General features: G+C 46.3%; 1 protein-coding gene and 1 long non-coding RNA gene across 3 annotated transcripts; one reads left to right on the plus strand and one right to left on the minus strand.

Annotated features, from left to right (window-relative positions):
* Positions 1–7,772: 7,772 nt before the first annotated feature.
* On the minus strand, positions 7,773–66,328 carry CA12 (carbonic anhydrase 12). Of its 2 annotated transcripts, XM_004056307.5 has the most exons (11): positions 65,856–66,192; positions 59,911–59,931; positions 30,846–31,025; positions 29,784–29,926; positions 26,309–26,404; positions 25,025–25,088; positions 24,593–24,750; positions 23,123–23,249; positions 12,370–12,402; positions 11,406–11,490; positions 7,773–10,615 (listed from the first exon to the last, which is right to left on the minus strand). In XM_004056307.5, the coding sequence occupies exons 1-11, from the start codon at positions 65,938–65,940 to the stop codon at positions 10,543–10,545; spliced, it is 1,065 nt and encodes a 354-aa protein (XP_004056355.1). In that variant the 5' UTR covers positions 65,941–66,192; the 3' UTR covers positions 7,773–10,542. The 2 variants fall into 2 exon arrangements, with proteins under 2 accessions (XP_004056355.1, XP_055218507.1); XM_055362532.2 differs by lacking the exon at positions 12,370–12,402 and having other exon boundaries at positions 65,856–66,328.
* Positions 66,329–74,432: 8,104 nt separating this feature from the next.
* On the plus strand, positions 74,433–121,813 carry LOC109023414 (uncharacterized). Its single transcript, XR_002002799.3, has 7 exons — positions 74,433–74,464; positions 79,052–79,112; positions 79,802–79,882; positions 82,574–82,654; positions 115,483–115,620; positions 116,451–116,687; positions 121,240–121,813. It is a non-coding gene; the product is annotated as an uncharacterized lncRNA (long non-coding RNA).
* Positions 121,814–144,179: the final 22,366 nt, after the last annotated feature.

The following is a 144,179-nucleotide window of genomic DNA, read 5'->3' on the forward strand; positions in this document are numbered from 1 at the left end:
TGTCCTTGGTAGAAAGTGGATATTATTCAAGGTCTTTTGTAATCTGATCCCAACCACTTTTTTCTGTCTCCCACCTGTAAACCAAAGAAAAATGACCGAGGCAAGCCTCAATTGAGAGGTTTATTTTGTCAAGGTCGAGGATGCACCTAGGAAAAAGGAACACAAATCACAGGAAGTCTGTGATCCATGCTTTTTCCAAAGAGGGTTTTAGGACTTCAATATTTAAAGGGAAAGAAGAGACCATATGGGAAAGAGGAAAGAAAGAAAAGCGAGGAGGGGGGCTGGGCACAGTCACGCCCGCAATCCCAGCACTTTGGGAGGCCGAAGCGGGCAGATCACGAGGTCACGAAATCGAGACCATCCTGGCTAACATGGTGAAAGCCCATCTCTACTAAAAATACAAAAAATTAGCTGGGCGTGGTGGGCACGCACCTGTAGTCCCAGCTACTCGGGAGGCTGAGGCAGGAGAATCACTTGAACCCGGGAAGCGGAGGTTGCAGTGAGCCGAGATCGCACCACTGCACTCTAGCCTGGGTGACAGAGTGAGACTCCATCTCAAAAAAAAAAAAAAAAAAAAAAAAGAGGAAAGTAGATAAAGGCAAGAGGTTACATTATCTCAAGACTTTGATTAGGCTTTGATTCGTGCTCACTAAGTCTGCATTTTACTCATGAAAGGAGGGGGTAGAGGAACAGTCAATTATGCATTCATCTTGTGCTCCGAGAATCTGCATTTTTCTGTAAGATAAACACCGAGTAGAGGAAGCGGTCAAATATGCATTTGTCTCAGGTGAGTGAAGGGATGACTTCTGTCTTTCTCCCATACCTGTGAAGATATGCTGTTAATTTACATTGTCGGGGGAAATCCAACAGAATTGTTTTAGGGTAAAGATCTTGGGGCCTACAAGGAATTTCCTTCTAAGCAAATTATGTGGAGGGGGGCTCTTCCTGGGGAGGTACTTGGCCCTCTATTTTTGCAGCTAGCTATTTAGAAACAAAATGGAAGGCAGTTTTTGCATGACTCAGTTCCCAAACTGAACTTTTCCCTTTGGCACAGTAAGTTTGGGGTCCCAAGATTTTTATTTTCCTTGCACACACCATTCCCAACCCTCCTTTCTCAGACATTCTCAAACACATCCGTGAGGTCTCCTCTACTGAGATGCACGTTGACTCTCAACCTCCACATTTTAGTTCTTGTTTTTAGCTCCAACCAGAAAATGTCCTATTCCTCCTTCAAGATCCTGCTCAAATGTCACTTCCTTTGGGAAGTCTTTCCTGATTAGGCCCAGAAAAGCAAATAACCTTTTCCACTGTGATCTCTTTACACTTTCCTTTAAAATCAAGGAACAATTTACACACAATAAAATGCACAGATTCAAAGTGTACAGCTGGATGAATTTTGCCAAATGTGTACACTTGTGTAAGCTCCACCCCAATCAAGATATAAAACATTTCCTTCCCTGCTGGTTCCGTCTCCCTTCCAGACCATCCACAGGGGCAACCGCTAGTTCCCACTTCTATTGCCATAGATCAGTTTCATTTGTTGTTGTTGTTGTTGTGGGGTTTTTTTGTTTTTTGTTTTTTGTTTTTTTTTAAACGGAGCCTTTGTCACCCACGCTGGAGTGCAGTGGCACAATCTCAGCTCACTGCAACCTCTGCCTCCCAGGTTCAGGCGATTCCTTGGCCTCAGCCTACCAAGTAGCTGGGACTACAGGCATGCGCCACCACACCCGGCTAATTTTTGTATTCTTAGTAGAGATGGGGTTTCACCATGTTGGCCAGGCTGGTCTCAAACTCCTGACCTCAGGTGATCCGCCCGCCTTGACCTCCTAAAGTGCTGAGATTACAGGCGTGATCCGGGCGCCACAGCACCCGGCCAGTTTCACTTGTTTTTGAACTTCATATACGTAGAGTAACACAAAATGTACTCTTTTGTGTCTGGCGTCTTTCACTCAACATAATTTTCTGAGATATCCTCTATATTTTTGTATATATCAAGGATTTGCTATTTTTATTGCTGAATAGCATTCTATTTTACAGAGATACTATAATTTGGTTAGTCACTCTTCTTTTGATGGACACATAGCATTCTGTACATACTGCTCTTCTGTATAGCGGGGCTGGCAATTTCTGTTTGTGTTTCGGGAAAAGCTCTCTCAAACTGTGTTTTTCCTCTGCTCTCATACCACCACAGTAATATCAACGCAGAAGAAGACTTCCATGACCAGAGGTGTAGGTTTTTTCACCACACACCAAGCAGCAGATGCGGGCTGGGTGCCCTCCAATTCCAACATGATCTACCTGGAGATAGTGTCAGATCCCACAGGTTGGGAGTTCAGTCACCTGAGTCTATCTAACCTGCCCCCTTTTTTTCTTCTCTCTCTCTCTCTTTCTTTCTTTAGATGGAGTCTTGCTCTGTTGCCCAGGCTGGAGTGCAGTGGCACAATCTCAGCTCATGGCAACCTCCACCTCCTGGGTTCAAGCAATTCTGCCTCAGCCTCCTGAGTAGCTGGGACTACAGGCGCCCACCACCACGCCCGGCTAATTTTTGTATTTTTAGTAGAGATGGGATTTCACCATCTTTCCCAGGCTGGTCTCAAACTCCTGATCTCAGGTCATCCACCCGCCTGGGCCTCCCAAAGTGCTGGGATTACAGGCGTGAGCCACCGCGCCCAGCCCCTGCCCCCTTTTTTTCTTTCCTCTTTTCCAGTAATTTAGTCGTTGTATCTAAATTATGCTTGAATCCCGACCACTTAATCTGTGTTTAGCAGACAGTAGTAGTTCATTAAATCTTTACTTTTGAATAAGGAGGTATGAGAAAAAGTTAGTTGGAAGTTAGTTTGAATAATAGAAGGGGGTTAATCCAGATTTCATCCATTGATTAAAAAGGAGTGATAAGCTCCTGGGCTGTGCTGCTTAGTGGCTGTGTGCTCCTCCATGGAAAGGATGTACCATATTCAGGAACACTTTTCAAATGGTTATGTGTTGAGTGGTTGAGGGGAGACACTAGATGCATAAGATCTGTTGTTGGATATCCAGGTAGCTTCGGAAACTAGTTTCAGCATATGAAGGAACTGGTTATGTTACCTATGTCACTAGAAAATTCTTTGCTTCTTCCAGAGAAAGCCAGTTGACTATGTCTTCATCAACAAAGTTGCTATAGGTCTCAGTCTGCCCTTGACCCCATGGGCCCTGTGTTTGGTTGTCTTCATTGCTGGTCATTAAAAGTTAATATTTGAAATGAGTGAACCCAAGCAGAAATAATGACTTTGACTTACAATACTGAGAGGTCATAGCCAACCATGTGAATAGAGCATGCTCCTTTCTGGCCTCCCACCCACAGGGCGAGTCCAAGGGAAGTATGGACTCGCCCTATGGGTGGGAGCCCAGGAAGGTGCATTATACCAGCCTTTGCTGAGCTTCTTCTCTAGAGGGACCAGGAGGAGGTAAGCTCTCAGTGGAAATTCCAGGATGGGACTGAGTATCGTTTGGCTGTGTGTGGGATGGAGGTGGTGGTGGGAGGGACTTCTTTTTTTTTTTTAACAGATTTTTTGAGGTGTAATTGATATAAGATAAATGGCACATATTTAAAATATAACATTAGAATCATGTTCACATATGTGGAGAAACCATCACCGCAATCAAGATAATGAACATATGGATCACCTTAACCATTTCTTATACACTTTTGTAATCCCTCCATTCCCCACTCCACCTCATCCCTAGGTGAAGCAATCTGCTTTCTGTCATTAGCACTGATCTGCTTTCTGTCATTACACTGTACAGCATTAAGAAATTTGTATTAAATGAAATACAGTCATGTGCCACATAACATTTTAGTCAATGATGGATGGCATATACAACAGTGTTCCCATAGATTATAATGAAGCTGAAAAATTCCTGTTGCCTAGTTATGTCATAGCCATCGTAAAATCCTAGTGCAGTGCGTTACTCAGATGTTTGTGGTGATGCTGATGTAAACAAACCTACCACACTGCCAGTTATATAAAAGTATATAGCATATACAATTATGTTATATACTATAAATGTATATGCTGTACAATTATATAGCATAATTGTATATGCTATATACTTTTATATGCTAAAACGACTCTGTTATGGTTTATGAATTTACTACACTGTACTTTTTATTGGTATTTTAGAGTGTATTCCTACTTAGAAAAAAAAAGTTAACCCTAAAACAGCCTCACGCAGGTCCTTCAGGAGGTATTCCAGAAGGCGTCGCTATTCATAGGAGATGACAGCTCCGTGCATGTTATTGTCCCTGAAGACCTTCCAGTGGGACAAGATGTGGAGGTGGAAGACAGTGATACTGATGATCCTGACCCTGTGTAGGCCTAGGCTAATATGTATATTTGTGTCTTAGTTTTAAACAAAAAAGTTTTAAAAAAAATTTAAAGGCTTATAGAAAAAGGATATAAAGACAGAAAATAACTTGTACTGCTGTACAGTATGTTTGTTTAAAGCTAAGTGCTATTATAAGAGTCCAAAAGTTAAAAAAATGGAAAGTTTATAAAGTAAAAATGTTAGAGTAAATTTATTATTGAAGAAAGAAAAGTTTTCAATCAATGTGTAGCATAAGTGTACAGCATTTTATAGAGTCTACAGTAGTGTATAGTAATGTCCTAGGCCTCATACTCCCTCCACTCACTCACTCACCCAGAGCAACTTCCAGTCCTGCAAGCTCCATTCATGGTGGACCATTTTTAATCTTTATAACATTTTTACTGTAATTTTTCTATGTTTAGATACACCAATACCATTGTGTTACAATGGCCTATAGTATTCAGTACAGTAACATGTTGTACAGCTTTGTAGCCTAGGAGCAATAGGCTGTACCATCTAGCCTAGGTGTGTAGCAGGCTGTACTATGCAGGTTTGTTCACACGACGATGAAATCTAATGATGAATTTCCCAGAATGTATCCCTGTTGTTAAGGGATACATTGTTAAGCGGTGTGTGACTATATGTATATATATATGCACTATATATACACACACTATATAGAGAGACACACTATTTTGTGTGTGTCTCTGTGAGTGTGTGTGTGTGTGTTTATTCCTTCTCTCCAGTTCAGCCTTAGGAAAAGGGAAAGCTTGTGAACGTGTCCTCGGGAACTTGGTTTGCTGAATTAACAGGTGAAGGTAACATCTCAAGAGCTCAGTAGACCCTTCTGCCCAAATGCAGTTGGCAGTCCTTGGTCAGGCTTAACCTGAGTGGAGGCCAGGGATTAGAGCTACCAAGCAGATTGCAGGTGGGAGGTTGTGGTTGACTTTTTGGAAGTCATTAGTACAAATGCTTTTAGTGCCTTTAGCCCCTGGGGTTTTACAAGGTCACCGTGTGATTGGGATAAGCACGGTAAACTCTACGACCAGAAGGTGTTTCCATGTCACTGGGGCTGTGGAGGGTGGCCCTAGCACTGTCACTAAAAATCCGAGGGCTGTGGGAGCTCTGGGAATTTGGTTTAGCCAGAGCCACCTCCTCTTTCCCACTTGGAGGCTAGGGGCAATGCTGCGCCTGACCCTGGGTTGTGCAATGGAGTGAAGGGGACTTAGGGCAGTCAAGAGGCAGAGGCATTGCTGAATTCCTGGGTGGCTTGCAGTCATCATGATACGCTGACCTGGTTGCAATCATTTTTATGGTGAATTATTCAATACAGCAAAGTAATCTGGCCCTTATCTCTGCCCAGTCATTCTATAATGAAGAGGCACGGGGTGGAGGCCGGGGACACCCTTGGTGGCATTGTTGGGCCACATACCTTTCCCCTCACATCCTGCGACAGCTGAATCCGAGCCCAAGGACCACGTGCGGGGCGGTCTCCAGTGTGGATGGCAGCCCGGCTGGAAGGCACTGGCAGGTGGTCCCTGCGCCCCAGAGGCCCCGTTTCCTTCCGGAAGCGAGGCTGCAACTGCTCCAGATACCCAGCAGGAAGGCCACGTGACAACGGGAGGGGCACTCCTGTGTGTGTAGGGGCGAGGGGGTGGCGGTGCCAGGGTCCTGCAGTTCACCAGGTGCCCACGTGCCTGCCACCCTAGCGCCATTCACTCCCGACCGCGGGGACCTGGGGCGCGGCCGGGCCCCCTGCGGCGAGACGAGGAGGTGTGGGGAGAGGAAGAGCGGCGTCCACGATGTGCTCATTTAGGCTTGATTTTCCTCCTGCCCTCCTGTCTCCCTCCCTGGCTTCACCCACAAGGCTTTCTTCTCGGGCTGATTTCTGTGGGAGCTCTCTAGGCAGAACCCTCAGTCTCTGAAAGTCGGGTTCGTCGTCCCGGTCTGCGCAGGGCATGGATCTTGAGCGCTTGGAATGTGCCTCAACTGAGAAACGCTACTTTATTTTAATAAGTTTACATCTAAATGCCTATCATTGATTCCATTATTTGGAAAACAACTTCTAAGTGTGTTTGGAGCAACTCGGATATTGGAATCTTTTAAACTGTAAATTTTATGAAATCTAAATAATGACCAAATATCTACAAGGAAAATCTAGCATCTGAATCGAGTGTGCTGTCAGTGTAAAACACACACCAGATTTCAAAGATTTACACATGAAAATACTGGTTACATGTGGAAATGATAGTATTTTAGATCTGTTGGATTATCTAAAATTAAATTTAAATTAATGTCACTGGTTTTTTTTACCTTTTTCTAGTGTGGCTACTGGAAAGTTTAAATTTCATACGTGTCTCATGTTATATTTTATTACATTTCTCTCGGCCTGTGTGCTCTAGATGGTCGATTTGGCTGGATTGAGATGAGGTAATGGCCATCCTAAAGGAGGGCCTGAGTTCCCTCTGCCGACCTATGGCTCTCACTGCTATGCCTCCCTGATCATTCAGCCAGTGGATGTGGAATTCAGGGAGATGAGAGATGCTCATTTCCTGCTCCAGGAGTGCTCTCCCCAGTGGGGTGGGAGCAAGTCCAAGGAGTGAGTGCTTCGTGGGAACTCTGGCTTCCCGGCTGTCTTCATGCCTGTGCGTGGCCATGACACCTGGCAGGACGCCAGAGCAGGGAGAGCGGAAGCATCCTGTGTTCTAGCAGAGTACAGACCATCAGAAATGTTTCAGTTCCAAAGCTGGGCCAGGTACTGTCACCCACTGGAGCCAAAGTACCCTTGAACAGTTCACCTCTCTCAGGCTTAGGGTGATTATAGTGAAAATTGGATGCTTTTCTAAATAATGCAAACAATGATGGTACCTATTTTATAACCTTTACTGGACCGCCTCTTTTTGCCCCAATCAGAATGTGAAGTCTGGATTTAGACAAAAGATTATTTGGAGGGGTGATAGTATGTTTTGCAAAAAGAATTCAAAATAAGGTAACAGGCAACCAAGAGGGGCTGCCCACCTACTAGGTTTAATACTCTCAGGAGTAAAGAGACATAGGACCTGTTCCCTGTATCATGTCCCCTTGGTTGGGAACACCTCCCTCTTTTCCATCCATCTGTTCAAATCTGAGCTATTAGTTCAAGGTGCAGCTCCGATCCCACCTCCTCCAGGGTCTTTATTTGATTCCTCTAGGCTTCCCAGCACCATTAAGCAGCTTCGTGACCTGCAGCCACACATGCCATAGGCCTCCATCCTCAGGAAAGTGATTGAGTCTATCAGCTTATTTTCCTTTGGAGCCAGGTTCTAAGAAGTGGATGCGAGTGACATTATTATTCTGATTAGTTACCTATCCCCATAACAGGGAGCTACAGAGTGCTTTGCAAATAGTAATGCTTTAACCTCACCTCCAAAAAAAAAAAAAGAACAGCCTGATGTGAAAAACATTTATAATTTCTTGTAGTTATAGTGTGTATCTTCATTATAATCATTCTTACAATAAATACAGAAGTGCTAAACAGACCATTATCACAGTGGCCTATGGGCTGAGGCACAGGAACTGAGGGGTGCTGCAGACACCAGTGCTTCTCCAGGGCTGGCCAGGACACTTTCAGAGAGGCTAGTGAAGAGGAGAGGAATGTAGGGTGAACTTGAAATGTGATTAATAGAGTCAATGCAGCACATGCTAGAAACAGATACAGAGTTTTTTGTTGTTTTTTGTTTTAACTGTTTTACCAGATGATACTAAAGAAACAGAACAGAGAAAGAGATTCAAGATCTCACATGAGTGAGAATCCAGGGTCTTCCCCTCTGGCCCTGGCCCCAGCCTGGGCCTTGTTTTTGCTATTTCCACCTAGGCATCTGCCATGCAGCAGAGTTAGGAGCGTGTGGGCGGCTGCTGAGCCTCACACACCACAGTACTGGCATCCTTCAGGGGCAGCTGGCATCAGTGGAATGAGTGCGGATCTGAAGAAAGGTTTCCCAGTTCCAAAGCTGGACCCGCAGGAATCCTGTGAGGATTTGCAAAGACATTGATAGTGTTGGTTCTTGGAGCATCTTTCTGCCTCCCGGGCTTTGTCTGGTCTCAGCCTCAGGGCTGCAATCCAGGGCTGTGCTGAGCAGCAAGAGGAGAGGAGAAATGCCACTGTCTTGCACCTCCCAGTAAGTCTCCCTTTTCATGAACAGCCCTTGTGCCAGGTACAATGGTCTCTCTATTCTCTCACAAAACTCATCCACAAAAGATATACAGAGTCTTTTGACAGACAGTCCCACTGCTCTGGAGCCCTTTATGTTCATTTCTGATTGACAATTTTGGACCAAGGCCAAGAGGCCCCCTAATTCATGTTGCTTCGTCATGAGGGTTGTCCTTGTCATCTGATGATGCATGAGGCATGCTAATGGCAAGGCCGGAATGCCACCCCAGGCTTCGAAGCTGTTAGAGGTCTTGAGTGCACACACACACACAAACACACAGAGAGACACACACACATCTGAGCTCCCACATCTGAGCTCCCATTAGGTCACTTGTAACTTTGCCTAGCAAAACAGGCTCCCAAGACATAAGGCTTGCCATCATTGTGAAAAGTTGTGATGGTACAGAAGAATTTTTTTTTTTTTTTTTTTTGAGATGGAGTCTCGCTCTGTCACCCAGGCTAGAGTGCAGTGGCATGACCTTGGCTTACTGCAACCTCTGCCTCCTGGGTTCAAGCGATTCCAGAAGAGAGAATTCTTAGAGTCAGAGGGAGGAGTAGAAGGAAAAAGATATTTAAAAAGCTATGCTTCAAGAGGACATTTCATGCTGTCAAAATGAGATTGTGAATCAGAAAGTTCTCGGGGAACTGCAAGGTGCTCTCAACTAGGGGTCGGTTCCTTCTCAGTCATGGCACTGACTCATCTCCACAGGGTTCTCACCTGCGGGAGGAAAATGGAGGAGTTGCGCCTGTCAGAAACTGTCTGTGTGACTCGGGGAAGAATATGGAGTATCTTAGTAGCATTCCATTATTACTTGCCCCTAAATACATGATGCCAGCCCCCTGCACAGATAACCTCCTGCTTTTACAGCTTGAAATATATTTGATCTAAACCACGATTTGACATCTTCAGAGAGAGAGAAGTAGATAAAAGTCTCCATTCCAGGTTGGCAGTAGGGATCCTGCAGAAGTGGCTGAAATGAAATTTGGCCTACAGAGAATAAGTTCTACAGTCATTTTGTTTCTGCCTATTTCCTCCAGATTCAAAGGCAGATTGGGTCATCTCGGAACTCATGTCTCCTCCAGGACACAGCAACAACACATTTTCAAGGAACAGCCTCATTATTTGTAAAATCTGTAGAGTATAAAACATAACTGCTCCACTGACAGGAGGTTGGATTTGGACTTAATATTGTATTGTTCTGTCCTTACATTATGGCTTGATAAACAGAATGTGATTCCAATTCTGATTCCAAAGTGAGACTCTCCCAGATCATCCATGTCTTCTCATTCTCTTTGTCCCTCTAGCTCTCTCTCCCTTCTCATCCCCACCAAGAAGTGGAACTTGAACCTGCCATTCCCTAAGGTCTGTGCAGTGTCTGTGATCCAGAGGACAGGACTGTGAAAGTGTCCCTAATATATCACAATGTATATCTCTTGTTTTCTTTTTCTCTCTACAACTTGATCCTTCCTGTCCCCATTTGTCCCCGAGTTGTAAGGTGCAGATTAAAGGTTTTGTCATAGCAGAAGGAAATCAGAGGGAGATGCCCCGTCTCCAGAGGAAAGAAGTTGAGTTTCCCAAGCAAAACCTAAGCAGAGAGTGCACATTCTTGTCTGAAAGCTTGGAGAAGCAGCAGAATTTCCAGGACACTTGAAAGCACGCTCTGGCAAAGCCCCGGATGAAAGCGTTTTCCAACCATTAATGGCCCACCAGCATGGCTTGGTTTGTGATCCCAGAATTCAGACCACTTCACAATCTCACACAGTTACAGCAAGCAGCTTAGAGTTCCTGCTGCTTGGTCTGAGAGTGCATCCCATCCATTGATCGGATGGCTCTGGGGTGGCCATGGTCCCAAGGCAAGGAGGCACCCAGCAGAGGATCCCTGGGGCCTGGCATGTTTGCAGATTGAGCTACAGAGAACACCTTGAGGTGTCGCAAGTGTCCAGAGAGCCGAAGTGGGTAGGGTCCAAAGCAAGGTCCTTTCTGGATGTGCCTGGGAGCTCCGGGGACCTCAAGCGTGGGCCTCAGTCTCCATCTTGGTGGCTGGCTTGTAAATGACTCCCTTGTTATCACCTTTTTTGATACTAGAACAAAAAGAACACATAAGTCTTGTTAGAGAGGAGAGCGAGCAAGCCAGAGAGCAGCCTGACTCAGGTATGGAATGAGGCTGTTTTTAAAAGTTGGATTCCTCTCTTTGGGACCTTTCCCCAGTTCTGTTGGTCTTGGGAGGGAGTGTCACCAAATAAAGCTTTAACAAAAACAGAATTTGTTCGTTTTCCAACTGTTCTCTTTCACACCTAACAATAGTAGACCTATATTTTGAAAGAGGTCTCGTTGTCACCCCCCTCTTCAAACCTCTGATTCCATAACAGGGTTCCCAGAAACCTTTGTATTTTTCATACCCCCCCAAATAAATTAAGTTTTAGGAAAAGCCAAATGTGACAATAAAAACATGGACAAAGGGCATGAAGAGTTAATGTGAGTGAGAGATCAGGTTTTCCTTCATCTTTCTTTTTGAATTCATAGACCAAAAAGCATATGTAAAGATCTTGATAAGAAGACAGCCTTGCTGCTTAACTTCAGGCACAAGCCCCAAGTCAAGAGACTCGTCCAAGGCCATGCAATAGCAGCAAGCAAGGCACACACGCTTCCAAATCTGAGCACAGTGACCCCTGAACCCTTTGAACGACCAGGGTCACATGTGCGTCTCATGCAAAGGAGACCAGGGCACGGGTGCTTTGGGGACGGCCCTCCTAGGGTAAGTGGTGGTCCAGGTGACTGCGGCTCTTCATGCCACAAAGCTGCCTTCCCAGGCAGACTAATCATCATGGACACATAGCTGCCCATTCCCATTTTGGACCCAAACCAGCTCACCTCTTCCTTCTGAAAAGCCAAATGGACACCACCACCACAATACAGATGCCAAGAATGCCAGCCAGGGCCAGTGAGAGGATGATGCCTGGTGAAGAGGTAGAGGGCACACATTACACTCCTTCCTTCCCCTCCATCTTAGCCCATGGCCCCCGGGTGTGAAATCATGGCCCAGCTGCATAATCGTCCACAGAAAGGAATAATTTCCCCATCCCTGTTCTCAGATTCTGGTCTTTGGCTTAGTGGGACTGGCTGGAGTATTTTGAGGTGGCCATTTGCAAATTCTAGTGGTTTTCCAGCAGAGGCTCTCAAACTTACACAAGGGTCATCTGAAGAGCTTGTTTAAAATGTAGGGTTTTTTTTTTTTTTTTTTAGCCCAACCCCCAGAGATTCAAATTCAATCTGTTTGGTGCAGGGCCCCAGGAATCTGCATTTTGCCAAATACTTACAGCTGATACTGATGCACGTGGTCCAAGAACCACACTTTGATAAGCCCTGGGCTACACAAATAAGAACTTACTCTGTCTTTGCCTGCTGGATTTAAGGCCCATTGGCTGTCTCTATCAGTTTTGCCCCCAAGTTCCATTGCACAGTCCTAAGCAGTCCCAGATGACCAGTAGTCCATTGCCAAGGTCATGCGGCCTGTCAGCTGACCTCCACAATGGGCTCTGGCATGTTTTCAGCAACAGCCTCCCACCATGACCAAAAGAAAGTCTTAGATAGGTTCTTTGAATACACACATGCTGTAGAGTGATTGGATCTTTCATTAGAGGAACATTTGATTGGCAGTTCATCTTTGAATCACAGAGCTACTTGAGGGTAAGACCCATAGCAAGGAGAGGGCCAGGAGCCACAGCAATAGTACAGAGAAGCAGAGAGGACGGGCTGGATCACAGACCCCGATCACACCAAGAATCACAGTGATCACCCAGCTGCAGCATGCACGGCCGGCTGCCCAGCCACATACCCAGACTCAGTCCTGCCGCAGTACAGACTTGCACTTAAAAGGGGAGAGGAAAAGACGAGGTTACTCTAGAGTCAAACCACACTGGATTTGAGCAGCGTGTTGAGAGATGCTCTACCTTTTGTTTGGTCTTAGGCAGACAGGCCTCTAGGGATGTCCACCCTTGGCTCAGGGATTGCCTGATGAAGTACAGGAAATCGCCCATCTAGGGAATTCATACTGCAATCCCTCCTTCCGATGCTCCTTTTTTTTTTTTTTTTTTTTTTTTTTTTTGAGATGGAATCTCGCTCTGCCACCCAGGCTGGAATGCAGTGGCGCGATCTTGGCTCACTTCAACCTCCGCCTCCCGGGTTCAAGCAATTCTCTGCCTCAGTCTCCCGAGTAGCTGGGGTTACAAGCACCCGCCACCACGCCCAGCTAATTTTTGGATTTTTGGTAGAGATGGAGTTTCACCATCTTGGCCAGGCTGGTCTTGAACTCCTGACCTCATTATCCACCTGCCTTGGCCTTCCAAAGTGTTGGGATTATAGGCGTGAGCCCCTGCGCCCGGCCCCGATGCTCCTTTATCAGCAGTTTCCTGGCTAGGGCAAGACTTCACTTGAGTTTTTTTTGTTTGTTTGTTTGTTTGTTTTTTGAGACAGAGTCTCGCTCTGTCACACATGCTGGAATGCAGTGGCACAATCTTGGCTCACTGCAATCTCCACCTCCTGGGTTCAAGCAATTCTCATGCCTCAGCCTCCTGAGCTGCTGGGATTGCAGGCGTGCACCACAACGCTTGGCTAATTTTTGTATTTTTAGTAGAGATGGGGTTTTGCCATGTTGGCCAGGCTGGTCTTGAACTCCTGACCTCAAGTGATCCACCTGCCTCGGCCTCCCAAACTATGGGGATTACAGGTGTGAACCACCGCACCCAGCCAAGATTTCAGTTTTTAATACAACATGGCCAAAGAGGAAAGGTGAAGAAAGGTAGGGATCAAAGCCTGCTTGGGCAGGCTCCTGTCCACGTCCCTGTTACCTGCCTCACTTCCTAAGCAAGGAATCCATCACCAGACTTCTCCCCCAGCCCATCAGCTTGTCATCATGGTTTGGTTCTATTTTTGCTTTGTCCCTCCTGGACAAACTCCTTCACCACATCAGCCCCACTTCTCTGCTCCATGGAACCAGGGGATTACGGCTTCAACCAGCAAATTACTGTTGGGGATAAATAAGGTGAGAGAGAAGTCCTCAGTGTGGCTGAACCCGTGCCCAGCTACCTAAGTCTCACAGTCAGCCTACTAGGCACCTCCTGGGGGGAAAATCACATGAGAATCCATTGTCTTGAGTGAGCAGAGGATCCCAGTCATGAAGTCTCCCCTGAAAACCCCCAGCCTGTTTTTTCCAAGGTTCCCACAGCCATTCCCCATTCTCCTAATCAGGTCCTTTGTCTAAAGAAAGTGTAGATTTACACGTACCCTTCTGTCTGGTGGTTTTCTCATCTCAATGGAAACTTCTAGCATGTGTGTGTGTCTTGGAGGAAGAAGAGGTATTTGTTCTAACTCACATTGGGAGCCACAGTTGTACAGATGGTGGCCACCCAGCCTGACACAGAAGATCATGTGCCCATAGAGCCCACAGTGGTGGCTGAGGCCCTGGGAGAGCCCTGGTCAAGTGTAAGATGCCAGCAGGGGGCCAAGGACTCTCCTTTGGGGCCCTTAACAGCCTGGGGAACCAAAGCTGAGGCTACAGGATTAGGTTTTGCTCACTGCCCCTTCTCCTGTCCTATGGCCCAAGTCTAGCTGATTCCCCAGGAGCCGTCAGCCGTGTGCTTTTCCGATTGTCTTTTTCTGCAATCTCACATTGAACCTGCAGAGCCTCCCTCGTCCAAGGCTGGGCCCTGAGGGTTCCTGGTCTGGCTTCCCCAGGTGGCACTGGGCTGCTGTGAGGGTTAGCAGAGCAGGCAGGGAGAAGAGCTGTCCCCAAGGACAGGGAGGCCTATTCTCCCTGCTCTGCTCGCCACCACCAGCTGCTCATGACCTCCCAAGTGGCAGAGAGTGGCTCCACTGGCCAGACTCCCTGCCCCAGGCCTCTTCGTGTAACCTGAACACAAGGACCAGCCTGTGGCTTGGGGAGGTGCTCAGGACATGAGTCTCCACCTGGAGGCAGCTTCCAGTGTTTGTACAGCACAAGCTCTGTTTCCTGCAGGGCCTGTGGCCTCTGCACAGTGGAACTTGGTATTAGGGTTGGTTGTTTCTTTTTTAAATGTAACCAGAGACCATGGTCCCTGGAATCTTAAAAAAACAAACATAATAAACCTAGCCGTGGTTTTTCTTCCCAACCCTTTGATGAAATACACTCTCGTTCTTTGTTCCTGAAGCTCCAGATGCTTGTGGTGCCAAACCAGTTCTCGCCACCTGAAGACTATTACTAGGAAGGCTTACCACCTGGCTAAGCCATCCAGCCTGGATGGTTTCTAAACTCATCTCTTTCACAGTCACCTCAAACATTCTGAGAGTCACACAGGCCCCAGACCACTGAGTGGCCCAGTCTGTGGCTGCTGGGGGTACCCTTCATGCCTGGTCTTGGGGAGCTGAGCAAAGTCTATGGACAGCAAGGCCCCAGCAAGGGTGGGGCTTTTCTCAGGGCACATGCCCTGCGTGGTGGCTTCTCTGGAGGGAGAGTCTGGCTTCCCCCGGTTATTATGCGGGGTTCCTGTTGGTGGTCCTGTAAGCAACAGCATAGTTGAACCCAGTGCTGTGACCTGGGATCTTTGCTCCTTGAGGACCACTTGTCAAGGCCTAAATGGACTCTCCTTGGAAACAACGAAATGAGACCAAACAGGCATGAAGACAAAGAAAGCCCCAGAGACTGGGACAGATACTTTTCAGCCAAGAGTTTGATATAGCAAAAACGAAGCAGCTTGACTGAGCCAACATCATAAGCTGTTAAGGAAAAGGAATGCTGGCAAGGGTGTCGCCTGATAGTTCCACCACCTCAGGAAGCCCAGGGCAGGAAGGTGTTGTTGCACGCTGTCCCCGCCAATCGAGACAGCACCAACCATCATGGAGGCTCAGCTTCTTTGCAGAAATGGGCTTGAGTCCCATTGGAGGCAGATGCCAAAACATCTGTTATCTAATGGGGGAGAGAAAGTCAGCGAGACTTTCAGGACACAGGGAGAACTGTCAGGGCAACCAGAGAACTAGAGCCTGAGTGCGAAGCCAAAGCCTGTTTCCCAGCAGAGCCTCGGCTGGGTGAGAGCCCAGCCTCTAGGACACTGTAGAGAACAGGCATCAAAGATGGTACAGGGAGGGGCAGAACTAGAGAAATTCACTTTCAGGTTAAAGAAATGGTTTGTTTCTGAATAGGAAAGAAGGGAGGTGATTCCCACAGAAGAACAATGGGACAGACAGTAGAAATGGAGAAGGGCTAGGTCACAGAGGTGGCCCAAGAGAGGCTTCGAGTGACAGCCCAACAGAAGGAGCTCTGGGGCTGGCTCGTAAGAGGGTGCACACCATGAGGATGTGGGAGAGCCGCCTGTTCACAAAGTGCTCGGGTATGAGTCAGGGCGAGCAGAGAGACGGCAGTGTGACACACACAAGGAAACCACACAGATATAGAAGAACTCGATGGTCACACGCCTTGCCCAGGAAGGTACAGACACCCGGAGAAGGTCGGTGAGCTGCTTGCCACAAGGGCCTTGCTACCTGTTCTGGCGGGCCCAGGAGCTGCGTCTTCCACTGGCATCTTGCTGGACCGAGGGATGCTGGTTAAGGGCTTTTGAGGTCTTCTGAAGCCTCAAGCATAAACACAGAAGAGTCCAGCACGAGGAACAAGCACCTCACTTTCACATCTGGAGGTTCCTGGAACAACAGTCTAGTATTTTCTGGCTCTATTTACAATTCTGTTTGACTGTGGACTATAATCCTTTTCAAGTATTATTTTAAAGTACACACTGTTTACATAGATGGCATGTTATGTAGTGATATCCTTAGCCACCTCCAGCCTTGTAAAAGGTCAGAGAGTTTAGATTTATCAGGGGTTTGATAGTTTAAATACACAAAATCTGTTAGGAAGGTAAAAACCCCCTTATTATTACACCTAATAAAAAATCAGGGAATCAAGAAACTGCAAATCCAGTGCTATCTTCAGACGATGCTTTGCCCAGACAAGGAAGATGCCCTCACCACAGAGTGGAGCCATCTTCAGAGGACATATTTAACTGCGGAGTTTTCCTTATGAACGCTATGCAACCCAAAACAAGAATTGCTACAAAGAAATCTGCCAACAAGATAGTACCAGATTACATGGGGGAACTGGTTTTATACAGCTGTGATGGGACTGAGGGCTTTGCCTGTAGATAGCAGGAATGCAGGCCCTGCAGACAGCACTTTGCTCTGAAGGGCCTAAATCCCAGAGCCTCAGGGGCAGGTTACAATGCTGGCACTTGGTGCTTGGCACTCTAAGCTGTCTTCACTGTCCCTGGGGAAAGAATGGGTGGCGGGACGGGGGCCTTTGATCCCTATCAAGGCAGAGCTACAGAAGGCACAACAGCATCTCTAGGCAACTTCCTCCCAGACCTTCAAAACTGACAGCTAAGTTCTGATCTTTAATCTCTCTTAAACAAATGGGTTGATTTTTAACATTGTTAGCAAATGGAGACCACAGAAAAATAAGACAATAAAACTAAAAGGTGACAACTGGCCAGGCTTATGTGTAAATCATTCTGCAGAGAAGACACTGACGAGGCGAGGGAATTGGAGATGGGTCAGGGACATTCTTTCAACAAGCTTATATTGAGTGCCAGACACCATGCCAGGCATAAAAATGAGTAACACGTCAGTCATCCCTGGCCTTAAGGAGCTTGTAGTATGTGTATAATATGTACGTATTGTTCTTTTTCTGTTCGTCTTTGCTGTGTGGTAATAATTACTCTATGGTGTGTCAAGTAACATAACAGAGATGGAGACGTGGTTCTGGCTGCACTGAGGGAGATTAAGTCACCTTTAGAGGGATGGGGAGGACTTCCAGGAGGACGTGATTAGAGTTGGGTCTTGAAAGAATTTTCCAGATGGAGGAGGGAGGGGGCATCCCAGACATCAAGTGTGTGTACTTGAAAGCATCTGCCCTACAGTTTTGGGGGCTGAGGCTAAGAGGGCAGGGATGGGGCTGTGGGGAGATGATGTGGAAGGATCGGCTAGGGCCCCATCACCAAGGGTGGGTCCAGCCGTCTGCCCGGCCCCTTTTCCCATTGTCTTTCCTGAACATAGTCTGCCCAGTGCCACGGGCTGTGTTTAAGAGCAAGATGACACCCACCATGGGGTTTTCTGTCCCCCATAGCGCATAACTCGGACTGTGCTCAGGAAACATGTGGTGTGTTAAAGGGACTAGGACCTCACTTCTTAGCACCTTGGACCAGTGCTCCTGACTGTTTGGCCTCTGACCCAGACCAGCAATTGAAGGTGGAAATGATGCTGGCTAATCATTTGGATCCTTTGGGAGAATCAATGATATTCTTTCAGCTAATAGCTTTTATTTATAAATAGAAACTTTAAGAAATACAAGGTCAATAATGATAACACATGCATTCTAGCCTCAAAAAATTAGATAATTAGCCATCTTAGCCATGTATGATTTCCTTCTCCCTCCTTTTAAGGTTTCATAAAATTGCCCAGGTCTAGGCTTAAGCAGATCCTAATTGCAGGACTATAGATTTGCCCTTGCGGTTTGCTGCCTGGCACCCTCGTCTGAGGGTGCCGTAGCTGGCTCTGGTGGGTGACATGCAGTTGCTTAGAGCAAGCCCATTAATTATGTGATTATAGAAACTTCTTGGCTTCCTTTTGTCCCTCAAGTTTCCATGGCCCTGACATGTTGAGCACAGGGCTAGATGGTGTTAGCATTTTTGTCTGATGGGCTCTTGCTTTATTACCCAGCATCTGGGCCCAGTGTTGGTGCCATTGGCTAGGAGGAGGTGAACTCAAAGGAACCAAGAACCAGGCCAAAGCCCTAAGCCTGAGCCCCTGTGATGTCCCCCTGCCTCTGCCATCTTTCCCCTTTCCCACTAAGAGCACCCGACTTGAAACCCGAACTGGCCCGAGGACATGTCCCCTCCCAGGGGCCCACCTTGAGGACGAGTCTTGCTTTCTCCTTCAGCTCAAATCTTCCAACTGCCACTTGGAAGAGGCACTTTTTTTTTTTTTTTTTTTTCAGATGGAGTATCACTCTGTCGCCCAGGCTGGAGTGCACTGGTGCAATCTTGGCTCACTGCAACCTCCGCCTTCTGGGTTCAAGTGATTCTCTTGCCTCAGCCTCCACAGTAGATGGGACTACTGGCATGCACCACCATGCCTGGCTGGTTTTTTTTTTTTTAAGTAGAGAGGGGGTTTCACCATGTTGGCCAGGCTGGTCTTGAACTCCCAACCTCAGGTGATCCACCTGCCTTGGCCTCCCAAAATGCTGGGATTACAGGCATGAGCCACACCCAGCCAATGGAAGAGGCACTTTTTAAGAATGGAAAAAAGTGCCTGACATGACTTTCACTTTTCCATAAAGAGTGGACGTTTTAACTAAAGGCAACAAGAAACATAACATACAAGAGAGAAAAACTCATACAAAAGGGAGAGAGAAAAAGAATAAAGGGGGGATCCTGAAGAAGTTGCTACTTCAGAGGCATCTGCACCCCTGATAAAGGATTTGTACACTCCTAAGGGTGCACAGTTCTCTCTCACGCTACGTCTCTTGGTCTTACCCAATCATATAAAAAAGAATCTATACTTGAATTCTAAAGGAAGATGGGGAACAAGGTCTCTCTTGGGTTGGTTTGTTCTGCCTCAGTAACTTCAGCCTTACTGTTTCAGGGATAACCATCATCACACTGAAATGTTCATGCCATAAAACAATGAAGACCAGGGCATGTGATATAAAACTCCAGACTCCTATGACATGAGTGAAAACAATGAGTTCTGGGCCGCAGAAACCCTGGGGCAGTGGTTTTCCATCAGGGGAAAACTTGCCCCTCCTGCCTGCACAGAGTTGGCAATGTCTGGAAACAGTTTTGGCTGTTAAAACTGGGGAGGGGCAACTGGCATCTACTGGGTAGAGACCAACGGTGCTGCCAATGCTACAACACACAGGACACCCCCGACTGTAAGAATTATCCTGCCTAAGTTGTCAATAGTGCCAAGGTTGAGAAACTCTGCCCCCAGGCTAAGGTGTAGCTGGACTATAAACCTCTTAAGGACAGAAATCAGGTCCTGTACCCCTTTTCTAAGCACAGTTGAGGAAAATAGCAGGGTTAAGTTAAATGATTCAATCCAAATTGTCCCAACCTGGCTAAACTTCAGATCCTTCCCCAAAGTCCATGTACTTTCTCTCATAGGGAATTTTTTTTTAATTTTTAAATTTTAATTATTTAAGAGACAGGGTCTCACTCTGTCACCCAAGCTGGAGTGCAGTGGTGTGATCATGGCTCACTGCAGCCTCAAACTCTTGGGCTAATGTGATCCTCCCACCTCAGCCTCCCAAAGTGCTGGGATTACAAGCATGAGCCACCACACCCGGCCATCCTAGACAATTTTTTAAACATCACTTTTCTCCTGGCAGAATTTTCTGACTCTGTAGTTCTTGTTAACTTCCAGAGAAAGCCCTGACTAAGCCAGACCCTAATTACAAACATGCCTCAGTGGATGAGGCTACAATTTGAGTCCAAACTGCTCAAGGTTCACACTGACAAAGTCTCATACCATAAACCTGAAACATCATGTTACAGTCTGAGGCCTGCTCCGAGCTGGGTAAGAGAGGCCTCGTGAATGCAGCCCCCTGGGCAGATGAGGTTTGGGCTTTCACCCCTTTGGGGCTGCCTCCTCATTGCTCCTTGGGAAGCAGCCCCACTTGCTGCCTGTGTCTTTGGGAAGTGAAAGGGAGGGGAGAATTCTGGCCAAGCTTCTATAATCAGCCTCCAAATGGACAGGTTTTCCTTGGACTGCCACAGAGTCTCACTCAGAGGAGAAAGCTGGTCCCAGCCTGGGCTTGTGGAAGCACCAGCTCTGGGCAAACCATGGAGGAAGAGCAGTGGCAACGCTGCATTTGGGCTTTGATCTTGACGTCCTAAGCTGGGAGTTGGTCTCCAGACTTCTGCTTAGAGGCCCCTCAAGCTCCCCTATCCAGACTGGGAGAATCTACTGAAGCGCTTGGCTAAAAACCTGCTTACGCTGCCCCACTACAAGCAGCTGCTTAGACACAAGCCGGTCTAAGAAGATGGCTAATTATCCCCAATGCCATAGTCCATCGTTACAAGCGGGGGTTACTTTTGGATGTCAGAGTCAAGTTCCTGCCCGGTTTCTTCTGATCCTCTGTAACTGCCCTCAAACACTGTCCCTGCAATGTAAAGTCAGGATTGGCAGTTGTTAGTGTCCGCTTAACCATCACAACATATTAGCACCGAAAGGACATGAGATCACCTAATCCAACCTGGCTTTTTTTTTTTTTTTTTTGAGACAGAGTCTCACTCTGTCCCCCAGGCTGGAGTGCAGTGGCATGATCTTGGCTCACTGCAACCTCCACTTCCCGGGTTCAAGCGATTCTCCTGCCTCAGCTTCCTGAGTAGCTGGGATTACCTGGCATTTTGTGGCTGAGGAAACCAAGGCCAAAGAAGGGACACGATTTGTCCACAGCATGCAGCCAGGAGGAAGCAGAGCCAGGCCTTGAACCTAGGCCTCCTGACTGTAAGGAGAATATGTGCCACCCCTTCCCTGGGTGTGCATAGGTGAGCTCAGAGAACAGAGACGGCAATGGGGTCCTGGGATCGCGAGCAAAATTCTATCTGATCTATGTGGGCAAAGTTCCTAATCTCCTGGCAGAGTTTTTATGTTTTTGGTTTTAAGAGTTGAAGTAGTTCCATTTAACCCTTGGATACTACATTCTCCACTTAGAAGAATGAGAAAAGACAGCGTTGTATCCATAACAGATATACAGGGATAATTCCATGCACTCAGTTCATTTCCTAGAAAAGAAACTGTTAGTTATCATCACATGGATTTTGAATTTTCAGGAAGGCTACTGTTCACAGATTCTGTTTTCCAACTGAGAAACTGAGGAAAGAGGGAAATGATCTTAATTAGTTGTACCTGGAGAGAAGAAAACACAAAAGACAAATTCTTGGGCAGTTCTTCATGAAAAGACAGAGAATGACATAATCCTGACCGTAAGGATGGGTCAGTTTCTAAAGCTTCCTGGAAAGGGCCTTCAAATACAGTCTCCATATGTTCAACTAAGTTTAGGAGGTGATCGTTACAACCTCATATAATAAGAAAGGAACCCAAAAAAGTGCACCAGGTGAGACGAGGAGAGCAGATTCTGACAAATGGGTTAACGGGTTATCTTTTGTTTTTGTTTTTTGTTTTTTTTTGAGACGGAGTCTCGCCCTGTCACCCAGGCTAGAGTGCAGTGGTGTGATCTCAGCTCATTGCAACCTCTGCCTCCTGGGTTCAAGCGATTCTCCTGCCTCAGCCTCTTGAGTAGCTGGGATTACAGGCACGTGCCACCATGCCCGGCTAATTTTTGTATTTTTAGTAGAGACGTGGTTTCACCATGTTGGTCCGGCTGGTCTCGAAATCCTGACCTCATGATCCACCCACCTCGGCCTCCCAAAGTGCTGAGATTACAGGCGCAAGACACCGTGCCTGGCTAATTTTTGTATTTTTAGTAGAGATGGGGTTTCACCATGTTGGTCAGGCTGGACTTGAACTCCTGACCTCAGGTGATCTGCTTGCCTTGGCCTCCCAAAGTGCTGGGATTGCAGGTGAGAACGGGTTATCTTTAAATATGAACGCCAGGCCCGGTTTGGTCTACACGTGATGCTGGGGATGAAATGGAACTGCACAGACCAGCCATGAAGATTCCCAAGCTGGGAACCAGTCGAGAATCTACAGTAAGAAAGTGAGCTTGAAAGTGAACTCAGAGGTCTGAAGAGGGGTGTGGGCCCCAAAAGTGCTCCCTCACCCCTTTCCCCTGATGCCCAGTTTCCAGCAGTGTTGATGTAGGCACTGAGCAAGGAAAAAGGTTAATGTCCTACTGGGGAGTTATTGGTTACAACTGTGAAAGGGAGAACCGAGCCCTTGTACCTTCCTAATGCTTCCTTGTAGCATTAGGAAGAAACCAAGCTATTAAGTTTTGTTCAATTGGGAACTTATGTGCTTGTGCTTATGCAAGCTCCAAGGAGGTTAGACAAAAATGCAGTGCACAAGGGTGCTTCCTTGCCTAATAGGCCCTGCTACATTAGACATGGATGTGGGTTACGCTCACTGTTTTACATCTAACATAGGAACATTCTTGCTCATTTGGTGGTGGTGCATGAATCACCTGGCCAGGCCTAAGATAGGCTGGCTGCAGCCTTTGATGCCAAGAAAGCCTAGGGAGGGAAGTTAGAAGTCTGATCTCATGGAAAGGGTCCTATCCTGTGTCTTAGAGAAGGGATCATTGTCTGGAACAGAGAAGTCCCCAAGGAATTCTCTCTTCCCCATCTGTGCAAGACTCCCAGGCTTAAAGAGTGCTCTGGTCCATGTGCCTGGGGGCCCCGGCTTTTTGCTTCTCTGCAAAGACTCAGTGAAGGGGGACCCCAGTGAGCCCCACACCTACTCTCACAAGGCACCTGGTTCCCGTGGCAGCCAGGGAGCTCTCAGCCAACTTCTTGAGGGCATCAGTGCCAGAGCTGCATTCACAGAAGATCCCAATGTCTTGGCACCACACTCCCGCACCGCCTCCCCCCAGCACTGCCTCTCCTCACCTTGGGAGAAGGAGGTGTATACCAGCCTCTCATCGAACTTCTGGACCTGCCGGAAGTTGTTGATCATTTCTCTGGGGGAAGGGTCGTCCATGTGTGTGCAGTACAGGGCTGTCTCCAAAGCCAGCAGCTGAGGGCAAGAGCAGAAATAGCCCGCAGGCAGAATGACCTCCTCGCCTGATCCCCTGGGAAGAGGCTAGCTCTCTGCTCTTGCACCTGGGAGAAGCCTCTGGAACCAGCTTCTGTGGGGCCGGGTGGGAGATATTAGAAAGCAGAGGGAAAGCCAGAGAACTGCTTCCCTCCACTGTGGGTGAGTGGGAGCTGGGCAGCGCTGGGTTTATCTTCCCAGCACCCGAGACTTCAGGGAAAGGCAGTGCTGTTAGTTTCCAATTATACCTGGAATCTGCCCTGCGTGGAGGGAAACCTGGGGTGATGGAGTGCTCCTTAACCTCCCACAGAGACTGAGTTCCTCTCATGAACTTAAATTAGAGCCCAGCTCTCAACCAGAGGGTCGCAGGGCTTGTTCTGATGGTCATATCAGAAGGAATAAACGAGGGAGTTAAGAGTTTCACAGGCCATCTGATTGCGGGTTCCATGGCATTTTCGTGCACCTGCATAGATTATATAACCCGTTCCCAAGGCAGTTTCTGAGGTAGGATGTTGCTGCTTCCCCACATGTTTCATCCATCTCTTGGTTCATCACGTCCTCATTCCTGTCCACCCACCTGCTGCCATTTACCAGGTGACTCAGAGCAGAAGCTTACTGTAAAGAGGAGCAGCTGTGAGGCTGCCCTGGACGCATGAAGCTGGGGTGGGGCTACGAGCCAGGGTGTAGTGCTGGCCCCAGCCCCGTCTCCTGGGGAGCCATTTTTGTTCTCATGAATTTAGGCTGTGGAGGACAGGTATGAGCGGTGACATGGAACTCAGATGGCCTAACTTTGGGTCTCAGCTTTGTCACTAACCCGCGGGTGATCCTACAGACTTCTACTCTTCTCTCTCATCTCCTATCAAATAAGAAGCTTTAGAGGTGATGGCTAAGGACTTTGTTCCCCAGTTTGCACTAGACCTTGAGCTTCTTGGGGGCAGGGACCCTCACTTAGTCATTGCTGCAATCCCATCTCTTAAATGATTTCATCTGATCCTGTCTTTATTCTGCCCTGTAAAGGAACCAGGCTCTCTCCTGCCTGGGAAGTGAATACCACCCAGCCACTGAGGATATATTAGCAAATGCAGATTTAGAGCTTTTTTTTAAAATAAATAACTAGGAGACATCTATTCATTTGCCTCGCTTGACTTCTTTTGAAGCTCAGCCTGGAATTTCTGCGGTGCTTTCAGACACCTGTGATATTTGGAGAGGTTTTGAAGAGCTGCCAATGAAACTAAGTGAGGAAATCAAGTCATTGATTGTGATATGGAGGACGATGGGGACTGAGGTGCCGCGTGGACTCTGGCTGAGTCTGGCACGACAGTTACCTGCTCCTGGGAAATTTGCACGGGGTTTCGGAAAACTGTCCAGAGCACAGTGGGGTTGCAAGGGGGTGTGGTCAGGGACCCCCGGTAGCGGTAATATTCAGCGGTCCTCTCCGGAAGCAGCTCTTCAATGTTGAATCCCGGGATGAATGCTTCCTGGCCTAGAGAGACATGTTGCAGAGGTGATAGTGTCAGCCTCCCTCCGTAGAGCATAAGTGCAGCTGAACAAAGCGACTGAGCCTAGAAACATGAACTAGCCCTTTTCAGGGCCATCTAACTCCAGGATCTGGTTGCAACATCATTCAACAACCTGCTGCTCTTAACCTGGTGAACACAGACAGCACCTGCCCCTTGTGTTTGTTTTTCTTAAAGTCACACAGGGCTGACTACCTCCTTCTCCATCAGAGAGTGAATATGCACACAAGGAACCCTCACCTTTGTACTTTACATGTTGAAGGTGACTGAAGATCTTGTCATAGGATGGATTGAAGGAGCCCATCTGCAACAGAGACAGGGCAGGTTAAACTGGGACAGAACAGGTTAGGGTGAGCCAGGATTGACGATTGCTATCAGAAGGGCAAAGCTGTGGGTATGTTGCCACCACTGCCTGAAGGATCCACTTTACCGGACAGTTATGATGGATCATTAGGCTCTTGGGAGTTAGTGTAATGGTCCTGCCTTCTTGCATCTCAGGACGTCCTGTTTTCAGCTTAAGGAGTTGGGCTTGAATGTCCTGGGGCATAGGGTACCGTGTGTGCTCTTGATGATCCAGATATGAGCCTGAAGGCTTTGACTAACATCCATGTCACACAGAACTTAAGGAGCTCTGAGTTCACAAAAGCCACGTCAGACAAATGAGCATGTTGGGAAATGAGGTACATACTGCCTCATTAGGAAAAAAAAAACATGCAAGCCAATCAGAAGACATTCCTCTATCTTGGGATAAAAAAAGAATTCATTCCAGGGTACATATAGAGCAGGGGTGCCCAGCCCCCAGGCTGTGGACCAGTACTGGTCTGTGGCCTGTTAGGAACTGGGCCGCACAGCAGGAGGTGAGCAGCGGGCAAGCAAGCATTACAGCCTGAGCTCCGCCCCCTGTCAAATCAGCAGAGGCCTCCCATTCTCATAGGAGCACAAGCCCTATTGTGAACTGCGCATGCAAGGGATCTAGGCTGTGTATTCCTTATGGAATCTAACTAATGCTTGATGATCTGAGGTGGAACAGTTTCATCCCAAAACCATCTCCCTCCCTGGTCCATGGTCCGTGGAAAAATTGTCTTCTATGAAACTGGTCCCTGGTGCCAAAAAGGTTGGGGACCACTGATCTAGAGGTCCCTTGGATCTAGAGGAGCTTGGATGGCAGGAGTTGTATCAAGAGTTCAGGCATCTGATGGGGCAGATGGAGTCTGATGATCCCTTTCCAGCACAGGTCCTCCCCAACTGGGCAATTCCATTCCTTACGCAACAGGGCTAGATGTTGGGGCCCATTTTTCCAATGGACCAAAGAACATTCCCCATTTCTGCTGCCCAGGCACAGAATGTGCTGCCTCCAGGCCAAGAGAGAAGGTGCACTACAGGGGGATACCCCCTGCTCTGCAGTTGACACAGAGTCGATACAGGAACAGCTGATTATCAACAGGTATGCATGGAACAAAAGGTGGAATCCCAATCTCATCCCTGCTTCAAATTTCACCTAAGAACCTTTTAAATATCTCTTACCTCAATGAGAACAGCCAGGACAGCGAGGCCTTCTGACTTGTTGCTGGCAGTGCTGGCGTCAGGATAAAGGTCTGAGTTATAATGGACAATGTGCAGCTGCAGTAGGGGAGAAGCCACCCATTAGGGGATAAGCGACTCATGGGAGCCTGTCGCTTCTGCAGAAGACTTGACTCCAACTGTGAGGACAGAACCCCAGCCCCCTCAGCCCCCCAGACTAGGTTAGGTCTCTCAGACCCTCCCCTTATTTTGCCAAGGATAAGGACATGTGCCCAAGGTGGTCAGGGCACGGCTTGTTTTGATACATTTTAGAGACATAATACATCAATCAATATGTGCAAGATACACTGGTTTGATCTGGAAGGGCAGGAAAACTCGAATTGGAGGCTTCCAGGACATAGGTAGATTTAACTTTTTTCTGACTGGCAATCGGTTGAGAGTTATTATCAATAGAAAGGAATGTCTGGGTTCCAATAAGGGGCTGTAGAGACCAAGATTTTATCATGCAGAGGAAGACTCCAAGTAGCAGGCTTCAGAGAGAATAGACTGTAAATATTTCTGATCAGACCTAAGGTCTGTGTTGATGTTAATGAATGTGGGCTTTTCCTAAATTCCAAAAGGGAGGAGGGTATAATGGGTCATGTCCAACTCTCTCTTCCCATCATGGCCTGAACTAGTTTTCATGTTAACTTTGGAATGCCCTTGGTCAAGAGGAGAGGTCCATTCAGATGGCAGGTGGGTGGGGTGGGGGGCTTAGAATTTATTTTTGGTTTACACAACCCATGCATTTTTGCTGGTTCTTTGTCCTTGAGACTATGACATATTGAGATTTTAACTCTATTTCTTTCTCTTTTCATTCATCCTTTTCCATCTCATGTGTTTATAAATACAGTTCAACATATGTTATTGAATACAGCTTAATTTTCCCATTTCGAACTTTAAGTGGCTCCTTCTAATTTAAAAAAAAATTATATATCAAATTATTTCTTCTTTTAAGTGGTCCTCTATTAAGGATTTCTTCAGAGCTCCTACTTCACCATCTTCCCCTCAAAGGACTTAGTCTGCCACACTGCCCACACCATCTCGGCCTGGCATCACTTTGAAAAACAGAGCTGAATTCTGTATGATTAAAACCCCTGAGGTCCTAAGCCCCTATTTCCTTTTACAGCTGACCTTTGAGCTTGTGGTTTGTCTGTACTTTTCTTATTGTGCTCAGAGGAAGTGAAGACTAATCCAAGCATAAAGGAGCTCCCTGTTGAGGAGATTAAGATAGAAAGAATCTTTTTTTTTTTTTTTTTTGAAATGGAGTTTCGCTCTTGTTGCCCAGGCTGGAGTGCAATGGCGTGATCTTGGCTCACTGCAACCTCCGCCTCCCAGGTTCAAGTGATTCCCCTGCCTCAGCCTCCCGAGTAGCTAGGATTACAGGCATGTGCCACCAAGCCCGGCTAATTTTGCATTTTTAGTAGAGATGGGGTTTCACCATGTTGGTCAGGCTGGTCTCGAACTCCTGACCTCAGGTGATCCACCCGTCTCAGCCTCCCAAAGTGCTGGGATTATAGGTGTGAGCCACCACGCCCCACCAGAATCTTCTTATATGAACTCCATCCCAAAGAACCACTACACTTGCAAGGTCCTTCCTTACAGGACCCACTTGAGGGACACCCTGATGCCTTTTCTCTAGTATTGGCATTTATGGTCCATCTTAACCAGACTCTTGGTCTGATGCTGTGACTTAATAGCAGAAAATACAAGAAGTAGAAATATTTTAAAACACATAAACCCTGCCAATCTACACCCTAACTTCCTTTGTGAAAGGAAAATAAATCTCGAGACCCCCGAATCACTAAGCCAAAGAGAAAAGTCAAGCTGGGAGCTGCCTCCCATTCTATTCCTAAATAAGACGGCTACAAAGATAAAACAGCTACACACCTCACATTTTGCCCACTAGGAAATTCACTGTGGGCCGCAAGGCCTTTACCCTAAAACAGTTCTGTTGAATTTCACCCTGACAATGTAAATGGATAACTTATCTTCACGGGTTCAGGACAAAGGATAGAACTCAAAGTCATCCCTCTGCTCACCTGAGACAAATGCATATCTAATTGCTTCCTCTGCCCATGTCGATTTTATTTTGTAAGAATGCAGATTCGCTGAGCTAGATGAATGCACAAGTGACTATTCCTCTACCCCTCTCTCACATGTGAACGGCTGATCAAAAACTCAGAAGAATGCGACCTCTTGCCTCTTACCTCCCCACACCTTTTAAACATTTCTCCCTCTTTCCCCAGTGTCTGTCCTTTCCCCTTTAAATATTGAAGCCCTCAAAATCATCTTTGTAGAAAGGCACAGACTTGTCTCCCTGTCTCCCGGGCATGTGTCCTTAACCTTGGCAAAATAAACTTCTAAATGGATTGAGTCTCAGACACTTTTTGGTTTACACCTTCTTTATTCCCCATGGGGGAAGCAGAAGTCTCAACACTGCAATTAGCCTGGAGGAAATTTCAGTTCTTGAGCTTCAGGGAAGGGCCTGCTCTGAAATATGTGAACCTCCAGTGGTACCATCCTATTGAACCAGATCCTATCCCTTCCATGCTTGCAAGTAGACCTATGATTAGTCTGAAACATTAAGCAGTTCAGCAGTTATGAACGGAGGGGAATGGTCTCTATTTACCATGGACTCCCTTGGCTGATCAGTCAGCAGCATTTATCTGCTTGTATTTCCCTGTAAATATTCAGAGCCACACCCCCAGTTCAGGGCTATTGGAGTGCCAAAATGGAGCATCTCAACCCCCTCCTTGCCCCACCCCATCCTGCAACTGCATAGGACAAATGCTCTGCCCATCTTCTAATTTTCTTTTGGCATTTTGGAGTAGCTTCTCAAGGCAACATGACACGATGCTGTGCTGGCTGACATCTTGTCCCGAGTGAGTCTGCTTGCCGTGATGCCCTGCACATTAGACTGCCAGGAACCCCTAGACTTGTGGCCAGGTAGAAGAGTGGCCCTAGACCCATGTCCCCATGTTCTAAACACAACCCATGCCCAGAGAAGGAAAGATAGCATCAAAAAGATGCAAACAGCATGACATATGAAGAAAGGCTGAGAAGTTTGGGGGAACAATGAGCCCAGTGTGAGTCAGCAGGAGATTTTTATCTGCACAGATAGGAAGGCAATGTCTAAAAGAAGGGCATGTATGTCCCACTGGGCCACCCTGGGAATACTGCCTCCCCAGCAGCATCACTCAGTAAAAGACACAGGGACAAACGCAGCATGTTCAGGAGAAGAAAGGGACCAGGACAATGCAGATGAGCTGCAGGCTGGTGGAGTGGCTGCGCCCCTTGTGCCAGGGCCAGAGGTGGGGCAGAGAGCCTGAAGGCAGCCTGTCCCATGCTCTGGTGTTATCTGCACAGCAGCCAGGTCGAGAGGGTGCCACACCACCCACTGCAGAGCAGCCTCTGCCAGACTGGCAGCCCTACTTACCTCGGCGGCGAAGTGCTGTCCGCTGACGGTGTGCTCGGAGCCGTGCGGGTCATTCGGGTTCCCCCAGTGCAGGTGCAGCTGCGTGGCACTGTAGCGAGACTGGAGGCCCTGGATGTGCATGTCCGAGGGCAGGTTCAGCTTCACTGCGGGGAGTGGAGGAGCAGCCTTCAGAGCCCCGGCCAGCTGTGCACTGCCAGAGAGCAGTCAGGTAGGCAATGCTCCCTCCACCCCTGCTGCCACCCCCTGGAGCCCAGAGAGAGGCAGGAGGATGGAGTGAGGTGCGGAGCAGAGATGCAGCCTAAAGGTCAGACACCTGGGCTCTTTCCCTGAGAATGTTCCCTTTTCCCCAAAACAACTCCAGTGGCACCAGCACCTTCTTGGTTCACCTTGGAAAGTGATGCCAGAAACACTAACACTAGACCAACGGATGGGTGTTTATTTACATATTGATGGATCAGACACCTTTAGTGAAGTACCTTCCAAACTTTAGAATTATATAGCAACAACAACAATAACTGCTATTTATGAAGCATTTACTTCACTCTGTATGCCAGACCCCAACGTACATAATCTCCAGTCTTCAAGGAGTCTTCACAGTCCATCAATATGTCCATTTCCAGATGGAAGCTCAAGGAGACTAAAATTCTCACCTAGATTCTCATGGCTCATAAGCAGTCAAGCCAGAGTTCAAATCCAGGTTGGTCTGACTCCAAAGCCTGGGTACCCCCCGCCAAACTGTGTGGTTCCTTGAGTCGTTTATGGTCCAGAATTCACTCCAGCTGCACAGCCAATGAACTACAGTGCTCAGGCCGGTCTCCTGCCCCATCCTGAGAGATGTGCTTCTTCTGGGAAGTGCGGCCCTGGCAGTACCCTCAGAGCCCAGAGCCTCCAGCATCCCCTGGAGAGAGTGCTCCTGGAATCTCTCAAAGGCGCCCCCGCCCCGCCCCGCCCCTCCTCCTGGATGCTTCCACGGAACACCTCCCTGCCAGATGGAAAAGGACAGGCCCGGCAGCTGAGGGAGACTCAGACATACCCCTCAGGTCTCCAAGGCCTCTCCCTCACCTGAATGGCCATTGTTGGTCAGGAGAAACTGCTTGTTGGCAGACAGATTGTAGCCTTGGAACTCGAGGGGCGTGAGGCTGGCATCATACTGGAGGATGTCGCTGTGCAGGTCTATGGGGGACTGCAGCAGGCCCCCACACGACGGGTACTTCTTGGACCAGCTATTCTCCCCATCAGGACCTGGACACAGAGATCCATGCTCAAGATTTAGAGTTTCTCACAAAGGGATTTTCCTTATCTTCTAATTCTCTGTTCAATACAATTACTCCTTTTCTCCTCTTTTCTGAATCCCCGGAGGTAAATCTTCAAGGCTCAGTCTTGGCCTCCAGAATCAGGTCCAGCAACCACTCAGGACCACCTGCTCTTAAGTGATGTGGGGAAAGAAGGACTAGGGCTGCCCAGGTCAGAGCCAGAAGCCCACCAAACTCTGCTTTATTTTGTACATTGTTCCTATTTGACACACACGTCAAGACCTGTTGACTTTCAGCAATTCAGCATCTGCTTAGCCAGTACCTATTATGAGCCAGGAATTACTCTGGGTCTTGGGGCTGCCAGGTTGAATACAATAGAACCCCTGCTCATCCAAGCTGGCATTTTAGCGGGAAAGAATTTAGCAAATCTGCGGGGCCACCCCAGGTGGGAAAAATTAGTGTCTTACTGACCACAGTGCCAAGTATTATGTTGGTGCAAAAATAATTGCGGTTTTTGCCATTCCTTTCAGGCAAAAACCACAACTGCTTTTGCACCAACCTAAATAGGTCTTTGTGGCTGCTGGCTTTGCAAGTATGACCTTCCTGAAGAGAAACCCCTGAGGACATTGACTCTTGATACCCACATTTAGAGTAACTATAGAACCCAATCTGATAGGGATGATTGACAAATGTTAAATAATTATAGGCCTGGAATCACAGAGTGAAGTGCAGAGTTTAAGCTGGAAAAAAATATGACCACACTATAAACTAATTATTACAATATAATTGACACACTATCAGTGAAGAGGAACAGACTTAAAAAAAGAAATTCCTCCAGGGCTCAAGCTTCTTGCTAACTACCAGATAGCAGTTCCTCCCCTGGAAATGAAAATAAACATGCTATGTGCAGATGAACTTTCCTACTCCCACAGGGAAAAAGTCTTTAAAGAATGTAAATCTATGTTTAAAAGATTATCTCCACGGTAATTAAACAGACTTTCAGGCCAAGGTTTCTCCAGAAAAGCAAAGAATTGGCATGTCATGGCTCGTTAGGGTAGACCCAGGGTGTCCTGTGGGCTCTATCAGAGCTGGGGATCAAGCTTTGCCATCTGGGGTCCGTTCATCAGTATTTCAACACAAGGAAGGTGGGTAAATAGAGAAAAGGGAAAGGAACACCATCTCTTCTGGGAATTCTTCTGTAGACCACTGCACTGTTTCACAAGGGTGTAAATGTTATATTGGCCCCACAGAATCCCAACCCCCTACATTGTGCTCTCTAACTAGGGGACCGTATCTGAGAGTGGGAAGAATCAGAAGTGATACTTGGTACCCAGGTTCATTTCAAATGCTATGAGGCGTTGGTCCCAGGCTTAGTTAGTTCTTACTTCTAGGTCTGGACACACACATCGGAACCCCACTGATTTTTCAGGCTGTCAACCTTAGGCTATGCATTTTCAGAAATGTTACAGCATGACGGAATTGCAGAATCTCCAGTCCAGCCTTTCACTGGACACCAGTCTTCTCACTTGGGCATGGCAGAGTCTCTGCTGAGCTCTACTATTCTTATTTTCAAGGCCTCAAAGTAACTCAGCTACACCAAGATGGTGACTAGGGAAGAGGGAGGCCGGAGGATATCAAAGCAGGCACTCCAGGGCCAAACTGGAGTAAGACAATTATTCAGCTGGGGGCCAAACCGAATGCTTTAGGGGCAGTGGGGAGCAGAATGAAGCAACCGTGAGGCCTCATGTAGAACCCCAGGGTCAGGAAGAGACACAGCACAGGGTAAGACTCCCTAAGTGAGGCTGCCAGCCTTTTCTGTGCTCACAATACTGCCTGGGCCCACAGCCAGCAGGGCGGAAGCTGCCAGCCAGGCATGAATGCAAAAAACTCAGGAAGTAAAGAGATGCATCAATGAGAAGCTTTCTCTTTGCACACATGACTAAAGGGAACTGGATTAGAAGGGTTTTCTTTTCCCACAGTGGAGGTTCAAAAAGGTTTCATCAAGAGGGCATTTTACTGATCGCTAAACGAGAGCCTCGTGAAGATAGGGACCCCTCATCTTCGTCTCTGTGAACCCATATTATAAGTAGGGTCACGTGCCCTCATGGGCATTTAGGAAACATTTTACCAAAGAGTGAAAAAGAACAGAGGGCTTGGGAAAATGTGACTTGGGGAATGTTTCCTTTTTCTCTTGCTCTAAATACGCTTTATTGGAAGTTAGGACCAAATAAGGTATTTGGGGGCAGGAAAGACTAAGGATATTAAAGGCAGTAGAGTTGGTGTTGGCAAAACCTGTCTTGGAAAGAGAAACAGCTATGTTGGACCAGGGGAGTCCAGAGAATGAGATTCCAGCATCAGCTGTCCCAACACTTCAGTGGGTTATGTTCCCTACTGGAGCCTCCATTGCCCTTCGTGCAAATGGTGGGGGTGGTGGTGGGGATGGGATGTGTGTGGAAGCTATGTTCTGGAAGGTTCCTTCTGGCTCTTAAGCTCTGATATTTATTAAGAATACTAGGACTAAGCACCTTCTCCATCTGTCAGGCGAATTTGAATGAGTCAGAGAGGTTGCTCATGTCAAGGCAGCTACTGGGCATGTGACAAGGTGCCCAGGGGAACCAGCTTCGGGAATGAGGGCACAGGGCACCGGTGCTCCAGGACTGGCTGGGATCAGACAGCCATCTGCATCAGGAACCTGCCCTGGTCCTGGCTGCCATCCACAGTGGAGTTCATCCTTGGGTACCAGTCACAGGTCTGTAGGTCAGCAAGGTCAAGAAAGCCTTGTCTTCGCCTCCTCCTCCTCCTCATTGTTATTATATTGTAGTAGCTTTGATCCTTATAACTCTATAACCTTATGGGGTAAGCAAGGCAGAATTGCACCATTTTATAGGTGAAAAATAGAGATTTAAGTGATTTGCCCGAAGTTTGACTTTGGCTAAGTAACAGTTACTTTGCTTGGGTCACAGGACTTATGTGTCCTTCAGTATTTATCCAGGAGATTTTGTGCACCTGGAATTTCCTGGCTCCCCCACGCTGTCCTTGAAGACAAGGACCACGGCTCATCCATCGCTGCACTTCCCACAGTGCCTGGCACAGAGTGGGCCCTCACATGTTTACTAAGCTGAACTCTCAACACCTGTTTCATGCTTGTTCCTTTCCCAGGGAACGTGCACCCACCTTAATTCCCTCATGTATTTCTTCTCCTCAAAAAAGAGGAGGAAAAATGAGATCACTTGCTCAGGTTCAAAATGTACCCTCCTAGCTTTCTAGCTTATCTGTGTGCAAATGGTTTCTGTTTGGGGGCACTAATTGAAAAAGAAATCTGATTTCTGCCCTGTAGCCTGGGAGATGGCCTGCCAAGGAATTTCATAGGGCCCTCCCCCAGCATGTAAAGGCTAGTGGGTGTCCCCGCCTTGCATAGCTGGGGACACTGTCAGAGCAGCCTCCTGTCTTTGTGGCATGTGAGAGATAGAGGCGCCATGAGGGTGGGCACCGGGACAACCAATATCAGAGGTGACAACAGCAGGCCTTTCTGTTCCCCGAGCTGTGACATGTGACTGCACAGTGCTGGCCTTATGCTGGCTGCTACACCCTGGGCTACCATTTTCCAACTCAGTGTCAGCTTTCACACTCATGCCAAGTGCTCCACTGCCAGAAATCCTCCACTGGGAGTGACTCTTCTAAAAGAAGCATTTATTTCCAGCTAAAAATTTGCCTTTGCTCTTCTGAGTTTTGACTTTGCCTCTCCAGTTGGTTGGACTCCTGCCATGATCGTGATACAGGAGGATCACATGTCTTTCACAGTTTGTTTTTCTAAATAAAGCCAAGGCATTATTTCTTTCCTGTCTATGCGTTTTTCCTGCTCTAGGCAAAACAGAAGTGGTCAGAATTCCTGTTTTGAAAGGTAACAAGAGATTAACATGGCACAGCTCAAAATGCCTCTCGTGATTTCCGATTGGGAATTTTGAGGCCCAGGGTGTAGGACCTGCATTATCCAAGGACCAGAATGTTTTTACAGAAAATTTCAAATGTATACAATGTAGAGAGAGGAGTGAAATGAACCCCATGCCACCCAGCTTGGACAGTTTACAATTCACAAACAGTCCTGCCTCATCTATGCTAAGCCCATTCTCCCCTTATCTACCTGGATAACTGGAAACAAATCCAGATATATTTCATCTGTATATATTTCAGTATGTTTCTCTAAAACATAAGGGCTCTTAAAACCACAGTACCATGACCACACCTAGAGAGTTAACAATTAATACCTTAAGATTACCGAATCCAATTAGAATTCAAATTTTTCCAAATAGGTCATAACTTTTTAACAGTTTGTAAATTTCAGGGTTCAAATACAGTCCATATATTTTTTGCAATATTGCAATTAGAGGATGTGTTATGGCCTAGATTACAGCTTGATGGTGGAATGCCTCATCAGAGAACACCTGGGCCCCGCTCCTCCAAGGCTCAACAACTCAGAGCCAGCTTGGCCTATCCTTTGCCCTTAGTGGGTCATGGACTCCCATGCTTCCATGGGTTAGGCCCTTGCCATGTCACACTGCAAAGCCTTCCCACAGGCAACCAGCCCCAGCCTTCCTTGTTACACTGCCAGGCTGGCTCTCCTGCAGTAACCAGATCAATCTTGTCATAGCCTGGCTTGGGTGGCACCACCCCACCACCCATCCGTACACTCCCTTTCTCCCTAGCATGCCCTGCCCCACCCCAACAAGACAAAGCACAGCCTAGCTGTTTTTCATGGCCTTGAAGTGCCCCAACCTGTCAAAGTCTTCAAGGGCCCCCACATCCCGCCCCAGCCTGCCCCATGCTTCAGCCAGCTCCCTGAGCCTAAGAACAGGCTATGCCAACCCACCTTCACAAATGCCGTTATGAAAAAATCTGCTCAAATGCCCTCTTCTTTCCTCTGCACCTTTCCAAATTTCATCCACTCTTCAAAGTCCAGCTCAGGTCCTGCCAAAGCTACCCCAGTGCTTTCTAGTCCCTAGCTTCAACTTCTCGGCCAGCCTACTCAGGTTGTGCACACTAGCAAGCAGTGATGATTGTTAGCCTGCCTCACCTGTGACTGTTAGAGCCAGACTAGTACAGAAGCCTATTACAGACTAGAGCTCAGAATACGAGTTTCAAAGACCTTTGGAAGACCAGAACTTTATGTCATATCCCTACTTATGTCTGAACACATCCTTGAATGGATGTGGAGGGTTTTTTTAAGCTCATTTCAGAAATTTAGCCATAAAGGGATGAGAGAAGGGTGTATGTGTGGTGGTTATGGTAAGCTGAGGGTAATGTGAAAGATTTTGTTTTTTGTTTCTGTTTTTGTTTTTGAGACTGAGTCTTGCTCTGTCACCAAGGCTGGAGTGCAGTGGTGCAATCTCAGCTCACTGCAACCTCCGCCTCCCACGTTCAAGCAATTGTTCTGCCTCAGCCTCCCAAGTAGCTGGGATTACAGGTGCGTGCCACCACGCCCAGCTAATTTTTTATATTTTTAGTCGACATGGGGTTTCGCCACGTTGGCCAGGCTGGTCTCAGACTCCTGACCTAAAGCGATCCACCTGCCTTGGCCTCCCAAAGTGCTGGGAATACAGGCGTGAGCCACCGCACCCAGCCTGTGTTTTTGTTTTTTATGAAGAGGCTTGAGCAAACTGCTATGCAGATGGCAAAAGAGAGCAGAGAAGCAAGGTTGGAGACAGAAGAAAGAGGGGCTCACTGATGAAAGGTAGCCATGGGAAGACAGTGGGGGGATCCAGGCACCAGAGTCAACATTAATTCTGCCCCATGACACTTCTTGGGGGTCATACTCTGAGGTGGACCCCCCTGTGTCTGTGTCAGTGCTCACTGCAGGCAGCTTCCTGGAGAACCTGATTGGGCCCAAGCTCCAGGGTACATCTCTTTGGGCCGGCTACCAACATGCAGTCAGATCAAAACTTGCCCCAAAGGATAACACTGTAGTGGCAAAGTTTACACATTCTAGATGATGACACACCCTTTTTCAACAAATAGGCACAATTTCAGGACAATGATAGCTTTTGGTTAGTCCCTCAAAGTTTGTTTTGTAAGGAGGTCTGACCATAATGAAAGGCATGTATATCTATATGAAAATGATCAAAAATTATGTACCAAATTTGAATACACATTTAATAAGATGGATTGTATTTGCAATAAAAAACGAGCACTCAAATGTTGAATGAAGGAGAAAAATCTCTAAATGCTCTCCTTCTTGGAGTGCAATTTAATTTTGAAGTTAATGCATTCATTTCTTCAACAAATGTGTCTAGAATGTGTCAGGCACTGTACTAGGTGCTGAAGATGCAATGGAGAACAAAACAGCTCTAGTCTCTGACCTTGCGGCACTCACAGACCAGTGTAAGAGACTGATAATAAATAACAAGTAAACCAATGCACAAAGGAAATAATTACAGTCTACAATCAGCGCTGCGAAGGAATTAAACGAGGGCTGCGACAGAAAAATGGAGGGATCCCTGTCAAGCGGATGACGCAGGCAGGCTTCCCGGAGGAGGTGCCATTAAAGCTGAGATTTAAAGGAGAAGTAGAACCAACCATGAGTGAAACCTGAGGAATGGCGTTCACTAGAGAGGGCCCAGCAAGCTCAGAGGCCCTGCTGCAGTGGAGAGGCTGGTATATTCTAGGGATGTGTGATGCATTGACTCAGAAAGAGTCTGGGATCCATCTGGCCTCCCTTTGCCAGATCTGGATCCTGCCATGTGCCAAGGCTGAGCTAGGATCGTTTGACACCTGCTTGTGTACATTCCTCCATCTGTTAGAAAGGTCTTCCTGTTGGGGGGCTAGTACCCGCCTCTCTCTGGGGGTCATCCAACAGTCCCGTTCTTGTGGCTAGAGCCACAGAGAACACAGCTAAGCCACAGGACTCAGAGGGGACAGCAGCCTTCATGTCCCCTCTAAATCCATCTGGAAACCAGACATCCTCAGGATGGTGTCTGCATGTAAAAGCCATTTTTTTTAAGAGATGGGGTCTTGCTATGTTGCCCAGGCTGGTCTCAGACTCCTGGGCTGAACTGATCCTCCTGCCTCAGCCTCCCAAAGTGCTGGGATTGTAGATGTGAGCCACTGCACCCAGCCTAGAAGCTACATTTTAAAAACATGTTTAAAATATATTTATAGGTCCTGCAGTTCACTTCTGAAGCTGATTAAAATATCTATGTCTTCTCATAAAAACCCAGTGGGTTCAGCCAGTCAGTAGTGTGGTTCCCACAGCATCACCTTGGTAAGAGGTTGACCCACCGCACAGAAGGCCACAACCTGCTGAATTCTACCTGTTTTCCTGCTGGGTAGGCGGAGAGGCACAGTCATAAACCCCAATGTCCTGCCCAGAAGGAAAGGAGGTGACCAGGGACATGGGTTAATAATTGATGGATGAGGTCTCATGATGTTATTATGTACAAACAGAGGGCAAGGAATCAAACTAGCATTAGAGTTTTCCTTTGTCAGTATCACCACTGAATCAGAGGTGGTCCCGGGACAGTGAGGGAGGGCTAGAAGGGGAGGGTTACTTGTTATGAATAAAGCTCAAAGTTGGACTTGCCATAGCAGGCCAACTCTTTTTCTTGGATTTTACATTATAGATCAATAAAAATAAACACATTTTCTAAAGATGCTTTAATCCACACTTTGCATCAAACTTTTGTCTAATTTTTGTTTGGGTCAGCTGAAGAAGGAGGGTTGAGACTTGGGCTTGGTAAATCCCCCCAAATCTCCTCTTGGGGAGGCAGGAGGATCAGTTGAGCCCAGGAGTTTGAGACAAGCCTGGGCAACATAGCAAGACCCCATCTCTAAACAACAAAAAAAAGTGGCTTCTACATGCAGACACCATCCTGAGGATGTCTGATTTCCAGATGGATTTAGAGGGGACATGAAGGCTGCTGTTCCCTCTGAGTCTTGTGGCTTAGCTGTGTTCTCTGTGGCTCTAGTCACAGGAGCAGGACTGATGGATGTAGTAACACAGAGAGAGATGGGAATCATTTCCCATCCAGCCATGGTGGTGGGGGCCAGGAGTGCAGGCTGGAGGCCAGAAGAGGTGAACCATGAGGCTGGGGCTGCCAGCTCAGCCCTCCACCCACCCTCAGGAAGTCCTTCTCCTCCACCCCGCCAATAATCCTCGTCTAATATTGCTGGGTGGGGGATGAGGCGGGGACAAAAAGGCGCCGCAGTCATTTACACACTGGTGTCAAGGCCTGCATCAGGTTCCTTCTGGAGACGAGGTTTATTACAGGGAGGCGGGTGGGGTTTCCAGGCTGCCAAAGGTAAAGGGTGACGATCTGTTTGCTTTTGCTTCTCCATTTCTAACCTCTTCTTAGGTTCTCATGACCTGTGACCTTAGAGTATGTTCATCGTGGAGAGGCTCTGCCCACCTCTCTCTGGACTTTTCTGTGTCTCCTCCCAGCCCTCCTTTTCGTTCCAGCAGCGCTGAGCTGCTTGCATCCTGCAGACACACCAAGCTGCTTCACATCTCCCTGAAACACCCTCCCCTCGCTGGGGCAGGGCAAAGGGTTTCCCCCTCTTCTGTGCTCCTATACAGCCTTTGCATTTCTCTTCCTTGCAGCAGCCACACTGATCAAAGCAATATTGTCTGCCTTTCCACCCCAATAGTCCAGTGGTTCTCAAAGCGTGGCTCCAGACAAGCATTATCATCACCGCCTAGGAACTCATTCAAAATGCAGTCTCGGGCCCCACCCCAGGCCTACCGAACCGGACACTCTGGGGGTGGTGCCCAGCATCTGCCATTGGACAAGGCTGCCAGGCGATGCTGCTGCGGGCTGAGGCTGAGAAGCGCTGCACTAGACTGTCAGCTCGCTTTCTGCATGCGTGTACACCTGGCTCCTGCTGCAGAGCCTGGCACACTGAAGTGTTCAACAAACAGCTCTCGAACTAAGCAACAAACAACAGCAAACCACTAAGTTAAACAAACTGCTGACATGCTAACAGCCTAACCCCTATCATGAAAACTAGCCAGGCCTGAGCCCCCCATCAGTGCTCACCACGTTATCCTCCTTCATCTTCCTTGGCCCATTCATGTGAGGAATCGTGCTAGATGTGAAAGTGTTAAGTCCACAGCCCTGTAGCCACCACCCTCGCAAGACATCCTGCTCTATCTTTCTTAAACATAATATTCAAATAGGGGGCTCCAGGCTCAGGTAACGACTGGTAACCATCTCTGAATAGAAAGGACTACAGATACCGTCTTTTTCATGCACTGTTATATGCATAACATATACATGATTAAATATGGTGTTTGAAGTAATTTTTATTCAGTGTTGACCATCAGAAACATGGTCATGTTTCTAACCATGTTTTCATGGCTTAATCTCTTTAAAAATTGTCGGCCGGGCACGGTGGCTCACGCCTGTAATCCCAGCACTTTGGGAGGCCGAGGAGGGCAGATCACCTAAGGCCAGGAGTTGGAGACCAGCCTGGCCAACATGGTGAAACCACGTCTGTACTAAAAATACAAAAAATAGCTGGGCATGGTGGCATACGCCTGTAGTCCCAGCTACTCAGGAGGCTGAGGCAGGAGAATCGCTTAAATCCAGGAGACAGAGGTTGCCGTAAGCTGAGATTGCGCCACTGCACTCCGGCCTGGGTGACTGAGCATCTCAAATAAAAAATAAATAATTGTAGTAAAATATACATAACAGAGCTTTTTCATTGTCTCAAACATTTATTGTTGGTGGGAACATCAAATAGTTTGGTGGTGCCTTAAAACGTTAAAATAGAATTACCATATAATCCAGCAATTCTTTTTTTTTTTTTTTTTTTTGAGACAGAGTCTCTCGCTCTGTCACCCAAGCTGGAATGCAGTGGTGTGATCTCAGCTCACTGCAACCTCTGCCTCCTGGGTTCAAGCGATTCTCGTGCCTCAGCCTCCCACATAGCTGGGATTACAGATGCACATCACCACACCCAGCTAATTTTTGTATTTTTAGTAGAAATGGGGTTTCACCAGTCTCGATCTCCTGACTTCAAGTGATCCACCCACCTTGGCCTCCCAAAGTGCTGGGATTACAGGTGTGAGCCAACACGCCTGGCCTGATCCAGTAATTCTAATCCTAGATATAGATCCCAAAGTATTAAAAGCAGGGATTCAAAGAGATACCTGTACACCCGCGTTCATAGCAGCATTATTTATATTAGTCAAAAGGTGGAAATAAGTCAATTGTCCATCAACAGATGCATGGATAAACAAAATGTGGCACAGACACACAATGGAATATTGTTTAGCCGTAAAAAGGCTGATCTGATTTTAATGTACCACTTCTTTTCCAAGAATCTAACCCACCAGATGCTTGAGAGGAGCTGGGATAGGTCTTTTTATTTTCACGGCACCCTTTATGGAAGCAAACGTATGGCAGATGCTCAATGAATACTCACTGGTTGAGAAAAACTCTGTAGTTTACTTGGCCTAGACTTGAATAGTGGTTGCCAGAACTTGAGTGCACATCAGAATCTCCTAGAGGGCTTGTTCCCACACAGACTGCTGGGCCACACCCTCAGAGTTTCTGATTCAGTACTTCACGGACGGAGCCCTAGCATCTGCATTTCTAACACATTCCCAGGTGATGCTGCTGCTGCTGGGTCCAGGAACCACATTTGGAGAATCCCTAGCCCAGAGCCATATTTCTCAACCATGGCTACATGGTGGAATCTCCAAGAGCTCCTGATTTTGCTCCCAGCCCCAGTCCCTGAGATCAGGATTAATTGGTCTTGGTGTTGAGGTGGGAGGTGCTTTAAAAAACTGCCCACATGATTCTCATGTGCAGCCAAAGTAGGGAAGAGCTGCTGTGAAACCCTCATCACACTGAAGGCCTTGTGGTTCTTGTGAGCAGAGCCAGGGCCTTTTTCTCTCTGGTCTCAGGGTGAAGTTGCTTTCTTTCTTTCTTGTTTTTTAAATTAATTTTTTATTGTGGTAAAATACATAGAGCATAAAACTACCATTAGTAAAATTTAGTATATTCACAATGTTGTGCAACTATTACCCCTACTTAGATCCAGAACATTTCAATATTCCAAAGGAAACCTCATACCTGTGAAGCAGTCACTTCCCACTCTCCCTGCTCTCAGCACCGGGCAACCACTAATCTGCTCTCTGCCTCCATGGATTTGCCTCTTCCGGATAGTTCATGTAAACAGAATCATACAATATGTGGTCAATTGCAGGTGGCTTCTTTCATCTGGCATAATGTTTCCAAGGTTCATCCATGTTGTAGCATTCCTTCCTATGCAATAAAAAGGGCCTTCATGCCTTTTTATGATGGCATAATATCCCATTCTATGGATATATCACAATTTGATTATTCATTCATAGGACTGCATTTTATTGTAGTTTAAATATTTGACTCTGGTTAAATTGCTATGGATTCTCTTGTGTGAAATAGTTATTGACCGAATAAAATGTTGGTGTTTCTCCTGTTTGAGTTTTAGAAAATAAGCTGTGCAGAGTGCTGCGAGGCAGCTGGAAGGAAAGGAAGATGGAGAAAATACAGCCTGGTTTCCAGAAAGTGAGGGCCTGGGGTCAACAAGGCTATTACTTGTGACAAGCTCTTGAGTGAAAAGAGAAAACTTCAAATGATCATGATCATCAAGCCATATTCCACACAGGGTGATGTAGCAATGTTCCCCGGCACTCACGGGAAACCAGTGGGAAAGCGAATACTGTGGGCAGAGGCTGCTTTTGTGACAGGCTCCTTTCCTGGCAGAGAGAGACTTGAAAATGTCACAGGTGCTTTTCATCACTGGTACAGCTGTCTCCCCTGGCTGACAAAAAAATGCTCCCTCTCCCCATCCGCCTTCCCAGCACTCATCTTTGTGAAGAGTGTGAAGTGGTAGGTGAGAAGCCATGACTTGATTTGGCATTTAGACAGGAGGCCGGGGGAAATCGGGGTATCTAATTTGAATGTGACCTTGAACTAACTCTGAGCTGTGGACATCCAATGTTTACTTCCTCAGGCGAGTACCCCTTTTTGCCCCTGACCTGATTACTCTTATCTCCTCGGCCGAGCATCTTCAAAGAACTGTGTGCATACCCGCATCTGTGTCTTTACTTCCCATTCAGACCTCCCTGCTCTTCCACGCCCACGTCCCACTGAGTCCACATAGACTCTTCGGCCCTCACACTTCATGCAGCCCTTGACCCTGGTGGCACTAACCCCCCACTCCTGATTTCTGAACCCTCTGTTTCTGGGGACGCTGCTTTGTTGAACTGTCCTCCCATTTCCCTGCCCTTTCTCAGATCTCTGTGGCCACTTGCCCCTCAATGTCAGCTGTCACGGTGGTTTTGTCGTTGGCCCCTTCTCCTTCTTACAGACACACTCCCCTGGGGTGAAGCTGTCCCCTCCCATGGCTTCAACACCAGCTCTGCCCCTGCCCAGTTTTCCTCTGAGCTCCAGACCACCTGCCTACTGGCTACCCGCTTTGGATAATCCATGGGATCCTAAAACCAGATGTGGCTGGAAGGGGACTCAGGCTAGCAAATCATTTTTAAAAATAACCAAACTCACCATCTTTTCCTCCCCCTTCCTCCCTCCAAAGCTCCCCCCAACCCTCTATGTCAGCTGGTAATACCAGCCACCACACCAAATGCCTGGTGATCACAACTGACTTGTTTCTCTCCTCTCCTTCAACCCTCACTTCCAGCCATCACCTAGAATCACCAGTTGTTAACATTTTGCACACTTGCTTTCTCTCACACCCTCTACTGTGTATATGTATATGTACCCTAACCCTAACCATATATATGTACACACACATACACACACACAAATATATATACACATGCAACCTCACTCCCGTCATGAGAAACCCTCAGACAAATAAAAATCAAGGGACATTCTCTAAGATCTATATGCTATATGCTACAAGGTCCGTTCTACATGCTTCAGAAATGTCAAGGGCATAAAAGGTCTAAAGAGATACCACAGATAAATGCTATCTGGATTGAATCCTGGATCAGAAAAAAAATGCTATCAAGGATAGTATGAAGTTTGTTTTAAACTTGACCGCCACTCTCCCAACTGGCACAGCCCTCGTTCAGACCACTTGCCCCACAGCCGTACCCCTCATTGGCCGTGTTTCTCCAGGCTCACCCTCTAGCTCTCCACTCTCCACAACAGTGCACACCAGATCCAGACAGTTCTCTGCTGAAAGTTCTTCAGTGGCTCCTTGAGATAAATATCAAGCTCTGTCATGTAGCACACAAGACCCTCACAATCCCACTCACTTCTCCAGGTTTTGCTTTCCCCACTCATCACCTGTCCAAAAGTGTGGAGGGTCAGAGCTTTTATCCTGCTTGCAAGTTAACAAGTTAGTCTGCCAGTTTCATGGATATCGGCAGAAGACATGAGATGCCTGGGTCAGAGACAAGGGACAGTTTAATACTCACAGCAGTAGCCAGAGTAACGTTTGCACCTGTTTCCCCAGCCCCAATTCCACAGAATGATATGTGGACCAAGTGACACTGGCACATGCAAACTGCTCAGCATCATTGGCTGAGGAACTCAAGGCTTGGGAAACCTCATTCTTTTAAAGGGGGCGGCTAGCAAACCTGTCCAACATTTACCTCTGAAAGGAGACGTGATCTTTATTATGCTGACAGCAAATAAATCACTCTTTGCCCTGCAGGGAGATATTGTCACTATCATCTAAGACTGTTTGTTACATAAACGTCCTTTAAAAGCAAGTCTGGAACAAAACTTGTCTAGTGTCTCTGTTCACAGATATGCTGAAACATGAAAGACCCATGGAGAACTGTCTCCCAACACCACCCCTCAAACATTAGGCTGCTGAGTTTCTAATTGTGCCACGTGCTCTCGCCTGCTTTTTAGGGCCTCTGTTGCCTGCAATGGGATGTCATCCTCATCCCTAAAACACTCACTACCCATGCACATAAATACTCACATATTCTCCTTGCCCTGCTAACTCCTGTGTGTTTCCAGAATTAGCTCCTCAGGCAAGCCTTTGCTGACAGCCACACATGCCCCTGAATTGAGGTTATTTGTCCCCTCTGTGTTCCACAACACCATCACACGTCATCATAGCACTTAATGTGCTTCATTGTAATTACGTGCTTATATGTCTACCTCCCCCTCACCAACCAGCCCATTGAAGGTAAGGGCTCTGTCTCTGGTTCCCTGTGACCAGCCCACAAAGGGATTCATTAAAGACTGGAGGAGAGAATAAGCGAATCGGTGAATAAACTATTATTTTAAAGCTGTCAACAGTTTCTTCCTGACACTTGAGGTGGCATCGGATGTAAATACAGTGAAGCTGGAAAGCTAGCATGGGGCCAGGGGTGGGGGGATTCATAAGCATCTTCCACACTCTGGGGCAGGCCGTCTCTGGGCTGTGGAAGGTAGCTCTTTGATAGACCCTCTTAGCTACACAGATGTGAGGCAGGGAGCTGCCCAGTGGAAATGTAGCCCCCAACGGAGCAGTCCAGATGCTGCTGCTTTGAGGTGAGATGCTCTGTTTAATGATACAATAATACAAACCGGAGGCATCTTTAGCAGTTTGTGCCTTTGCAAAGAACACTGTTTTTCAAAGGATGAAGTTAAGCCATCCTAGACCAGATTGCTGTTGCCCCACCTGTGATGTTATTTTAGACTAAGCCAGTGATTTTCAACTGGGGCGATTTTGCCCTTCAGGGGACATTGGCAATGTCTGAAGACATTTTCAGCTGTCACAACTTGGGGGGTGCTACTAGCATCTAGTGGGCAGAGGCCAGGGAGTCTGCTAAGGATCCTGCAATGTGCAGGACAGTCCTGCACAACAGAGAGTTATCCTGCCCAAAATATCCACAGGGAAGAGACTGGAAGGTCGAGACTGGACTATTGTAATTGTCCCCTCAGGGCCATGAGGAAAGAGGAACCAGAGCATGCCCCACAGCGGAGGCTGATCTTGAGGGAGTTGGCTGCTCTCCCTGTCAGTCTTTCCCCGGGGCAGGAAAGAGTGGTGGGAGAACACAGTCAGGAGGGACTCCAGTCCATGGGACACAGCATGATGGCAGCACCTCCTGGCATTGAGGAGATAGGAAGAGATCACCACCCTCAGGGAGCACTGATCACACAAACAGCTGTGTTAGATGTTCCTTTTAGGTTGTCATTGTCTTAGCATTCATCATAGGACCTCATTCAAATTTTGTTAAACTCAAGAACTAGTGAGGTTTCTTTCCCTTTTCTTTGTTTAAGCTACCATTTAATGAGCACTTTCTATGTGCCAGGCATCATTCTATATCAGGGGTTGGCTAACTTTTTCTGCAAAAGGCCAGAGAGTAAGTTTTTGAAGCTTTGCAGGCCCTGTGGTTTCTGTCACTACCAGCTCTGCTATTGTAGCCCAAAAGCAGTCACAGAGAATATGCAAACAAATGAATGTAGCTGTGTTCCAAAGAAATTTATTTATAAAACAGGTGTTGGGCTGGATTTGACCCATGGGCCACAGTTTGTCAACTGCCATTCTGTAAGCTTAACATGTGTTAATTACTGCAATCTGAATAACAATGCTATGATATAGACACTGTGTTCCATTTAATAGACAAAGGAACCCAGGCACAGAAGGATTGACTAATATGGCCAAAGTCACACTGCCAGTGAGTAGCAAGCCTGAGCTCTGAACCATGACAGTTCACATCTTCCACGACAGCAGCTTCTCAATGCTCTTTGGAGGGACCAGAGCCCAGGCAGTAGCAACGACTATGAGGTGGTGAGACGTGACCAGCAGATAAGCCCTGGGCAATGGTCCAGAGCTGGAGGGAGTGGAGAACTAGCCATTTGTGACTTTGTGAACAATCCCTGGGGAGTCTGGAAATTACCCAAAGAGGGGATCTGATAAAAGACAGAAACTTCCTGAAGTTCCCCAGGATGAAGCCTGAACTAAAGTGAAGATTGGCCGCTGAATGTTGACCTGATGCTGGCTCAATGTTTCACATAACAGCTTTCACAATAAGGATGTTCTTTCTGATATCTTACCTATAGCACTCTTGCTATTATTTAAAGTTTTCCTTTACAGTAAAAAAACCACGAAAACAAAAATCTTTTGCTTTTTCATAGTTCTTCTTAAACCTGAAGACCTTCATCCTGGCTACTTCTGTCTCTTCTCTAGAGATGCGTGAAGTATAGTGGGAAGGTCGAGGGCTTTGGAGGCATTCGACCAACCTGCCAATCACAGCTCTGCCACCGACTAGCTATGTGACCTAGGGCACATTTCTTTGCTTCTCTGGGCTTCACTTACAAAATGGAAGTGGCAGTACCTATCTCACCAGGTGCTGTGCTGTGAGGAATCACTGCGTAAGAGCCATGTCTAGACAAGGTAGACTCTTAACGCACGCTGGGCCCCAGGTCCTCCTGAGTTGATTTGTCTCAGTTCTTTCTTTTTTTCTTAGGGGCTGGTTTCCAACCTTTTAGAGCAACTTCTCTCTTTCACTTCACCAAAAACAAATCTAAGGTTTCCTACATGTCTCCTTTTACTTCTAATGAGCTGCACATGGTGATGTGGCATTTCCTTTCAGGCCAGTTTCACCTCTGAAATCCGACCATCCCAGATCAATGTCATCTTCTCTCTGGTGCCTTCCCTGAGTCCCAGAGCCAAAAATTAATAGAGAAATAACCCATTCTTTCCTCATTCATCAACAAGTGTTTCCTGAGCACTTCCCCTGGGCCAGGCTATGTGCATCTATCTGCCTATGCAGCTGCTGTGGGGACGCTGACCCCTAAGCTGTGCAGACACACCCTCCTTCTAGATAACTCTTCTTGAGGGTAAAAATGGCTCCTTGGTCACCCTCTGTTCCTCTTGGAAGTCCTAGAACACTGCTGTGCATGCAGCAGGCTCAAGCTCAAAAGCCACCATTGACTAAACAATTCAGCAGTGATAATTTGACAAGCGACAATCAGCCTTTGCAGGAAAGCCAACACCTGATTATTAACCCAAGAAGTACCCATGCCATCATGGGACAGTTATGTGGCAGGAAACAGTTGATGCCTATAATTCTTAACTTTTTACCAGGGCATAACAAGTTTTCTGACCAGGCATCTGTGCAGATGCAGTCTGACCAAGGGATGGGTCGCTCCCTGCTTCATCCTTGCTGATGTACAAGTTAAGCATTCCACTAAAAGGCTTATCAAGAGTGGGAGACTTGGCTGGATGCGGTGGCTCACGCCTGTAATCCTGGCACTTTGGGAGGCCGAGGCGGGCGGATCACCTGAGGTCGAGAGTTCGAGACCAGCCTGACCAACATGGAGAAACCCCATCTCTACTAAAAATACAAAATTAGCCGGGCGTGGTGGCGCATGCCTGTAATCCCAGGTACTCAGGAGGCTAAGGCAGGAGAATCGCTTGAACGCTGGAGGCGGAGGTTGCAGTGAGCAGAGATCGTGCCAGCCTGGGCGACAAGAGTGAAACTCTGTCTCAAAAAAAAGGCGGGGGCGCGGTGAGGAGACTTGGCTAGGTGCGGTGGCTCACAATCTTAGAGCACTTTGGGAGGCCAAGGCAGGTAGATCACTTGAGCCCAGGAGTTTGAGACCCACCTGGGCAACACAGTGAAACAGTGAAACCCCGTCGCTAGAAAAAAAAAAAAAAAACAGTGGGAGACTCTTAGGAAAGTGCCACAAGGAGTCTCTTTAAGATTTCACCTAAGCACGGTTCCAAGCAGGGAGCTATAAATGCACAGATGAGTAACTCAGAAACCAGCTGAGAGGCTGGGTCCCAGTTAAACTGTACAGGAGATGCAGCTGGGAGTATGTGTGAGTACAGACACATCTAAGAACACAGATACGCAGATGAACACAGATTGGGGGATGTGGGCGCTCCTGTTCAATCAGTCTTTGCAGCCTGGGCTCTTGCCTCGCAGTGTGCCGTTCTCATATGATATCTGCTCACTGAATCACGGCTTGCTGCCCAGACCCTGCAGTCCTGGCCCATCGTCCAGGCACATTTCTGGCATATGCCTCTTCACTGTGCATGGCCTGTCCTCTGTGTTCCCTCTTCCAATGTGGTCCTGTCCAGTGCTAATCACCGCACTCCCTCCACTGCCCAACCTCTTCCAAAGATGTGTTCCTGAGGGCATTGTTTCAAGATTGTTCCTGGAGGAACTCCTGCACCTCTTTCAGCCCCGTGCTGCTGACAGCAATGACTGGATTCTATTTTGTCTTCCTAGCAACTGCACTGGTGTGTGTGTGTTTGTTTGTTTGTGTTGCGACAGGGTCTCTCTCTGTTGCTGGGGCTGAGTGCAGTGGCACAATCACAGTTCACTGCAGCCTCAACCTCCTAGACTCAAGTGATCCTCCCACCTCAGCCTCCCAAAGTTCTGGGATTATAGGCATAAGCCACCTCACCCGGACACACTGGTCTTTGATCCACATTTCCCATGAGCATGTCACAACGAACAGTGTAACATATTTATTTATGTCAACAGGTATTAAGTCTATTGTGTTTTCTTTAACTGCTAAGCCTTTGATCCTGATGAGGGGGAAGAAAAGCAAGTGAACTTGGCATAATTCCTGGCAAATCTACACTATTTACTCTTCAAAAAAAATCCCTGCATTTCCTCAACGGCATGAGGTGTAGTGCAGGGCACACAGTGCCTGGCATAAAACGAGCATCCACCAATGGACTGGGAAAGAGCACCGGGACGGAGTCAAGAGGCCCAAGTTCTGACTCTGCTCCTCAGGCTGCTGGAGCCACCTGACAGTTTTGAGCTTTCCTGGCTTCAGTTGTAAACAGGGGCAGGGTTTGGTGACATGAGCTTCGCCTCCCCTGCCTGGGGCCCACCTAAGCAATAACGGCTGTCTGGGCACCTATTTGAATACTTTGTGAAGCCCAGCAGAGACGGGGCTTTCAGCCACAATCAGGCTGCTCCAGGCAATTGCAATGTTGGGTATCTACATTTCTGGCCCAATTATATCAAAAGGTCAGGACCCCCATTTCTCCTCCCTTGGTCCAGATCCTCTCCCTTTCCCCTATATCCCTCTGGTCTCCCTTCCTCTGGGGTTTCATACTCAATCCATTCTCCACCCTGCAGCTGGGATGATCCTCCTAAAATGCTAATCCCAGTTTGTCAGTGTTCTACTTAGAAGGTCCAGCAGTGGGCCAGGTCCAGTGGCTCATGATTATAATCTCAGCACTTTGGGAGGGCAAGGAGGGGAGATCACTTGAGGTCAGGAGTTTGAGACCAGCCTGGCCAACATGGTGACACCCCCATCTCTACTAAAAATACAAAAAATTAGCTGGGCGTGATGGCGCGTGCCTGTAGTCCCAGTTACTTGGGAGGCTGAGGCATGAGAATTGCTTGAAACTGGGAGGCAGTGGTTGCAGTGAACTGAGATTGCACCCCTGCACTCCAGCCTGGGCGACAGAGCGAGACTATCTCAAAAAAAAAAAAAAAAAAAAAAAAAGCATGTCCTGCAGTTCCCTGCTGTGTCTAGAACAAGGTCCTGGCTCTTCGGCCTGGCTCAGCTCTTCACACTCTGGCCCCAAGCCCCTTCCCTCCTCACTGAGGTCCTCAGGAATCTCCAGAACATAGCAGCTTCCTTCTTTGCACAGGCTGTCCCTTTGTCCCAGAGGCCCTCCATCCACTGCCCTTTGCCTGCCTTGCTCTTATGTGTCCTTCAGGTCTCATCTTGGACATAACCTCCCCCAGCAAGCCTTCTTTAATCCTTTCCTCCAAAATACTGAGTGAGGTCTCTCTCCTCTGTACTGTAAGGCCCCGCTTACTTGCTCTGTCCTCCAGATTCTTAGTCTCATAATGGTAGGGACCAAGCCTTGTCAACCATTTCCTGAGCACCAATACTTATCCGTTTCTTTAGTCCAATATTTGGCACTTAGTCTTCACTCAATAAATATTTGTGGAATGAATGTGAACCATTTATCTCAGGCAAGTTGAAAACTTTGGTTGGTTTTTACATCTGCCTTTGATTAATAACAAGTGGGAAATTTTAAACTATTTCATTACTATATAAATATGTTTAAAAACTGTTTAAATCATGGTATCCTTGTGGTGGGGGAAGGTAGAACAAAACAGTGATGAAAATGTAGGGTACCACTAGACTAAGGCTCTTTCTAGAGGAAAATCCAGAAATCTGTTACAAGGTTTTGGCTCAGGATCAGGAAATAAGATCCCCAAGCTAGAAGGGTAACACTAAGGTGGCTTATTTATTTTATTTTATTTTTTGAGATGGACTCTTGCTTTGTCGCCCAGACTGGAGTGTAGTGGTATGATCTTGGCTCACTGCAGCCTCTGCCTCCTAGGTTCCAGCGATTCTCCTGCCTCAGCTTCCCAAGTAGCTGAGATTACTGGCACATGCCACAATGCCTGGCTAATTTTTGTATTTTTAGTAGAGACAGGGTTTCACCATGTTGGCCAGGCTGGTCTCAAACTCCTGACCTCAAGTGATCCACCCGCCTCGGCCTCCCAAGGTGCTGGGATTACAGCTGTGAGCCACCGCACCCAGCCAGCGTGGCTTCTTTAGATCTGCAGGTCATAGAAGAATAGACATTTGCTCAAGTTGGAGACATCAATTTTCCTCTGGGCTTCCTGGTGACCAAAGCCAAAAGAGTCAACAGTAAACGCTGCCTCATACTTGCTTCAAAACTTTCTTCCACGACATTGAGAGTTCCATCTTTTCTCCTTTCTCCATTTCTGATAGAGTTTCCAGAAAAGTGGTGTGCCAATGAGGAGCCACCCTGGGAAGGCACCAGGCCCCACTTGCCAATGCCAGCATGACCTTACGTAAGGAAATCTCACTGTCATCATTACCTAGGAGACTTTGCAGAGCCCTGTGTCCTAGAAGGAGGGGGCAGCATGTGCCACTTGCCCTGAATCTGCAGGTATCTTTCTGAGAACTGGATGGGTTGCATCCATTTCACACCATAGCTGACCTAGTCACAAGTTAATAATTGCAAAATTGTTTAAAAGTTAAAATGAGCTAAGGGATCTACGTATTTGGAGTTACACCAGTTCTGAGTCAATGTTTATAGACTCAAGGAGGTGGCAGCTAGTATTTGTTTCTTCCTGGTTGGCATAAATTCAATGCTTGTCAGGTAATTGGAAAGCTTTCTCCTTAAATGAATACTTACATAAACTAAAAAAACTAGTGCCTAAATTACTTTGTTTTTACATACTTGTGAGAACGACCCAACATCACCAAAAAGTATATGTGAACTGTGAATTAACTGCAAGTTGGAAAAAGCTATAGTTCAAGATTCCCCATCATACTTATGTGCTGTGTCAGACCAGGTGCATAATGGCCGTTATTTTTATACCGTTTTGCCTCCACTGTTTTCAGTATTGTTGAAATTAATCGTTTCAGCCCCTTTCTGTGTGTTCTTAGCATCTAACATGGTGCTTCTCTGTATTCGTGGAATAGCTATCCTATTTCATTGCTTCTCAATGCAACTGATAACAAGATATATCCCAATTTCAGAGATGCTAAAATGTGGGGAAAGTGGACATCTTAGGACCAATAAAATAGGACCTTTGACTGTAGCAGGTGCTATCTCTCTTTCTTGGCCTGGTGGTGTGGCCCCTGGAAGAGGCTGGCCATGGTGCCTGGGCTCCACCGTGGTGCCTGCACCCTTCACCCAGCAGTTGCCCCTGCAAAGGAAGAGAGTAACAGACCAGGAAGGAGGCCCCTGCTCCTTCTGAGACTGCAGGATCCCGAGGAAACATTCTCTGACCTATTCTCTTCCTCAAGGAAAACCAGGACTTTCTCCCTCCTGCCCGCAGCCACCTTCCCACTCATGCTTTGAATTCAGCCTTTTTGCTTGAAAGATTTATTTTGAGCAGGTTCACAGGGCAGCACCCTGGCTCCTCTTCTTAAGGGGATGCGTTGCCAAAAGCTCTGGCCAGCTCTTGCAGAAGCCATGCCCTGCCCTTACCTGAATGCCCGGGGCTCAAGACCAGCAGGTAGCAGGAGGGTCAAGTCGGAGCACAGCCAGAGGCCTGAAAGGCCCTGGCAGGACAGCCCCACAGCTCGTCCTTCCTCCTCACCTGCCAGCCCGCTGCACCTGCGGTTCCAAGGCTTGATGCTGCCCCAGTGGGAAAAGGGTGCTGCATGGGGCTAGGCTGGTGTAGCTCAATCCCAAATAGCTCAGCCCCAAGTTTCTTCCTAGGCTCAAGCCTCCACTCCTGAACCCCAAACTAGGCTCAGCCCCCATGGGCTAGACAGGGAACCAGAGGATTTGCCTGCTCTCTGGGAGACTTCAGGGGCTTGGCTGAGGCGGCCATGGTTATGGAACCAGATATCTGGTTCCTGGATGCCAGGAAAGCACCAGGGAGATAAGACCTGACTTCACCTTGGTCTGAAGGACCAGGCTAGAAAGGACATTCTGGCCTGTGAGGCCTTTGGGACGAGAGCTTGCAGTCCTTGTGTTTTTTAAATTCGTTTCTTACTCAAAAAGGAAATACCCTTTGTTTATTGAAAATATAAAAGGAGTATTTCCTGGCTGTAAAAACTCACAATTCAGAAAAGTGTGAAGAAGCAGAACCCTTCCTAACAAAAATGGAGCTCTCATGCGTTTGGTGCTGTAGAGTTTACAAGGCCTTTCCCTCCATATTAGTTCATTTAATCTGCACCATAGCTCTGCGAGGCAAAGAGAAAGAAACGACAGTTAGCTTTGTATGTGCTAGGCCCTGTGTGAGCCTCTCTCCATGTGTTATCTTATTTGATCCTTACCACAACCCTCTGAAGCACAGCTGGGATTCTCAAACTTCAGTGAGCAGCAGAATCACCTGGAGGACTTGTTAAAACAAATTTCTGGGCCCCGCCCCCCAGAGTTTCTGGTTAGGAGGTAGGCCTGGGATGGGCTGAGAATTTGCATTTGGCTTAGGTGATGCTAATGCTGCTGGCCCAGGGACCACACTTTGAGAACCACTGGTGTAGATGCCATGATTCTCATCTTGTAACTAAGGAACCAAGGCTCAGAGAGGTCGTTACTTTCCTAAGGCGCACTAGACAGAAAGTGGCCTAGCAGATATTTCCATGGAGGTCGCCTGGTTCTGGGGTCTGTAAAGTTTCCGCTTCTTCCTCCTGGTTTTCTGCCTCATCCTCTGTTCCACTGTGCCTGTCTTTAGGAACTAATGCTAGCTTCCCTGTGTTTTTACTCAGCTGATGAGGCCAGCTGTGAACACAAAAATGTAGGCGTTTTGGCAGCCACAGGCCAAAAGCCTCCAGGATACGCACAAACCCCAATTCTGCAATTCAGGAAAGATGAGAAGTAACTATGAGTGGGCGGGCCACACCACATCCAGACAGAACCTAGATGTCACAACTTCAATTAGAAGTAACTGAAACTACAACACAGATTTAATCCAAGATAGGGGGTCGGATTTCTAACCCCAGCAGAAATCCATGGGATTTGGGGATAGGAATTCAGTGTGCTGGTATGAAAAACATGTCTGCCAGGCACGGTGGCTCACCCCTGTAATCCCAACACTTTGGGAGGCCGAGGAGGGAGGCTCATTTGAGGCCAGGAGTTCAAGACCAGCCTGGTAATGTAGCCTGTGTCTACTAAAAAATTTAAAAATTAGCCTGGCATGGTGGCATACGTCCTAGCTACTTGGGAGGCTGAGACAGGAGAATCCCTTGAGCCCAGGTGATGGAGGCTGCAGCGAGCAGTGATCGTGCCACTGCACTCCAGCCTGGATGACAAAGCCCTGTTTCAAAAAGAAGAAAAGAAAAGAAAAGCATATCTGGGCTGGGCACGGTGGCTCATGCCTGTAATCCCACCACTTTGGGAGGCCAAGGCAGGTGGATCACCTGAAGTCAGGAGCTCGAGACCAGCCTGGTCAACATGGTGAAACCCCGTCTCTATTAAAAACACAAAGATTAGCCGGGCGTGGTGGTGGGTGCCTGTAATCCCAGGTACTTGGGAGTCTGAGGCAGGAGAATCGCTTGAACCTGGGAGGTGGAGGTTGCAGTGAGCCAAGATCGCACCACTGCACTCCAGCCTGGGCGACAGAGCGAGACTCCATCTCAAAAAAAAAAGAAAAACATGCCTGGCCTTTTCCGGCTCTCCTGAGAGTACTTTGTGCCCCTTATTCATCCTCAGGATGGCAGTTGGGAGTCGCGAGAAGTGGCTGGAATGTTTTGAGATGGCCAAGCCTCTCTCTCTTTGATAGAGACAAGAGACCTTGGTCTATTAATTGCAGGTGCTCCCTGCTGTTTTGAGTCTCCCCTGAGCTCTCACTGCAGTCTGCTTTTTATACTGCAATTCAGGTGTGAGGTCACACAGTGCCTTTATCACTGCTGAAGAATAGAAAGTCAAGAGTTTGCTTCCTGGCCTCCTTTCATGTGTTCCATTTCTAGGTCTGTGTGGGAAGAGGCTGAGAGGGTGTCTGGAGCCCCAAGAAAGTTCATTACAGAAACTAAATATTTCCGCAGATACAGGACAGAAGGCGGGTGGAGGTGCGGGCCTGGAGGACTTCAGGGAGATGAAAATGAGGTTTGCCCCAGTGGAGGATCTCCCCCTGATTTCCAAAGGAAATTCTTTAAGACGGACAATGTATTATCTGGGAGAGGAACCAAGGAGTGCAGCAAAAGGAATGCACAGCACTGCCCGGGTCACACCGAGTCCTGCCAGAGCCGAGGGCCACGAGGGCTGGCCTGCCGCAACAGAGAACTGGGCAGACTGACCTGTAAGCATGTGCGGCCACAGCCACAGCCAGCCACCCGGCACCCCCATGCCAGGCCACCTTCTTTCCAAGGTTTCCTGAACAGGATGGAGGGGCTGGCCTCGCAGGTGCCCTGTGGGGCTGTGATAGGGGTTGGTGCACCCTCCAGGAGGAAGGCTTGTCATCCATGTTCTTCTGCCATCCCATCACCTTTAAGACTTCCCAGATCTTGAGCAAACAGGGGTTTTCATCTATTTCTCAACCAGCTCACATCCAAGAAGCAGCAAGCCAATATCTGATATCATCAGGGATGAAACACCGCGCCCATTCTCAGCTAACATGATGTGCTCTCGGGTCTAGCTCCAATACAGTCATTCTTTCTGGTTGCTCTGTTGTTTTGAACACACTGGGTTTTTTTTTGTTTTGTTTTTGGGTTTTTTGTTTTGTTTTGTTTTGGTTTGGTTTGGTTTTCTCTTGGGGAAGGACTAAAAAAGCTGTCAGAGTATGGATGAATCTCCCAGCCAGCTGGAACTTTGTAACTCTTTTATTGAATATGAAATACATACCAAAAAGTGTGTAGACCATAAGCAAACAGCTGGATGAATGCTCAAAAACTGACTGCAGCACCCACACCGAGGACCTGAACGTGCCCACAACCCTTCCTGCCTCCTTCTGGTCATCTTCATCCCCCACAGGGCACATATTCTGATACCTTAGCAGGCTGGAGTTTGTCCTTAGCTCACATGACAACCTGACCTGCAGCTGTCCTCAGCTCAGAGCAAGTGAAGCTGCCAGGCTCAGCGGGATTGATGCGGGACTGATTTCCAGCAGGGAAGGTCCATGTCACATCATCCCCAGCCTCTCTCTCGTGATGCCACCTCAGCCATGCTAAGCCCAGCAGCCATTCAGCTGCTGTTTCAGCACCCTAGGAGGGGCGCAAAGAGGTGGCGCTGGCCCCATCTTGGCAGTCAGATGGTTCTCCTCTCTCCAGGGAGGAGCCATCCATGCAGTCAGCCTGGTGACTCAGCTATGAGGATGTAGGGGTATAACTCCCTTTTTTGTACTTCTAGAAGTCCTACCATGTGTGCCAGACAGTGGGAGGCCCCTGGAGAATGACTCAGCAGTGTACGTGCAAAGAAGCTGAGTTCTGCACATGAGCCACCATGCCCAGCACGGAGCCTTTGGTTGGACTTGCCCCATTCAGTGTGGCCCTTACTGCTTGGAAGCCGTTTTCCTCCAGCACTTATGCTGGGCCCTCTGTCTACCTGTGCAGCTCTGAGCACAGGTGCCAGCTGCCAGCCAGGACCTAAGGAGGAGCTAGCCAAGACCTCAGGAGGAGTTTGCCTCCTTAGCTGTCTTCCATCTGTCCTCTCCTGCACGTCCCCTCTGAGGGCTGACTCCACATCACACATGCCCGTGTCACTAATAAAAACCAGACTTGCCTTTGTGCTTACCCCATGCATGTCCATGCATCATTAGACTCTGCCCTCTGCTTCCTCAGCAAAGAGCTGCTCTAATTATGCAGGGTAGGAGGGACAGAGGGCTAGCCAGAGCTAGTGGTCAGGGAGAAATGCTTCTGGACAGGTTAATGTGGCTGCACTGAGAAGCCCGCCCTTGGCGAACACCACGTCATGATGAAGAGGCAATTAAGATTTTCTTCCCAGCCAGTCATGGTGGCTCACACCTGTAATCCCAACACTTTGAGAGGCCGAGGTGGGCAGATCACTTGAGATCAGGAGTTTGAGACCAGCCTGGCCATCATGGTGAAACCCCGTCTCTAATAAAAATACAGAAATTAGCAGGGCGTGATGGCACGCCTCTGTAATCCCAGCTACTTGGGAGGCTGAGGCAGGAGAATCCCTTGGACCCAGGAAGCAGAGGTTGCAGTGAGCCAAGATCACGCCACTGCACTCCAGCCTGGGTGAGAATGAGACTCCAAAAAAAAAAAAAATTTTTCCTCCCACACCTTCACACAATGTCTCTGTTCCCTGTCGCCATCTCATTCTGCCCAGGAGGGCTGTAACAGAGAGATAGGGATAGAGGACCCCGTAGAGATGTGATCTGTGTTTCTACCATACCTGAGAGGCCAGCAGAAGAGGTGGGGCAAGCTTCCTCTCTCTGGATAGACAGGTCTTGGGAACCGTTGGTCAGTGATTCTCTGATAGAGTGCAGCTAAGAATGACTTGGGGAGTGCGTTAAGAATACAGGTTTTTCAGGCTCCCTCCCTTTCCCAGGTCTAGCCCAAGGCCTAGAAATCTGCATTTTGGGGAAGCATTCCAGGTGATCCTGATGTGGGTGATCCCAAGCCGTAGTTTGAGAAACACTGGTCTAGACAACCCCTCCTCCAGATTACAGATGGGGAAAGTGAGGTCCCGGGGCTGAAACGGCTTACTGGGGATCATACGGAATAAAGCCCAGAACCCAAGTGCCACCTTCTTTCCATGCCTGTCACCTCCCACACATGGAACCTGCCCAAGGGGCCCTGTGGCCCAGATTCTGCGATTCTTACTTTGTCAGGTCTCTTATCCTGGCCTGGCCTTCCCCCTCACTGCCACCACTGTAAACTGGATGTGAAGACACGGAACGGGGTTTCTCCACAGGCCAAACACCTTCCTGCCTCCCTCCATCCTTCCCCCTCCACCTCCTACCACCAAGTAACTCTTCCTAAAACGCAGACTTACTCCCTGCCCTGCCCCTCCAGGAGCAGGACAAAGTGGGAAAGGCCTGCCCTGACCCTCCACACCTCCCCGTTTGACCCAGCCTATCTCTCTGACCTTAGAGCCCGTGACTCCGCTATAAACCCTTCTCCACATGCTTTCCTCGAACACCGCCTTGCTCTTTCTTGCTTCTGCTCAACATCACCTTAGCCAACAGCACCCACTCCCCACTCACCGAATCCTCCTTATCTTCCAAGGCCCAGGTGAAAGCCCTCCTCCTCCAGGAGGCCTTCCCTGACCATCTAGCCCTAGCACACTCGTCCTCCTTTGAGCACTCAGATCTCTGACGCATTTATTTATGATGTTATTATTACCTATTATGTTCTGCTTTGAATTGTGAGCTTTAAGTAATTCCCAGCTATGGACCACAGCCTACCCTTCTATTACCCACCCACTTAGCAATGTGCTGTGCACATAATCAGTACATAAGGGATGTTAGCAATAACGGAGCCGTGCAGTGCTGGGGCTGAGGGGACCTTGGCCTGTGGGTAGCTGGTTGGTCAGTTCAGTGACTTTTCTATGCATCTTGGGCTGGTGAACCTCTAAAGGCTGACCTATGCAAATTGGTGTCAGATCTTTCTCTGGACGGTGCTTCCACTGTAGTAATCAACTTCCCGCCTGTCCCCACCCACAGCCATTGCATCCCGTGGCTTTAACTTTGGCCACATCCCTGCTTGCTTAAAATGCCTCCTGTGCCAGTGAGTCAGTTCCACCCTTCTGCTACCAAAACAATCGATCTTGTGCATCTTCTGTGGCTGTGCCCCAACAAGACATTAGCAACATTCCCGCACTGGCCAGGGGACTTGGGTGTCTGGCCTGCCACATCCATTCCAGCCAATGACCAATTTCTAATTCACTGCAACTCTCCAGCTAAGCTGATTTCCAGCTGCTTCTCTGGCAGGCCTGCCAGATGGGGCTAACATGCTCTTGGAGACCGTCCCACAGAAAGCCCAGGCAACAAGCACACTGGTGCTCCTCTCGCTTCGTTTAAGACAAGCATCCCTCTTTCACTAAGGACTGACCAACTCCTCTTCATCCATCGCTAGCTTACAATCACGGCAACAAGAAGTTAATTCTAGACATACTGACAGCCTAAGTTCTGGGACCTGAGCCAAACTTTCAGAAAGGAGCCCTTTCTTCTTTGTTTATTGTAGGATATGTGTCCTGCAAGGGAGAAAGGCTCTCTCCTGCCCAGGACCCTTGCAGTCTGGAGGTGGGGCAAGTTACCTCCAAATCTTGGAGGTTTGGTAGAAATCCTTGCAGGAATCTGAAGCCTGGACGCTATGACTCAAAGTCCAGTGCCTGGAGCAGGCTCGCCTGCTTGGAGAAAGTGCGGTATGCAACCCAAGTTGAAGTGTTCTTAGGAGATGCCTTTGTACTCTCTTTCTACAATACAAGAACTGTGCTTCCGACCCTTCAAAATCACCTCCACAGAGCATGAAGTTTCTGTTTTTCTCATTAAATACAAGCATTTCTATTTTCTTTTCAACAAAAAAGTATTTAAAATCTCTACTTACCAAAATAAGTCCACTTGGAACCTACAAAGAACAAAACACAGTAAGTAAGTACAATGGAACCAGATGAGTAACGGAAAACACTACAGATTTTGTTTTGATATGAGTGAAATTGAAAAGGAGGTCGATGCCCAGAAATTGAAACTTTTTCTTTTTCTTTTTCTTTTTTTTTAAGGTGGAGTGTCGCTCTTGTTGCCCAGGCTGGAGTGCAGTGGCGTGATCTCGGCTCACTGCAACCTCCGCCTCCTGGGTTCAAGCAATTCTCCTGCCTCAGCCTCCTGAGTAGCTGGGATTACAGGCACGCGCCATCACGCCCAGTTAATTTTGTATTTTTAGTAGAGATGGGGTTTCTCCATGTTGGTCAGGCTGGTCTCAAACTCCCGATCTCAGGTGATCCACCTGCCTTGGTCTCCCAAAGTGCTGGGATTACAGGCGTGAGCCACCGTGCCCGGCCAAATTGAAACTTTTTCTGAGTCTGCATCAGAACAGCAGCTTCTCAGGGCAACTGTGCTCCAGTCAGCAGCACAGGCGGTTGGTTCATGCAGGGGCTCATGGAAGCAGGAGGGGGTTCTTGAGCAGGTGCCTTCCAGACATCTTAGAGAAGCTAAACTTTATTACCTGAATAGGCAATAATTTCATGTGGCTCAAAACCCAAAAGCCATCAAATGGTATATACAGTAGAAGCTCTTCTTCCCACTCTACCTTCCCTGCTTCCATTAGACAAGGAGGTTAGCTGATGATTGGGAGCCCTTTCATGGCATGGCTACACACACATATGCATTGATCTCCCTCTTTCTCCTCACACAAACATTGGCATACTGGAAATAGTGTTCTGTGTCTTTCTTTTTCCCAGTTTACATTTTCTCTCTCTCTGTCTCTCTCTCTCCCCTCCTACTCTCTTTTTCTTTCTTTCTTTCTTTCTCTCGCTCTCTCTCTTTCTTCTTCTCTTTTTCTTTCTCTCTTTCTCTTTCTTTCTTTTTGTGAGACAGGGTCTCACTCTGTCACTGGAGTACAGTGGTGTGATCGCAGCTCACTGCAGCCTCAACCTCCTGGGCTCAAGCAATCCTCCCACCTCAGCCTCCCTAGTAGCTGGGATTACAGGCACGCACTACCACACCTGGCTAATTTTTGTATTTTTCACAGAGGTGGAGTTTCGCCATGTTGCCCAGGCTGATCTCAAACTCCTGGGCTCAAGTGATCTGCCCACTCCAGCCTCCCAAAGGGCTGGGATTACAGGTGTGAGCCACAGCACCCAGCTGGGAAAAAGTTTCTCTTTGAGGAAGCTGCTACCCACATCTGAGTTAGAATTCCAGGGGTAGTAGGAATGTGTAGGCAAAGTTCTGCCAGAAATAGAACAAAAGTCACCCACTGCTTCGCACTCCACACCCTTCATGCATAAAGGTTCTTCGTTCCTATGTCAAAAAAGGTCTTTTTCACAAGTGCAGAGCTGTGCTCTTGTGACCCTGCCTGCCGGCCTTCCTCTTCACCTCTGAGGAAGGGACCCTGAGTAGAGACGCATCCCACTGTGTGTCTCAGGGGACTCATCCAATGAGGGGACTGTGCAACTCCTAAATCCCTGCCTCCCAACTTTTCCCAGGGTCTCCGTGGTTCTCGACCCACAAGGGTACAGATGGAAAAGTGTACCCTTGTGGGGAAGCACCTCACATCCCCTTTCTCTCGTGGGAATTAGTTTGCAGTAAAACTTAACTGACAAGCAATCTGGTCACTTATCACTCCTGGCATTTCCTACTTAAGCAAATTGTGTTTTTTAAAAGTTAAAAAGTGAACTTGGCTTTTTTTTTTTAAAAGCCGGTTTAATCTCATATTTTTTGTTATTCTGTTCCATTTCTTTGCCTCAGTGTTTGTAATTAATTTTGTTTTTAATTTCCCAATGTAATTGGTAATTTTTATCAAATTACACTTGCACATGGTTTAGAAAGTCAGATGGTTCTACAAGGCTGTGTAACAAAAACCTCAGTTCCCTGACATTCCCTAACCACGTACTGCTCCCTAGAGCAACCACTTTGGATCTTTTTAAAATGATTCTTTTGCTATTATCTCCATATCTCTATATAACATGCTAATATTGTTTTACCTTGATTGTTTTATGTTTAGGCATTATTTATTGACATCCCACCCTGGAAGAGAAGAGTTCAGATCTCTTTCTTACACTCATAGCCCATCTCCTCCTTTTGTAGGTGAGGAAATGAAAGTCCACCAAGGTGAAGTGTCCTGACCAATATCATATTCCCACGAGGAGGAGTCCCACCGCATTTACCATTAATTTAGCATTAGTGCCATGAACTTAGGGAATCTTCAAGTCTCCTCAATCTTTGGAGTAGTTAAGTGGAGGAGTCCAGACCCCCTGGAGTATCCGATGAGTATTATGGACCTCTCCCAGTAAAAATTTCCCTAAGCTGGCTGGGTACAGTGGCTCACGCCTGTAATCCCAGCACTTTGGAAAGCCGAGACAGGCAGATCGCCTGAGGTCAGGAGTTCGAGACCAGCCTGGCCAACATGGTGAAACCCTGTCTCTACTAAAAATACAAAAATTAGGCATGCGTGGTGGCGGGTGCCTGTAATCCCAGCTGCTGGGGAGGCTGAGGCAGGAGAATTGCTTGAACCTGGGAGGCGGAGGTTGCAGTGAGCTGAGATCGTGCCATTGCACTCCAGCATGGGTGACAGAGCAAGACTCTGTCTCAAAAAAAAATTTCCCTAAGCTTAGACACATAAAGTTTTATATACAAGTCATTTCAGAAGGTCCACAGACTCCCCTGAAACCAGCTATGGGTGCATTGAGAGTTGAGGGTCCCAAGATCAACCTCCCTTGAATTAGTAATTAGACATTCAGAACCATGGGGAAACCAAACTTGTATGTGACCCCCAAGTTTACTGCTCACCCCTTTGCTGAAACAACAATGAAAAAAAATAAAGAAAGCCTTGCTTTCAAACCAAGCTATAGAAGACATAAAACCTCTTCTGGACATTTTCTTCAGTCTTTTGTGTGAGAGGTTCATTATTAAGATGTAATCCCAGACCTTGGAGATACAATAAGCCAGATCATTACCTCTTAGCAGGCAGAACAGTTGGAGGCCCAGGATGTAAAATTCCACAAATAACAGAGGAGTTCACCCTTACTTTTCCCCTGAGGAGGCACAGGCCACTCCAGTGATCCTGGAGGCCACTAGAAACACATCTGCTGCCTGAGCACTGCTGCCTTGCCAGCAGTTTGCATTGTACCTGCTCACATTCAAATCATAGCCTTATACCCTACATCTTCTGCTACCCTCCCCAGGGCTTGCTAAGCAAGGTTTTCCCTGTTGTTGGAGTTCTCATCCTCAGATGAGGCCTCAGCATCACACTCTGGAAAGCTCAGGGCTAAAAGTCATAGAGTGGACATCTGGGACTGTGAGGTCACGGTGGTGACATAGGACTGGGGACTTGTTGAAAGGCAGCAGCCTCCAGAACAACATTCCCTGTCCTCCTCTCTGTGAGTGAGCTGGCTTGGGACTCCAGACTCAGCACTTTGGGTATAAATGGCAGTGTCTGGAGGGACTCGGGAGCTGGAGGGCTGGGGAGAAGCAGCGTTGTAAGTGAGGATGGTGAGTCAAGGGGGTTCATCGGGTGAGGAACAGGGCCCCAGCTCAGCTCTGACCTCAGGAAGTCTCTCTAAAAGTGTGTGTATGTGTGCGTGTGTGTGTGCACGCGCACGAAAGTGTGCTTTATTCAGGAATTGCACCCCCTGGTTCCCCACTTCTAGCTGTAAGAACAGAAGGCTTAAAAGGATTAAACTGATTCCACAAGCAAGGCCAGGCCAAGGCCTCAGTGGCATCCTGAGGGAGCAGGCCCTTCCTGGAGGGGAATAGTTTCCTTCCCAAGAAAGGTTATCTGTTCCATCTGGGAAACCTGGGAGGCTCAGCCTGAAACCTGTTAGAACCTGCAGACCCAGCTGGTACTGGGCAGGGAGGTTCCCCTGGAGGGAATGCCCAGAGAAAATGGTATTTACCAAGATCCATATCAGAGGTCCTGGGCCCTGCCTGCTTCCTGTGCTGGGTGCTAGAACTTTCCCTGAGTAACCATCTCCTGGGTAGCCCAAGACTGCCTGGCTCTCCACACCAGGTTTGGGCAAGGCAAGCTCTGCAGAATTCACTGAAATGCCCCCCAAAGCCACAGCAACTAAGAATTCCAAGGGTTTCTCCAGAAGACACTTGACTTCATCTTATTATGCTCCCTCCTGGGCCCCTGACATTGTTCTTGAACATTCTTCAATGCTGGAAGTTTAAATGCACCAGGCAGAGAGCAGATCACACTTTGACCCCATTACTCAGCTTAACTCCTCTCCACCCCCAACTTTGGGTTCATACTGACATTCTACACCTCAGTGATTTTTGCTTTGACCTGTCCTCTAAGGCAGTTAAAAACCCAAGGAAACTGCATGAGAATTTACAGAATAAAAGCTGTGCTATACCTAGGGGTAGGCAGTTTCCTTCCTCAGAGTGAGGCAAAAGTGGAGTTTTGACTACAAGCTTCCCCAGTCCCAACTTGGAGAACTGGGAGAGGAGATAAGGAGGAGGGAAAGGGAGAGGGAAGAGGAAGAGCAGGGAAAGTAGGGAAGAAAGGAAGGGGAGGGAGGGAGGAGAACAGGGAAGGGCAGGAAAAGAGAGAGAAGGGAGGCGGAGCTGCCCCAGGGTGAGAGGAGCAACCAGCTATAAGAAAGAAGGCCAACTAATGGCTGTTTCTCCCTTTTGTCTTGGAGCAACTTAGGACTAAAGAGATTTCCAGGGAAACTTTGGTCTCAGTGCAGCTTTCGTAAAAGGAAACATGTAAAGTTTGTGGTTTTAAAACTTGATTTTCACTTTTACATCGCTCCTTTCTCCCACCTTCTGTTACATCGCTTCTGTTTCTCCCTGACCAGATGAGGGACATAATATCAAGCACATCATGCCAGCTAGTTGACTGGAATTTAATTAAGAGTTATCCACAGCCTGGCTCCCCTGCCCTTCCCCATGGGCACAGTGACCTCCAAGAGAGGAGGCTCAGAGCTTTTATGCTGCTGAGCAGGACACATTTCCCACCACCACTGCCTCGCCAGGAAGAATCTAGTTTCAGCCAGTAAAATCACTTTCGGTCCAAAATCACTTTCTTATTCCAAAAGATTAATGAAGCAGCCTTGGCTGTACACGTGTTAGCTCACTGGCCCCGCGTGAGCCCACAGTTCAGGTCCCCCCTGCCACCTCCTCCTGTCACTCCACGGAGCCTCCATCCAGTCCCTCAGCCTCCAGCCCTTTGGGATTTAGTGTTCTAATTACAATCAGAAATATGCTCTGTGTGTGTGTGTGTGTGTGTGTGGCTGTGTGTGTGTGCGCGCGCGTGCATGTGTTTGTGTACGTGCACACACATGTACATTCAGCATAGTAGAGCCCTCCTGGAGAAAAACAATGATTAAGAATGGGATGCATCATCCCTTTGACTTGTAGGTAAGACTTAATAGTAAAGATCCTCTCCTCCAAAGAAAAGCACCTACCACTGTCTGCGGGTTCTGCACAGCGGCACAGCAAACCTTTCTCTGTGCTTACCCCAATCAGAATGCCACAGTCATGTCTCTACTTTCTAAACGTGGATCAGGGGAACGCTGTTTTAAATCTTGGCTTTGCATCTCCTCCCTGGTTAGCAAGTTCCCAAGCCACATCTTCAGAGCTGGCGGTGCCCGGGAGTACACGCAAACATTTTAACACCAAATCTGCGCCAAGCGCCACTAGAAAGCAACGTGCTTCCCGGCCCAACCTCAGCAAAGGAAAACGGAGCATCCTTTCTTGAGAATGTACTATTTGGTACTACACCTTCCCTGCTCCCCCCAGCAATGATTTTACTTTATCATTGAAGAGCCTTCAGTCCAGGGGCGGCTGAGCGCTCAGGAGTGTTAGTAAAGAAGCAGGCGGAAACTTTACCGTTCACTGGGGCCGGGCTGGAAGGCTGTTCCTTTAAGATCACCAGCAGGAGCACGGCCGCCGCGTGCAGGCTGCGCCGGGGCATCTTCGCGGGCTCCTGCGGGGCGGGCGCGGGCTGTCCCGGGGGCTCCCGGTGGCCGCTTGCTCTCCAGCTGCACACCGGGACCGCGTGCGCGCAGCCTGGGTGCCTTGGCGAGTACGTCCGCCCTTCGCTCTCCTGGCTTCCCCGGGCAGCTTTTATGGAGCAACTCAACCCCAAACACTTGATGTCATCGTGCGGGGAGGGGGTGGGGGAGGAGAACGCCCTGCCCACCGGAGGGCTGGCGCCCCAGATCCTAGGTGAGTTGTAGCCTTGACTTCAGCAGCACTCTGCGGGTCCCCGGCGCTCCTCTGGGCCAGGGCTGACCCAGGAACACAGTTCTCCGAGGAGCTGCTGGCAGGCGTGGGTGAGATCCGCCTGCCTCACATCCAGAAGGGTGCCTGCCCTTGGTCTGTCACTGGTCCTGTAACAGCCCAACGAGTTCACCTTGCCCGCTGCTTAGACAGAGCCCATTTATCAAGACAGGGGGGTTGCAATGGAGAAAGTAATTCACGCAGAGCTTGCCATGCCGGAGACCGGAGGTTTTCGTTCCTTTGTTTGTTTGTTTGAGATGGAGTCTCGCTCTGTTGCCCAGGCTGGAGTGCAATAGCGTGATCTCGGCTCACTGCAACCTCCGCCTCCCGGGTTCAAGCGATTCTCCTGCCTCAGCCTCCCGAGTAGGTGGGATTACAGGCACATGCCACCATGCCCAGCTAATTTTTGTATTTTTAGTAGAGGCGGGGTTTCGCCAGTTTAAGGCTGGCCTTAAACTCCCGACCTCAGATAATTCACCTGCCTTGGCTTCCAAAGTGCTGGGATTACAGGCGCCTACCACCACACCCGGCTAATTTTTCTAATTTTAGTAGAGACGGGGTTTCACCATGTTGGCCAGGCTGGTCTGGAACTCCTGACCTCAAGTGATCCACCTGCCTTGGCCTCCTAAAGTACTGGGATTCCAGTACTCAAATCAGTCTCCCCAAGCATTCCGGGAGTTGTTTGTTTGTTTGTTCAGACGGAGTCTCCCTCTGTCGCCCAGGCTGGAGTGCAGTGGCATGATCTTGGCTCACTGCAACCTCTGCCTCACGGGTTCAAGCGATTCTCCTGCCTCAGCCTCCTGAGTAGCTGGGATTACAGGCACGCGCCACCACACCCAGCTAATTTTTGTATTTTTAGTAGAGACGGGGTTTCACCATGTTGGCCAGGCTGGTCTTGATCTCTTGATCTCGTGATCCACCTAAAGTGCTGGGATTACAGGCGTTGAGCCACTGCACCCTGCCTCTGGGAGTTTTTAAAGATAATTTGGCAGGTAGGGGCTTGGGACTTGGGGAGTGCTGATTGGTCAGGTTGCAGATGGGATCACAGGGGGGTTGAAGTAACGTTTTCTTGCAGTCTTCTGTTCCTGGGTGGGATCGCAGAACTGGTTGAGCCAGATCACACACGGTCTGAGTGGTGTCAGCTGATCCATCCAGTGCAGGGTCTGCAAAATAGGATGTTACAATAGTGACGTTATCCCCAGCAGCAATTTGGGAAGGTTCAGACTCTTGCAGCCTGACGCCGCAGGACCCCTAAACCATAATTTCTAATGTTATAACTAATTGATTAATCTTACAAAGGCAGCCTGGCACCCAGGCAAGAAGGGGGTCTTTTCGGGAAAGGACTATTATTGATTTTGTTTCTGAGTCAAACCATAAACTGAATTCCTTTCTAAGGTTAGTTTGGCCTATGCCCAGGAATGAATAAGGACAGCATAAAAGTTAGAAGAAAGACGGAGTCATTTAGGTCTGATCTTTGTCACTGCCATAATTTCCTCAGTTATAATTTTTGCAAAGGCTGTTTCAGCCCTACTCAGAATCCCCCAAGTATAATGCCATTTGGGCAAAAGCCTTCTTCATGCTTTTTTTTTTTCTTCAGGTGCCTGCCTGGACTTAGCACAGGTTAAGGAACTGGACAAGACAGTTACATTCACATGAGTTTCTGCCAATTGTTCAGCGCATCCTGATTAGGTTCTTACCTTCCAAGTTGAGATGCAAAGAGATGAACTGAGAATAGGAGAACAGCACAGTGGGGTACACATGAAGAGCTTATTACAATTCCCCCTAGTAACGGGTAAGTAGATGGGACTCATGCTGGTTCAATATATCATTCCGTCCTCACTAGGAAGCTGGGAGAGAGGGTCCCTCTTTTGGGGTGGCAGCAGAAGAAAGGGACTTAGATTATTTACTGAGCACCCGTTGTGTGTCAGGCACTTTTTTGGGGGGCTTACAACATGATACCCCAAAGTATGGCACCTTGGCATGCCGAGTACTTTGAACTGAAGGAAACTGAAAAGGCCTCAGAAACAAGGTCTCTCTGACCTTCTCCCATCCTCCTGTCTCCTGCCCCTTCTTCTCCCGCTAAGTGAATCATAGAAACCAAAATCCCTCTTCCCCAGGCAGGTCATAGAAACTAGAGCCCGTCTCCTCCACAGCAAGCCATAAAATCTAGAAACGTCACTCTCTCCCCTCTCCCTTCTCCTTTAAAGACCCTCATTCGAGAGGGGTCCTGCCCCATACCCAGGAGAAAGCAATGCTACGCAGAGAGGTCAAGAAGAATCGGAACAGACAGGCCTTGCTGGCTTCCCCTCAGTCTATCACTATGAGATGACACCCTTCTCTCCAATCACATTTCTATACGGCCATCCATGTTCTTCATCAAACCTAAGCAGAAACACCGTTCTCCCTGAGTCTTTGGGTCTTCATTTCTGAAGTCTCTTGTGTCACTTGTTGGCCTGTCTTTTGTTATTTGAGTGTCAACTGTGACCTTTATGATGGGGGAGGAAAGGGATCACACCTTTCTGTCCCTACAGGCTGTGCTAGACCTACAGGCTGTGCTAGAGAAACAGGAGTGTTTCTCTAGTCTTGTTAACCTGCTGCCCCAATACCCCCTAAATCTTCCCACTGCTGTTGCCACCACTGTAGTCATTTGTGCTTCTGGCTTCCCTGGGCCCTCCATGTGTCTCTGCACCGCTGCAGGGGCCAGGCTCGGTTTCCTCCCCACTCTATGATCCTACTCACTGCTGCCTATGCACACTGCTCAGGTCACATGGGCTGCGGAAGGGTGTCCACCCCAGTTCTGGTACAGGACCCCTGGGTTTGTGACCTGGCCTGTCATGCCCTCTTCTCTTGGCCACAGCAGCCAGACAGGCCCTCTCTGATCTCACATCTGTGCTGACCCTCAGCCTGTGCACACTCTCAGGCCAGCCTTAGTGACCAATGAAGCCACTTGTCCATGGTGGGTTTGAAGGGATGGAGTAGCTTCTCCTCCAAGAGCCACCAAAAAGCAGATGCCACCCACATTTCAAGGGGTGTTACTGCTCTGTCCCTACCAGCTCAGCTACTGTGTGGGTTAATAAAGGGCTTTGAAGTCTCCCTAAGGAAGTTGTTACAAAGACAATCTTGTTACAAGCACTTCCAGACCACAGTAGGCTTAGGGATAATCTTTTCTGCCTGATAGAGGGCCTCGAGTGAGCTCTGGAGTGGTGCAGGAGTGTTTCTCTTGTTTGGATTTGTCATCGAGGGCAGTCTGTCTGTTTAGAAGATTAAATGGACTAGAGGAACACAGAGCTTGGGGAGAAACCACTGCAGGCTCAAAGACGCAGAGACTGAATCTGTGGAGGTGCAATCACTTGTTGCACATGTCACAACCAGTTAAAGGTAAACTGGGCCATGCACACACATTTTGGTATTCCCACTCCAGGTGTTCACCCATCATGTCTGTCTAAACATTAAGTTCATTGTCTCCTGGAACATGCACCTCTAAGTGTTCTCCAGAGATCCCCAGAGATGGAGAGGTTAAAATGGCAGAAACAGGTGGACTTCATAGACCAGTAAGGCTAGATTGTGAACTGGGTTTCATAGACAGAATGAACAGGGCTGAGATGTTTACTGCATGTCTGTGTCAGAAACTTGGTTAATTAGTAAAGAATGGATAGCAATTAAAAGGGAATTGAGCATATAAACTGAGACCCAGTTGCCCCAGTGCTTTGAGAGAATTATTATTATTATTATGAATGGAATGACCACAGGTATTCAAGTTGAATGTCAAGGATTCCCCCCTGACAAACAGCACAGACCCAACCAGCTTAAGTTCCCAACTCTGGGAATCCTTTGTCTGCTTCCTCAGGCTTGTGTAGATGAACATGCAAGGGCTTGCTGTGCCATCATCAGCTGGGGCTGTTGTCAGCCAATAAATAACCCATTGCTCAATGAGTTAGGGTAGAAAGTAGACCTTCTGCACTCAAAATGTGGCAATTGGCCACCAAATGACATGCCTAGACAGGGAATGGTACCCCCTAGGATGTTACCATCTGAATGGACACAAGGGTGAGGCTGGTGGGTCAAGGGGCAGAGAAGCAGGAATGAACAAGGATTTGGTGTTAGGAAGTCTGGGCTGGCTGAAGTGCCTGCCCCACCACTTCCTCAATGGCTGACCTTGACCGTGATGCAAGCTTTCATCCTCTGTAAAGTGAAGGTGTAATCCATACCCCTGAGTCATCATAGAATTGATATATGGCTGGAAGGTGATAAGGCCAGTGGACATCTTCTTCATTCATTCATTCATTCATCTTCTATGTGCCAGGCACTATGCTAGGCTCTTGGAGAGTGCACAAACATAAAACAAATAATCTCATGAATAACTATATAATTACAACTCTAATAAGTGCAATAGAAGGTTGAGATATGACTGAGAGGGGCCCACTCTGTCCTGGGGTGGTGAGGAAGACGTCATCAGTATAAGGATTATGTTTTGTGACTTCATAAAACCTTTGAAATGCACAGCACATACCAGGCTCTTCTTTCCCAAACCTAGTACCATTTGGTGGCATTTGCCCTGACATAGCAAGTTGTTAGCCTTTCAGGCATAAAGGTTAGGGTATAGAGAATTTTGTTTCTTAAGGTGATAATTTTATTTCTTAAGATAAGAATGAACTCTTCAAATGGTGTCACTCAATTGGGAATGCACCTTTATATGGAGTTAAAGAAAGGACTGCTGGGAGGAAAATAGACATTTATTGAGCACCTACTGTTTGCCTGCCACTGTGCTTGACACTTTATTCTTACAACAACCTGCAGGGATAGTGTTAGGTTTGCCATTTTATAGATGAGGAATCTGAGGCTTGGAGAAGTTGAATCTTTTCTAGTTCATGAGGAACCCAGATGATTTTGTCTCCAAGGCCCAGGCAGGCTCTTTTCATGGCTGTCCTACAGATACCTCAGATGGAGATGTTTTCTTACTGGGTGCCTCTAATTGGAGGATTCTCCAGTTTTCCTTCTTTTCTTTTCTTTTTTTTTTTTTTTTTGGACAGTCTTCTCTGTCGCCCAGGCTGCAGTGCAGTGGTGTGATCTCTGCTCACTGCAACCTCCGCCTCCCAGGTTGAAGTGATTCTCCTACCTCAGCCTCCTGAGTAGCTGGGACTACAGGCGTGTGCCACCACACCTGACTAATTTTTGTATTTTTGGTAGAGACGGGGTTTTACTATGTTGGCCAGGCTGGTCTTGAACTCCTGGCCTGAAGTGATCTGCCTACCTCAGCCTCTGAAAGTGCTGGGATTACAAGTATGAGCCACCATGCCTGGCCTACGGTTCTCCAATTTTCTAGATGCTGTGATCGTTTGTTTGTTGATCAGAGGCACGTGTACCGATTCTAGCAATCAAATAATGCTCAGCATGGGATATGGCTGTGTCTGAGGGACCAAGAGACCCTGTATCATACTCTGTGATCAGTGGATAGAACATTTGCCAAAAGGAGAGCTCAGAGCTTTGAATCAACGTAGGTCTCAAGCAAAGGAAGGAGAATGTGAGCCATACCAAATAGCTCTTCTGTTACATTAACGAGGTTTGCTTTGACTTAGGAAGGCCAGACAAGACAGAGGCAGAGAGGGAAGGGGGAGGAAGGGAGAAGAGGAAGGAAGGAGGGAAGACGGAGGGAAAAGTCCACATGGTATCCTTTGACTGGGCAGTGGCTGAGGGAACCTCTAGGCCAAGACTCACATAGACCCATTGATCTGGGTACCAATGTCTGTGTTTTAAAATATAGCCAGTTTTGTAGTTTTATTCACATCTGCTTCTTCCCTTTCACGGTGATGGCTTGGAGGCGTAACCCCTGTGTGAACCCTCGCTGCCCTGCTCAGTTTCAGGCAGGATCAGTTGGAGGACAGTGTGACCTGGAGGAAAGAATGCCAGGCTTCTGACTCTGCCAGGAGCCAGCAGTGGAATGTCGGCAAGTCCCTTGCCGTGTTTCTGCTTCTGTTTTCTAATCTGTAAGTCGAAATAAGAATGTCTAACTCCACACAGGGTTGGCAGTGGGATGAGGCCGTATATGTGAGAGCACTTTGGGAAAAAAATAAATAACGTCATTTGTCGTCCATAAGATGTCACTCCTAAGACTGAACTTCACAAGAAAGGAAGTGTGTTTGATCTCAGCTTTGGTTTACTAATCTAAGAAAATAAAACGTGGATTCCAACGAGGGATTGTAAATTCTCACTGCATACCTGACACCAGTTACCATGATGACTCTTGTCTGGTTACTTGATCCCTGAGTCCTTCAGCTCCTACTTCTGTTGAGTGGGGAATAACAGCTCTTCACTGAGACTTTTATAAAGCACTCTGTGTGATTAATTTAAACATCATAATAATTCAAATTTCTATGCATGGGGAAACTTAGCATTTTACGTGAAGTAAACCTTGGTGCAATCGTGTCACCTCTTTCCAGGTGCATTATTCACAATGTCATGGTTAGCTGACACTCAGACATTTAGGAGATATAATTAGACTGTAATAGCTTAAGGTTTCTCACAGCCTTCTCGTTTTTCACACCTGCTGGGGAACCCACTCTCCTCTAGCCTCAGGGATTTGGTCCATATCCTTCCTGTTCTTCTTGTTCTCAGTCTGAAGCACTGTCCTCTCCCACCCGTCTTCTAAACCATAGTGTATTCACAGGCCACATTCCAGCAAGCTCACAAGTGCCAGCCTGACGTGAGTAGTGCTAATATCAAATCTGACAACTTCCGTTCGGAGTCAGGCAGGCAGAATGGTATGGGGGCAGGGCTTTGGCATCATACGAACCTGGGTTTTGAAACTCAACTCCACCATTCACCACCCTGTGTGACTCTGGGCCAGTCATTCAACTTCTTTTAATCTTGATTTCTTCCTGGTTAAAGGGATGAGAGTCCAGCCAGGCACGGTGGCTCATGCCTGTAATCCCAGCACTTTGGGAAGCTGAGGCGGGCGGATCACCTGAGGTCAGGAGTTCGAGACCAGCGTGGCCAACATGTGAAACCCCATCTCTACTAAAAATGCAAAAATTAGCCAGGAGTGGTGGCGCATGCCTGTAATCCCAGCTACTCAGAAGGTTGAGATGGGAGAATTGCTTAAACCCGGGAGGTGTAGGCTGCAGTGAGCTGAGATCACACCATTGCACTCCAAGCTGGGCAACAAGAGTGAAACTCCATCTCAAAAAAAAAAAAGAAGAAGAGAAAGAGAAAAATAGAGATGAGGGTCCTAGAGTAAGTATACCCCAAAGGGAGAAAGGGAGGAATACATTTAATCAGCTAGGCATATGAAGAACTTAGCACGGCGGCACATAATGAGTACTATGTCAATGGTCTTTGTCCTCTGTGGAAACATCCTGACTGGATGAAGGGGGGCTGTTTCTCCCAAAGTTCCAACCCTGGTTTGGGCAACTCCGTCAACTTCCATGAACCCTCAGGGAAGAATGAGTAGAGATTTCCAGATATCCCTTTCCCCCACACATTGGCCTCTCATAGAATGTAACTTTGGTCATAACAAACCCAGTCTTATTACTGGAATAAGTTGAAGCCTTCTAAACAGGTAGGCTTAGAACCTCTTTTCCACAGGAAATGCCTGATCACTGGAATTTTGTAGCTAGAAGGTATTCCTGAGCTCAGAGATGCCACATACTATTAAAATTATTGGTAATTTCCTCTTGCTTGGGCACTCAAGCTCTCTACCATTGCAGGAATTCATGAGCTGACTCCTTTATTTCAGGTGCTTCCAAACAAAAGTGACAAGCAACACCCAGTTGCCTACATTTTAGTTTGCATTCATCTCCACTGGGTATAGGGTACTAGGAGCATGCAGCACAATTGTGCTTCTCTTCCAGCTGGAGTCTGTAGACTGAGCCAGGCCACCTTGTTTAGGCTCTAGTGCCTGACAAAGAGCTCAGTGGGCTGGAAGCCTAGTGCAGTTAACACTGCTGGCTTTGTAGCTTGGACAGGTGAAAGTCAGCAAGCTTCCCAGTAGACCAATTGATCTGAGTTGCCTCTCTGGCCAGAAGCCAGCCCTGGCAGGGATCCAACTTCCTCTCAAGCACTGAGAAAAGGCTCAGGTGTATCTGGTGGCTGGCAGAGCAGGTAGTCAGCCAAGGCTTCATAGTTCTCACCCACGGCAATTCAGCTAGCAAACTAGAGACACTTCCCCAAGAAGACACAGCGTGGCAAGACTGCTGAGATGCATAAAGAAATCTTAGCTGGTGAGTTACTTCTTTATGCCTGCCCCACTTGAAATAAGAGTTTGGGGCTCCTTTTACTGTGATTAAAACTGGATTATTTATGCTAGCATCTCTGTTTTTTGACACAGCTATGCAAAACTTTTTGATCTTACATGTCTCCGTTTTCTTTACTGTCCAGGATTTTGTGGAAAGTAGAAATGATAGCAATATATAGTTGGAGTTCTTAAAGAATATTCAAAGAATCAGAAAGTTCAAACCCCAGAAACTTGGCCTCTCTTTAGAAATTCTGTTTCCCCTGAGGACAGTGGAGAAGGGAAAATATCTCCATAACTCCATTTTTATGATAGGGATTATGCTACTTAATCCCAGTGAATATTTGTAAAATTATTTTGAGACGTTTAGGAATGACATCATAGTCCATAATTACAAAGTGTGTCGGTGCTTGTAACTGTAGAGATGTTTGTTTTTAGTGGGGGCATCAGACCTGTCTGTGATAAGAAGGCTCCCTGGGTTCATATCACCCCTGAGATATTCCAGTTCGTAGGAAAGAAGTCAATTCAGAGGCAGTGAATGAGAGAAGTCCCATCATAATGGTCTTATATAACTACCCATCAGCAGAAGGGAACTGCTAAAAACTGGGGGAAAGGGCACAGAAAAGTTATGGAAGGAGCAGTGCTAACTTGCTGCAATTGTCCCAACAGGAAGGAAGGTGCAGGGAAATGAAAGATAACTCTGTGGCCTCTTCCAGGGTGATGAGCAGCATAGGGCTTTTGTGAAGATTCCACCCAGAGTCTGATGCTGGGCAAAGCATATCTGGCCAAGACTGGAAACAGAACTTTTTTTTTTTTTTTTTTTTGAGTCTGAGTCTGGCTCTGTCACCCAGGCTGGAGTGTAGTGGCACGATCTCAGCTCACTGCACCCTCTGCCTCCCAGGTTCAACTGATTCTCATGCCTCAGCCTCCCAAGTAGCTAGGATTACAGGTGCTTGCCATCACGCCCAGCTAATTTTTGTGTTTTTAGTAGAGATGGGGATTTTGCCATGTTGGCCTGGCTGGCCTCAAATTCTGGCCTCGAACTCCTGGCCCCCAGCGATCCATCTGCCTCGGCCTCCCAAAGTGTTGGGATTACAGGCATGAGCCACTGCACTCAGCCTGGAAACATAACTTTAAACGTTGAACTGAAACAGGGAAACATCTCAGCCAAGTGATTTTTATAAAGAGTTATTAACAGGGAACTTTTAAAAGAAAAAAAAAGTGATAATCCAACCTACCAGATAATGACTCTTCATTCTTACACGTTCCCTTCTTCTTGTCCGTGTCAGCAAAGAAATATACCTGGTTACTATGGAGAAAAGATACCCTATTGTATATACTACTTTTTAAAAAACTAACATTGGATTATAAACACTTTCCCACATTTCTACATAGTCTTAATTATTTTAACATTGATAAAATCTTAAGACAAGTTCCAAGAAGTCATGAAGCCTGGAAAGATTAGTGATTTAAAACAGGGAGTCAAATTTCTTAAGTGACTTCCTCTAGAAGTTCAGGGAACTCCTAGAAGACCAGCAAAGCTCCAACTTGAAGGATCCAGATACATATGACAATAGGTAGACTGTTGGTAAGTCAGTGGCTTGATGGCTTAACGGGGACAATAACAGGAGGCAAGTATACCCACAGGGCTAGACATGCTGGGGAAGGGAGCCTGCTAGAATGGGTCCAAGCCCATAGCCAAGAGCAGAAGCTGCCATAGCGGCGGTCAAGGAGGCTTCATTCTAGATCCACATGCTGAACAGTGCTTCATCAGCAGACTCTCTGAAGAAGCTTCTGCACCTTGGAGCTCCCAAAAGAGATCAAAAGCCATGATCAAGACCAAGGGAAAGGTGGGGGAGTTGTGGGAGCTGGACACAAAGGACATTTAACTCCTTGTCCCACTTCCAGCAGCTGCCAACCATCCTCCTCCCACTCACTCCTGGCTGTCTTTTGCTCTCTTCTCTATTTTTTTTTTTTTAAGACAGGGTCTCACTCTGTTACCCAGGGTAGAGTGCAGTGGCATGATCATACCTCACCGCAGCCTTGATCTCCTGAGCTCAAGAGATCTCCTACCTCAGCCTCCGAAAGTGCTGGGATTACAGGTATGAGCCACTGTGCCCAGCCTTCTCAATTTTATTTACTTCTGTCCCTTTAACTTACTCCATCCCTCAGCCTGAAGAGTCAATGGGCTGTGATCATTGGTTCCAAACTCTACATGCTGTCCTGGGGGATCTAAGGCAGAGGTCAGAGGAGGAATGAACTCAGATATCACGGAGGGATAGACGAGAGCATTAGGAAGTTAGCAATGAAGATAGTGTTCTGGGGAACAAGGTGACATTTTTACTTGTTCCACTTCTGTATTGTTTGGAGTTTTTAAAATGGCAGATATGTTGCAAACTAAAGCAATCACATAAAATTTTCTTTTAATTGAAGGAGGTGAATGTTTTGTTTTCTAAGAGAAAGAAAAGAAACTGTCGATAGTGCCAATAAAAGCAGCAGAAAGATCACTCAGCGCATGTGCAAAGACAAGATCTCGGATAACAAGTTCTGCAAACCACAGAGTGCACACAATCTAGAAGCCAGGAAGAAGAACGCTGAGACGCGAGAAACGGTGACTGAATGATATGAGAAGGGCCATTTAAAGACTTTTACAGAGAGGACAAGGAGAGAGAGCAAGAACAGAAGGAGCTCCTAAGATTTGAGAAACTTGAGGCAAATAAACAGAATAAGGGCTAGGTGCGGTGGCTTATACCAGCACTTTAGGAGGCCAAGGTGGGCGAATCACTTGAGGTCAGGAGTTTGAGACCAGCCTGGCCAATGTGATGAAACCCCATCTCTACTAAAAATACAAAAATCAGCCAGGTGTGGTGGTATACACCTGTAGTCCCAGCTACTTGGGAGGCTGAGGCAGGAGAATCACTTGAATCTGGAAGGCAGAGGTTGCAGTGAGCCGAGATCGCGCCACTGCACTCCAGCCTGGGTGACAGAGCGAGACTCCATCTCAAAATAATAAACATAAACATAAACAAAATAAGGACAGCAGCCATTTCTGAAGCCAGGAGGAAATGTTCCAGATGGAGGGGAGCAGGCAAAAAAGAGAGACAAGAGCAGTGAGGAGAGAGCCATTAGGCGGCACTGCAGAGAAAACTGTTTGGAGTTTTGAAAATTTTTTATTGTGGAAAACTTCCCAACCCATATAAAAGTGGAGAATACATACTCAGGAGGTGGAGCAGGAGGATTGCTTGAGCCCAGGAGTTTGAATCCAGCCTGGGCCGCAGAGGGGGACCCCATCTCTTTAAAAAAAAAAAAAAAGGAGACAGTATGGTCATAATGAATCCCTATATACCCATCACCCCTTCCCCAGATTATTTTGAAACAAGTTCAAGACATCACATTATTGTGGTGGCTCTCTAACTTCAGCATGCATTTGAATCCCCTGCAGGGCTTGTTAAAACATGGATTGCTGGGATCCACCCGCTGCGTTTCTGATTCAGTAGGTCTGGCCTGAGAATCTGCATTCTAACAAGTTCCCGGGTAATACTGATGCGGCTGATCTGAGGGCCTTGCTCTGAGAACCATTGTAGTTAGTATTTCACCTATAGATATTTCTCTTTAAAAAGGATTGCCTTATTTAGACATAATCATGATGTTATCAGCACACATAAAAATCAATAATAATTCCTTAATACCGTGTTTCCCAATTATCCTCTAAGTGTTTTTGTTAACCATTTGTTTGAACTGGGATCCAAACAAGGTCTATGGATTGCAATTGGTTAATATGTCTCTTTAGACTCTTTTCCTCTATAGGTAGAGTTTGAATGGGCAGCATGAGAGACAGTTTGAGCAATAGTTGAGAGAGATATGCAGATGTGTGTTGTGAAAAGACTATAGGCCGGGCACGGTGGTTCTCACCTATAATTCCAGCACTTTGGGAGACCGAGGCGAGCAGATCACCTGAGGTCAGGAGTTTGAGACCAGCCTGGCCAACGTGGGGAAACCCCATCTCTACTAAAAAATACAAAAAATAGCCAGGCATGGTGGTGGGTGCCTGTAATCCCAGCTACTCAGGAGGCTGAGACAGGAGAATACTCAGAGGCTTGAACCCAGGAGGCAGAGGTTGCAGTGAGCTGAGATTGTGCCACTGCACTCCAGCCTGGGCAACACAGCAAGACTCCATCTCAAAAAAAAAAAAAAAGCACAAACTTTGGTTTTGATCCCACCTCTACCACTTACTAGAGATACATGAAGACAATGAAGATAATAAGTCTATTCATGGACTACTTTGACAATTATATAAAAATTACGCCTGTAGAGTGGAATCCATACATATTACGACTAAGGAATCAGAAGCTCTGTGACCTGGGGCAAGTACTTAACTTCACTAAGATTAGTTTTCTAATTAATAAAAAGAGAGATTATAGCAATACCTATTTTATAGGGTTGTGAATGAGCTAATGAGTGTCAACATCTTAAGCACACTATCTAAACTGTAATAAGCACTCAGACTTGGTATTGTTATGAAAATAACAATTATTCTAGCCACACAATGAATGTCACTCCTCTTCCTCCTAAATAGGAATGCCTTCTCAGAATCTTGATTTTCAAAGTGATGGATTGGGAGATCCCAAGCCATGAATGTGAATTTGTGTATTTCCCTTCTTATTTATTTCTCAGTTCAGTTAAAGCCACCATCATCCTCCTAGTTGCCCAGATTAGGACCTTTGGGATCAACCTGAACTCCACCCTACATTCACCATATCAGCGTTTCCATCTTAAGGGGGCTTCTGGGATCCATCCCCAAATGGAATGCAAGAACCTAACGGTGCCTAGCACATGATAGGTCCTTAATCAGCATTGATTATTTGTATTTCCGCTGCCTCTGCTCTACTTCCAACCACTGTCATCTCCCACCTCCACTGCCCCATCCCCTCTTCCCTGGTCTCTCCCACCCTAGCCTCTCAGTCATTGTCCATCCTGCCAGAGTGACACACTTTCTGTTTTTCACACCTTCTCATCCTCTCCCCTCTCTTCTCTCCCTCTCTCTGTTTCTGACTGCAACTGTAGTGAGTGGAGTATGGGGCTCACTCATTATCCATCGTGTAAGGAGTTGCTCTTGTTTTATTTATTTGATTTCCCCCCCACCTTCATTTCTGATACCCATTCTCCTTCCTCCCACATGCTGTCACTCTGATATTGTGATAATATATTCTTGGGTATGTATGTGAACTTACAAAATGTTAGAAATGTTTGTTCCCTGGTGCCACAAAGAAATAGCACTCGAACATACATTTAATTCTCTCAGCAAGGCAATTTTTACTTTCTGCAGAAAGGGTGCTCATCACAGATGGAACAATGGCGAGAGCACACCTGGACAGGGGAGGGGCAGGAGTTCTGATTCCTGACACAGGTAGCCCCTGCTGCTGTGTTGTTCCCCTGTTGGCTAGGGTTGGACCGCACAGTCTAAGCTAATTTTGATTGGCTATTTTAAAGGGGCAGGGGTATGAGTCAGAGTGGCGGAGTGAGTAGTTTGGCAGGAAGGACAGTTAGGAACAGGTAACTAAAGGTGACTTAGGTCAGAGCAGGTGACCAAGGGTGACTCAGGTCAAAGAAGATGACCAGAATGAGTCAAGACGGAGCAGGTGACCAGGGGAACAGATGTGAACTACTGGTTAGGACTAGAGAGAAAGCTGTTTACTTAAACTAGAAGCAAGTGGGCAAAGAGAACCAGGAAGTTAAACTTTAAAATGGAGAATCAAAGAATAAGAGAGCTGAAACTACTGACGTGCTGATTCTTTGAAGAGAAATTTGCAGTTCACTATATTTAACAAAAATATGTTATTTTGTGTGGTTTGGTTTTTAAACCTACCTACCACATTTACTTATCCATTCCCCTAGCAAATACCCCAGCTCCCTGCTACCAGTACTACAGTGAGGTGAGTATTTTTGTCCGTGATCCTTTAGGACCTGTGTAAGAGTTTCTCGGAAGCATATGTCTAGGAGTGGAATTGCTGATGCATATTTATTTTCACAAAGTATGTCTAGGTTGTGCCTGCGAACTGCAGAACTCTCTGCCCATAATGACTCTGTCCAAACCCCTGCACTAAGAGACTTGACCAAACTCTAGCATGGCTTCTAGCAGCTTAAGACCATGTCCCTAGGATGATCCCAGCCTCCCTTAAAATGCTTGCCTGGAAGCTCAATGCTGCCAGGAGAATTTACTGTTTATTCTGGCCAAAACCTGGTGATAGGCAGATAAGCCCCTGAGCTCCCTCTTAGAGCAGTTATTTTAGAAAGCTTGCAATTATAAATCTTTCCTTTGCCCTTTGAGATGTAAATCTCCCACCCAAAATGGTCTCCTCAAGGATCTGAGAGCCCTCTCTTTGAAATGCAGATATTCAGGGAGCTATAGCTCTTCTCCCAGGAGGATAAGGGCCTAACTGCTATGGATGCCTTACTTTAGGAGAAGTGTGTTTATCCTTCGGATGAGCACCAGTGAACAAATCCAGGTGGTGTAATCACATGGACTAACCCTCCCTTAACACCCCACAGTACCTTTCCCTTAATCTTTAAATAGTCTCCAGTACTTTGCATCAGGTACTCTGTTCACACTCTACTCTTTTTCCTTATTGCAGTAGTCCCTGAATAAAACCTGTCCTGGCTGCTTTAACCAGTGCCTGGCTCTATCTGTGACATGCCCTAGAATACAGTGTTTGTTTCCTTTCCGTTTTGTTTCCTTACAACCTTGCCAGAGTTTGGTATTATCCAGTCTCCTAATTTTCCAACCTCATGGGTAAAAAGACTTAATCTTGCTATTGTTTTAATTTTCATTTATCTAAGAACTAGTGAGGTTCACTTTGGGAGGCTGAGGCAGGTGGATCATGAGGTCAGGAGATCAAGACCATCCTGGCCAACATGGTGAAACCCCGTCTCTACTAAAAATACAAAAATTAGTTGGGCGTGGTGGGGGGCATCTGTAGTCCCAGCTACTCGGGAGGCTGAGGCAGGAGAATCACTTTAACCCAGGAGGCGGAGGTTGCAGTGAGCCGAGATTGTGCCACTGCACTCCAGCCTGGGCAACAGAGTGAGACTCTGTCTAGAAAAAAAAAAAAACTAGTGAGGTTGAGCAAAACCAGTGGGTTTTTTGGGGTGAGTCACATATTTATATCCTTGCCCATTTTCCTGTTGTATTCTCTTTTTCTGATTGATTTGTAGGACTTTCTTATATATTCTGTATAATAATCTCTTGCTGGTTTTGGGAGTCTCAAATATTTTTTCTCAGTCTATCACCTGTCTGTTCATTTAGATAACTATATCTGCCATCGTCATTATTGTTAATTTTAACATAGTCATCAATTTGAGGGGCAGGGAATACAGTTACACTTTTTGAATGTTTTTAAAAAAAATTATTCCCCACTTCTAAGGTCATAAATATATTCTGACTATATATATGCATACACATGCATATCTCTGTTTTGTAGGGTGGTGTTTCACATTTATATCTTTAATTCTTCTGAAGTTCACCTTTGCTTATGGTGTTAGGAATGCAGCTTAATTTTTTTCCATGTAGTGAGCCAATCTTCCCTACACTGTCTACTAAGCAACCCATCCTTTCCCCATTTACTTGTTTTTCATACATCAGGTGCACATACAACAAAACACATAAGCATACCTATGAATTTCTGACACTTTCTCACCCTTACTCTATTTCCATGCTTCTGCACCACAGTGCCGTAATGTTTTATTATATAGCATTGGAGTATACTGGGGCAAGTCATTCCTTTTTGTTCTTTTTCTGAAATTGGCTCAACTGATGGTGGACCTTGTTTTTCTCTTCTATATAAATTTTGAATATGCTTTTTTTATTCCCTCAAAAAATTCTGTTGGGACTATACTGAAAGTGCCTTGAATTTTTAGACTAATTTTGGGAGAATTATTATCTTTACATGTTAAGTAGTCTTGTCTACCAATATGGCATATCTCTTTCCTTAAGTCTAATGTCCTTTGATAGTTTTATATTTTTCTCCAAAAATTTATTTTGAATATTAAGTTGATTTTTTAGTTGTGTTGCTCTTGTGAAAATTATCTTATTTTCTATTAGGTTTCCTGGTTGAATGTTCTGTTGTAGAAGAATGCAGCTGAGTTTTCTAAGCAGATCTTCTTCTTGACATCCTTGCTGAACGTAAGCATTAGTTCTAAAAGTTTTTCTATTAAGTCTTTGAGGTTTTCTATGTAAATAATCAGATCACCTGTACATAACGACAGTTTTGCTGCTTCCTTTCAAATCCTATACCTAGTACTTCTTGTCTTATCACATTGGCCGGTACCTCCAATACTATGCTGAGGAGTGGCAGTTCTTAGAAGGAATGTGGATGTATCTTTACCTGTTATCTCCTTCCTTTCCCCTGATGTACCCACAAGCTTCATCTCCTGCTAGTGCAGGACTAGTGATACTGTTCTGTCTTGTAGTGGAGTTGGGGAAGACTATAATCTGCCCATGGAAATACAAGGGAGGAAAACAGTCTAAGATAAAATCTTCCCCACCTACAGCACTGTCCCTTTTCCCCTGCAGTCTGCAGTCGCAAACACATACACTGGGCTCCAACCATTTGCTGTCCCTCTAGAAACTTCTCACAATTATCACATTAGATTCTCAGATCCATCAGTTGCACCATTTCTGAGACACTCCCAGAACTAGGTTGACAGAGATAGCCAGGAGCCCCTGTTGGGTCCCCATTGTGTCAGTATCCAGAAGTCAGAATGACACTTCTAAAATAGTTATGAGAATGTTTTAATCAAGGGCCTTTAAAGCCCTCACGTAAGCCCTTTAATATCACATTCAAAGGTCTTAACAAGCTGGCCTCACCTCCTTTTCTACTTCCCATAACATACCCCACACTCCAACTACCCTGGGTGATGTTTTCCCCAAAAAATGCTGTGCACTTTAACCCTCTGTTTACCATACGGTTACCTCTGTATGGAATTCTCTCTCCCCTTTCTCACATTGAGAAATGCTACTCATTCTTCAAAGCTCGGAACAAAAGTTGTCTTCAAGAAGTTTTCTCTAGTTCATGCCGTTGGTGTAAATCATTCCTTCTTCAATACTCCCTGGAGCACTTATCTGTCAGATTTGCCTTATAGTTTGTTGCCAGCAGAGCAAAAACTGTGTTTTATCCATATTTCTATCTCTAGTTCAGTTTTTCACGCACAGTAGATGCCCAATAAATGTTTATTCATCAAGTTAAATAATGAAGACCACGATTTGTAGGAAAGATAAGTTTTTAGTAAGAATGAAGTAATCCTTTTCTTGGCTAATCTCAGTTCCAGTAAGATTGAGTGTGAATTTCCAGAAGTGGTGTTATCTTCAGCAATTCTCAGCACCATGCTAATAGGAATGAAAACATATACTGTAGGCCGGGTGGGGTGGCTCATGCCTGTAATCCCAGCACTTTGGGAGGCCAAGATGGGTGGATCACTTGAGGTCAGGAGTTTGAGACCAACCTGGCCAACATGGTGAAACCCCATCTCTACTAAAAATATAAAAACTAGACAGGCATGGTGGCGGGCACCTGTAATATCAACTACTCAGGAGGCTGAGGCAGGAGAATTGCTTGAACCCAGCAGGCGGAGGCTGCAGTGAGCCGAGATTGCACCACTGCACTCCAGCCTGGGCAACACAGCAAGATGCCATCTCATTAAAAAAAAAAAAAGAAAGAAAGAAAAAGAAAACATGTACTATAAACTCCTAGTCATTTTCTTTATGTGATTAAGTCCTCCGAGTGCTATAACAGGTGCTCAACTTGTACAATGCTGAGCAATTATTTAAAACAAAATGTAGGCTGGGCGCAGTGGCTCATGCCTGTAATCCCAGCACTTTGGGAGGCTGAGGCGGGCGGATCATCTGAGGTCAGGGGTTCAAGACCAGCCTGGCCAACATGGTGAAACTCCATCTCTATTAAAAATACAAAAATTAGCCGGCCATGGTGGTGGGCGCCTGTAATCCCAGCTACTCGGGAGGCTGAGGCAGGAGAATCACTTGAACCCGAGAGATGGAGGTTGCAGTGAGCGGAGATCGTGCCACTGCACTCCAGCCTGGGTGACAGAACAAGTCTCCTTCTCCAAACAAACAAACAAAAAACCAAAATGTATCTGCCAAGTCTAACATGTAAGGGCAATTATGAAAGTTATCCTGTGGTTAGACATTCCTGGGTCTCTATTCTCGAAGAATCCTGCTAGTTACATCCTTAGTGGGTATCCTTACACACAACCCATAAAATGTACCAATTTGCTGGTGAAAATTATGAAAACAAACAAAATTTTCTTTTGAAATTGTTACCTTTATTTTTGATAGGAATTTTCACTAAGTGAGATTCCTAATTGCCCCATAGATAGATTAGCCGTGCTGTGGACGAGACGTGAAAAAGGTAGATGAGTAAACTGAAGTAAGATGAATAATAGTTATGTTGTCCCTTTTCTTTGAATGATATACAGTAGTTTCTTCCATGTGTTTATTTTTTTCTTTCCTGGCAAGTAGGTCAAGAAAGTGTTATTAATATTATCATCTTGGTAAACACTGAGATAAGGAGAAATTAAATTAATTTTTTCAGTAGATTGTTACGACACTGGTCCTTAATTTGTTCATACCTCTCTCTACAACATCCTTGGATAATACCTTTCGCACTGACTCAAGGCTTAGCCATGTATCTTTCTTTGGCCAATGGGACAAGAGCAAATGTGACACAAGAAAAAATATTCAAGCGCTTGCACACTGAAGCTTGCTTTCTCTTGCTGCTCTTTTATACCCTGAGACCACCATGCTGAGAACATTATGTGAAGCCTGGGCTAGCCTAGTGGAGGAGGAGAGATCACATGGAGCAGAGACAAACCATCCCAGCTAAGTCCTCCTCAACTAACCAGCCTGTCAATTTCATGTATGTGAGGGAGGCCAGCCAACCCCAGTTGAGCCACCTACACACCTCAGATCTGCATACCAACCTAGATCAGAATGGCTCAACTGACTCACAGAATCATGAAAAATGATGAGTGTTCATTGCTTTAAGCCACTAAGCTTTGGGGTGGTTTGTTTTACCCCCAACCTAACTGGTACATTCCCCAAGAAAGCCTAGTCAGGCTAGATTCTAGGGGTCCTGGTCCCCAGATTCATGTTCGATTGCTACTACTCCTCTTCTGTTCAAAGGCCAAATTTAGATATGCAAAACTTAAGGATTTTATTTTGGATCTTATTGAATTTCCCAAGGGCAAAGGCCATGACTTGATTTATCCAGCTGGAATAATACTTTGCCTTATTAATAAAATAATGCTCAGTGAGAGGTGTTACTTCTCTGAAAAGGAACTAAACTTTAGTTGTTTTTACAAGGATAGAAGGGAAAGCTAACTGTTACATGTATAACTCTGAGAATTTATATAGGGCATAGATATTTCTAGTTACAAAGAAGGTTTTAGACTAAGGAACTCTCCTAAGAAATAGAACAGAGAGGATGGAAAAAGCAGGGCCCATATCTTACTCATGATTTTGTCCCTGATATGGTTTGGCTGTCCCCACCCAAATCTTATCTTGAATTGCAGCTCCCGTAATCCCCATGTGTTGTGGGAGGGACCTGGAGGGAGATAACTGAATCATAGGGGCAGTTTCCCCCATACTGTTCGTGTGGTAGGGAATAAGTCTTACGAGATCTGATGATTTTATAAAGGGTTTCCCCTTTCTCTTGGCCCCCATTCTCTCTTGTCTGCCACCATGTAAGACATGCATTTCACCTTCCACCATGATTGTGAGGCCTCCCCAGCCATGTGGAACTGTGAGTCCATTAAACCTCTTTTTCTTTATAAATTACCTAGTCTTGTGTATGTCTTTATCAGCAGCATGAAAATGGACTAATACAGTTCTTATGGCCCAGACCAGAGTCTTGCAGAGCTGCTAGGCTGCACAACTTCAGGAAACACTATTTACATTGAGGCCTATGCAAACTGTGCCCTCTGCTCCCATCCCCAGAGTTGTGCAGTGTACATGGGGCCCCTGCATAGCACACAGTAAATATTTAAGAATGAATGTTAGCCAGGCATGGTGGGTCACACCTGTAATCCCAGCACTTTGGGAAGCCGAGCACGTGTGTACACACACACATTTGTGGTATTTAGCAGAAGTTTTTTTGTTTGGTTTGGTTTTTTTTTTTTTTTTTTAGAAAAGGTCTAGCTCTGTCTGTGCAGTGGCACAATTATGGCTCACTGCAGCCTCAATCTCCTGGGCTCAGGGCTCAGATGCTCCTCTCACCTCAGCCTCCCAAGTAGCTGGGACTACAGTTGCACGCCCTCATGCCTGGCTAATTTTTAAAAAATTTTTGTAGAGATGGGGGTCCCACTATATTGCCCAGGCCAATCTGGAACTCCTGGTCTCAAGCGGTCCTCCTGCCTCATACTTCCAAAGTGTTGGGATTACAGGCATGAGCCACAACATCCAGCCTTAGTAACTGAGTTTTAACTGCAACGAAAAATAAACCAAATTAGAATGAGTATCCCTACTGGGTAGCCTCCAGGAGCGCAAGCCACTTTGCTTTGTCTGTGACAAAGTAGGAAAATACCTAAATGAATTGTAAAGATCAACAATAGACCCAGAGAAGAAACTCACCAAATTCTGCAGGTTAAAAACGATGAAAAATAAAAGCTCATTCTGGCTAATGGTGACACCTAGTGGAGTATCAAAACTGTGGGGTTTTCTTGGAGTAAACTATTTTATTTCACACAATGGAGTGGGGGAGTCCCTGGGATTGTGTACCCTTGCTCCCTTCACAATAAGATAAGGAGGTGAAGACCTACAGGCCTCCCAGGGTCAGCAAGTACAGTATTGCTCTAGAAGAGACTGTTTCTGTGTGCGGTTGCAGAAGACCTCAGAATCACACCAGAAGGTCTCAGCAAGTGAGATCAGGGGCCACTCATCACTTAAGACAATTATTCCTCTCGGTCTATGCCTTTCCACTTGAATTTCACTCTTTCTCCTGCTCCTTGCCCTCCTTCTTTCCTCTTCTGCTTTTATTTACCCCATGTTTATCCTCTTCCCCCTTTCCATTCTTAGTTCTCTAAGCCCATTGATGCCTCCCAAGATGTTACAAACCCCAGAGCAACACGATCTAGTATGGTAACCACTGCCCCATGTGGCTGTTTAAATTCAAAGTAATTAAAACAAAATTAAAATAAAAATTCAATCCCTCAGTCTCGCTGGTTCCATTTCAAGTGTTCAACAGCACTAGCGGCTACCATATTGGACAGTGCAGACGCGATCATTCCCACCATTGCAGACAATCCTGTTGGAAAGCATGGGCCTGAGGCTTTGTTTACCTCCCTCGGCTCACCTCTTTTCCTTCTCAGCACCTCTTCTCTAAGTGGCAGTTCTTGAGAGGGTCTTCTTTCTGCTCCTCCCTGTCCCTCCCTGCTCACTCCAGTCTATTGGGTGGCTTTCTCTTTTCTGTATATTATTATGTAAACTTGTTAACATGACCTTGCCAAGGTACACACACAAAATATGTAATCATATTGGACAGTTTATTCAGGACAGTGATTTCAGACCATCTTGTTTTCCATGCATTGGAACACATCAAAATATTTTTAAACTCAACACATCAACACGTCATTTAAAACAATTATACCCCAGGCCCTTTTTTTTCTTTTTTAATCTATAGGTTCCTACTTTTTTACCTTGTCTTATGCTAAAGTAGCTTTAAAATTAAACAGTACATCTTTTTTAAAAATACCTAAAAATATATATTTTATGCATAGAACGGCTCTGGAATGAGACACAGGAAACTGGTAACACAGTGCTGTTTGGCTGGGATGGACATTTATGTGGAGAACCCTTGTATAGTGTTTGGATTTGTACCAGGCGTGAGTGTACGTGTGCATATCTGTGTAGATATGTGTATATGAAGCTTTTACAATTAAATTGAATTATGAATAACTTTTGAAAAGAAAAATAATACTTGAAAATAAATCTCACAGCCTTGAAAGGATCAAACCAAAATGATTCCAGGAAGATGAGCTCTCAGAAACAAGGTCATGTCTGAATGAGGCTGCATGGTTTCGGTGACGATGTGTCTAATGCGTGCAGATGTGGTACTGTGTTCACTTTATGTGCAATGATGATTTGCTAAGAATTAGAATACTCTGGTAAGTGGCACCTTCTGACTGCCAGTGAAAGTTTACATTAGAAAGAGAGCCTTCTGGCCAGGTGTGGTGGCTCACACCTGTAATCCCAGCACTTTGGGAGGCCGAGGTGAGTGGATCACGAGGTCAGGAGTTCAAGATCAGCCTGGCCAAGATGGTGAAACCCCGTCTCTACTAAAAATACAAAAATCAGCTGGGCGTGGTGGCGCATGACTGTAATCCCAGCTACTCAGGAGGCTGAGGTGGGGGAATCGGTTGAGCCCTGGAGGCAGAAGCTGCAGTGAGCCGAGATTGCGCCACTGTACTCCAGCCTGGGCGACAGAGCAAGACTCCATCTCAAAAAAAAAAAAAAAAGAAAGAAAGAAAGAAAGCCTTCCTTTGAGCCTGTCACTTTGGTGCCCATCTCAAAAAGGACCTTGGAAAATGCTGAAAGCTAGATGGATCCTCCCTTCCTGGGGCACACTGAGTCGCCTCTCTTTCAAGGGCTTAAAGAACAAAGTGAAAGTAACCATTTCTCTTCCTTTTCCTTGGCTCCCCTGGTCTAGCCATGGCTGTGTGTTCTTCTTAGGATCTTCGGGGAAGAAAAGAGAAGGGAGCCTGAGTTCTTGCCTCACTTCAAAGCTGGTTTTAGCCCAAAGGCACTTCGAACTTGGGATTTATGTAGCATTTATAGTAAATTCTCATGTTTCTTTAAAAAGAAATTTGGGGACTAGAATACCTACAAAATAAGAACTAGTTACACCACCAATTTGAGAAAAAGGGAAACTGAGGTAGACACAGCAAATGTGTGAGCTGGGATTCACAGCACTCTTGACTTCCTGTAAGTTTCCATGACATCGAAACCATATAATCATATGCCCAGACCACACTATAGCACCTCTGTGTGAATTCATCTAAATAAAGCGATGCCTGGACCACGCCACCCAGGGGAGTTGGTTTGTGGTTCTTTCTGACTGTGGATTTCTACAGCGCCAGCCTGGCTTTGCGGGGAATCATCGTCCTTCTAAAAAAATTAAGGTTTACAACTGGGCTCCCCAGGACATGCAGGATTGAGTTTCTAATGATGGGAAGACAAATAGCAGCCCATTCCTCAATTAGGTTTTTGAAAACAAGACATCTGTCACCAAACTACCCCCCCCTCTCCCCCGCCGCCGTACAGAAGTTTACATTTTATTTAAACCTAGTGGGTTTTTTTTGTTGTTGTTGTTTTCTGTTTTTGACACAGGGTCTGGCTCTGTCGCCTAGACTGGAGTGCGGTGGTTTGATCACAGCTCACTGTAACCTTCACCTCCGGGGCTCAAGCAATTCCCCCACCTCAGCCTCCCCAGTAGCTGGGATTACAGGCACATGCCACCATGTTCAGCTAATTTCTGTATTTTTTTGTAAAGTCAGGGTTTCACCATGTTGCCCAGGCTAGTCTCTAACTCCTGGACTGTGATCTACCCACCTCAGCCTCCCGGCTGGGATTACAGGCATGAGCCACCGCACCTGGCCAAAACCTAGTGTTTTTTGGGTTTTTTTTTTTTTCAATGACTGAAAAAAGAGAAAAAAAAATCTATCTTTTAGAAGGAGTAACGAAACATAGGCCTAGAAATTGAGTCCCAGGCAGGAAGCATCTGCTACCACTTAATGTTTAATGGTGTAAGCCCCAGACTGCCAAGGATGGGCAGGATTTTATAGTTTGGAACTTACCAAGCACCATCTATTTTCTAAACTAATTTTGAGTTGATGTGGAATTCTATGTTTTAGGAAGGCAATTTAAAGGGCACAGAATAAGCTAAAAAGAACGTAAGTGAGCAAAAGGGGAAGCAGCTATCGCAGAACAGCAGATGGAAGGGTTTCTGCCTCGGCCTGAGTGTAGCTGCATATTAATTAGATGTTATTGTTGCTCGCATTAGAGAAACAAAAAAGTGTCAGTTTTGCACCACAGACAAAAATGTATGAAAGAAAAGAGGAGTAGAGGCCTCAGCAAGAGTAGGAGAATATCACATTTAAAAAGTGCAACTTGTAAAAAAGCGTCCAAGAAAAAAGAAAATCAGCATAATGTTGGAAGAAACTGTTCTGGAACAACTGCTGTTTTAATCCTTCTCCTAGTCTGTTTGTGTTGCCATAACAAAGTGCCATAGACCGGGTAATTTATAAGAACAGAAATTATTTCTCACAGTTCTGGAGGCTGGGAAGTCCATGACCAAGGCACTGGCAGGTTTGTTGTCTGGGGAGGGTCTGGTCTCTGTTTCCAAGATGGTGCCACACGGTGGAAGGCAGAAGGGCAAGAGGGACTTACTCCCTCCATCAAGCCCTTTTATAAGGGCACCTAGTCTCAGTCCTCAGGGTGGAGCCCTCATGGTCTAATCCCCTCTTAAGGGTTTCACCTCTTTTTTTCTTTTTTTTTTTTTTTTTTTTGGGACAGAGTCTTGCCCTGTCACCCAGGCTGGAGTGCAGTTGCATGCTCTCAGCTCACTGCAACCTCTGCCTCCTGGGTTCAAGCAATTCTTCTGCCTTAGCCTCCCCAAGTAGCTGGGATTACAGGCACCCGCCACCACACCTGGCTAATTTCTGTATTTTTAGTAGAGACAGGGTTTCACCATGTTGCCCAGGTTGGTCTCGAGCTCCTGACCTCAAGTTATCCGCTTGCCTCGGCCTCCCAAAGTGCTGGGATTACAGGTGTGAGCCACCGCGCCCAGCCAAGTCTTCACCTCTTAATATCACTATCACGTTGGCAACACCTGAAGTTTGGAAGGGATACATCTAAATCATAGCAATCCCCAAACCTTATCCCCAGTATGCGAGACTGTATTCAGTTAAAGAAAACATGTCCTAGAAATGATATATATGCTCAGACCTCAGGAAAGGTCACTGATACAAGGGAGTGTGTGATTTTCTTCAGGAGAAAATGACTGATGACCACAGTGGATTCGAAAAGCATGGAATAAAATCATCAGCTTGGTGACCCAGTCTGAAAACAAGAAAAATGTAAGCCAGGTGGAAATAGGCTTTTCTGCAGCCAGGCTGCAGAACAGGGCCAATACCTGTACATGCAAGAATAAAGGGGAAAGGAAAAGGAAGATGCCGAGGCTTCATCAACCTGGACAGAGAGACAAAATGGGCCTATTTATTGTGAGTTCCAAGGCATGCTGGGTAGGGATGCTTAAGAGTCTGTGGTTGCTTTGGGATCCTGACAGGCCGCATCGAAACAAAAGCTATTTGACCTTGGGTGAATCACATAGTCTCTCTGAACATTAAGATTTTATCTGTAAAATGGGAGCGTAAGTTGATGTGCATAAAGCGTCTGGCATGCAATAAGGGATCAGTACCTAAAAAGAGTTCAGCATTGGATTCCTGTTATTTTCTTTGGGAAGCATAAGCTTGAGCCATGTTGTCACATTTCCTGTCTTCTAATTAGCCCTGACAGGCTCGTAAAAGAGAGACCTGGCTTAGGCACAGTAGCTCTGGGCTCCCATTAGGAGTGGTGGTTCGTTTTTCCTTCTGGCCAGGATCCAGTTGGCCCCAGGTGGTAAACCTAAGAATGACTTCAATTTTTAAACATCTTATTGCCTTAAGGGGCAAAGGTAAATAAGTCCCAAGAGCCTCAGTTTCCCAGATTCCCAAGTGTTGCCCGCATTACTGTATCTATGTTTCATTCCAGGTATAAAATGCTAGATTTCTGAATGTGGATTTTCCTTCCCAGGAAGCCTAAAGATAATACAGATATCTATTTAGTTGAGTGCCTCTTGCCAGGAGACAGGAAAATGGAGAGAATGATCTGTCCAATTTTATTTTTAAGCACAACATAATCCTTAGCAATGGTTAATTTGCTTAATAAATAATTGTTGAATATTATTACGTTCCAGGGAGATACAAGTGCTCACGTGAGACAAAGAAAAGTAAAACATAGTCCTTGCCCTTGAAGAGTTTATGGTTCAAACGGGGCTAAAACTAGGACACAAATTATTACACTCAAGGCGCAATGCAATAAGGACCACAGACCAGATGGGAACAAAACGAATCAGGGGTTTTGAAGGAAATTTCCTCTAGGAGATTTTTATTACATCAGCAACACTCTAATAAAAATAATACCCTAATAAGTAGTGATTTTCCTTTCTCTCTGTTCCCTTATATATCCTTATCTATACATTTATGTGACTTTTATAGTGTAGTCACAATAAACTTTGTGTCTCGTGAGCATTATGTTATAAGCATTTCCTTTGGCTAAATAGTCTTCATCATCATAATTTCCATCTGTCTGAGTGTAATTTCCTTTAGAGTCCCCTGCTGTGAGGTAGTTGGGCTATTTCCAGTCTTTTCACTGTTAAAAATTATGATGACTATGATGCAAGAGGTATCTTTATGCACGTAGCTTTTTTTTTTCTTTAGTGTCATTTTGTTTAGCTCAACTCTGCAAAATAGGATTGATGGGCATCAAGGTACAGGAACATTTCTGTCTCTTTTGAAATATATTACTTCATTGTTTCCCCCAGAAGTTTGGGCCCACGTATTAGGCAGGGTTCTCCAGAAAAACACAACCAGTAGGATACATATAGATATATAGAAAAAGGTTTATTCTGAGGGATTGCCTATTATGGAGGCTGAGAAGTCCTATAACTTCTGTCTGCAAGCTGGAGGCTCAGGAAAGCCGGTAGTATAATTCCAGTCTAGTCCCAATGGTCTGAGAACCACGAAGCCAAAAGCATATGTCCCAGTCCCAGTTCAAAGGCTAGAGAACCAAGAACACTGATGTCCAAGGACAGGAGAAGATGGATGTCCCAGCTCAAGCAGAGAGATCAACTTCGTACCTCTTCTGCCTTTTTGTTCTATCTGGGCCCTCAACAGATTGGATGGTGCCTGCCCACATTGGTGAGGGTGATCCTCCCTCCTCAGCCTGTCAATCCAAATGCTCATCTCTTCTGGAAACACCCTCACAGGCACACCCAGAAATAATGTTTTACCAGCTATGTGGGCATCCCTTAGCTCAGTCAAGTTGACACATAAAAGAACTATCACAGCCCATTTACAATGCCTCCAGCAATAGATGTACCTGTTTCAGCAAAACGGTGTCAGCATTGGGTGGGCTGTTTTTGGTTTTCTTATAATTTGCTATGATTTTATAACTATGCCATGATGCCTCATTGTTATTTTAATTCACATTTCTTTGATAACTATTTTTCCATATTCTTCCTAATCGTATCTCTTAAATGAGTTGGCATCCTTTGCCTATTCAGGATAAATGAATAAGATTTCCACTGGCAGAGAGCCAGTGAATTGACATTTTAGGGACAAAAAATGGCTTAGGCAGGCATAGAGGCAGGAAAGCACAATGTATTAAGGAAAACACAGACTTTTTGGGCTGGAGTGTAGGTTACTACAAAAAAAAAAACTGGTGGAGGTGAGGCTAGAAAGGAAAGTAGATGCCAGTGTATGAAAGAGTTTGTTTTTATTTTTTATTATTGTATTTTGTTTTGAGACAGAGTCTTGTTCTGTCACCCAGGCTGGAGTGTAGTGGTGTGATCTGGGCTCACCACAACTTCAACCTCCAGGGTTCAAGTGATTCTCCCGCCTCATTCTCCTAAGCAGCTGGGACTACAGGCATACACCAACACACCCAGCTAATTTTTGTATTTTTAGTGGAGACAATGTTTCACCATGTTAGCCAGGCTGGTCTCAAACTACTGACCTCAAGTGATCCGCCTGCCTCTGCCTCCCAAAGTTCTGGGATTACATCTGTGAGCCACCGCGCCTTACCTGTTTTTTGTTTGTTTGTTTGTTTTTTCTGTCACCCAGGCTGCAGTGCAGTGGCATAATCTAGGCTCACTGAAACCTCTGCCTCCCGGGTTCAAGTGATTCTTCTGCCTCAGCCTCCCGAGTAGCTGGGACTACAGGTGTGCACCACCACACCTGGCTAATTTTTGTATTCTTAGGAGAGACAGGGTTTTGGCATGTTGGTCAGGCTGGTCTTGAACTCCTGACCTCGTTATCCACCCGCCTCGGCCTCCCAAAGTGCTGGGATTACAGGCGTGAGCCACCGCACCTGGCCGCCTGACCAGTTTTTAATCCTATAGGGTTTTTTCTTTTTTTTCCTTTAATTTGTACAGTATTCCTCATAGGAGTGAACAATTGGGGTGGACTGTCTCTCTCTCTTAACTCCAATGAATCTATAGGACTGCCAGTCAGGAGCAGCCTTCTCCATATGCCCCTGTCACCTCTAGCCAAATTCCTGATCCTCTTGCTTCTTTTCCACCTGGAACCTGCTGATTCCTGGGGTTCCCACCCCACCTGGCTCCTGCTCACCTGCTCCCTGCTTCCATCATCGGTTCGACACTCCTGGAACCCCTGGCCCCACCTCTCCTCAACTCCTCGTGACACTCACTCTCAGTGCAGGCCCAGTCTACTTCTGATTTAAGCTCTGTCCACCTGATCCAGCCTAGGGCCCAACATCAGTTCTGGGCATTGGACCCCAGGTTCTGCACCCCTCCTGGGCTCACCCTGGCCCCCTCAGGGATGTGTTCCCTCTGTCTTCCAAGAGGGTTAAAAGCCATGAGGACTCAGAAGGAGGCATCCAGTCTTTCCTCCTCTACCTGGAGAAAGAGGGGCAGCCTCACAGAACCATAGAGAAGAGGGGTTGTTGCTCTTTGAGAAAACACCTAGACTTGGTTCCTGGGAACTGCTAACTGCAAGGGGTTGGCTGTTCCTGCCCCACGGCACCGACAGGCCTTCTGGAGAATCATCTTTGTTCTACCATTTCCCCAGCCAGAGCAACATGTGATGCTGAAAGAGGAAAAAGCTGACAAAGTAGCCCATTTCCCTTCCCATGATAAGGATATTGCATGCCCAGCTCCAGGCTCTCACATGCCCAAGGCTGCTTTGTCCAGCCAGATCTGCAGACCAGAGATCCCTTTCAGACATTTGGGGCTCAAACCCCAAGTCTCCTGATGCCCACCCCGGTGAGGAGCAGCCATTCCTGCAGGACAGGCAGAGCAGAGACACAACCCACTATCCAGGCCAGGTGCGGTGGCTCACACCTGCAATCCCAGCACTTTGGGAGGCTGAGGTGAGAGGATTGCTTGAGCCTAGGAGTTCAAGACCAGCCTGGGCAACGTAGGGAGTCTCTAAAAATAAAAAATTAAAAATAAAAAAGTCCTATCCATGAAGTAGAAGCTCAGCAGCCTCCCCATGAGCAGGGTCTTGATGGGAAGGGCCACAGCTGGGGGCCCAGGGGTGGGGGTGGGGTTAGCCAGACTTTGTTTCCCTGAAGGCATCTGTGGCTTGTACACTTGTTAGGAGTCTTGCAGAGGGTGGCACAACTGAATCCCAGCAGCCACTTATGCACTACTTACTGAGAACATGGTGCCCTGCCCAACCCACAAAGCCAATGTCATTCTGTCCAAACCCCCTAAAATGGGAGTTTGGAAAATGCCGAGGATTTCATCTCCAGGTGCTCCACGTGGACAAGCTCCGCTCTCTGTGGGAGGATGGCATGAAATCATGTCTATGCCTTTTGCAAACAACAAAGAGCTCCACAAAGTGTAAGGGATGATAACTGTGTTTCCCAGCACAAGCCACATCACTTACAACTCCGCGGGCACTGAAGGACTATCCGCAGGTCTTGTGTTTTGATATTTGGGCAGATTGCCTGGCTCATCTGCGTGGTTTTTCAGCCTGTGCTTTCTTTGCAGACAAGACTGGGATTTAATCACATCAAAGTGGAGAGAGGCCTCAGCTGGGGTCTGGCATGGGCTGTTACAATGTCATTCAGATTCTGAACTTGTTCTTACACTTACCTGGTGCACACTCCTAAGGGAATTTTGGCAGCTCCAAAAAGGAGAAAAACATGGCTTTTGATCCTGGACCACCGTTCGCTCTCATATTGTGGGAGAGCAATTATTAACTTGTCTTCACTTGACATTTAAAAATGTCTTAGTATCTGGTTTTTATTAACAATATCTCACCAGACAGAGCAAGACAAATGAAAGAAAAAGCTTTGAACATTATCTTAGGGACCAGCTGGAGGAAAATAGAAAAAGAAGAATCTTATTAACGTGTAATAATAGCTCCCCTCCACGGCACACGTTCTCATTTTAGCCTCACAATCACATAGGGAGCTATTATCACCCTTTTAAAAATAAATGCACCCATTATTGAAATAACTAATATTTTATCTGATTTTTAAATGAAAAATAAACTAAGCTTCGTGTCCGGATTTATCAGTGCAATGGCTTTGGGGACGCTTCTCTCGCCACCAAAACAGGAGCTCGGGTAAATGTGTTGGTTTCATGATTCTTGTATTTTTTCTGGAGATTTTCCATCTGTTCTTCCTTTGGCAGGCTCAGACCTAACATTTGCAGGGGCTGGGATGAGAATGTAAATGGGGGCTCCCTGGCCCACGGCTCATGCCACTTCTCTATTTACCCCGGTTCCGTTTCTTACCACCGAGGGCCTTGCATGCATGTATGCAAACAACTCTGTCCAAGCTCCAACCATGTGCTTTCACCAGCCAACAGCTGTCCCTTGACCACCTCTTGGGCCCCTAGGTGTGTACATCAGATGCACTTCCCACCTTTGGGAGGATGGATTTGGGAAAGAGTTCAACAAGTCCCTTGAAGAGGGCTTGGGGTCCCTTCAGCAGAGAATGCCAGGACCCTCAGAGACCCCCAGGGATCTGGGGAGTGTTCCTTGTCCTTGGCTTCCCTTGGCTGCTTGTTCTCACTCCATAGCGAGGGGCAAAGCCAGAGAAATGCAGAGGGTGCCGAACAAGGACCTCAGCTGCCCTGATCTGGGGTTGATGCTGCCTTTGTACTTAGCACTGCCTGCCAATGGCAGGCCACCTCTGCTGAAAGACAAAGGCAGAGGGTTTGGCAACCTTAGGCCAAGCGACATCTCTGGACCCAATGAGAAACTCCAATGTCGAATTCAGAGGGACTGAATGTCCCCTCCCCCTAAAAATTCTTCCTCTGATGCTAAAACCGTGTCTGAGCTGTGTTTTGTTTGATAGTTTTTTCCCTAAGGCTGAAATGCCCTAGTTCTTACTTTGTATTAACAAGGCAGCTTTCAGCTGGAAAATCTCAAAGCAACTAGGAACCGCTTCACAGACAAAGCAGGGACAAGAGAGGCTCTCCAAGTTCAGGGATTGGGCAAAGGACAAGATGTCCCTCCTGCCCCTTCCTCTGACAATGAAGCCTTGCTCCCTGGGAAAGGCAGAAGAGTCACTGCTGGGTGCAGGTGCATGGTGAGCTCTGGGTCTGGAAGCCCTAAGACCTGAATGAGCACATCAGATTTTGGGTTTATAAGGACCCAGAATTTCCAAGAGAAAATAAGCCCTTACACTTTCAGGAGAACCAATGTGCAGCCATGGCAAGGAGCTAGATTTTCCTAAAGCAAGCAGCCTCAACCTTCACAGCCTCAAAGCAGTAAGCCAAAACTATCAGTAGGAAAATGAGGATGGAGTTTCAAAAAGAAAATGGGAACTCATTTAAACTGGCCAAAGGCATTCATGTTTGATACTAGATATGCAGTTTCTAAGAAGTCAGTGCATCCGTGCTAAATAAGATGAAAGTACTTAACTCAGGGCTTCTCAGGGTTTTCTACTGAAGCATCTCTAATGACAGACAGAGCCCAGTGGCTTTGCACCCAGAAACCCAGGACCATGGCTCAAAGATACTTATAGAAAATGCAAAATTTCTTCCAAGGTTTGTGTTTTGTTTTCAAAATGTATACAATTGTGCATTTAGTTTCGTTTTTTAAAAATCTCCATTTGGGCCGGGCGCGGTGGCTCACGCCTGTAATCCCAGCACTTTGGGAGGCTGAGGTGGGCAGATCACCTGAGGTCAGGAGTTCGAAACGAGCCTGGCCAACCTGGTGAAACCTCGTCTCTACTAAAAATACAAAAATTAGCTGGGCGTGATGGCAGGCGCCTGTAATCCCGGCTACTCGGGAGGCTGAAGCAGGAGAATCATTTGAACCTGAGAGGTGGAGGTTGCAGTGAGCCGAGACTGCGCCACTGCACTCCAGCCTGGGTGACAGAGTGAAACTCTGTCTCAAAAAAAAAAAAAAAAAAAAAAAAAAAAATCCCCATTTGTTTAGCAGAAGGCGTAAAGCTGGTAAGTCCATCAGATCATCAGACATGAGGCTTCTACTTCTGAAGGGAGGTCTGAAACAGGTAAACGAATTCAGGTTTTTCTAACCAGGTATTGTGACTGATGAATGATCTAAAAAGGCTGGCTTCAACCAAGACACATGTGACGTCTGATGTTAAGGTTTCTGGTTTTTAGCTATAACTCTTTTATGTTTGCTTCAAGCCTTGGCCTGGTCTAGTACCCCTGCTGGCCTTGTCTGACAAGTACCTGAAATCAGAGGGAGGCCTCAGTCTACCTTTGTGAGAAGGTGGACCAGGTGGAGCAGCTTGGAAAAGGGGTCCCAAGGTGGCCAGCAGTGACCAATAGAGAGGCAGCAAGCCAACACCTGGCAAACAAGCTGAACATCACTTGAGAAACAGAAACTGTTCCCTTCTCAGGACTTCAAGAAGTACTGCAGACGGGGACAGACTTACTTACTGAAGTCAGGTCACGTGAGAGTGTGGAGCATGTCAAGGCTGTGACTAGCATATATGATGCTCTTATGCAAACCACACAAAAGGAGCTCATCTGAGCAATGAATTACGAAATGCACCCCTTTCTTCCACACTGCACATGTTACCAGGCTGGTTTAAGCCCCACCTGTCCCCTTGCTTAGCTGCCTTTGTGCATTGCACAGCCTGCATTTGCAGAACAGTACTGGTTGGATGTTGATATGGATCTGTGTCCCCGTCATATCTCATGTTGAATTGTAATCCCCAATGTTGGAGGTGGAGCCTGGTGGGAGATGATTGGATCATGGGCACAGCTCCCTCGTGGCTTTGTGCTGTCCTTGCAATAGTGGGTGAGTTCTCATGAGATCTGGTTGTTTAAAAGTGTGTGGCACCTCCCTGCCACTGGTTCTCTTGCTCTTGCTCCCGCTCCCACCATGTGAGATGTCTGCTACCCCTTCACCTTCTGCCATGATTGGAAGCTTCCTGAGGCCTCCCCAGGAGCCAAACAGCTGCCAGCATCATGCTTCTTATATGGCCTGAAGAACAGTGAGCCAATTAAACCTCTTTTCTTATATATTACCCAGTCTCAGATATTTCTTTATAGCAATGCAAGAATGGCCTAACACAGATGTTAAAGAGAAGGTGACGCTAGAAATTGGAGACCATGTAAAAACTTGGATTTCAAAAATAATGTTTATGCCAGGCTCACGCCTGTAATCCCAACACTTTGTGGGGGCTGAGGTAGGAGGACTGCTTGAGTCCAGGAGTTTGAGACTAGCCTGGGCAACATAGGGAGACCCTATCTCTACAAAAAAATTTTTAGTTAGCCAAGTATGGTGGCACACGCCTGCAGTCCCAGCTACTTGGGAGGCTGAGGTGGGAGGATGGCTTAAGCCTGGGAGGTTAAGGCTGCTGTGAGCCGAATTCACACCATTACACTCCAGCCTGGATGACAGAGCGAGACCTCATCACCAAAAAAAAAAAAAAAAAAAAAAATAGAAAAAAAAATTCCTTTGAAATCTTCCAGTAACACTGGTGCTCTAGACCAGGCGTTGGCAAGCTATAACCTGCAGACTTAAGCCTGCGAGGCTTAAATCCAACTTAGCATCTGTTTTTGTAAATAATGTTTTATTGGAACAACAACGATGCCTATTCACTTGGATATTGTCATGGCTGCTTTGACGCTATGACAGCAGTTAGATAGTTGCTACAGAAACTATGTAGCCTGAAAAGCCTAAAATATTTACTACTGGTCCTTTATAGTCAAAGTTTGTTAAACCTTGCTCTAAAGAGAGACACCATGTTTTTCCTGTGGCTTTGCATCCCAGTTGACACACTGCTGAATCCTTCTAGAAAATAACTGTAGCCCGTGGCTGGGCGCAGTGGCTCATGCCTGCAATCCCTGCATTTTGGGAAGCAGAGGCGGGAGGATCGCTTGAGCCTAGGAGTTTGAGACCAGCCTGGACAACATGGTGCAACTCTGTCTCTACTAAAAATACAAAAAATGTTAACAGGTGTGGTGGCGTGTGCCTGTAGTCCCAACTACTAGGGAGGCTGAAGTGGGGAGATCAGTTGAGCCCTGGAGGTCGAGGCTACAGTGAGCCATGATCGTGCCACTGCACTCCAGCCTGGGCACTGGAGTGAGACCATGTCTCAAGAAAAGAAGAAAGAAAGAAAAAGAAAGGAGAAGAAAAGAAGAAAGAAAAAGAGAGTGAGAGAGGAAGGAAGGAAGGAAGGAAGGAAAGGAGGAAGGGGAAGGAAAGGAGGAAGGGGAAGGAAAGGAGGGAGGGCCGGGTATGGTTGCTCATGCCTGTAATCCCAACACTTTGGGAGGCCAAGGCGGGTGGATCACCTGAGGTCAGGAGTTCAAGACCAGCCTGGCCAACATGGCAAAACCCCGTCGCTACTAAAAATACAAAATTAGCTGGGCATGGTGGTGGGCGCGTGTAATCCCAGTTACTTGGGAGGCTGAGGCAGGAGAATCACTTGAACCCTGGAGGTGGAAATTGCAGTGAGTCACGATGTGCCACTGCACTCCAGCCTGGGCAATAGAGTGAAACTCCGTCTCAAAAAAAAAAAAAAGGAAGGAAGAAAGGAGAGAAAGAAAAGAAAGAAAAAAAGAAAGAAGAGGAAAGGAGAGGAGGGGAGAGAAGAGAAGAGAAGAGAAGAAGGCAGGGAGAGAGAGAGAGAGAGAAAGAAAAGAAAAAAAAAGAAAAGAAAAGAAAAGAAAGGAAGAAAGCAGGCAGGCTGGGCGCCGTGGCTCAGGTCTGTAATTCCAACACTTTGGGAGGCCAAGGCGGGCGGATCACGACATAGGGAGATCCAGACCATCCTAGCTAACACAGCGAAACCCCGTCTGTACTAAAAATACAAAAAAGAAAAGAAAAGAAAAGAAAAAAATTAGCCGGGCGTGGTCGCGGGCGCCTGTAGTCCCAGCTACTCGCGAGCCTGAGGCGGGAGAATGGCGGCGTGAACCCAGGAGGCGGAGCTTGCAGTGAGCGGAGATCGCGCCACTGCACTGCAGCCTGGGCGACAGAGCAAGACTCCGTCGAAAGATAGAGACAGAGAGAGAGAGAGAATCACAAAGCCTAGACTGACTATTGATCACTGAGCCTTGCTGACAGTAAGGAAACACCAAATCCATTGTTTCACTTCCCGAATAAAGAATTGATGACTGGAGAAAGTGAAGTGTTTGCTTTAGTGGGTTTTGCTGAAAATCATTGACTTATTGTCTTTCTTTCTTCACTCCCTGACCCTCTGCCCACACCCAAGTGTCACAGAGCCCTTCCAACTGCCTTCCACATGGTGTTCCCATCACCAGCCAGTTTCAGGTCTTAGCACATCTATCCCCAGTCTATTTCTGGAGCCTCCTAACTAGTTTCCCTGCCTCCAATTTTCTTCCTTTCCCCTCTCTCCCTCCTACAATTGCCAAATTAATCTTCCTAAAACAGTGCTGTCACTCCCTTCCTTCAATAACTACGCACTCACTGCCTGCATGCCTACAACAAGAATGTCAACCCTGCTAGGTGACAGAATGACCTAAATTCAAATTCCGATGCCCAGGCCCCAATCCCCATCCCACCATAGAATCTGATTCTGTAGAACTGGTCTTGGACCCCAGCTTGTGTGTTTTTAAAAGATTGGGCATAAGTGATTTTGAGGCACAACCAAGGATGAAACGATTGGCTTACAGACATGGTTCAAACTCCTTAACCCGCCCTCAACCCACTCCTCCAAACCTACTCCCAGTGCTATTCGAATTAAGAATTAACCCCCGCCCCGAAGACTTGAATGAAGGGCTAGGGTTGAAGCAGCTTCTGCAGGGGCTTCACCCAAAGCCCCCACCAAGCACACACAACCAGCAAAGTGGATGATCAGAGAAAAGACCAGCTCGAAGATACAACAGATACAAAGACAGGAAAAACAGATGCCTGGACCCTGCTTCTGTTCCTGAGTTTATTATATCTGAAGAAAGGTGTTCACAGGCCTAAGATTTAGTGGGCAATGGAATCGTGAAAGTGCAGTGAAGGGACTGTTAACATTCCACTTAAGTCACTAACAACAGTTTCCTCCAGTATAAGACGAAAATAATTACAATATCTGCTCCGGAGGACGTTGCAAAGCTTACATGGGATAATAAGAATGAAAACATTTTATGCTCATAAACATTTTGAATCTCAATTAGTTTCCAATAGAAATAATGCTATATAAATCTTGGTTAAGTTCCCAGACCAACTCTCAAAAGTTTAACCCCAAATAGAACTGAACTAGGGTATAAATACTGCCAGCCTGAATTCTGGGTCCTAGGAGGAGGAGGCCACAGGACATAAGAGGGACGAGGTGGGAACAGGGTTTCCTTTCTCCTTTCCCAAGTACAGGATGGCCCTAGGAATATCTAGGAGATGGGAGAAACTTCCCTCTGCCGCTCTCTCTAGATCCAAGTATGATCCTCGGATTGCCTGCGTTAGAATTCATTTATTCAACAGAAATATACTGAAAGCCGCAATGGGCCAAGCATCTGTTCTTGGCCCCTGTCCCACATTGGGAATCAATCTCTGACAGTAGGCTCCGGGAAGCTATCATTTTTAACAAGCTCTCCAAGAAAGCAGGATGCACAATAAAGTCAGACTGCTGTGCTGGGCTGAGTTTCCTTGAATTTAGGATGCCCTAAGCCATTCAGACCAAGGCCAGACAAAAGTATCTATTACCTACCTCCCCTCCAACGAACAAAATTCCCTTCCCCTCAGTGCAACTCCTGTCTGCTCAGTAATAAAAGGAACATATAGCATCTTGCACTGCTCCTGAACATCTCTATATTTTCCAAATTTTCTTGTTTGATATTTTAAAGTTAAGAAGAGAATATAAATAGCAACATAGGCAAGGCTGGATCTTATAATTCCCTGTATTTCCCCGATCAGGGCTCTATTAGAATTGCATTTGACGTTTGTTTATTGTCTCTCTCCCTCTCGAACACAAGCTCCTTTGTCTGCGATATTCCTAGTGCCTTACACAGTGGCTGCCACCTAGTAGGTGCTCAATAAAAATCAGTTGAAAGTTGTAAAAGAGAACAGTAATCTTCGGAAGTTAAGATTCCCACATGGTTGCTGATACTCGCAGGCGTAGTCAAATTTTTCAGAGTCTGCCTTTAAGCCCTTAATGGATGCCTGATAATTCTCTGCAGTTTCCAACAGATAAATTAAGAGAAGATAAGAGTCCAAGCCATGTGAAGGAAGACGATTTGGGACTCAGAGGCCATTGTAAGGCAGGCTGGCCCTGGGAACAACCCTGCAGCAGGCTCTTGCTTTACCGCCCCTTCCTGGTTCTACACCTGAGCACTGGACCTACCCCACCCAGGCCCACTGAGGCCCAGGCACCCCCAACACTTCTGACTTGGATGAAGTGCTATGCCATGGGCCACGGGATCTGGCTTCTCTAGTGGCCGTCCATAGGAGGCAGGAACTCCATCTAAAAATATGGGTGAGTTGAAGCCCCGTGGGTGAACTTTGACCAATGAGAGATGGGGGATAAGATCTTGCAGATAAATTCTTTTCTTCCTCACATCCCAAAAAGACTGTTTTGAGGCACAGTGGCCCCATGCGCCTCTCTGGAGATCTGCCATGTGAACCCAAATGCTTTGTGTTTCTTGTGAAGCTTCAGCCAGCTTGGCAACATCATCATGAGATTACTCTCCTGCCTGTTATGGGTTGAATTGTGCCCCCAAAAACATATGTTGAAGTCCTAACCCCCAGTATCTCAGAATGTGAACTTGTTTGGAAATAGGATCATTGCAGATGTAATAAAAGACAAGGTTATACTGGAGTTGGGTGGGTCCTTAAGCCAGGGTGACTGGTGTTATAAGAAGATGAGAGACACACAGACATAGACACAAGGGGAGAACGCTATGTGACAACAGAGGCCGAGATGGGGATTATGCTACCACAAGCCAAAGAACATCTGGGGCTACCAGAAACTGGAAGAGACAAGGAAGGATCCTCCTCCTAGAAGCTTCCAAGGAAGCACGGCCCTGCCGGCAGCTTGCCTTCATATTTCTAGCCTCCAGAACTGTGGGAGAATACCTTTCTGTTGTTTCAAGCCATCCCGTATGTATTAGCAATACTTTGTTATGGCAGCACTTGGAAATTAGTACACCATCTCACTTCCATTTTCCCCTGACTCATGCTGTGCTCTGAGATTGTCCCTCCATAAAGTGTTAGCACAGAAACTTTGCCTTAGGCTTTGTTTTCTAAGGCAGTTAACAAGATTATATATATGTATGTGTGTGTGTACGAGTTAAAGTCCATAGTGAACTTTGATCAATGATAGATGATTTTTAATATATATGCATTTACAAGCATAATATATATGCATTTACAAGCATAATATATATGCATTTACAAGCATAATATATATAATACATATAATGCATTGACTATATATGCATTACAAGCATATATATATATATATGCTTAAATTATTTTTGAAGGGACACATAAGAAACTGGTAAAAAGGGTTGCCTCTGGGGAGGAGAAGTAGCGGGCTGCGGGACAAGGACAGATGAGAGAATTTTGTTTTCCTTTTTGTACCCTTGTCATGGTGGATGATATGGGTTTGTTAGTTGTTTATTTAAGGTAAATTTAAAACATTTTAAAGGTAATGGCCTAGGAGGGTCTCTGAGGCTCTAAGAAGGACAACAAGAGTATAGAGGGACTTGTGTAGACCTGGTAACAGGTAAGGGAGGTGTGTGGATGTCCCAAAAGATGCCAGCATATTCTGGACCAAAGGCTAGTCAAGATGAATTAAGTTTCAGGAAATAAACAAGGGCAGGTGTCTCTCTCCACTACGGAGCTAACACTCGAGCAACCCCAGGACAGAGGAGAACTCCCCAGAGAGAAGAAAGAGAAGGAGAAAATACTGACTTGAGCAAGCTTAAAACTAAAATGACCAAGAAACACATTTAAGTGTCTGAATTTGCTTAGAATTGACTATTTTGTTATTATTGTTTGTATTTAATCAGTAGTCAGAATGGGAGCTCAAGATATTGTTTAAATTACAGAAAAACAAAATTCGATATTTGGGGGATACTCAAGGTTATAGCTTGGGAAATATTATACCCACACCTGTTATTTGGTTTAATCCTCTCAACCACCTGTATAAGGTTAGTATCCCCATTTTACAGATGAGAAAACCAAGACCTAGAGAAGTTCAATGACTTAATCAAGATCATACAACTTTGAGGACAGGCATAGTGGCTCACACCTATAATCCCAGCACTTTGGGAGGTGGAGGAGGGCAGATCATCTGAGGTCAGATGTTCGAGACCAGCCTGGCCGACATGGTGAAACCCCATCACTACTAAAAATACAAAAATTAGCTGGGTATGGTGGCACAAGCATGTAATCCCTGCCACTCAGGAGCCTGAGGCATGAGAATCACTTGAATGCAGGAGGTGAAGTTTGCTGTGAGCCAAGATCGTGCCATGGCACTCCAGCCTGGGCTACTGAGTGAAACTGTCTCAAAAAAAAAAGATTATACAACTTCTAAGTGTTAGAGCTGGGACTTGAATCTAGGCGCATGTAGACTCCAAACCTGATCCTCTCTTCCAGACTCCAGATTTCTTTTTGAGTGGGGTTTATTTCAGCATTTCTAAGAGAGGTTCACACATCTGTCAACTAAGAGGCTGGTTGGCTCTTAAGGACCAAATCATGCTCTTGGTTTGGGGGTAGAAGAGGCAGAATCAGGGGAGGAATGGAAGACATAGAGGGAGAGACGTGAACTTCCACTCCCATCCATCTCTGTATCCCTTCTTGGAGAAGGGTCTCTTGTCTAAATGGCTCCCTCTTCCTTCAACACAATTTGATCTAAGTATGTCTCTCATTCTACCCTAATTCCTGACAACCCAGTGTTTTGGGGGCCTGATTTAAAATGGCTTGAAGCCAGACGTGGTAGCTCACACCTGTAATCCCAGCACTTTGGGAGGCCGAGGTGGGCAGATCACTTGAGGTCATGAGTTCGAGACCAGCCTGGCCAACATGGTGAAACCTCGTCTTTACTAAAAATACAAAAATTAGCCGGGCATGGTGGCAGGAGCCTGCAATCCCAGCTACTCAGGAGGCTGAGGCAGGAGAATCGCTTAAACGCAGGAGGGAGGCAAAGGTTGCAGTGAACCGAGATCGCGCTACTGCACTCCAGCCTCAGCAACAGAGTGAGACTCCGTCTCAATGAAAAAATTAAAGTTAAAATTAAATTAAATGGCTTGAGTTGACAGGATAGACCATTGTTCACACAACAGGATATCTGTTATTGCCAGAGCACCCTGCAAGGTACGATCTGTGTGTGCCTTGACGGTAATTTTCCTAAAGGCAAACTAGGTATGAGGTCTCAGTTATTCCTGAATAGGACTAAGAGTCAGGAGGATACAGATGAACTTTCCTCCACCGAGGTATTAATACTTATTTATTAAATAAGTAGATGGATGGAGGATGGATGGATGGAAGGATGGATGGATGATGGGTAGATGATGATTAGACGGATGGACTATCTACTCAGGACCTCTGTTCGTTCTTCACTATCCTTTAATTTATGGTGGCTTACATCATTTCCTTATGTTTCCGCCTTCTATGCTTGCTTCACTCAGAGATGGATCTAAGACTGCACTAAAATGCGTCCCCTGTCTGTCACAGACTATTCTCTCAGCTTGACTTTATACAATTCAAAGGATTCTGCTTCAGACCAGTTCTGTGTGATTAAAGGGCAACAATATTTCTGGCGCACACTTGTAGATTGTTTATACAAAAATAAAAAGGATAACTGAGACTATGGAAACTGGAAATTATTTGTCCTAATTATGGATAGTAATAGGAGAGCTTTGTGTTCACTAAACACGCCCGCCCGCTTGGCCCCCAGAGTTACTGAGTTCATCTCTGTTTTTATGTTTTGGCCTGCTATCTGGCCCTCCAGGATAGTTAACTCATTTTCCATCACTCCTTTCTTGCACTTTCCATTCCCGTTGAACTGAACCACTTGGTCTGATTTTCTTTTTCTTCTCAGTGATCAAGAGAGAGGTTCTATAATCTCAAACTATAATTGTGGATCTGACTATAACTCCTTGCAGTTCTGTGAGTTTTTGCTTCATGTATTTTGAAGCTGTTTTGAGGTATATAAATCACTAAGATTATGTCATCTTGATGAATTGACCCCTTTATCATTATGAAATTATCTTCTTTATCTCTACTAATATTCTTTGTTCTGAAATCTATTTTGTCTGGTATTGATATAACCATGTTAGTTTTGTTTTGACAAGTGTTAACATCACATATCTTTTCCCATCCTTTCACCTTTAAGCTATTTATGTATTTATTTATATTTAAACTGAGTTATTTTCCTTCTTTTTTTTTTTTTTTTTTTTCTGGAGATGGAGTTTCACTCTGCCACCCAGGCTGGAGTGCAGTGGCCTGATCTTGATTCACTGCAGCCTCCACCACCTGGGTTCAGACAGTTCTCCTGCCTTAGCCTCCTGAGTAGCTGGGACTACAGGTGTGCAACACCACACCCAGCTAGTGCTTTTCTTTTTTTTTTTTTTTTTTGTACTTTTAGTAGAGACAGGGTTTCACGATGTTGGCCAGGCTGGTTTCAAACTCCTGACCTAAAGTGATCCACCCACCTCGGCCTCCCAAAGTGCTGGGATTATAGGCCTGAGCCACTGTGCCTGGCCTAAAGTGGGTTTCTTACACAGAGCACATAGCTGAGTCTTGCTTTTTCTTATCCAACATGGCAGTCCCTGCTTTAGTTTCAATATTTAGCCTGTTTACATTTATCATGATTATTCACATGGTTATTATAAACAGTATAACATTTATCATGATTATAACACATGCTATGTGTTTTCTACTTCTCCCGTCTATTTTTTACTCACATTTCCCTCTTGTTCTTGTTTTTTTTAAGTAATTGGGTATTTTTCATGACTCTATTTTTATCTCCTTTGTTGACTTATTAGCTATAACTGTTTGCTTGCTATTTTAGTGGTTGTGTTAGGATTTATAGTATGCACCTTTAACTTATTGCTTACCTTTAAGTTATATCATATCACTTCATATATAAGAGTCTTACAACAAGACCTGTCACGGTGGCTCATGCCTGTAATCCCAACACTTTGGGAGGCCAAGGCGGGTGTATCGCTTGAGCTCAGGAGTTTGAGACCAGCCTGGGTAATATGTAACCTCATCTTTACAAAAAATACAAAAATTAGCCGGGCGTGGTGGCGCATACCTCTAGTCTCAGCTACTCAGGAGGCTGAGTTAGGAGAATCACTTGAGCCTGGGAGGTTCAGGCTGCAGTGAGTGGTGATCACACCACTGCACTCCAGCCTGGGTGACAGTTAAGACCCTGTCTCAAAAAAAAAAAAAAAAAAAAGAAAAGAAACTTACTACAGTATATTTCTATTTCTCCCCTCCGGGCCTTTGTAGTATTGTTGTTATAGATGTACCTCTACATAATTATTAAATTATTTTTGCTTTAAACAGTCAATTATCTTTTTTTTTTTTTTTTTGAGAGTCTTGCTCTGTCACCCAGGCTAGAGTGCAGTGGCATGATTTCGGCTCACTGCAACCTCTGTCTCCTGGGTTCAAGTGATTCTCCTGCCTCAGCCTCCCGAGTATCTGGGATTACAGGCACCCGCCACTGCGCCCGGCTAATTTTTGTATTTTTAGTAGTGACGGGGTTTCACCATGTTGGCCAGGCTGGTCTTGACCTCTGACCTCGTGATCCACCCACCTCAGCCTCCCAAAGTGCTGGGATTACAGGCATGAGCCACCGTGCCCGGCAACAGTTAATTATCTTTTAAAGAGACTTAGCTAAGAAGAAAAAAGTATTTAAATTGTCTATATAGTTGTCATTTCTGGTGCTCTTTATCCTTTAGGTAGATCCATGTTTCCATCTGGTATCATTTTTCTTCTGCTTGTAAGACTTCCAATAACATTTCTTGCAGAGTTAAGTCTGCTGCTGAGGAATTCTTTCAGCTTTTGTAGATCTGAAAAAGTATTTCGCCTCTGTTTTTGAAAGACACTTTCTTTGAGTGTGGAACTCTCATTTGACAGGGCTTTTTGTTTTGTTTTCTGTTTAGTACATTAAAGATGTCATTCCACTGTCTGCTAGCTTGCTCTGCTTTCATGAGAAATCTTCTGTCATCCTTACCTTCGTTTCTCTGTATATAAATGTGTCTTTTTTCTCAACTGCTTTTGATTTTCTCTTTATCATTGATGTTTAGCAACTTAAGTGTGATGTGCCTTGGGGTTGTTTTTTTTCATGTTTCTGTGCTTGGGTCTGTTAAGTTTCTCAGGTAGGCAAGTTTACAGTTTCCCTCAAACTTGAAACATTTTTGACTAATATTATTTTTGGCATACCAGCACCATTTCAAGGACTCCATTCTCCAATTCCACTTACATTAGGCCACTTGAAGTTATCCCACAGTTCACTGATGCTTTATTATTCTCCTCTGCAAAGTATACTGTGTTATTAGTCCTAGTGAGTGCATTTTTCATTTCAGATATTGTAGTTTTCATCTCTAACAGCTCAATTTAGGTTTGTTTGATATCGTCCATGTCTTTCTGTCATGTTCAGTCTTTCCTCTAGCTTCTTGAAATATGGAATATGTAATAATAACTTTTACAATATGTTATATACAAATTCTATCATCCGTGTTATTTCTGGGTCAGTTTTGACTAATTGACTTTTCTCTTCATTCTAGGTTGAATTTTCCTGCTTTTTTGCATGCCTGGTGCTTTTTGCTTGAATGCCAAATATTGTCAATTTTACTTTGTTAGATATTGAATAGTATTGTATTCATACAAATATTCTTAAGCTTTGTTCTGAGATGCCATTAAGTTACTTGGAAAGAGTGTGATCATTTCAGGTCTTACCCTTAAACTTTGTTAGACCAGGTCAGAGCTGCATTTAATTTAGGGTTAATTTTCCCCCCTCCTACCAATGCAAGATACTCCTTGGTACTCTAATCAATGCTGCCTGAATTATGAGGTTTTCCACTCTGGCTGCTGGGAAGAGGCATTATCTGAGGCTCTCTGTGAGTACCCTCTGAGTACCATTCCCTCAAATCCTTTTGGGTGGCTCTTTATCTGGTTATGGGGGCATCAGTTTCCAATTACTGCTGTAACAAATACCACAAACTTAGTGACTTGAAACACCACAAGTGTATTATCCCCAAATCAAGGTGTCAGCAGGGCTACATTCCTTCTGGAGGCTCTAGGGAAGAGTCTGTTCCCTGCCTTTTCCAGGTTTGTAGAGGCTGCCTGTACTCCTTGGCTTGTGGCACCTTCTTCTATTTCAAGGCCAGCAGCATAGCATCTTCAAATCAATCTCTCTCTCTCTCTTAGTCTCTCTGACTGCTGCTTCTGTCATGTCACGTCTTACTCCCTCTTATGATTACACTGGGCCCACCAGGATGATCCAAGGTAACTTTCCATCTCAGTCTCCTTAGCCTAATCACATGTACAAAGTTCTTTTTGCCCTGTAAGAGATTCCAGAGATTAGACATAGACATCTGGGGTAGGAGGGATTATCCAGTCTGTAAAATGGTCCATTACATGTGATTCTTGATAGTTAATACACCAAAGTCATCTTAGTCTATGTAGCCAACATCATGACACAAACTATTAGTATTTTTTTAAGTGATTTTATTTGTTTTCTCAAACTGACCCAGTCTCAGAAGTCTGTAACAGCTTAACCTTCCAGAAAGCATGCTCAGCATGACAGATCCGGGACCATGGAATGCCTTTCTCTGGCAAACAATAGAGATGCCCAATGATGCTAATCTTCTGTGGTAGGAACAGTCAGGGAGAAACAGTAATTCTTTTAGGCCCATGCAACTTTTGAATGTTTATATAACTCAAGTTACTTAATACAACTAATTTGGAGGGCAACTTGACAACATCTAACAAAGTTGAAGACATACATACCCTCTGACCCAAGAACTCTGCTCTAAACATTGACCTTAAAACTCCCACATGTACACAAAGAGACTTATACAAGAAAGTCCATTACAACTTAGTTAGCAGTAGCACAGAATTGGAAACATTGATAGGAGGATGGATAAACTGAGATTTAATCATTGTCTGAGTTCTCTGAAAAACAGACTCTGAGACAAAGATACAAGTAGTTTATGTGGGACGTGGTCTCAAATGTTTAACAGCAAAATATGATACTAAGGAAGAAGCCAACAAGCCACAAGGTGTGTTATTGTGGTAGACATGGATGTGCTGCCCAGATTCCCCTTCAGGAAGCTGCAGGGGTTGGCATCAGCAGAGGGCCTCCAGCTGTCAGCTCCTCCAGGGTCTGCCTCAGCCATAGACAGCAGCCTCACCCAAGGTCATGCCCACTCCAGGACAGCCCACAGCCAGTGACTGAGCAAGGCGGAGGTATAAAGACCCAGCCATTTGGGTCCACCACGAGACACTCTAATGGATGCTACCGTACTTGCTCCCCAGCTCCCTGCAGGTTGGCCAAGGCTTTATCAGGCCAGAGTCACAGTTCTCCTCCTCCTTCTGCCCAGTCCTGTGTTCCCCCGTTTCCTTTTGGAGGTGTTGATTCCTAATAAACATCTTACATCCCAAATTCCAGCTCAGTTTCTGCTTCTGGAAAACCTGGCCTGAGGTGATTATCAAGCAAGTTACCACTGTGGGCAGTGAACTTCAGCTTAATCCTGCTGGGAAATTCTAGGAGGCAGTGTAGAGTGAGGCCTCAGAGTTATCCTCCCTAAGGAGCAAGGGAGCTGGGGTATTTATCTACCAACTTCCATCAGTCACTGGTGAGGGCTACTCCTGGGGGCTGTTAAATCCCAGGCTTTTGGGCCTGCTCCATGTAGCAACAGATCATGCTCCAACAGTCAAGAAAGCCCGTGGACAATGATGTGTGGGTGCTGGCAGTGGGAGCCAGAGAAATGCTGAGTGCTCAGAGGATATAGGCAGGCAAGACACCAACAGAGATTGCTACACTCACAGAAAGGAATATTAAACAGCAGTGATGATGAATTAGCTATTTGTATCAATATGGATGAATCTGTCTGCGGCCATACCACCCTGAACATGCCCAAACTTGTCAATATGGATGAATCTCACCAAAACAATATTGAGTGAAAAAAACAAGGTTCAGAAGAATCTAAACAGTATTATATAAATTGGAGAAAAATTTAAAACGTGCAAAACAAAAATATTTTTAAGAAAGATACACACACACATACATATATATAGCAAAAGTAGAAAAATATGATGAATAGTAAATTCAGGAGAGTCATAGTATCAACAAAGAGGGAGGGATGGAATGGAATCAGGAATCAGGAGGAGGCCTTGACTACATCTTAAATGTTTTAAATTTTTTGCTGGGTAGAAGTTACACATATGACCATTATATTATATTCTAATTTTTTTTGTATGCCCAAAATTTAAAAAAATAAAACATTGTAATAAACAGGCCAGACTCAGTGCCTCATACCTGTAATCCCAGCACTTTGGGAGGCCAAAGTGAGAGAATCACTTGAGCCCAGGAGTTCAAGACCAGCCTGGGCAACAGAGAGACCCCATCTCTACAAAAACTTTAAAAAATTAGCCTGGCATGGTAGCACATGCCTGTAGTCCCAGCTACTTGGGAGGCTGACGAGGGAGGATCACTTGAGCCCAGGAGTTTGAGGCTGCAGTGAGTTATGATTGCACTACTTCACTCCAGCCTGGGCAGCAGAGTGAGAACTTAAAAATAATTATAATAAACAAAGTAAAATCTTATTTAAAAAATTCAAATGATCTGAAAGACATGAGGATTGGCCATTGTGAAAAAAAAAAGACTTGTTTTGTTTTTAACTAAAAATAGCATTAAGGATATTTTTAAATGTAAAAACTCTTTCATGACAAGGGTATAAGAAAATGTAATAGGCGCTACCACTGGAGAGCTGAAATACTTTCAACTTCACATCTTTTTTTTTTTTTTTTTTTTTTTACTTTTATGTTAGGTTCAGGGGTACGTGTGCATGTTTGTTACTTAGGTAAACTTGTGTCATGGGGGTTTGTTGTACAGGTTGTTTTGTCACTCAGGTACTAGGCCTAGGACCCAGTAGTTATTTTTTCTGATCCTCTCTCTCCTCCCATCCTCCACCCTCTGATAGGCCCCAGTGTGTTGGTCCCCTCTATGTGTTCATGTGTTCTTATCATTAAGCTCCCACTTATAAATGAGAACACACGGTATTTGGTTTTCTGATTCTGTGTTCATTTGCTAAAGATAATGGTCTTCAGCTCCCTCCATGTTCTTGCAAAGGACATAATCTCATTCTTTTTATGGCTGCATAATATTCCATGGTGTATATGCACCACATTTTCTTTATCTAATCTGCCATTGATGGGCGTTTAGGTTAATTCCATGTCTTTGCTATTGTCAACAGTGCTACAGTGAACATACATGTACATGTGTCTTTATGGTAGAATGACTTATATTCCTTTGGGTATATACCCAGTAACGGGATTGCTAGGTTGAATGGTAGTTCTGTTTTTAGCTCTTTGAGGAATTGCCACACTGCTTTCCACAATGGTTGAACTAATTTACACTCCCACCAACAGTGTATAAGCATTTCCTTTTCTCCACAACCTCACCAGCTGTTATTTAACTTTTTAATAATAGCCATTCTGACTGGTGTGAGATGGTATCTTATTGTGGTTTTGATTTGCATTTCTCTAATGATCACACCTTTTTTATTGTTTGAATTGTTTTTAACATGAACAGGTACTGCTTTATTGAAAAATGAAAAGCACTTGTAATTCTGTCAACCTAACACCACTATTTCCATTTTCATTAATTCATTTTCCAGACCTTGCTCACATGCATACACTCTTTGCTAAGTTGCAATCATATCACACATGTATTTTATACCGTTTACACTTAATCATATATGATATGTACATAAACGTTTCTCCATTTCTATGTAGTCTAAATAATCATCTTTTCTTTTTTTTGAAACAGGGTCTCATTTTGTCACCCAGGCTGGAGTGCACTGGCACAATCTCTGCTCACTGCAGCCTCAATCTCCCAGGCTCAAGTGATCCTCCCACCTCAGCCTCCCAAGTAGGTGGGGCCACAAGCATGCACCGCCATGCCTGGCTAATTTTTGTATTTTTTGTAGAGATGAGGTTTCGTCATGTTGCCCAGACTGGTCTCGAACTCCTGGGCTCACATGATCCTCCCGCCTTGACCTCCCAAAGTGTTAGGATTACAGGCGTGACCCACCACACCCAGCCTAAAGAATCATAATTTTAATGGTTACATAATGTTCTGTCTTGTTGATGCACAGTACTTCACCAACCATTTCCTTATTTGAGATATTTATATTGCTTCTAAATTTCAGATATTGAAATAACTTTATGATAAATATACTTGTGGAGGTTTTTATGTTAAATATAGCCCTAGCAGAAACCCCACGGGTGCAATTACTAAGTCAGAGGGTGTGTCTTTGCCCTGCAACACACAAAGCTTTCCCTTTGATGACGATTGTTTACTTAAAGCCCTGGGGACTCCCAAATGCCTGGGAATCTTCATTTTAGACTTAACCTATTTTAGGCTTGGTTTTGTTTTACTGGATTCTCAGGAGAGCAAAGGAGACAGCTGGGAGCAGATGGGCAAATCCCAGTTTGCCCAAAGAAATGTCTATTTTCCAAGGGGCATGAAGAATTTAGGAATAAAGCAGATCTGATTTCTAATTCTGACCTTGCTACTGGCAAATTGTGTGGACTCAGGAAAGTGACCGGCCCTCTTTAAGACTCAGTGTGCTTACCTCTGAAATGGAGCTGTCAATCACATCTGCCTCATAGGCTTGTTCTGAGGATGAAGTGAGAAAATGCCCACAAGGAGCTGGTTGCAGCAGCTGGTGCATAGTAAGTACTCAGTGGATATGAGCTGGTCCTAAGTAAGGTCAGCAAAAACACTCTTCCCACAGACCCCGAGAAAGCAGAGTCCTGAATGAGGGGCTAGGGGAGTTGCCTTCCAGCTGATATTTCTCAATGGCTGTAATGCTGGTGAGAATTAAATAATTGGAGGAAGCAGGGGGAGAGAGAGAATGGAAAGAATCTTCTCTGGAACTACCAGCCTGTATTCTCTGCATTTCCATATCTAGCACGGAAATGAGAGAAAAACTGATGTTGATTGAGCAACTATAATGTCCCAGGTGCTTCACGTACATTTTCTTCCCAGGCCTCCCTGCAGGGGTGAGGGAAGACTGCAAAGGTACAGGAATGGATGTTGAGGCTGTCCAGGCATCTCGCGTCTGAATGCGTGAGATGCTAGCCCTGCATCTCCCAGCTGGAGAACTGCACTCAGTTTGTCTCCTCATCTGTAAGTTGGGGAATGACCATTGCGCTGGGAAGAAATCATTTTTATAAAGCGCCGGGCACATAGTAAGCACCGGCAGTAGCTATAATGAGCAGCTTGCCCCAGGTCACCCAGAAAGTGGCAGCACTGAGACTGGGGCTGGGTCTCCTGCCTCCGGAGCTGGGTCTCCTGCCTCCGGAGCCCACATTTTTTCCACTGCATCACATTTACCTCTATACAAATGCCCATGGTCCGTGTGATACAAAATACTTGAGAAATACTTCTATGATGATTCAAGAAAAGAATTATTCTGGGCCCTTTGTACTGTGTTTCAAGTGTTCTGTAATCAAAGAATTCATCCCTCCAGTCATTTCTGAAAGCTTCCCTTCTTTTTCAGGAGCTTAAAAAGGATGCAGTCCCAAAACATAGAAGGATTTACTCCAGATCCAAGCAGTGAGTCAGGAACAGAAGGCCTGATGCCCTCACGTGGAACTCTCCCTCCTCCCTGGATGAGGACCTTCCCCAGAATTGCAGGGCACCCACACAAGACCAAGCAAGTTCAGAGAAAAGTGAAACCTGACTTTAGAGCCTCTGGGATGTTCACTACACCTCATGGAACCTTTTTGGTTCACAGGTAAGGAAACCGAGGCCCAGTCAGTCACGTTGGTCACGACTGCTCCTGGCGTTAGTGTCTGAGACAAAATTACTAGCCACCCTTGTGCTTCTGGTAAACAGTGTTTGAGGTTTAGTGTCAATGTGAGCAGTCGTATATGAGAACATCTCTGGCTGTGCAGCTAATTACCACCTTTCTAAAGTAATCTCTGCCTGAAATGTACTGTGGCTGGAGCAGTTCAATATCAGCATTGAATATGAAGTGACCATGGGCTCCGCAGGCACACAGGGATCCAAATTAGGAGAAAGTTGTTCCACTTGTCAACATGGAAGGAAGCGTTGTGTATTTCTTCTTTATGGTGCCAGATTTAGCACAGGGAGGCTTCTGCCAGATAATTCGTCTTTGCAGTCGTCCGTATAGGAGGGTCTTAGCCCACCACACTAGGTTATTTTCAGCCTGGTGAAGCAAAGAGGGAACACTAGTAGCAGAAGACCAAGCTGAAGGAATTGCCTCTGCCCATGACAGGTAACAAATGGGCTTTGTGGTTCTGAGCCTCAATTCTAGAAAATGGGTGCATTAATATTTACTGTATCTAGACCTAAAGCTTTAAATAACATCTATAGACTGAAGCCTCCTAACAACCTAACACCACTATTTTCATTTTCATTAATTCATTTTCCAGACCTTGCTCGCACACATACACACTTTGCTAAGTTGCAATCATATCACACATGATATATGTGAATCAAGTGTGATTCATATATACGACCGGATTCTAGGTTCATACATACGACTGTCTACCAGACCCTGCTCTTGAGACCCAGCCCCCATCTCACTGCTGCCACTTTCTTGATCTGGGGCAAGTTACCAATCACAGCTACCACTGGGCTCTACTACATGTCGGGAGCTTTATAAACATGATTTCTTCACAGCACAATCATCATTCCTCATTTTACAATAGTCAACATGCAAAAATGAAGCTTTCCATTTCCTGGCCCCCAAACCTGCTCCTCCCCTCATCTGCCTCTTCTCTGTGACACCATTGGTTTGCATCCACCTGCTCAGGCCAAACACCCAGGAGACCTAACTCCTCTCCCCTCCTCTCCTGCTCCACACTTTTAATCCATCTGCAAGTCCTGCCAGCTTTACCTGCAAAACACATCCAGAACCTGACCCTTTCTCGCCACATGCACTATGTCCACATAACTCCTGCCACCGCTTTATGAAAATAATATTTTTAAATGCAAAAAATAACATACAGAGAATTATAAAGGAAACCAATCATATTAACATCTATTTACCAAAATATTTTAAAGAATAGATTTATGAGATATTAATGCATGTGCTTTGTTATTACCACATTAAATAAAAAGATCTGGTGGCAAGTCTAATAACTATTATAATTCCAAAGTAGTGATAACTATAAGCAATATTTCCAGAGAGCTGCAGGGACTGGATGTAATGTGATATAAAAACGTCTGTGATTTCTAGTGGTGACAAAGTCCCAGGCACTGCTCATATTATTGTAGTTTGTTGCCTACATTTATCATTGAAAAGAGTGCTAAAACCTAGTCAGAGGCCGGGTGCAGTTGCTCATGCCCGTAATCCCAGCACTTTGGGAAGCTCAGGCGGGCGAATCACTTGAGGCCAGGAGTTCAAGACCAGCCTGGCCAACATGGCAAAACCCTGTTTCTACTAAAAATATAAAAATTAGCCAGGCATGGTGATGCACACCTATAATCCCAGCTACTCAGGAGGCTGAGGCATGAGAATCACTTGAACCCAGGGACGGGGCGGAGGTTACAACGAGCCAGGATCCTGCCACTGCACTCCAGCCTGGGCAACAGAGCCAAACTCACCCTAGTTAGAGGTTCATGAAAATAGTCTTACATACACACACACACACACACACATACAACCCCCACTTAGAAGCACATAAACACACACACTCATACACCCACATACATATTCCTCCACTTAGAAGTACACAAACTCCCTACATTCTGGTTGAGAACACGTGACTGAGTACACACCGCAGGCGTCCCTGGCCTGGGTGTTTGCAGCAACCTCCCGATGCACCTCCAGGCATCCAGTCTGGCCTCCTCCAGTCCATTCTCACCTTGGCAGTCCCAACGACTCCCTCCCTGTGGATGTCATATTATATCACTGTCCTACTTCGAACCCTCCAACAATAGCCCATCACCATATGTAAAATCCAAAGTCCTCACCACAACCAATGAGGCCCCAGATCATCTGGAAACCGCCTTTGCAAAAATTATATCAGTGAGAAAAATTATAACAGTAAGCTAAGCTAAACCTCCCCCAATCTTGCCTTTCCCTTAATTATTCCTGGACTATTGGGCTGAGCTAAATTTGGAAGACATTTAGGCTACAGTGTAAATAATAGGCCTTGTGCCAAACTCAACTGCTTTTGTAAAGCTAATGGGAGGCCATCAGGCTTGGGGGAGGAGAGAAGCCTGAATCCCGCTAAGGTGCGGATATAAACATTGTCAGCCATTATTCGGGAGGTTATAAGATATGCAGCTTGCCCAATTAGTCCTGCAAATAACACCACTATTGTAGATTGGCCTTTTCAGATATCTTTCCAGGCTTTATCCATGTCTGACACCCATGGCTCCATCTGGACTGCCAACTCCACTCCTGTGGCCCCACCCAGAAGTGATTCAGCCCTTCAAAGGACAGCTTTGACCCCCACTGATTTCATTTCCATCCCAACAAATCAGCAGTAAGCACCTATTACCTGGCCTTCCCCCAAACTGCCTTTGAAAAACCCCTAACCTAGAAGCTTCACACGATTTGAGTCCAGATTCCATCTCCCACATGGCGTGGTCAGGCTTGTGTCTATCATACTCTTTCTCTACTACAATGCTGTGGTCTTTGTTTATGCAGTGAGCAGGAAGAACCCCTCAAGCAGTTACAGTCTGGACTCTGGCTACCTCCCCGTCCTCATTTCCACCACCCTCCCCTCACTCATTTCACACCCTTCTGTCCAGCGCTATTTCTCTCTCCAGTACCCACCTGGCTCCTTCACTCCTTTGGGGCCTCTGTTCAAATGTCACCTGTTCAGAGAGGCCTACTCCGATCCCCCCATCCCCATGTAAAACAGTCCCCCCTCCCAGTCACACTCTACACTCAGACCCTGCTTTCTGGTCCTACTGAGGTGCATTTGTATGTTTCTGTGTCTTTGTGTTACAGTGGGCAGCTAGTCAGGCATAAACAGGAGGAGAGAGCCACCCCCGCCTCACCACCAGGAATGTCAGGCGAACATTAGGTGATGGTCGGGTGGTTGTTAACAGTTTCTCTTAAGGAATCATCCGCCACAGCCAGCTCCAGGGAAAGGCAGTCTCCCTATAGATAGGAAAAAACCTGAAACTAGTGATCAGTAGCTTCCTGATAAGATCAGGAATTGGGTGAGTGGGCTCACACATGTGCGCTCAAAGGCAAAATGGTGGAGTTTCACTGGTATATGACCTTATAGGAACACTTGACTGGAAAGGGGAGAACATCTCAAGTGAGCATGCGTACAACTCTAGGAAACACACTGCGCGTGCTCACCTCCCAAGTGCTGGCAGGCCACTGTGCATGCCAACAGGCGACCCCAAGGGAAGAATGAGGGGAGAAGGGACGCAAGATCCCGGAAGTATGCTGACGTATAAAACCCCAAGTCAAAAGCTCAAAGCTCACTTGTCTTTCAAGTCACCCGCTTAGCCCTCTTCCAAGTGTACTTTCCTTCCTTTCATTCCTGCTCTAAAGCTTTTTAATAAACTTTCACTCCTGCTCCAAAATTTGCCTCGGCCTCTCCTTCTGCCTTATGTCTCTCAGTCGAATTCTTCCTTCTGAGGGGGCAAGAACTGAGGTTGCTGCAGACCTGTACGGATTCGCCGCCAGTAGCATTTCTTGTCTGTCTACCCCACTAGAATGTCAGGCCTTATCACTGCTACTGGGATAATGTAGAGGGACCTATCACGTAGAGGGACAGGGTACACATCTGTAGATTTAATAAGTGGAGAAATATGAAGTCCGGACTCATTGGCCATGAGAATTCTGGCAAGGAAGAGGCCAGTCAGGACAGCTGCTGGAGGGCTGGACCATGAACAGGACCTCTGCCAGTTGAAGCGTGCCCTCTGCTTTAGTGCCTTGTTACATATACCCTGGTCTACTCATCACTCATGTTGCCATCAGACACTCCATCTCAGAGCCTGCAGTGAGTCCAGAAGAGAACAGGGCCCCAAACAGAAGGAAGTCCTGCAGTCACTCAGCCCACCATCCCAGGAGGCATTGCACAAACTCTGCTGTCATCAACATGCCCCTGGGGGTCTTACACTCCCACCCTGGACTAAGACCTCCTCCTGATGCCTCACAGTGCTCTCCGTGAGAGGAGTGTTGAGAAACACACTTCTAGGGGGTTCTGCTGTCCCCTACAGACCAGCGCTCAGTCATTCCTCCTGGATCTAGCTCTGGTATGGCTTTGCAGGCTTCACTCACAGTCTTGCCCTGAATCTGGGCTCCACTGTCTCCCTGTCTGACACATCTGATCTCTCTGTTTCAGTAGAGCTCCAACTACCGTCTACTCCCTGCAACTGGCCTGCTGCCAACTCCCCAGATCTCTTGTGGAGCTGCCGGAAGAGACAGCCTGCCACAGAAGAAAGCAGCCCTCCTCTTTCATGGCCTCCCACATATTGAAACAAACACAAGCAAACAAAACAAAAGCTTGAGTCCCAGCCTGATTCACCAGGTTTGGGTCCCAATTGTTGAAATTCCCTTCCCAGGGCTCTCAGAACCAGGGTTGGCTGGAGGGGTGAAAGAGGCTGGCCCTGAGCCCAGTAATAGGACACCAAGGGGGAGCTAAAAGCTGGGATCTGGGGTGAAGATGGGGTCTTCCAAGCTGGGAGGCAGACACCAGGCCAGAGCAACCAGCCTGCCCCAGCTCAGGCCTCTTAACCCATGCAGGGCAAGAGTATAAACAGAGGCCACGGACCACAGGCCTCAGTATTTAAACTTATAAATCAAGCTAACATAACATGAAATCAAATATGTTCTATCCTCCTAGCTTGACAAATACTTTCATAACGAGATGGAATGCCAGGTTCAGATTTAGAATTTTCACACTCCTTAAAGTTCCAAGTCAAAATACAGCATTGAGGAGGGCCCCCAACCTCGAGGTCTCCCCTCCCCCATTTTCTTTCACTCCCAGCTCTGTCTCACACCACGAGGGATCTTGGGTGAATGCCCCTCGATACCCCAGCCCCCCACAAACAGCTGCCCTTTCCCCCCTTGGCCAAGGGTAAGCACAGCAGCAGGGCAGTCTGCCCTTGGCTGGAGAGATGGAAGGAGAGGCCACATGGGCCCTGAAAATGCATTTGGGGACTCTTGGGCAGGAAACTTGGGAGTTTCTGGAGCCTCAAGGATGGTCTAGTGGGACAGAGCCACTTGGGCCCATGAGATCCTTGACCCATGGAGAAGGGTAGGGCTAGAGGAGGGCCAGGGCAGGCCCTATGAACAGAAGAACCTAGAGTAACTGCCCTGTCCCCAGATCCTGTCACCGAGCAGGCATACTTGGGAGGGTATTGGAGGGTGGAACCCAAGGGAGCTTGCCCAAGGCACTAGGAAAGAAAAGTGTAAACCTTGTTAGAGAATGCTAAGGATAGCTGTTAAAGCCTCAGAGATTCTACTCATTTTTGGCTGTTTCTAAAAATCTTCCCCCAAAGGAAGATCTTGCTCTCATTGAGGATCTGAGAAAGAATTCTCTCCAAGTAGTTTCAAAACATTCTGATGTAAAAACTCTGGTGTGTTAGTCAAAAATAAATTTCGTTGCTTGATGGCTTCACCATTCACAAAATATTCTATCCATCCAATTTAAAAATAAGAGCAGGGTATTTAAAACTCTTTCAATAAACACAAATTAAAACAATGAAGCTTGACTTATTGTTTTAACCTTGTTTTTTAATTGTGATCAGCTTAAGGGAGAGATATCAGGGGAAATGGGAATAAAAAGATACAGTGATTCAAAAATAAATGAGGTGGGGCCAGGCGCGGTGGCTCACATCTATAATCCCAGCACTTTGGGAAACCGAGGTGGGAGGATCACTTGAGGCCAGGAGTTCAAGACCAGCCTGGCCAACATGGTGAAACCCTGTCTCTACTAAAAATACAAAAAGTAGTCAGGCGTGGTAGCATGCACTTGTAGTCACAGCTACTCAGGAGGCTGAGGCAGGAGAATCGCTTGAACCTGGGAGGCAGAGTTTGCAGTGAGCTGAGGTTGTGCTGAGTACCACTGCACTCCAGCCTGGGCAACAGAGTGAGATGCTGTCTCAAATAAATAAATAATCTCAGCAAACTAACACGGGAACAGAAAACCAAACACCGCATGTTCTTACTTGTAAGTGGGAGCTGAACAATGAGAACACACGGATGCATGGTGGGGAACAACACACACTGGGGCCTGTGGGGTGGGGGCAGGGGGAGGGAGAGCAACAGGATAAATAGCTAATGCATTCAGGGCTTAATACATAGGTGACGGGTTGATGGGTGCAGCAAACCACCATGGCACACATTTACCCATGTAACAAACCTGTACATTCTGCACATGTATCCCAGAACTTTAAATTTAAAAAATTTTTTTTGGAAAAAAAAAGAATACTACGCAGATGCATATTCTCACACTGGTGCCTTTTAAGACACAGTTGCTACAGATTTTAAGACCATGATGTATTTTTACAACCACAGGACCAACAGCGATATCATCTCTAGCTACTTGTCCTGTGAGTTGTATGAACTTGTTCTGTCATAGACTCCCAGTCTCTCAACCCTTCCTAGCACTGTCTGGGCATGAACTTCTAGCCTGAGATCAGGGAGGCGGTCTATCTTATTTGCTGGTTTCATAAAAGCATTAAGCCAGTGGTAAGAATCAGGCATCTGAATCACCAGGACTCTTTTTGGTCCCTGTATCAATCTGTTGACCATAATAACTAATTTTCAGATAGGACTGGAACCTCTTAAAATGTGGCATCCATATTGTCTCTCATGGTCCTTTCTATAGCCCTATAGTGAAGGCCAGGTGCCCATCCCTAGGTACAGAGAAGGAAACAAGGAACAGAAAGGTGGAGCTTCTTCCTTGGGGTTTGAGAGCAAGTTTGCTGCTGGCAGAGTCAGGATAAGAACCAAGAAGAAACCAGGTCCCTGCCTCCTGGTGCTCTGTGCTTTCCACTTGGCCTCCCTCTCGTCTGCCCGCTGCATCTGTTGTCACTGGAGAAGAGCAGGGTGTCCAGGCTCCTGAGCGTCTCCTGACTCAGGCCTTGATGCACACAGTGACCAAGGGGGGAGTCATTCTGGGCCCTTCTGATGAGAAGGCATGGGTGGAACCAGCTGCGTGTGGCAGGGGAGGACCCAAGAGGTGACTCTGGGAGGACCCATTTCTGAGAAGCAGAGGAAAAACAGGGCCCAATGGTGCCTTGAAATTAAACACATGGCATCCAGGTGGGCCAAATATGGAAACAAAATAACAGCCATACTCTGGGAAATCACCATCCTGGCCACATCTGAGGACACTAGTCCAGATTAAAAGGGAGAGAGGGAGGGAAAAGGGGCAAGCCAAAGAGGCTGAGCTACTGCCAGGTTTGCCCCTGAGGAGAGACGCCAGGGCTACTGTTCTAAGCTGCGGCTGTGACTGCTGGATGAGCCACAGGAAACTGTCATGGGGATGGCTGTAAGAGGCAGAGCTGAATAAACACATGCTGGATGACAGAATGACTGCATGGACGAGCAGGTGGATGACTGGAAGGAATGGGACAAAATGAAGGGAACCAGTGCTCAGTCATCCTTGTTTCCACAGGCAGAGGGTTCTGGTTGCATTTGTCTCTCTGTATTTCTGGAACTGTTTTTCGATTCGGAATGTTGGATTCTGGCTTTAACCAAATTTATTATTATTTGTATTTAACTGAAGTGGGCATGTAATGACAGCAGCCAAACTCCAGTGAAGAAACTCCCTCAATACATAGCTTGTTGGAAGACACCAAAGGGGGGAATACACTTGACCCCTCATCTCCTCTCTTACCACCTTCCCACCCACCACCAGCCCAGAAAGAGCACCCATTTCTGCCCTAGAGGAACTCTGAGGTCACCTTTGCAGAAATGTTGTCACCGGCCAGGTCACACCTGACGTTGCTGCTAACATTGGAATGGAGACCCACTATTCAAAAACCACATCTAAACCTATCCTTGTTTTTATCCAGTCCCTGACAAGAATTTACAAAAATACCGACTTGTGACTTGACTGCGAGGGGTCTTTGTTGTTTAATTTTAAGAGTACTTCTGTCCGTGCAGCAGAGAAAATAGAGCACTCATCTTAGGGGCAGAAAACCTGGGCTCTGTTCTCAAGTGAGACATTTTATCACTTTGGATCTGAGTTTCCTTATTTGCAAAATGATATGATCTCTACCTCTCACAGGATGTTGTAGAAATCAAGTTGCAAATTAGATGATGCGTCTGAGCATTCTTTACAAAGATAAGCCACTCGTGATAATATTCATCAAGTGTCGCTTGGTGCCAGGTGCAGTTCTAAGAGCTTTACATGAATCGGCTCATTTGATCTTCACAACACCATGAGGTGGGCACTGGTATTACCCACACCCTCAATGAGGAGACAAAAATGCACCCCCAGGACCACTCAGCCAGGTAGGGGAAGCCCTGAGGTAGTCTGGCTGCAGAGCCTGCGCTGTGAGAATGACACACTCTTCTGGGTGTCAAAGCCATCATTACAGTCTGACCATAACTTCATCAAGCCTGTCCATGTTGGAGGGGATGGTTGGGTGGTATTGGCATTGACATTCCAACCAAAGGCTGATTCCAACATGTGTACAAGGACCACCATTATTGCACATATTTGTCTGAAACCATTGGTAGAAATGTTTCTGTGGATTAGTGGCCCATGAAGTTGTCACAGAAAAGGAAACGGAAGCTCAAGGAGGTTAACAGCCTTAGACCAAGGTCACCAAGCCAGGAAGCAGCATGAGTGGGATTTGAACCCAAGTCCCCAGGACCCACAAATCTGCCTTATGCCAGGTCACCTCGCGTACATCCTGTTTAGATGCTGAGCCCAGACAGCCTGGACAATGGGACAAAGTGAGGGAGCACACTGTTCTCCTGCCAATGGGGGTTCTATATGAATAATAAACAATAGTACAAAGACACAGGCGTGGCCAGGCAAAGGGATCATTTTGGAGTATGGGATACTCTCTGGGAAAGAAGACATGAACAGGACACAACAGTGGGGCCTGGGATAGGGCTGTGCAGTGATCATAGGGCAGCTCGGGATGCCAGAGGCAAATGCACAGACTCCAGAATCTTCCCTTGGGCCATCCTGGTGATGAACATACTTTCCCCACCCATGGCCCTGCCAAGTGGCTCTTCTGCCCAGGGGACCTCATCCCTGGTACACATCGCCTATGTGGTTCCTCAGTGGGGGCCTGGTCTCTGAGCTCACCTTGGCATGTCTGGAAGTCCCATACCCTATGCTTTGGAAGGCTAGAAACATACTTCTCTTTAAATGGGCAAGCCCCTCCCCGCACCATCATGCTGTTTAAAAATAAGAGTGGACCAAAACAGCAAGTTGGACTCTCAAACCCCTGTGCTTTTCATCCTGGGCCAGAAAACCATGGGGATGATTTCCAAAGCTCTTTCATTTGCCCAAATAGGGTGCCCACCTCACACTATCCAAAGACATTTTTCGGTATAGCCCCAGACAGGAGCTCAGAGCATTTGGAGCAACTTCAGAGCTCAACTGAGTCACAGCTTTGACTTTTTTTAGGTCAAGACTACTCATCTAAATAAGGCACAAGAGAAGCTGGTGTTTTAAGCCCTTGTGACAAGATGAAAATAGCTCCTCCGCCTTCCTCTTCCCCGCTCTTCCACCTTCAACACCTAACTTACAGAAGTCACCAGTCTGTGGCCAAGGATCATAATTCAGACTGTGGTTAAGGGAATACCCGCCAGGGAGGCTCCTCTGTTAGCTTTGGACCAACAAGTGACACCAGGCTTCTGGCCGCTGGGCTCTGGCTTGGTCTTGGAGACCCCAAGTCTCTGAGATGTGAGAGATGACATGTGCAGGGTCTGATCACCGGCCATGTGAAGGCACCAGCTGACCAAAGAGAGTGGCCATAGCTGTGGCCTTGGAGAAGCTGCACATCTGGCTGATGGGCAATCATAGCTGCCTTTCCGGAGCATGTCCCCAGTAGGGATTCACATAGAGTCACTGCTAAGGTGAGGTTCAAGAGTGAGCACCCCGCACAGAAGAACAAACTGGAGATGAGAGTGAGGACCGTGGTCAAGTTCCACCAAACTGGGCCCTGGTCTTGTTCACTGTTTTCTTGTGTGTCTTGTTCACTGTTCTTCCTAACATCTAACACGGTGCCCAGCTCATAGTAGTCTTCCAGTGGAAAAAGTTTCTCTTCTGGTGGCTACAGAATCAGTATGCTGTCTTGGAAATGTCAGATGTTTCAGTCCCAGTTCTGTTGAGTAACTTTAGTCCACAGTTTCTTTATCTATAAAATGGGTATAAGTCCCCCCCACCCGCCTTCCTCCCAAAGTTACAGCAATGAATAGGGGAATACTTTGAAAACTGAAAGCCTCTGGTAAACTCAAGGAAGTCTAAGTCTTGCTGATGGGGGGTGCTCTTCCTCTCAGCTCTTACAGTGCCCCAGTTTTAAAGCAGTTAGAACCTTGCAAGTACATAGCTGCGAATTATTTCTTTTGATCATTAAAGATAGGGTTGGGTGTGGTGGCTCACACCTGTAATCCCAGCACTTTGGGAGGCTGAGGCGGGCGGACCACCTGAGGTCAGGAGTTCAAGACCACCCTGGCCAACATGGTGAAACCCTGTCTTTATTAAAAATAAAAAAAATAATAGCCTGGCATGGTCGTGCACATCAGTAATCCCAGCTACTCCCAGCTACTGAAGTAATTGCTTGAACCTCGGAGGCAGAGGTTGCAGTGAGCCAAGATCACACCACTGCACTCCAGCCTGGGCAACAGAGTGAGACTGCCTCAGAAAAAGAAAAAAAAAAAAAAACAAAACTGGCCAGATGCGGTGGCTCATGCCTGTAATCCCAGCACTTTGAGAGGCTGAGGCAGGCAGATCACGAGGTCAGGAGATCAAGACCATCCTGGCTAACACGGTGAAACCCTGTCTCTACTAAAAAATACAAAAAATTAGCCATGCATCATGGTGGGCGCCTGTAGTCCCAGCTACTCAGGAGGCTGAGACAGGAGAATGGCATGAACCCAGGAGGCAGAGCTTGCAGTGAGCCGAGATGGTGCCACTGCCCTCCAGCCTGGGCAATAGAGCGAGACTCCGTCTCAAAAACAAAAAAAAAAAAAAAAAAGAAAGATAAGATCTTGACATTGAACAGACTTTCATATCTGTTCTTGGTTATGGCACTGAAATGTGGCCCCTCCTGTGAGGGTGCTCTTGGGCCAACATCCACTGAAGGGACATTAACTGTCATGTTTAAGTAACTAACTGTGATCTCAATATTCACATCTCAGCAGTTAACAGTGAAGAAGCGGAAATTCTTCACCTCTCCTATGCACATTAAAATAGAACTGACCGCTGTAGTATCCTTTTTAAAAATAAACTGATCTTTAAAGGAAGATTTCTTACCCTTGAAAAGATTCAAAGGAAAGTGCCACAGACATTAAAAGTATTTCTGAACGGAGAGTTCCCCAAAGGCCTGGAGCATTGATTTTCAACCCTCTACACATTAGGATCATCTGCTGAGATTTGAAACATCCCCACGCTTTGTCCCCACCTTTGAGTCTTTTGTATGATAATGAAGGGCCTGGCAAATTGGTGAATACAAACATTAGCTACTATTCAGTGTGTGCCTCTCCCATGGGCAGGCACTAGGACAGGTGTTTGATCAACAGAATTTTATTTGCTCCTTTCTTAAGTGATATGAGTTAGTATTATTCCCATTTTACAGATGAAGAAACTGAAGCCCACAGATACTAGGTAACTTATCCAAGATCACCCGCAGACTCCTGGGTTTCTCCAGCAGCAAGGATGAAGAGGCAAAGAGAGGTAGGCTTGGGACCAACAAACAGAACAACAGGAAGACCATGCTTTTGTGAACTGTTGCTTTCCTCCTTCCCACCTCAGGGTGTTTAACAGGCTGGAGCCACCTATAAGGTTACTATCCAGAACTGCTGAACCATGGTGCTAGGTCTGACTGCACCTGAATCCAATCAGAGCAGTGAAACGAATCCAGGTGTGCCCCACTGTGTGTGCAGGGAGAGAGTGGAAAACTAAAATGACGACAAGGCAGTTAAATGGGTAGTTTTGAGCAATCACTTGGGAACTTAGCTCAGCAAACCATGGCTGCCCTTTTCACCCTGGGAGACTCCACTGATTCCATTAGTGGGTCTGAACCTTGGCACATTGGAATCACCTGCCAAAGTACTTTAAAATACTGATATCCAGTAGTCCTATCTCCCAGAGATTCTGACTGAATTAGGCAGGTGGGGTCAGGGCTTGGGGGCTTTTCAAATCTTACTAGTTGATTCTAACACGCAGAGGTTTGAAAAATCACTGCGCCAAGCCTTTGGGGGAGCTCTTCTTGTAGAAATACCTTGAATGTCTGTGGCACTTTCCTTTGAAGCTTTTCAATGGTAAGAAATCTTCTTTTAAAGATCAGTGGGATTTTTGAAGAGCAGCTAAAAGTTATTCAGAACTGAATCTGCTGATTAAAAGTGAGCCATCCTTCTTTGTCCAAAACAAAGTGAGATGCCTGAAGACGTGTGTCTGTGTTCCTTGTGGGGGTCTGAGGTGGTTTCGATAGCAATAATTCACTAAGCGTCTGCTACACACCAGAAGCTTTGTGGAGCTCACGGCTGGTTCTAGGGATCAGTGGGGACCAGGATTCAGGCCTCCTTGAATTTCCTGCCACTGGGGCTTCCTCAGGCTGGTGTCCATTTGAGAAACTTCGCCTGTGTCTCTATCTCCATGTGGAGTCGGGGCCTCAGGACCTTTGCTTCTGAGGCAAAGATGCTCTGGGGCCAGCCTCTCACCAGGCTGCATTTGATCCCAAGATGCAGCCTGGGGTTGAGGGTGAGTGACTGCTGCGTTCCCTCCTCTGTGCCCACAGGTCCTGCTCAGCTTGCTTTATCTCTTGATGGAGCAGTCCCAGAAGCAGGTTAGAAAAAGAATCAAGTGTGAGAGAGGAACAAAGCTCTGAGACAAAGAGAAAGGGAGCCCATGACCCAGCAGCCTTTTGTGGGGATACCGTGCCCTCACCACTAAAATGATGTAGCCTTAGCAAGAGTTTGAGCAACTCTAGACCTCAGTTTCCCCAACTGTAAATAAGGGAGATTAAAATGAGGTGGGTGCAGTGGCCTGTAATCCCAGCACTTTGGGAGTCTGAGGCGGAAGGATGGCTTGAGCTCAGGAGTTCAATAACAACCTGGGCAATAGAGAGAGACCCCATCTCTACCAAAAATTTAAAAATTAGCCAAGCGTGGTGGCGCACGCCTGTGGTCCCAGCTACTCAAGAGGCCAAAGTTGGAGGATCGCTTGGGCCCAGGAGGTCGAGGCTGCGGTGAGTTGCAATCACACCACTGCGCTCCAGCCCGGGTAACAGAGCGAGACCCTGTCTCAGAATAAAATGGATGAGCTTCAAGGTCCTTCTCAGCTTTACGATGCTGTGATTGTGAGATGCTATAGACCTGAATTTTAAAAATCAAGACTAGATGTTAAGATACATGTATTACAACTCTGGCTTCTGCTACCCAGGGGGAACAGCAATGGGTGGGCACAAAAAGTGGCACAAAAACATTAAGCATGAAAGGCAGAGATGAATCTTGATGGCCCGTGTTTTGTTCTAGATGTACCCACGTGAGACCTTCCCAGAAAAGGCTGGGGACATTCCCATGATGCCAGAGTGAAAGAAATGTCTTTCTTTGATGCCTTTTATGTAATTATCGTCATGTCTGTGGTGGTGGTTGTGGACATAAGAGGAAACCATTCTGGGTGGGGAGGCCTTTTGCAGGTACCACCTAGCAGCTCGATTGTTTCAGGTGGAGACAAGACTTGCTTATTAATCCTCATGCTTCTGAGGAGGCCTCACCACCAGAGGAGGTGGTGGGGCTGATAATGTGGGCCTCATGAAACAGTGTAGCTTCATGCTGAGAGTGGAGTCCATCAGCTCTATGCTTCCGATCTTGGTCTTGCCATCTACTAGCTGTGTAACTTTGGGCAACTATTTCACCTTTCTGAGCCTTTATCACTGGAAAATAAGTGGGGATAGTATCCACCTTGCAGAATGTAGGGCAGTTTAGATACCACAATGTCCATCAAGCACATGGCACATAATAAATGATAATGGCACAGTAGCTGAAAAAGCACCACAACCTCCAGGTGTTCTGCCACTTAGGCGATTTGAATCACCTGCACTATTTACTGCATCATCTACCTAGCAAACCTCATGCCAGGTGAAACTAGCCATTTACCTGGGAAAGGAAAGCTCCCCAAAAAGCAAAGGCAACTGCTCATGGAAGGAGAGAGGGATCCTCAGAGCCAAGACTTCTGGGTCTAGTTCCTGCTTTTCCTGCCACCCTTTTGACAAAGCAGGACTCTGCTCCCCATCTTTGGGGGCAGAGGCACTAAATTACAGCCTTCCCCAAAACATCCTAGCAAGAACATAATATAGATGCAAAGCTTCATTGTAATTCCTAAACCCAAATTATTCAAATGCGGGCTAGAGAACAGCCCAGCATAGGAGGACCTGGCTGGAGGGTGCCCATGTGGTCTCCTGGAAGCCTCTGGCTGACAATTCTAACCCCAGGCTAAATGCATAATGTGCTTATTATACATTTAAGTATATTGCTGATGTTTTGAACAGGCAGCTTCAACAACATTTCGGTATATAGCTATCATTAAGGAGAGTTTTTAAAAATAAGGTCCTTTGTACTTGGGGGGGTGGGGTGGTAAGGGAGAAAGGGTATCAACATGATGCTGTAATCTGATCTTTTTAGCTTTCAAATGATGTCACTTAATGACTTGGACCTAAATACACTCAGGAAGCTTAGGCAGCCCCAGTGTGAAGCTGCCTGTGTTGGAGAGGATCTGAAAGTCCTGCCTATCCTGGAGTGCCTTCTTCACCACTTTGCACCAGGCCTAGGGTTGCCCCCATTAGTTACTCTTTTGGGTCATGGTCCCAAAGGGAGAGAAAAGAAGGGACAGCAGAAGTTAGCTTTGTTAGCTCACTTGACATTGGAATCACCGGAGAGCTTTAACAAATACTGATGGCTGGCCTCACCCCCTGGAGAGTCTGATAATTTGTCCCAGGTGCAGCCTGGGCATTGGGATTTTTTTAAAGTTCCCAGATAATTCCAATGTGCATCCAAGGTTACGAATCATTGCCCCTGTGCCTTCTCACCCCAACACTCAACCCTCACCTCTCTGTCTTCTTCTACTGCAGCCCTGGTCAGTCCAGCAAGCCCTGGGGCTGAGCAAACACAAATAACTCCACTGCGAGATAGGGATCATGATCTCCATTTTGCAGATGAAGAAACTAAGACCCCAGAGAGTCTGTTACACAACTTTGCCCAAGGTCACACAAGTAATTAATAGCAGACTAGATCTCTCTGGCTTCAAACTGGTTCCCAGTTCATCGGGCTGCCTTGATAACTTGGGAGCATTAACTCATTAAGCTGTTAATACATCAGAGGATTTCATTTATGGTAATAATGGCCCCTTACATTTTTATGGAGCTGTTGGGGTTCGCAAAGCACTTTCATATACTTTGACTTTTTTTAAGCATTATTCCTCCATTTTATTATTTTTAAAATTTATTTTAGGTTCTGGGATACATGTGCAGAACGTGCAGATTTCTTACATAAGTAAACATGTGCCATGGTGGTTTGCTGCACCTATCAACCCATCACCTAGGTATTAAGCCCCACACGTATTAGCCATTTGTCCTGATGCTCTCCCTTCCCCCGCCCTCTTCCCCCACAAATTCTTCCATTTTAAAAATGAGGAAACTGGAGCCCAGAAACATTGTCTTCCTCATGGTCACAAGATAGAGGAACCAGAATTTGAGCTCAAATCTTCTTACTCCTCATTCCAAAGAAAGAAGTACAATGAGAAACTGGGAGGCTGGTGGGTGTAAATTTTTTGGATGTAGGGAAGATTGAAAAGTTTCAGAGCAGGGCAAGATCTCAGGTTCTCTAAAGGTGGGAACTGAAGAGACATCAACACCCAGGAGGTGCAGAGAGAGAGAGACTGTGGTCCAATGTTAACAACTGGTGAATCTCATCTAAGGGTATACAGGTGCTTGTTGTATGGTCTTTGCAACTTTTCTGTATGTTTTCAAATTTTTTAAATAAAAGGAAAAGTACAAGTAGTTTTAGAAATACCCAAATAGGGCCAGGTGTGGTGGCTCACGCCTGTAATCCCAACACTTTGGGAGGCTGAGGTGGGCGGATCACAAGGTCAAGAGATAGAGACCATCCTGGCTAACACAGTGAAACCCCGTCTCTACTAAAAATACAAAAAAGCCAGGCATGGTGGCACGGGCCTGTAGTCCCAGCTATTCGGGAGGCAGAGGCAAGAGAATCGCTTGAACCGGGGAGGCGGAAGTTGCAGTCAGCCAAGATTGCGCCACTACATTCCAGCCTGGGTGACAAAGCGAGACTCTGTCTCAAAAAAAAAAAAAAAAAAAAAAAAAAAAATCCCAACAAATAATATTCAAGGTGAGCTGTGAAGAACCAGAGAAAATACCTTTTTTTTCTGAAACTTGGCTGTTGTTTCTAAAAGCACAAAAGTTACTGAATTGTTTGCCTGTGTTACTGCAGAAGTGGGAAAATACTGTGTCAAGTAAGCACTGTACATGTCAGGAGTCACTGGGTGAGGTTTAAGTTAATCTTTTAATTGAAAATGCAAATAAAAATAGTAATTTGTGTTGACCTCGGCAATATTCTTCTATAAACAGATTTATTCAGACTTTACAATTACTTAGTACCCTTTATAATCTAATAGAAATGAAGAAGTATATATAGCAGACTACTATATTAAAATAGCTGCACAAAGAATGTATCTCCTCTTAATTGTTCTATAAAATCCCATGGAAATTTTTGTTCTGGAATGTTGCACACCCTATAATTTTAAAAACAAGTGTTAGAAATGTAAAATGTTTAAACATACAGGCCATTGTAATACCCTTTATCATAAAGAGATAATATGCAAAAAAGTTGAAACAACACACATTTTGTTATGTTACTCTCCTACCTAAAGACTCTGAGTGCCCCTTTAAGTCAACAAAAGGCCATGCCCCTTACTTGGGCAGTCATAACCCTCACAAGTGTCTGCAACCCACTTTCCAGAAGCCTCTCCCTCCTCTGCCCCCAGGCACTCTACCAGCCAGCCAGGCCAGGATTCCTGACTCCTCCCTGTCCTTCCTGCCAGGATCTTTGCAAATACTCTTCCCTGGCTGGAAGGCCCCTCCCTCTCTGAGCAAGTGCCTGGCTTCTCCAAGTCACTGTCCAACCTCAGCCACGCACCACCCCCCACCCAAGCAGAGGTGGCCCTGCCCCTGTCTTGTTGGTAAACGTCCTTGGTGTAGCACTCGCCTCCTTGTATTTTAAGGACATGATAGTGGGATTTTCCTCATTTCCAGAATTTCCCAAGAGCCAACAGCTGGAAACGTTTAACATTTTTAGAGCACCTCCAGCTGCGGGGTCAGCTACCCCTGTATAAACTTTCTGAACGGCACAGCGCCATTTCTGCAGCGCCAGTACCTCATTTCTCCCCCAAAACCCCACCACTCCACCTCCAATCTCTGCAAGATGCACTGGGATGAGGTTGATGATTCACTTTGTAGGGAGTAAAGCTGATATAAAGTGAGACCATTCTTTGCTATCTCCTCCCATGGGTGGGGGGAGGGCAGGGTGACTGGATTGATCCCTGCTGTGCCAAACCCCTATCGACTCCACTGGGGAATGGCACCAGGCTCAAAAGGCCGAAGAAGAGACCCAGAGCCAGTGAAGGACACGTGTGTTTTTTTTGTCTGTGTGTCTGTTTTTGAGACAGAGTCTCGCTCTGTCACCCAGGCTGGAGTGCAGTGGCGCAATCTCGGCTCACTGCAAGCTCCACCTCCCGCGTTCACGCCGTTCTCTTGCCTCAGCCTCTCGAGTAGCTGGGACTACAGGCGCCCGCCACCACGCCCGGCTAATTTTTTGTATTTTTAGTAGAGACGGGGGTTTCATTGTGTTAGCCAGGATGGTCTCGATCTCCTGACCTCGTGATCTGCCCGCCTCAGCCTCCCAAAGTATTGGGATTACAGGCGTGAGGCACCGTGCCCGGCCCCACATGGGGTTTTATTAAGGGCTTCCATACAGGGGAAAGAGTCCAGTGGTGGCAGGCTGGACAGGAGAACCGCAACTGTTTGCAAAAGGCATGTAGTTTACATAGCATTTTCACTTAGTACCCTCCCCCTAACAACCTCCACCTGGCAACCTTCATTTAAGCCAGAACGAAGGGCCTCAATTTCCTGTACGCCTTCCACAGGAAGGGCCAGGGGCTCAGATGTTCCTCCTAAATAAGGAATGACTCGGGTTGGCCACTCCTGGATTCCTTAGCTCGGAACTGCATTCAGGTGCGTCTGCCATACAGGGTCATTCTCAGGGTATGCATCGCCGTCAGGTGCGTCCACCATACAGTCCCATATGTTAAAGCCAACGATGTGCGCACCAAGATAATTGCCCCAAGACAATCTTTCATAGAGCCACAGAGATTTCTGCCCTGACCAGAGCTGCGGGCAATAAGATAGAAAGGGCCAAGGCCACCACTTGAGTCCCATTCTTGAAAGGTACTATTGGGGCTTCAGCCCTGGGAACACCCTTCCCCTTCATCTCTTCATTTCTGCCTTTCTCCCTTTTTTTTTTTTTTTTTTTTTTGAGACAGTCTTGCTCTGTCACCCAGGCCGGAGTGCAGTGGCGTGGTCTCGGCTCACTGCAAGCTCCGCCTCCCGGGTTCACACCATTCTCATCCCTCAGCCTCCCGAGTAGCTGGGACTACAGGTGCCCACTACCACGCCCGGCTAATTTTTTGGTTTTTTTAGTAGAGACGGGGTTTCACCGTGTTAGCCAGGATGGTCTTGATCTCCTGACCTCGTGATCCACCCGCCTCGGCCTCCCAAAGTATTGGGATTACAAGCGTGAGCCACTGCGCCTGGCCTCTCCCTTCCTCTTTTCCTTCCTTTCTACCTTCCACAAATAGTACCAGGAACTATGCTAAGTAATTTAAAAAAAGAAATATTAATTGCATACATGTCTCCTACTTGCTCCCAGTCTGCAGGGAAACAGTTATAATTTGTCTTACAATCCAAGCGCTATAATGTGGGAAAGAAAAAGACCCAGAGGCACAGATCCAACTCTTCCCAAGCAGTGATATTAGGGTAGGGTCGCCAGATAAAGCACATTTTGCTGAAATTGGAATTTTTATTTTGAAAGATCTCAAATACAAAGTTGAATATAGCACAGAACATGTTTGTACTACAATAATTGCTCAATGCTTACCTAAAATTCAAATTTAAATGAGCATCTTGTATCTGGTTGTTGTGGTTGTTGTTAAATCTGGCAACTCTATGAGTAGAGGGATATAGAATAATTGAACTGAATGAAATTCAGTTGCTTTGACCAGTTAGGAAAGCTGCCAGGGCTGGGCGGGATGGGGAGTGAAGTGGAATAGAAGGATGGAATCGGGTTGTTGATGTGAGCTTACATAGGAAGAAATGCAATTTAATTTGATTGGGTGGAATAATATATAGAGTGGGCCAGCAGATTTAGGAGATGGGTGCTGGACCCCTCTCCTGCTACCGGTCAACATTTATTTTATTTTGTCGTTGCTGTTGTTTTTAGACAGTCTCACTGTGTTGCCCAGGCTGTAGTGCAGTGGTGCAGTCTCGGCTCACTGCAGGCTCGACTTCCTGGACTCAAGTGATTCTGCCACCTCAGCCTCCCAAGTATCTAGGACCATGGGCGCCACCATGCACAACTAAGTTTTGTACTTTTTGTAGAGACAGGGTTTGCCATGTTGCCCAGTCTGGTCCCAAACTCCTGGCCTCAAGAAATCCTCCTGTCTCGGCCTCCTAAAGTGCTGGGATTACAGGCATGAGTCACTGCGCCCGGCCTAGTCAACTCCTGCATCCTCTTAGAACAGTGACCAGGGTGAGGAAAGTGAGGTGCTGAGGCTGGGAAATATAAAGAGACACTCATGCTCAGGCCATCCATTGTGCTGTCTTCCCAGCCCTGCAACCCTTCAACAACCCACAGCCCCATTTCATAGATCAGGAAACTGAGGCTTAGAAAGGCTTAGCAGTGTGTCCGGAGTCACTAAATTAGTTAGCAGTGAAGTCGGGATGCAGGCCCAGAAGGCCTGTGCCTGTAACTCCCTCCCTGTATAGCCTTGCTAATAGCAAGTGGTGAAGCCAAGAGATGAACCGATCTCCTTTCCAGCCCACGCTTCACACACGTGACCTCATTTGTGAGGAGTGGAATTTATACAACATTTCAATTCAGAGTGAGCATAATCTCTGTGTGTGGGACACAGTGGATAGAAGTAACCCGCCTGTAGAGCAGGGTAGGAGGTGGGGTCTATTGAAATTCTTGACCATGGTTCAGCAGTTTGCCACCCTGGCTATATGCTAGAATGCCTGGGAAGCTTTTCAAAATCCCAGATTTCTGGGGGTGGGGCTCAGACTTCATTTTTAAACCTCCCCAGGTTGAAACCTACAATGCTGAAAGTCATACTCTTAGACTTATGAATATCCAACTTATTGAGTTAGCAGAGAGAAACTCCAACTCTGAAGAGAGTTTGTTTTCCCTCCACTCCCCCTGCAAAGGCCTGAGAGTTTTCTGGAGCCTGCATCAGCTAGGCTGCAGTGTGCCATCTGACAGGAAGGCTGGAGACCTGCAGCCTTCCTGCTTTCCTGTAAACAGCAGGGGAAAGAAGATAGCAAGATGGGTGTTTGGATCCCAAACATGCTTGTTTTAGTGTAGGCAAGACTGTAACATTTTAAAATTCTGAATTGTGGGGTGGGGGCCAAGGAGAGGAAGGGAAGAAATATTACTAGCTCTATTATCTTGCATATCTGAGGATACCCTTTGCTAGGGTTCCTCTCTCTTGCCTATTTTTTTTTTTTTAGAGATGGGGTCTCACTATTTTGCCCAGGCTGGTGTCAAACTCCTAGCCTCAAGGATCCTCCTGCCTTAGCCTCTCAAAACATTGGGATTACAGGCATGAGGCACCACGCCCAGCCTCTCTTGCCTCTATCCCCAAAGTTGCCTTATTTATAGACCCATGACCGGGGGAAGATCTGAAGTTGCACAGAATCCTGTGACATGTCATGATAAGGGGGGTGGGCCCAGGTCTCAGGTACAGGGAGGTGTGGTCTTCCATGCGCCCCAGCTCAGCCAGGGACAATCTAAGTGGCCTTAATAGATCACTTAACCTACCTGAACCTCAATGTTTGTCATCTACAAAATGGAGATAATCACTCATACTCTGCCTACCTCCCAGACCTGTCCTAAGTGGAATAAAGGAGATTTTAGATGCAAGTTATACTTGGAAAATGCTGACACTTCGTACAAGTATACATGTTGCTATTAATTTTTGTGGTTCAAATTAGAATTTCATGTTAACTCTGTACCCTCAGAGAAGGCTGCAGAAATTTCTGTGAATATCTAAAAGGAAATGAATTTTTCTTTTTTTTTGAGACAGAGTCTCCCCCTTGTTGCCCAGGCTGGAGTGCAATGGTGCGATCTCAGCTCACTACAACCTCTGCCTCCCAGGTTCAAGCGATTTTCCTGCCTCAGTCTCTGGAGTAGCTGGGATTACAGGCGTGTACTATCACACCCGGCTAGTTTTTGTATTTTTAGTAGAGACAGGGTTTCTCCATGTTGGTCAGGCTGGTCTTGAACTCCTGAACTCAGGTGATCCACCTGCTTGGCCTCCCAAAGTGCTGGGATTACAGGCGTGAGCCACTGCGCCCGGCCTCTAAAAGGAATCTTTAAAAAAAATTTTGACACTATTTTGGACTATATTTTTGTGAAGTATTTTAGTTATAAAACCCAGTTAATTTTGCTACTCAAGGAAGGTTCTATAAATCATTCTAGCTTCACATTTCCGGTGACTTAGAACCATACTAGTCAGGTGTTTCCAAGGACCAGAAACAACAGCATTGCCCGGGAGATTTTTAGAAATGCAGAATCTCAGACTCCATCCCAGACCTGTGAATCAGATTCTGCATTTTTAACAAGATTCCCAAGTGATTCTGTGCACATTTTTGTTTAAGAAGCCTTGTACTAGTCACTAAACCTACAGAGTTTGAGAAAAGCTAAGGGGAAAGAAAGAACTCCAGTGCATGCTACAGTTTAAGAAGCACTCAGAAAAGTTTCCAGACACTGCTTGAGAGCGAAAGTGCCCCCAACACTGCAGTCTCAGGGTGACTGCAAACACAGTACATGCCATTACCTGTAAAAGAGACTTTATTATCCCATTTAATGGATGAAGAAACTGAGGTTGATGAAGGGTAGGTAACTTGACCAAGGTCATCCAACCAGTTAGTAGAGGAACTGGGATTCTAATTCACATCTGAGTAGCTACTTTATAAGGCAGGACACATTCCACCATTCCAATCCAGTTTTTAGAGTAGAAAACCTACTTATAAATGTTCTTTTTAGGCATTTATAAGTCTAGCTGAAGTGTACATCTTCACATTGTAACACTTTTCTCATTGTGGATTTCCTCCAATTTCATTTTTGTTGGGTTTTAATCAGAGACCATCTTTTTTAAAATGTAATTTAGATCCCATACAATTTATCCTTGTTTTTTTCTTTTCTTTTTCTTTTTTTTTGAGACAGGGTCTCACTCTTGTGGCCCAGACTGGAGTGCAGTGGCGCCATCTCAGCTCACTGCAACATCTGCCTCCCAGGCTCAAGCAATTCTCCTGCCTCAGCCTCCCAAGTAGGTGGGATTACAGGTGTGTGCCACTACCACCCGGCTAATTTTTGTATTTTTAGTAGAAACGAGGTTTCACCATATTGGCCAGGCTGGTCTTGAATTCCTGACCTCAAATGATCCACCCGCCTTGGCCTCCCAAAATGCTGGGATTACAGGTGTGAGCCACCGCACCCGGCCGAAATTCATCCTTTTAAAGTGTTGGTATATATATATATTCACAGAGTTATGCAACAATCACCACTATGTAATTTTCATCAGCCAGTAAGGAAACTCCACATCCATTAGCAGTCACTTCCCATTGCCCCACCCCCAGCCCCTAAAAACCCCTAAACCACTAATCTACTTTTTGTCTCTATGGATTTGCCTATTCTGGACATTTTATGGAAATGGAATGATATGATATGTGGTCTTTAGTGACTGCCTTCTTTCACTTAGCATAATGTTTTCAAGGTTCATCTGTATTGTAGCATGGATCAGTACTTCTTTCCTTTTTATTGCCACATAATATCTCATGGTATGGACATAGCACATTTTCTTTATCCATTCATCAGTTGATGGACATTTAGATTGTTTCCACTTCTTGACTATTATGGATAATGCTGCTGAATATATGAGTGCATATTTTGTGTGAACTTGTTTTCAGTTCTCTTGGGTATATGCTTAGGAGGAGAATTGCTGGGTCATATGGTACCTCTATGTTTAACTTTTTGAGGAAGTGCCAGACTGTTTGCAGAGAATATTTTCACCATGTATTGATACCATATTGGATTTTAAAAGAACAGAAGTTAGTCAAAGAGACCCAGGAAGCCACAAAACTGAACAGACAAGAAATAGACATGATTCAATGAACTTTAACCCAAATCACATCTGACTGTGTAGATGCAGCAGAGTAGGCAAAAAATGAATTTGACCAGAACCCAGGAAAGCCAATTGCCTAACAGCCTGTGACTAGCACAACACAGAACCCTGGAGAGCTGGGCTCCAGTCTCACTAACTCACTGTGTGACCATGGGCAAGTGCCTTTCTCTTTCTGGGCCTCAGGTCTCTCATCTATAAAACAAGAAGTTGTATCTGGCTGTGATCTTACTGTCTATACTTCTATGGTCACTCCGTGGCACTCCCACATCTTATGCTCATGGTAGTTATGTGCTTTTCTGGTGTAGATATTCACTCTGAAAATTGCTGGCACACCTGAAGACCTTTCAGGAATGATGACAGCAAGTGGGGAGCGTTTTCCAGTCATCTGCTCTGTGGCAGGCAGAGTCTGAGATCCCAGGGACAGAAGGTGCTCAGCCACTGTGGACTGCATCATGTAGGCATCCAGCTCTTGGATACTGCAAAAATGAGAATGGGATTCACCTGCAAGAAAGAATAAAACAATAGCAATGGCAACCACTGTACCAAACTCCACATGTTTATACTTTACTTTTGTGGAATAACATTTATTATATATTTTCACTATAAAAGTAATGTGTTCCTTATAGAAAAAGTCAAAACATAAAAAAATTTGATGAAAAGAAACATCAATGATAGTACTACCATCCAAAAATAACCACTAATTATACATATTTCAAAACATGTTGTAACTGATATATACAATTTTTATTTGTCAATTTAAAAAATAACCACTATTTCCAGTTAGATGTTTATTCTTTTAGTCTTGATATTTTTATATTTCTTCTTTACTAAATTGATATTATACTCTATAGTTTTCTATATTTTCACTTATTCTGTCATTAAAAGTCTTCAGAAATTGGATTTTAATGATTACAGAGTATCCTATCATAGGAATGTACTATCATTTATTTCTATGTAATCATTTGTTTATCATTGGTTATTATTGGGAGGAGGTGTCTCTAAGCTTCGTCTGTGAAAATAAACGACGTTCGTCTCTGTTTTGGAAATCTCAAACATGCTGGCATTCAAAGTCTATCACAATTTAGTTCCAACCTTTCTTTCCATCCTCAGCCACCATAAGTCTTTAACACAGGGCAGATGTTCAGCCTACATGCACTGATGGAGCCATTCTGGTTGTTAAAACACTGAAATACTTCAGCACAGGGGAGGGAGGCAAATTGCTAGGAAGCCTCTCTGACTGTTGTCCAGCCCTCCCTTACTCCGCCCCAGTCCCTCCATGGGAACCTCTTCCCTGGCCAGCAATCAGGAGGACTCCTTAGTGCCTGCACTTAACCAGGATTAACTCTTTCCTGCCTTCTCCAGTGTGACCTTTGGTTTATGCTGCTTCCCGCACCTGCAGAATAGTTCCTATTCTATGGCTAAACCTTGCCCATCCTTCGAAATCCAATTCAAGTCCCACCTTCTCCATAAACCCTTATCCAACTATTCTGGTCCACTCTTGGTCCTATGAACTCTTACAGTATTTTTTGGGGGGGGGGCGGGGAGAGGGGGAGGGACGGAGTCTCGCTCTGTCGCCCAGGCTGGAGTGCAACGGCGCAATCTCAGCTCACTGCAACCTCCGCCTCCTGGGTTCAAGCAATTCTCCCGCCTCAGCTTCCCAAGTATCTGGGATTACAGGCACCTGCTGTCATGCCTGGCTAATTTTTGTATTTTTGTAGAGACGGGATTTCACCGTGTTGTCCAGGCTGGCCTCGAACTTCTGGACTCAAGAAATCCTCCCGCCTCAGCCTCCTAAAGTACTGAAATTACGGGCATGAGCCACTGCGCTGGGCCTGTTTTTTTTTCACTATTATTGCTATTTTCTGAATACTGTTGACACACCATTTGCAATCATGTGTTGTGATTCAACTTTTCCTTCGAGTTGCTCTTTCTCCCCAGCTAGATCCTGAGGTCCTCTGAGACAGAAGTCATACCTTAACTTCTCTTTATTCTGTGGTAGAGACAATGCTGTGTTTTCCTATGCAGTTCCTCTTCCTAGACACAAAGGAAAACTACTTTTCCTGGACTCCTTTGCTGTTAGATTGGGTTTGAACTTGAATTCTAACAAAGAAAATGTAGGCAGAAGTGATGTGGCCCTTAAAAGCTGTCATGAGAGCCGTCAATCCTCTCTGCCCCTTTCACAGTGACTGAGATGGTATAGATGATGGTTTCAGAAGATGAAGGCAGCTGGGATCCCTGAGTCACCACATGGAGGAGAGCCACTCGGGAGAACCACTGACCTGCACTGGACAATGATGTGAGCAAAAACACCCCATCCTTCTGAAATACAATATTTTTTAGTGCATGAAACCATAGACCTCATGCCCACTTCATTCATCTCTGTACCCCTATTGGTATTCGATGAATGTGAATATGCCTCGCGTTAGATGTCCTGGGAAGCAGAGCTTGCATGAGCACAAGAAAAGTGACAGGTGTACCAAATGCAATCTACTCACACCACAGATCCACTCACCTCACCTGCCTTTCCCATCCTGCACCTGGGCCCCTCACCCTGCTTCTTGGCCAGAAGCTTCTTGGTCCTATTGAGAGGTGACAGCGTGCTGGCAGCCCTCGCTCGCTCTCGGCACCTCCTCGGCCTCAGCGCCCACTCTGGCCATGCTTGAGGAGCCCTTCAGCCCCCCTCTGCACTGAGGGAGCCCCTCTCTGGGCTGGCCGAGGCCGGAGCCAGCTCCCTCTGCTTGCGGGGAGGTGTGGAGGGAGAGGCAGGGACTGGAACCGGGCTGCTGCAGGTGGCGATGGCTGGCCAGCGGGAGTTCCGGGTGGGCGTGGGCTTGGCAGGCCGTGCACTGGGAGCGGCCGGCCGGTGCTGCTGGCCCTGGGCAGTAAGGGGCTTAGCACCTGGGCCAGCAACTGTGGAGGGTGCGCCGGGTCCCTCAGCAGTGCTGGCCTGCCGTCGCTGCACTGGAATTCTCCCCGGGCCTCAGCTGCCTCCTGGTGGGGCAAGGCTTGGGACCTGCAGCCCGCCATGCCTGAGCCTTCCTTCCCTGTCTCCTTCTCCCAACCCCGCAGGGCCTGAGCCTCCCTGAGGAGCACCGCCTCCTGCTCCGCAGCACACGGGCGGGACTGGCAGGCAGCTCCACCTGCAGCCCGGTGCAGGATCCACTAGGTGAAGCCAGCTGGGCTTCTGAGGCTAGTGGGGACTTGGAGAACCTTTATGCCTAGCTAAGGGATTGTAAATACACCAATCAGCACTCAATCAGTGTCTAGCTCAAGGTTTGTAAATGTACCAATCAGCACTCTGTATCTAGCTAATGTGGTGGCGACTTGGAGAGCCTTTATGTCCAGCTAAGGGATTGTAAATACACCAATCAGCACTCTGTGTCTAGCTCAAGGTTTGTAAACACACCAATCAGCACCCTGTGTCTAGCTCAAGGTTTGTAAATGCACCAGTCAGTGCTCTGTGTCTAGCTAATCTAGTGAGGACTTGGAGAACTTGTGTGTCTAGCTGAGGGATTGTAAATGCACCAATCAGCACTCTGTCAAAACGGACCAATCAGCTCTCTGTAAAATGGACCAATCAGCAGGATGTGGGTGGGGCCAGATAAGGGAATAAAAGCAGG

The sequence above is a fragment of the Gorilla gorilla genome, chromosome 16, assembly GCF_029281585.2.
Source record: "Gorilla gorilla gorilla isolate KB3781 chromosome 16, NHGRI_mGorGor1-v2.1_pri, whole genome shotgun sequence".
NCBI classification, from domain to species: Eukaryota; Metazoa; Chordata; class Mammalia; order Primates; family Hominidae; genus Gorilla; species Gorilla gorilla.

Bases quoted from the DNA above. Each gene is read 5' to 3' on its own strand.
- CA12 (XM_004056307.5), bottom strand. From the start codon at position 65,940: ATGCCCCGGCGCAGCCTGCACGCGGCGGCCGTGCTCCTGCTGGTGATC. The intron at 31,026-59,910 runs GTAAGTAGAGAT...CTCTGTGTCCAG, and splicing joins TTCCAAGTGGACTTATTTTG to GTCCTGATGGGGAGAATAGC. The intron at 12,403-23,122 runs GTGAGGAGAGGC...TCCCCTTTTAAG, and splicing joins ATACACCTCCTTCTCCCAAG to TGCAAGTCTGTACTGCGGCA.